This window comes from Pimephales promelas, chromosome 3 (genome assembly GCF_988280905.1).
Source record: "Pimephales promelas chromosome 3, fPimPro1.hap1.1, whole genome shotgun sequence".
NCBI classification, from domain to species: domain Eukaryota; kingdom Metazoa; phylum Chordata; class Actinopteri; order Cypriniformes; family Leuciscidae; genus Pimephales; species Pimephales promelas.
This window is the reverse complement of record NC_142771.1, coordinates 33,895,049-34,039,227: the sequence shown is the minus strand read 5'-3', so window position 1 is coordinate 34,039,227 and position 144,179 is coordinate 33,895,049. Positions and strand designations below refer to the sequence as shown.

The window sequence follows — 144,179 nt, the reverse complement described above, 5'->3', positions numbered from 1 at the left end:
CGAAATGGATGTTGCATGTAATGCATATCTTTACTCATATTCATAACATCAAAAAGTAATCTAATTATGTAATGCGCATTACTTGTTAGATTAAAAGCAATCTGATTTTGTAATCCATGTTGCATGTAATGCATTAATTTACTTGTTAGATCAAAAAGTAATCTGATTACGTAATGCACATTACTTGTTAGATTAAAGGTAATCTGATTTCATAATGCATGTTGCATGTAATGCATATCTTTACTCTTATTCATAACATCAAAAAGTAATCTGATTATGTAATGCACATTACTTGTTAGATTAAAAGCAATCTGATTTCGTAATCCATGTTGCATGTAATGCATTAATTTACTTGTTAGATCAAAAAGTAATCTGATTACATAATGCACTTTACTTGTAATTAATTACTTGTTAGATCAAAAATGAATCTGATTACGCAATGCATGTACTCATAACAAAAAAATCTGATTACGTAATGCACATTACTTGTGACGCATTACTTTGCCCGTAACATCACAAAAGTAATCTGATTGCGTTATGTATGTTACTTGTAATGCGTCACCCTCAACACTGCTCATTTCAGATGAGATTGAAAAAAAATGGGCTGTGCTGGAAATGTGTCCATCTTAAACATAAATAGAATTATAAGCTAATAAGGGTAAATTGACATAGGTCTACTCTGGTACACTGGTGAGAGCATCTGAGTGGTTTCCACAGTGTTTCCACAGTTGTAACTTGACAGGCTAAATTTCGGATGTGTCTTTTAGTGATCTAGTGTCTACACCATAATAGCGAACATTCTCAGAACATTCTGGCAAGGTTCTCTCAAAGTAACGGTGAAAGAATGTTTGTTCAAAGTTATCTGGTCTTTATTAATGTTCTCAAAACGTTAGCACATAAACTTATTATTTATACTGGTTATACTGAAACATTTGGACCTTCTAGTTTTTTCAGAATGTTCAAAGAACATTCTAAATTGTCCCTCAATGTTTGTAAAATGATCAAATGGAATGTTCCCTTAATGTTCTTATTACCAAGATTTTTTTCAGGGAACATTCAGAAATAAACATTTTTGTAACTTTTGTAACATTAGCAAAATGCTCTTCTATTTGTGTTAGATGGGGCCAGTCTGATTATCTTGTGATGGACTGGTTACTCTCAGCATCATATGTATTCTATGTCATGAGTAGTACTGAGTATTCAGAGATGCTGCTCCTTTCTGCATACTAAATATGCTTATTCAGACAGCGAATGTGTCCATCGATCATGCTGTGGCTCACTCATGAATCAGTTACAAATTACCAATGCCTGAGGGGGTCCATAATCACTTATAATATGACTCATAAGAGATATCAAACAGCATACAAAGCTGTGATTTTACTGTCACTGAGCTCGAGGATGTTTTGACAATCGAGGGAAATGGGGTGAAGTGAAGTAAAGAGTTGTGGCTTTTCAATGTTCAAAACATTACATTGCCTTTTCCAATAGATGAATGTGCTCTCTTTTTCAATAACCCCGATTTGAAGTGACGATACAAAGTGATAAAGTTGCAATACGTGCACTTTAGAGAGATGTGTGGGGGAGGGCTCACATTAACTAAAGCAGGCAGCTATGCGAGGGCAGACTGGGCAGTGGTTTCCTGCGATAAATGAGGGGTCCGAGTTAGTGTGTTGTGTTATCGCCTGAACAATTAAACACTGTTAGCTGGTTAGAAACAGTGTCGATACCGCGCAAACACTGCTAAAATGACGGCGTGCAGCGATCGGATACTCTTTACGTGTCTAATTTTTGATCTGCTTTCGAGGTGGTATGCGTTGGATGGTAGGACAACTAATCTTGTATCTGTTCCTGAAGGGGGAAATAAATAATAAACACAGAATATAATATATAAATATATTCAGAACAGTTTTCGGTGTTAAACTTGATGACGCTGTCTTAAATACGTCAAGGGTGATTAAATAGTCGCTTCTGAAAAGACTTCTGTGTAGCACTGTTTAAATAGCGATAAACGTTGTCAAACAAATACAACGTGTTTGTTATCATTTTGTAGCCTAAGTAACCGCAGCCAACCATAAAAGTAGACCGTCCGTAGCAATTGCTTATAAAAGTTAAGTTAGTCTCTCAGTTTTTAACAGGTAGAAAATGTAAAGGGCTCCTGAAGCTATTCACCGGGAAACATTCACTGTTTTTTTTTTTTTTTTTTTAAGGGTGGTTCCTTGGTATACTAAATTTGTTAACTACATTTCAAGGTTATCTTTGACTTGCAAAAGTGAATCACTCAACTTGCTGATGGTAACAGTTGTCTTGCTCCAGCAACAATAATGACTGGAGTTTGGATTACCTGCTAAAAAAATATCTTAAACCTAATCTGGTTTACTGTCCTTAGGTGGTTTTCCATGTCTGGCTAGTTTAGAGGAGTTTGGGTCTGTCCAGCTAGCTTAGCCAGGCTGCCCCGTGTAAACCAGCTAAGAACTGTAAATGCGTGTTTAAGCATTTTTAGCAGTGATATAAGACGTCTCCATGAAGTCGAGATCATCACACTGGAAATACCACACTGCTCACAATATAACATAGGAAGTTAACCATTTCACAGAATGGAAGCAAAGGCCAGTGTGCTGGAAAATACACCTTAAGATGGTGATTGTGCTTTGAAGCATGGCTGATGGTCATTGATGGTCAAAGAGCAATAGTTGCAACATACAAACTACTACATACAGTAGCTACCTTGTGTCTTAAACAGCACTCAGCTGAAGCAGGGACATGTTTAAAATAAAACCAAAAAACCAAAACACATTTCTGTTAAATTTTTTATTGTAATTTTGTGATTCATTTTAGTTACTCTTTTATTATTGCTTTATGTGTCTTCCAGATATTTCCATCAGTGTTAATCACACCGGACCAATGAAAGTGGACGAGGGGTATGAGTTCCAGTGTGACATTCACACTGTGGCTGAGGTTGTTGTGAGAATGTACAAAGGACAGCATCAAGTGAATGAAACAATCTTCACCTTTGATACTTCAGACAGAAATCCATATAAAGTCCAGATCCATCCAAATAAAAATGATGATGGAGCTCAGTACTGGTGTGAAGCAGAGCTGGAACTGGGAGAAGAATCTCAACGTCCTAAAGTCACATCAAAACCTCTGAGCATTACTGTACATTGTAAGAATAATAATTTTTCCACTCATTTAGCAGGTATTATATTGGTCTTAATTATTAACATTTGTAACCTGTTTTTTGCTCCTTCCTGCAGTTAAACCGATCATCAATGAGACCAAACTGCCCTCCATAGTGCCTGTGTTTCGAGGATATCCAGTGGAGATTGTTTGTGAAGCCGAGGGAAACCCAACACCATCAATCAGCTGGAATCTCAGCACAACTGATATAGTTCCTAGTGAAACTCTTACTATAACAGAATCAACACCTGAGGATCTGCACTGCATTGCAAACAACTCAGCTGGCATCACCATCAGACGTGTAAAAGTGGTGTTAAAAGGTAACTATGCATGTTTGTGTATTTTTTGGTGTACATTTCCAACAGGTGCTTGCAGTATTACTTCAAAATATGGGAAATCAGGCCGAACACTTTTTAAAAATAATAATTATAATGTTCAGTTCACACTAGGTGAAATATGCAATGATAAGTAGCAAATCATGAATAAAATAAACCAAATTGAAAAATAAATTTTTTATTATTATTATGTGAATCAGAATGTATTTAAATAATTTGATTCAACAGATGTTATTATACCAAAGCAAAGGCAATGGAAATTCACTGTTTCACAACGCTGGAAACCTTGAGATAGGAGATTAACACAGATATGATATACCAACATGGTTTAAATGTTATACATCATTTTGTGTGCTTTATTTTGCCATATCAGAAGCAAACAAGCACAATGAGAAGGCTGATCATAAGTACAGTACAAGATATTATATCGGGTACTTTACTATGCTCAGCCTTTTCAATTGGCTTGTTTGCTTCTTATATGGCAAATATTGTTTTCTTCTGGTCACTTTGATATTTAGGTTGACTTGGAAAAGCCAACTTACTGATATTGTACTTAAACTACTTCTTCTTCAGGCCCGTACACACCGGGACGAATATCAGCGCGCGTGTTCACACCCAAGTGATTTTCGCTGACGATGAGCCGAGTGAACATGCAAATTCATTTCCTGACATTAGATGGTGCCCATTTGCTCGCCAAAACCACTCCATATCAGTTTTCTTTAATCAAGATGTTTGTAGTCCCTGTCGCGTTTGTCTCATAGTTCTTTATGTTCTTACACCAACGAGAACTCTACATTCATCTTGCCTTTCATCTTCCTCGTCTTATTTCTTCCTGGCTGTGTAGTAGACGGCGACGCTACTTGGCGTAGATCTTCTTCGCCGTTGCATATGTGTGCTCGGCAAGACCTTTTTGTGTTTGAGTGCCCCCAAGTTGTGTTTACGGTAACTTCCGAAGCTCTAAACACGTGAGCAAAAGCACCAATCTCATTGGTCTAATAGTTTTTGACGCAGTGCGTCAAACTAAAAAAAACGAACCCAAGGCGTTTTTTTAAAAAGACGCTTTAACGCGTGGCGTTTTACGAGTCGGTGCGTGCACACTCACATTGGCGCCCTTTGTTTAGTCACGAGGCGTTAACCGTCAGCGAATAACACACGCAAAATTTGTGCCGGTGTGAAGAGGCCTTTCCTCTGAGCCAAATTTTAGACTGTATCTCCTCCTAGACCGTTAAAGCTACGACCAACAAACTCAGGTCGGACCTTCAGACTGTTCTTACTTAAGGCCTGTTCACAAAGGCAAGATGAATGTAGAGCTCTGCTGTTCTAGTTGGTGTAAGAACATAAAGAACTAAATGACAAATACGACAAGAACTACAAACATCTTGATAAAAGAGAACTAACATGGAGTGGTATGCAGAGCAAATTGGCGCCATCTAATGTCAGGGAATGAATTAGCATGTTCACTCGGCTCATCGTCAGTGAAAATCGCTTGGGTGTGAACACAAAAAACGCGTTGAAAAACGCTGGCGAATAACGTGCGCTGATATTCGTCCCGGTGTGTACGGGCCTTAAGTGTGCTGTATCTTTTAAGACTGATTTGAGTTTCAGTTTTCTTAAAAATTAATATTAAATATCATAAAAATCCCATTGACTTTCATTGCAACAGTTCAAATTGAGCCAAGACTACGGTGGCCCAGTAGTGTACAACACAAAAACTCAAATCTAAACTCCCTGAAGCCCTAGACTCAATTAAACTACCATTCAGTATGAATGAACATCTATCCATCTATCCATCTATCTATCTATCTATCTATCTATCTATCTATCTATCTATCTATCTATCTATCTATCTATCTATCTATCTATCTATCTATCTATCTATCTATCTATCTACCTCTTTCTTTCTAACTAATCCATCTTTCTCTTTCTTTCTTTCTTTTTCTTTCTAGCTATTCTATCTTTCTTACTATTCTTTCTTTTAACTTAAGATTTATTTATTTATGTATAACTATTCTTTCTTTTAAACTTTTCTTTTAAACCTTTATTTCTTTTCTTTCTTTTTTCAAACTAATCTTTCTTTATTTAACTACTCTTTATTTATTTATTTCTCAAACTAATCTTTCTTTCTTTCTAACTAATCTTTCATTCTTTCTAACTGATCTTTTTTCAATCTGATCTTTCTTTTTTCTAACTAATCTTGATGATCCACCCAACCATCTATGTTCATGTTAAAACATGTTAAATCATGCTAGCAATGTGGTAAACCATACTAGAAATATGACAAATCATGTAAAACCATGTTAGAAGAACAGTGTAAAACATTTTCAATCTTTCTGGCTAGGCTTTTCCAAGCCAACTTAAAGTTTGTCTACGAACTGTACCATCTAGTTAAAACTTGCAACTGTGTTATTCGTTTTGGATTGTGACTGATCTTCTGGTGTGCTTTATTTCTCTTGACACAGAGGATTACCTGCCTTTAATAGCAGGACTTGTTGCCATCACAGTGGCGTTCATCTCTGTCATCTTCATCTTCATCTACTCCATCTACTACAAAAAGGCCAAGATGGGCCGTTATAACCTGAAGGATGTCAAGCTTAGTCAACAAAATGGAGACATAGCACAGAATGGCAAAGACAATAGTATTCCTATGAAGAAACTCTCTCAGTCCAATATCCTTGCTTAGGTTATGAAATGAATCCCTGGGTTTGTTGCATCTGCCGAGCCCCATTGTCCACATTGGGCAACGTTTTGTTTTTTACACTGTATCTAGCCCTCTGTTCTGGGGCTATTAGTCTCTTCATGATTTTATGAAGAATTGGTGCATTCGCTTCTCTCTTATGTCCAGTGTTATTCAACTGCTAATTGCAAAGTAACGAAATAAACTTTCACGCAATCTGCAATGGAAAATATCTGACAGAACAAATGTTAAGGTGTTGGCAAAGAAATGCTGAACAAATTTCAAGTTGAAATTGAAGTGATCTTTCAGGATCTTAATGATTCTCTACGATATTCTTCAACTACAAAGGGATATTACTTGGTTAATTAATATTTGCTTTGCACACTATAGTTTAAGGGAATCACACACTTTTAAGCTCTTGTTCGATTGTGTAACAAAACTTTTCTTTTGTATATGTCCCAGGCACATTGATCAAATTATGTTTTGTCAAATGCTATACATACAGTATTTTGAGAGAGAAACTATTGTTGAGTCTTTTACTCTGTTCTTCCTTTAAAGTTTCAGTTCTTCTGGAGAAATCCGCACTTTAGAGTTTGACTATGAAGAAGTGAAAGTTCTTCTCTCATGTTGAACCTGTGGGAAGATATCTTGATGCCTTTCTGAAAATTCTCTCAGGCCTCATAGTCTGTGAAAAAACAACAATGCTGGACATAAAATAAGTGTGCCAGTTTTATGGCTCAAGCAGTTTAATGATGTTAAAAGCATTAACTAAAAAATGACAAGTCTGGCTTTTTTTAACCACCCTTTTGTGGTTGTATAGTAAAAACTGTAAAGATCTTTCGAAGTTTCACCTTTGTGCTCCACAAAACTTTGGAATAACATGAGGGCGAAGTAAATGATGACAGAATTTTCATTATTGTTTGAACTGTGTTTCATAATTTATCTTGCCTGTATTCTTGTGTGGTTTAAATTATATTAATGGAATTAACAGTCTGTCCTTTTAAGCACAATGCATGTGATTTGAATTTGTATATACACATGAGAAAATTTTAGAAAACATATCATTTGTTTAAAAAAATCTAAAATAAAAAAAGGCTATTTGTGCTTTTTACACATCTTGCAAAATAATTGAACATCTGATTTTGTATTGAACAACTGTGTGTTTTATTAAGGGGGTAAATGCAGAGGTGTTGTGTATATGTACTAAAATAAATATTTTTTTTTACCTCAGATGTCCATTTCTGATCATTTGCTCCTCCTATTTACAGATTTATATCCTTGTGCACAACTATGACATTTGATGAGACATGAGAAATGTGTAAGATGAAGAAAACAAACCAATCGCTATGTTTATGCAGTTTTAAGTTATAACAATAGGCTATATAAATGTATATAAAATACATTAAAACAATATAAAAACAATACTAACAGTAAAATAGCCTTTGCTACTACGTAGATATGGCAAGCCGTTTTAGCTTTTATTCATTTCCAGGATATAAATTCTTGAATTCAACAATTACATTTTTTGATATCAACAATTTAATTGCTGATATTTGTATTTTCACTAGTGAAATGTCACCATAGGCTGCTATTCAAAATGAATTATTGATATTATTGTTGATATAATTTCTGATATCAATATTGTTTCAGATATCTAAAATGGCTTTCTTACTAGTAACAATCACATTCATGATATCAGAAATTAACATTGTCACTAGTAAACATTGAATTATTGATATCAACAATGAACATTGTGGCAATTCAATTCAAGACATTTCAACTAGCAACAACTGAATTCTTGATATCAAAAATAAAGGTTTTTACTAGTAATAATTTGTATTTCTGATATGTGAAATTGGAATTTCAACTAGTAAGAAATCAATTCTTGATATCAACAATTGGTTTTGAATGGCACATGGTGACATTTCACTTTTGTTAATATAAAGAATTACATTTTTGATATCAAAAATGTGATTGTTGATATAAAAAAAAAGTGATTGTTGATATCAAGAATCCTGGAAATGAATAAAAGCTAAAACGGCCTGCCATAAGTAGCTGCTTGCAGAGTAGATTTTTTTTTTTAAATCTCATACATTGATAAAATGTAGCATGTCCAACGTGTAAACTACTTTATTATTTTTCCTAAACTTCAATGTAGAGCAAACATTGTTCGACCAGACGCGTTGATATTAATCAAATGTTCCAACATTGAAATGTTTTTTTGATATTATGGTTAAATAACGTTTGTAATGTGCCAACGTGAATGCTCACTATAGCCTACTAATAAAACATCGTATTGTGCGGGTAAAACGGTTTGTGTCACTTAATAAGAGAGTATAATGTTTGAGATTATGGCTCTTATGAATTCTTCTGAGCTGAGGAAACTCCCTCTGTGATGGCTTCATTTTTCCATAGGTTTTATCCAGTTGTGATCTGTGTGGGCGGGGTTTTGCTTGAGGAATCACGACAGTCACTCAGCCGAGAACAGTGTCGGGGGACGTAATACGTATATTTATCCACCAGCCTTTTAACCGCGCCTTTTGTCCGGTCGACGGACAAACACTTTTAATATGCAGCAATATTTCTTTGGACATCTGTACCTCTTTGCAGTTTTACTGTTTTTGACTCTCACAGGTTTGTATTGACTTAGTTCCCTTTTTATTCTACCTGTAGCCTACACGAAGCGAGAACTTTCATTGACTGGGATATAGCCTAGTTTAGATTTCATTTCGAATATTGAGTTTGAAAGCTAATTCATTACTGTATGCTAGCTACTGTCGCGCTCACTAGGCTATACTGTACCAGGGGTGTAATGTGATATGACTTGTGCTTGAGTAGCCTACACATATTTTGAATTCTGGCAAGCTCTTCAGCATGTAATCTTTGGATTTGTATAGATATGACCTTTAAAAAGTACCCAATACATACAGTCATTATGACAGTGAAAGCTTTTTTATAATGCTGCTGATATTTCTACAAATATCTACTTTTTGTGTTGGGACCAAGCAGCAAAATACAATATGAAGCGGTACAAATGTAAATACTTGTCCTTTCAGAGTTCAGATACTGTAACTGATAATGATGTCAATATGACTTTTTTAAATTTATGGAATTGTATATCATATTAATAAGGATGAGTTGTGAGGGTAATGGGTTTGACACAAAAGTGATTTACCCAAAAATGAAAATTCAGTCATTAATTAGGCTACTCACCCTTATGTCGTTCCAAACCTGCAAGACTTTTGTTCATTTTTACAACACGAATGAACATCTTTTTGATTAAATCTGAGAGCTTTCTGTCCCTCCATTGACAACCCACACAACTACACTTTCAAGCCCCAGGAAGATAGTAAAGACATCATTAAAGTAGTCCATATATCTCCAGTGCTTTAACCTCAATTTTATGAAGCGACGCAAGTGTTTTGTTTGTGCTTTTTTATCTCTGACACGCAGCTATAAAAAAATATGAATAAAATGTTTATTTCCTGCAACAACTCATGCTTAATTACTAAAACAGAAGTTGGAAAGCTGAGACAGGACAATATACATATTAATGGTGAAAGAATAATCAGATAAAATAAAAACTATGACTATTTCTTTGACTATTTTAAGTAAAATGTCTTATAGCACAGTAAAAATGGGTGCCCGACTAACTGCTTGTCAATGTCATTGTAAATGGCTTACAAATATGTTAATGAAGAACATACTTCTGTGGAATGACCCTCACCCTATGTGTCAGTGTTTATTAGTTTAATGCCAATATGATTAGAATTGATGAGCTTCTTCGTTTTAAACAGCCATAAACTGTTATAGACTGATGGTCTTCTACAAAACCAGATCTTGACCAAGAATCTAGGCCAGTCCTTTCCTTTAACATGTGATATTTGCTGTTATTGTTAGTCTGTCAAGTAAATAATACATGTATTCTTCTATTATTCTGAATTCTTTACTGTGTTTAACAGGTACACATGCTGATGAATGTCCTCTTCAGCTCAACCCAGAGAGAGTTATTGTGGAGTTCGGTGGTTCTGTCTCAGCCAACTGCAGCACTTCTGTCTCGCATAGAGGGATGGGATGGGAAGCCAGTGAGGGAGCAGTGCCCATGAGCAATGACAGTCTGATCATCACATGGACAGTGTCAGATCTGACAGACTGGGACATAGAGCCAATCTGCTACATAAACTATAATAAAGTACAGTGTACTGTACCTCTCCCAGTGACTATTTACAGTGAGTTTCTCTGTTATTGATACTTTTATATTCTCAGAAATATCTACTGTACATTGATGACTGCAGATATCAGAGAGTGTAAATCTTCCTCCACAGAGACTCCAGACAGTGTGTCCATCAGCACTGTGAATCACACCGGACCAATGATGGAGGGAAACCAGTATGAGCTCCAGTGTGACGTTCTCAATGTGGCTCCTGTTCAGAATCTCATTATCAACTGGTACAAAGGACAGACTCAAACCAACTTCACTGACACCATCAAGACTCCAGTCAGTAAAACATCTAAACTCCTGATCCGTCCAGACAGAGCTGATGATGGAGCTCAGTACTGGTGTGAAGCAAAGCTGGAACTGGGAGAAGAGGGACCTCAACCTCCTCCAACATCCCCGTCAAAACATCTCAATGTTGAAGTTTTCTGTAGGTTTACTTATTGCAAATCTTGGAAATTGTATTCAATTTAATTAATTTATATTTCGGAAGGGCATCCTAGTGTGAAGAATTATTCATTATATAAAGTGAATTAACAGTCTATTAATTTACTTAAATGAATTAATTAACAACAATAATATGAATTAAAATGTTCCTCTGTCCTCCTCAGATAAACCAAAACACTCCAGTTCAACAGAGACCATCAATATAAATGATGAGCTAAACTGCACAGTGAAGGCAAACCCGGCTCCTACGTACTCATGGCAGTCAGATCATCTGAAAGAGACGATCACGTCCTCAGTGCTTCAGTCCTCCACGCTCAGTTCAGGAAACTACACGTGCATCGCCACAAACTCTCAGGGAAGTGACAGCAAAGTGTTCATCCTCCAGTCTAAAGGTCAGTTCGGAATAAACAATAATCTACCTCTGATTTCTACTGTTCAATAGTAGAAATGTTCTGATGATGTATTTTTTGTAGGCCATCACGAAAGTTAGCATAACTCTGGTTCCCTCAATGAAAAGCCAATGGAAAAATGCTATTGGGTTTTCATTGAGGGAACCAGAGTTATGCTAACTTTCGTGATGGAAATAACTTTCAGGATATAGAAAGAAAGCTTTTAAGACCTACAAAATATTTTTACCAGCTTTATTCATCATGATAATCTTCACAAATTAACATTTTTATGAATTTTGAAGCCTAAATACAATGGCCAGAAGATAAAAAGCAAAACATAAAACATTTTGAGTTATAATAGTTTGCTACACAGGTAGGCTGTATAAGCAGACTACAGTGAGTAGACGAGTTTAAGTTGTTTGGTGTAATTGTTTAATATCCCGACAATGTCTGGAGTCCAATTTCACCACCTGTTAGCAATCGCTTTTTTCAAGACAAGCATAAGCTTTAAAAAAATCACAAGGGGATTTTACTGATGTGTTTTATATAGAAAAAAAATTTACAGATATTTTGAGCTTGCGATAGACAGACTTTATTTCAAGCATTTTACCAACAACCCATTGACATTGGGACGATGGTACCAGAAGTGTTAAAATGCTAACTCTTTTCTGCCTTTGGCCTAAAAAATACATCATACACGCCTAAAAATTAAGGTTCTTCAAATGTTCTTAAATGTATTCATGAATAACCTTTAACATCCTTGGAACCTTTCCATTCCACAAAACTTTCTTTATAATATAAGATTCTTTAGATTTTTTTTAAACGTTCTTCACACACTGTGTGTTACAATTCTCCTTGTGGAGTTTTCTAAGGATTTTATTTAGGTGCCAATAGAAAACAAAAGTCAACAAAAACAAAACAGCTTTCTATTGGTTATATAGAAAATTATTAGAAATCTTTTCCATTTGAAATTAAAATTGAGACAGGAAAAAAAATGTGTTTGTGATATTTTAGTAAGCTGGTTATATTAAACTCTCTGTTGAAACTGTTGATGGATTCATGTTTCTAAAGTCATTCGTGTCATTTCTCCCACAGACAGAACCACATTCTGGGCTATTATTTTATCCGGCGTGGTTGTGGCAGTGGCGTTAATCGTCTCTTATGTGATATACAAATGCAATGCATCCCCGAATTCTGTCATTTGATGGGCTTGCAAGAGATGACCTCAAAACGGTACCTTCTCCTCAGGGAGATTGTGAAAAACTTGATTATTATGGAGTATTCTTCAAATAACTGACTGGACTGTGCATGGGTGCTGCGGTAGACCAGAAACTGTTACGAAACAGCACTTTTTTCTTTTTAAATCGATAAGTTAAATGTATTTTTATGTGTGTTTACGGATCATTCTTGACAGAATTCTGACTTATTAAATATAACCACTTCAATTTTTAAATTTGTTATACCACAGTGGAAAACCCATTTCTGTACATATTTTCATTATTGTCATAATTTTCTATGTGTCTATGTGACGAGTATGTACTGTAAAATATTTATAACGTAAGTAGTGGATGTCATATTACAAACCACACACATGTAATAATAACAATAATGTTTAATTAGTCTGTATTTTACTTTAGTCCTAATTGTAAGACATCACATTTTTATTAATTTACTGTTTTATTCATAGTGAACTTGTTTTTTATACAGCCAAATTTTTCATCAGGCTCAATAGGCTTGTCACTGTTAAATGACCAGTGCGCCTTTTTCTATGCATTTTTTTTATAAAACAGCACAAGGATTGCTAAAACATTTTTATCTTGTGGTGCATAAGTGATCAAGCTAATGTTATGAATTATTTAAATATGCTATATTTATTTAAACTAACCCTAACTGTAATCATAAAGGCACACTATGCAGAAAATCTGTTTTTGTCAAACAGCGACCCCTACAGTTTCTGTAGAGTACTTGTATTTAATGTTACTGTCGTAAATACCACTCACGCAAAGTGGTATTTACTGGCTATTGACTGGTCTTTGCACTCACACCCTAATACCCATTTGAAGCTGTTATATTAAAGGACAAGTTCGGTAATTTACAATTAAAGCCCTGTTTTAAGATCGTCCCTGGTGAAATAGAATGGTTAAGATTGTTTTTTAGACAAATGCTCCCGTCACGAGAATTTTTGGATTCTGTGTTAGCAGCCCCCCCCCCACCACCTTTATAATGAAAGCATCCCAGATAGCAAACTGACATTGAATCAACGTGGAAATATGACATCGAAACAACGTTGATCTGACATTGTTTTGCTCATCGAATTAACGTTGAACCAACGTCAGACGCGTCATTCTTTCAAAACTAACGGAAAATCAACTTGAAATCAACGCGTTGTTTCAACGTTATGAAAGCAAACCAATTTTCGATTTTCATTTAGCTTTGAAGAATGCCGCGTCTGACGTTGGTTCAACGTTAATTCGATGAGCAAAATCAACGTTGTTTCAATGTCATGAGAGACGTCGTTTCCACGTTGATTCAATGTCAGTTTGCTGTCTGGGATAGGTGCACTCGAACAATCATTCATTAAAACGCATAAAACTTCAGTTTACAAAGACGTGAAACTCACCGAGTGGTCTGGGGTGTTCACTGATACGCTGCAAAATATGCTTTCCAACAGGTTTTATCATAGTTTTTGTCCAAGTCCATTTTCTTCCTGTTTTTGGTCGAAGTCCACAGTAGTCGATTGTCGAGTTTGCATGCGCGATCCTTAGTTATCTAGTTACCAATGATTGCGCACGTGAACTCGACAATTTACTACTGTGGACTTCGACCGAAAACAGGAAGAAAATGAAGTCGGACAAAAACTATGATAAAACCTGTTGGAAAGCATCTTTTGCAGCGATATTTGTGTGAGCATATCAGTGAACACCCCAGACCACTCGGTGAGTTTCACGTCTTTGTAAACTAAAGTTTTATGCGTTTTAATGAATGATTGTTCGAGTGCACCTATGCTTTCATTATAAAGGTGGGGGGGTGCTAACACAGAATCCAAAAATTCTCGTGACGGGAGCATTTGTCTAAAAAACAATCTTAACTATTCTATTTCATCAGGGCCGATCTTTAAACAGGGCTTTAATTGTAAAATACTGAACTTGTCCTTTAAGGTACAAATCTTGCATAGTGCGTAATTTTGGCATTAAATAAGAGATCTAGTGCTAAAATGTGTTTTTGAACTCAAGCTGAGCGCTCGTGTCCGCTGCTATCAGTGTCGTGGATACATAGTGTCTCTCGTGTGCAGTCTTCACTTGAACGCGTATTAATTCCTGTGAAATCACAAAATAAAATGCACAAAAACGTGTCCCTGCTTGATATAGACTGTAACCACTGATGAACATATTCAGTTTTGATGAGAGAGAAAAACCTCTGACACACTTTGCAAAAGATTACCACTAGACTCAATAAAACTTGCGGATCAATGCATTTAGTTTACGGGTTGAGTAGAGAGGCTCATTCTCGTTTCCTAGTCTCTTCCGACCGCGTTTTCTTTGCTTTTTCCACCGTCGAGTATCACGTCTGAATTGTGCGCAAATGTCTTAGTGCTTCATGTTGTGGTTGATGTGTGTGACGTCGTTGCCGTAAAGCATGTCGTGATTCTGGAGAGATTTGTCGGGGGCGCTCCTCTCAAACTTTCATTCAGTGGCGTGAAAACAGGATGATTGTCTAACTATGAGTTTGTTTACCACAGAAATGACTTTGAAGCTGTTATAAGGTACAATTCTTGCATAGTGTGCCTTTAACTAACTGAAAACTGATAGTTAACTATACGAACTTAGTTAACTGCTGCATGGCGAATAATAGAAACATTAACATTAACTATGTTAACATTAATGAACTAAAAAAATCACAAACAGAAAAGAATGTTAACTACTTATTAAGGGTGTTTAACATCCTGACTACTTCATCATGTCTAAATGTGTTCAAAAATGTTGTGGGACACATGTTGTAGTAAACGTCTACGGTATGTTGCTTATGAATGTACAGCGTTACTTTTTCATGTTAATTTTATTTTTATGAATACAGAAATTGATGGAAATGCTTGTTACTTGTTGCCTCAAATGTCTTTTGTGTTTTTAATATGCTTTAAGACAAACCATCTTTTCTCATGGCAAAGGGATTTTTAATTAAATGCAATATATTATATCTTATGTATTAACTCGTTATTTCATCTGACTCCATAAATGAAAAGGTTTTTATTGTTATCATCATTGAATATAAGCGAAAGTTTGACTAATTCCTTTAACTCTAATGAAATAATATCAAAGTCAGTTAGAAGAATCATCAAATGTAACAATTTATTATGTCAGGTAAATTTATCAAAGATAATAAATAGAAAATACTGTATCAAATGTTCTGGAATAAAAAAAAAGACCATTTGCTAACAGTGCGACATTCTTCAACTGAGAGACGATGTTCTGACAATTAATTTTTTATTTTTTTGCTAGATCTAGAGGTCCCCCATTTAGCATGTTATGTTTTGAGGTTGATTTTTAATTAGTTGGTTAATTGTTAAATATTTATATATATCTTTTTATCAGTGAATGCTGAAAAGTGGTAGTTCTGATCAAAAGACGCAGGTACAGCATCTGCCACCAAATCTGACGCTCTACAAAACCTGAAATGTGCACAAGGACATTGGCGGGTAGCTGTGGTCCCACACAAGTGCAGAAACGTTTACAAAAAGGGGATGGAAGCTCCTCCTCAGATTCATGTATTGCAAGATGAATTCCCTGATGTAGACACGGCTCCGGACCATGAGATGCTGGAAAATTCCCTGGCACTGGCCTGCAGTATTGTTATTCCATCCCCCTAAAAACCAAACACACACACAGAAACATGAAAATTCGCTTAGAATATATTCACAACAAGGCCATCTAAGATGTATATATAAAAAATCTTCGTCGAATGAAGAAAGAAATTCATATACATCTTAGCCTGATGGTGATTACCAGCAAAGTTTCATTTTTGGGTAAACTAGAGCTGCACAATAATATGGATAAATTTGTGATTCTGGATGAATCATGATTTTTTTGCTGTAATCCTGCTTGGCAAAGGTTTAATCGACAAAGCTGAATAATTGTCATTTAGGAATAAGATAGTGAAGGTGTTTAAATCAATATTCGTTTTCACGATTAATCACGCAGCTCTTCCTTTAATAGGCCTACGGATGCTTCTTCTTTTCATCTGCCCGAATTGAATTGAATTGAAGAAGAGCTCCAAGTGATCCTAAAGCCTAGTTCACACTACATGATTTTAAGCCCGATTTAAACTTGATTTGCAAATCGTTGATCTCGCTGACAGGTCAGGGTGTTATCGCTTGCAAATCGCGGGGGATTAGCGGGCGCGGCTGAACGCTCGCCAATCTGTTAGTATGAAAGAGCCAACAACTCATCAAAGACGCTCGTAGACGAGTCGCCGAGCCCAGAAAAATATCTAGCATGCAAGATATCCAGAGCTATCGCACGGCTCAACCTCGCGTGATGTCATGAGCTACAGCCAATCAGAGCAAGGCATGGGTTGAGGTTACCGGGTAAATCTATTTTTTCTTTTTTTTCCCAGAGCAAATCATCATGCAAACAGTTTGCAGCACTAGTTTCTGTCTGACATCCATCTTTGCGTGTTGTGTTCTTCGTCTTCTTCGCTGGGTATTGCTGTTTCGCGTCATTTCCGGTTGATTGATTTAGACAAGAGTGATTTAAGTGTTTGATCTAAGTGTGTATGTGAGGGGGTGTGAGTGTGGGTATGTGTATGTGTGTGTAAACAAAGTAACCATTTATTATTTATTACTGCCCGTGTTTGTAGATTTTTATTTCCATCCTTCCTCCTATGTAACAATTGCCATTGTCAATCCTGTATAAAATATAATATGATATAATAAAATAATATAATATAAGATAACCTTCCCCCACATCTCATCAGTCCCTATCTTTTCCTTATTTTACTTTTTTGTGTGTGTGTGTGTGTGTTATGTGCAATGTCTAAAGTGCATTAAAGGTGGCATATGTAATAATTGAGGTAAAAATATCCAAAAAATGAGCTACACGCATCAAAAGAATGAGAAGAAATAAGTGCAATGATGTAATTAAAAAACTGACAAGTTATAGTGCTGCTGAGATATAAACCTAAATTAGCATGCTAAATGACTAGCCCCGGCCCGGCAGGTGTCGTAATACCAGTTCCGGCCATGGGAGGCGGTATGCGGCCGGGCAACATTACCACCAGCCAAACTGCAGTACACGAGTGAGTCGCGCTAGCGCCGGCTTGTGTGTACTTGAACCTGATGTCAGTCGTGTGGAAATACAGCCCACTACTACATTTCAGTTCAGGGAAGAGTTCAAAAAATGATTGGTCGATATTATGCATGAGGAATACATTTTGGTAAGTTGTAGCATACTGTATCTTTCAACAGTGTTCGTGTTCTTTTTACAGCTAGTAGAGACGATCGGTTCACGTGCGCTAGGGATCTGTGGTGTAACATGTACAAGCGCCAAAACGGTATTTATTCTTTGAATTGCATAATAAAATTGACAGAATCTGAGAGCTTAACTAACCTGCTTGCTAAGTGTTAATTGCATGTGTCTCACGGTGAATTCGTGAGAGCTGGCAGCTCTGAATTTCGCTAGGTTGATCAACATCAGCGAATGCTGTCTGTCAAATTAATTCAAACTAACAATAAAAGTGTAATATGAACAAAACGAATACCGTAAACTTAAAATAATAGCCTGCAGGCTTTTATTTTCCCATATCGTCGAAATGCAACAGCTTGTTTTTGAGACAGGCGTCTATGAGTCGGTCTTCATCATTTAGTGTTGAGATGTTGTTCATTTAGTCTCTGATCTCTAAAAATCTCCAAATGCTCCACGTGAAACTGCGGTCTTCCGACCTTTTACTATCGTGTCAAATTATTTGAATAATATGCGGAGAAAGAGAGCAAAACAGCGCTCGTTTGTGTTGTTTGAAGACGTGAGTGCGTGCGGCAGCGGCACAACACATTTTCTGGAGGTATACTGCCCCCATCGGGCCATCCTTAAAAATATTTTGGTTTGCAGTAACAGCAATTTTTTTTTAAAAAAAGGGTCGGTAGGTAGGTCTATATTTTTTTTTTCAAGATTCAGTGTAAAAAAAAAAAGTAAAATTTTGGTCATGGTGATCGTGAATTTAAAAAAAAAAAAGCATATTGTGACGTCACTGACTGTCTTCAAACTGTGCATGCACTGCTAGGTGTTAATGCAACCTACAACCGGTTACATTTTAGGCCAGTCACAAAATGAATAAAATATCTATTTGTTATGCATATACATACAAGTACAAAACACATGGTCAAACAAAGAATACAATTACAAATTAGATACAAATTAGCCTATATACACAGTGCTTTAATTTCAGGAAGGTCTAAAATTAGCTAGGTACTTTTCAGTTGTGTTGCTCTGTCTGAAAAGAAATTTAATTAGTAATCAAATGTAAAATGACACTGCATAGTTTATCATAGTTAGATTAATGCTTATTAAAGTTTAAGTTATTCATTCAAGAGCTGTGAGTGATTTTTATCTGCCTTTTGTTGTTTGATTCGCATTGGCTCAATCGTCACATGTTTATTAGACTACTGCCCCTTTAATACCGAATGCAGAACTCTACTGTAGATGACTGATGCACCATCATTTTCTCCCAACTACGTCCAATTAAGACATAAACTGTGTTTAAATGAATCTCAGAGCAGATCATTTTTATATTTTATGTATATTTGATAGTTTAGATGCGCACATGAAGCCCAAAATGAGGCTATAGCCTAGTTTTCTTGTCTCGTTTTAGTGCATTTCGGAGCTCGCGTCGCTTTGTTAACAGCGTCTCTTGCGCAGACTTTTGTGCTTTTAACAGCTCTTTTAATGATTGAACGCGTCCGCAGTTTAGCAACAGTACAGACTGCATTTTACAACAATCACCGATCGTGCTGATTCTGACGGTACGTTTGGGCTTTAGGAAGAAATGACAGCGCAACGCTGTGAAGGGAAAGTTGCGCTAGACAGAATGCGTCTGTAATGGCTTCGTCTCAAATATCTTCTTTTTATAATCTTTGAAAGCGGAAATCTATACAATTAGAATAATATCCCAGATCTAAAGTGTAGGTAACCACGTTCTGTCCTCATTGTCACACATTAAGCAGGGCTGTCGTGCTGTGCGCGCTGTGGCTCCGGGTGAGAGATCGCTCTCTCTTCTGGACTGCGAATAGCAAAATTGCATCACTGACAAATTGTTTAATATTATTATTATTATATATAGAAATGGTTGATATTCAGCCCCTTTGCCCGTTTAAAACCGGGTTTACCAAGCGGGAACACTGAATGAAACGAGCGAACAAGCCATATGATATAGGCTATGACACGCGTAACGTTAAACCAATGTAAACATAATCGGATGACTGTATGACGCCACGGGTTTTTATTTAAAAGAAAGAACGTAGTTCTTTCACAATACTAACTAAAATATAATTAATTATTTTATTGAATTTGAATTAGTCGTTTGAAGAGTAAAAAAAAAAAAAAAATCGGTCGGTCTGAACGCAAGTTACGACAGGTGTCGTGCCAAGGTACTTACCCCTGAAAGGAAGTGTATCCCCGGTCGCGGGAGCGCGCACGCATTCAGCAGGAGGTGTGTCATTACTTTGTCCAAGATGAATTAAACTATAACACGTGAATTGTTTAAGTCATCGTTTTACTGTTGTTGTTGTTTTGTTTTTTTTTTATCGACGAGGTTTAGCAAAGACAGATATCATGTGGCCCATCAAAAACTAATTATTTTGTGGGCAAACGATCTAGCTTCATGCACGGAATGGATCAATTCTCACGAGAATGTACTGAAAAACTAAGACGACCATATCGTTTCACAAGCAAACAGCCCGTGGATATAAAATTGTTCTTACCCCCCCCCCCCCCCTCCTCCTCCTTCCATGGTGAATTATTACCAAAATCATTCAATAATGCATTGCACTTATACATAGGCAAACAACGATTTTACCGATGATGGCCTATCATCAAGTGTTTTATTTTATGAATACTGTACATCATGTCTAATAACAGCAGTGAATATGAACACATTTCCTATTTCCTGACTAAAGTTATAGTGGGATACAGATTTTTTCAGACCGTATTTTCGACCTGCCAAAATATGTACCCCCCCCCTAAAATCTACAGGTGATGGCCTATCATCTAGTGTTTTATTTTATGAATACTGTACATCATGTCTAATAACAGCAGTGAATATGAACACATTTCTTGTTTTCTGACAAAAGTTATAGTGGGATACAGATTTTTTCAGACCGTATTTTCGACCTGCCAAAATATGTATCCCCCCCCTAAAATCTACAGGTGATGGCTTATCATCTAGTGTTTTATTTTATGAATACTGTACATCATGTCTAATAACAGCAGTGAATATGAACACATTTCCTATTTCCTGACTAAAGTTATAGTGGGATACAGATTTTTTCAGACCGTATTTTCGACCTGCCAAAATATGTATCCCCCCCCCCTAAAATCTACAGGTGATGGCCTATAATCTAGTGTTTTATTTTATGAATACTGTACATCATGTCAAATAACAGCAGTGAATATGAACACATTTCCTATTTCCTGACTAAAGTTATAGTGGGATACAGATTTTTTCAGACCGTATTTTCGACCTGCCAAAATATGTATCCCCCCCCCCAAAATCTACAGGTGATGGCCTATCATCTAGTGTTTTATTTTATGAATACTGTACATCATGTCTAATAACAGCAGTGAATATGAACACATTTCTTGTTTTCTGACTAAAGTTATAGTGGGATACAGATTTTTTCAGACCGTATTTTCGACCTGCCAAAATATGTATCCCCCCCCCCCCTAAAATCTACAGGTGATGGCCTATCATCTAGTGTTTTATTTTATGAATACTGTACATCATGTCAAATAACAGCAGTGAATATGAACACATTTCCTATTTCCTGACTAAAGTTATAGTGGGATACAGATTTTTTCAGACCGTATTTTCGACCTGCCAAAATATGTATCCCCCCCCCTAAAATCTACAGGTGATGGCTTATCATCTAGTGTTTTATTTTATGAATACTGTACATCATGTCTAATAACAGCAGTGAATATGAACACATTTCCTATTTCCTGACTAAAGTTATAGTGGGATACAGATTTTTTCAGACCGTATTTTCGACCTGCCAAAATATGTACCCCCCCCCCCCCCTAAAATCTACAGGTGATGGCCTATCATCTAGTGTTTTATTTTATGAATACTGTACATCATGTCTAATAACAGCAGTGAATATGAACACATTTCCTATTTCCTGACTAAAGTTATAGTGGGATACAGATTTTTTCAGACCGTATTTTCGACCTGCCAAAATATGTACCCCCCCCCCCCCCCCCTAAAATCTACAGGTGATGGCCTATCATCTAGTGTTTTATTTTATGAATACTGTACATCATGTCTAATAACAGCAGTGAATTGAATTATATATATATTATATTTCTTCTATTTTGCCCAGGACTTACAAACATTACATAATTATTTTATCTCCACAATAATTACTGTACAGTATATTACAAATATCAATTACACAGGAATGAAAATTTGCAACCTCTTACTGAATCCAAATAATTTGTTTTCCAGATTCAGTGTGACGTTTGTTTGCGGTGGTTCCACCATATGTGTGTTAAAAGCCCACCAACGGAGGAGGCCTTCCTGTGTACTGCTTGTACTCCTTAATTTTGTGTACATTATTGTTCCGGAGGAATTTATTGATTAAATCTTGTTGTATTATTACACCTTCCAAGTATGTGTCTTATCATCTTAAAATTATTAAAAACCAACAGACTGATGCGGGACATTATCTCAATATGCGACGTGCGGTCCAGCACAAAGTGGGACGGGTGCTGCTCAAGATGGATGGCGGGGGTCTTATCTTGCTTTCTTGGCGCCACAGGAAGTGGAGACGTTGATAGTCCATCATCTGTGGAATATGGAGAGGGGGATACCTTTTATAGCAGGTCGAAAATACGGTCTGAAAAAATCTGTATCCCACTATAACTTTAGTCAGGAAATAGGAAATGTGTTCATATTCACTGCTGTTATTTGACATGATGTACAGTATTCATAAAATAAAACACTAGATTATAGGCCATCACCTGTAGATTTTAGGGGGGGGGATACATATTTTGGCAGGTCGAAAATACGGTCTGAAAAAATCTGTATCCCACTATAACTTTAGTCAGGAAATAGGAAATGTGTTCATATTCACTGCTGTTATTTGACATGATGTACAGTATTCATAAAATAAAACACTAGATTATAGGCCATCACCTGTAGATTTTAGGGGGGGGGATACATATTTTGGCAGGTCGAAAATACGGTCTGAAAAAATCTGTATCCCACTATAACTTTAGTCAGGAAATAGGAAATGTGTTCATATTCACTGCTGTTATTAGACATGATGTACAGTATTCATAAAATAAAACACTAGATGATAGGCCATCACCTGTAGATTTTGGGGGGGGGGGGTACATATTTTGGCAGGTCGAAAATACGGTCTGAAAAAATCTGTATCCCACTATAACTTTAGTCAGGAAATAGGAAATGTGTTCATATTCACTGCTGTTATTAGACATGATGTACAGTATTCATAAAATAAAACACTAGATGATAGGCCATCACCTGTAGATTTTAGGGGGGGGGATACATATTTTGGCAGGTCGAAAATACGGTCTGAAAAAATCTGTATCCCACTATAACTTTTGTCAGAAAACAAGAAATGTGTTCATATTCACTGCTGTTATTAGACATGATGTACAGTATTCATAAAATAAAACACTAGATGATAGGCCATCACCTGTAGATTTTAGGGGGGGGGTACATATTTTGGCAGGTCGAAAATACGGTCTGAAAAAATCTGTATCCCACTATAACTTTAGTCAGGAAATAGGAAATGTGTTCATATTCACTGCTGTTATTAGACATGATGTACAGTATTCATAAAATAAAACACTAGATGATAGGCCATCACCTGTAGATTTTGGGGGGGGGGATACATATTTTGGCAGGTCGAAAATACGGTCTGAAAAAATCTGTATCCCACTATAACTTTAGTCAGGAAATAGGAAATGTGTTCATATTCACTGCTGTTATTTGACATGATGTACAGTATTCATAAAATAAAACACTAGATTATAGGCCATCACCTGTAGATTTTAGGGGGGGGGATACATATTTTGGCAGGTCGAAAATACGGTCTGAAAAAATCTGTATCCCACTATAACTTTAGTCAGGAAATAGGAAATGTGTTCATATTCACTGCTGTTATTAGACATGATGTACAGTATTCATAAAATAAAACACTAGATGATAAGCCATCACCTGTAGATTTTAGGGGGGGGATACATATTTTGGCAGGTCGAAAATACGGTCTGAAAAAATCTGTATCCCACTATAACTTTTGTCAGAAAACAAGAAATGTGTTCATATTCACTGCTGTTATTAGACATGATGTACAGTATTCATAAAATAAAACACTAGATGATAGGCCATCTCCTGTAGATTTTAGGGGGGGGGGGGGGGGGGTACATATTTTGGCAGGTCGAAAATACGGTCTGAAAAAATCTGTATCCCACTATAACTTTTGTCAGAAAACAAGAAATGTGTTCATATTCACTGCTGTTATTAGACATGATGTACAGTATTCATAAAATAAAACACTAGATGATAAGCCATCACCTGTAGATTTTAGGGGGGGGATACATATTTTGGCAGGTCGAAAATACGGTCTGAAAAAATCTGTATCCCACTATAACTTTTGTCAGAAAACAAGAAATGTGTTCATATTCACTGCTGTTATTAGACATGATGTACAGTATTCATAAAATAAAACACTAGATGATAGGCCATCACCTGTAGATTTTAGGGGGGGGGATACATATTTTGGCAGGTCGAAAATACGGTCTGAAAAAATCTGTATCCCACTATAACTTTAGTCAGGAAATAGGAAATGTGTTCATATTCACTGCTGTTATTAGACATGATGTACAGTATTCATAAAATAAAACACTTGATGATAGGCCATCATCGGTAAAATCGTTGTTTGCCTATGTATAAGTGCAATGCATTATTGAATGATTTTGGTAATAATTCACCATGGAAGGAGGAGGAGGGGGGGGGGGGGGGGTAAGAACAATTTTATATCCACGGGCTGTTTGCTTGTGAAACGATATGGTCGTCTTAGTTTTTCAGTACATTCTCGTGAGAATTGATCCATTCCGTGCATGAAGCTAGATCGTTTGCCCACAAAATAATTAGTTTTTGATGGGCCACATGATATCTGTCTTTGCTAAACCTCGTCGATAAAAAAAAACAAAACAACAACAACAGTAAAACGATGACTTAAACAATTCACGTGTTATAGTTTAATTCATCTTGGACAAAGTAATGACACACCTCCTGCTGAATGCGTGCGCGCTCCCGCGACCGGGGATACACTTCCTTTCAGGGGTAAGTACCTTGGCACGACACCGGCAAGTCGGTCGGACTAAAAGGAAAAAAAAATAAAAAATTGGGTCGGCCCTAAATTGACAGGGTCGGTCGGGTTACGGCAAACAAGAATATTTTTAAGGGTGGCCTCGGTTATGGAATATGGAATATTTTTTGATTTTTAGTTCCAGAAGGCACCTTTAAAAGAGGGAGTACAGTGCGAGAGTGTCTCAAATTGGGCCAGCGATGCTGTCCTGTTGAAACCACTTCTCGCCTGCCTTGGTGTTTGGCGTGTTTTTTTTTTTTTTTTCCCCTATTCTATGTTGTGGTGCATTAAAAACCCATGAAGAGATAAGGGGGAAGTTATTGCAATACTGATGACAATGACACTTAATTCTAGTTCTACATTCTAATTCTACAGCATTGACAATGGCAATATTGATGATAATTATTATAATAATAATAGTAATAATAATAATAAATTACGATGATGATGGCAGTGGTGATCACAACGGTGAGAGCAAAAGACAGCAACAACAGCAATTACAACAATAAAAAGAATACAAGTGAAAATAGTAATCATAACAGTAACAGTAAAATAACAATGACAGAAACAAGTTCAAGCAATTAAAATGCACAAATATTCGTGGGTTGGTTAAGAAGGTGGGAGGAGTCGGAGTTAAGAACAGAGAGAGGATTCATAGCTGTAAGAGGTCAGAAAGTGTTGGATGGCAGAGGTCAGTTTCAGATGTGTAATTATGAAGGGGATATCGTCATATCTTATATGAAGTCTGTAATAAGATTTTTCCAAATGTTATGTCATTTATTTCTGTTTTTTCAGTTCATGAGGATAGTTTTCTTGGCGATGGTTAGAGCTATGAGGAGTATTTTAGAGTTTATAGTTTTATCAGTGATTATTGTGAGATCTCCCAGCAAGCAAAGGGAAGGCGACAGTGGGATGTGGCAGCCAACTATAGTGGATAGTGACTGTGTGACCTCTTCCCAAAAGTGTTTGTTTGGTTGTAAATGATCTTGATGTGGCACAACCACACAGTGACATGCCATTGCAGTGACCAATAGATAACTCTAATAATTGAAAATTTGCTAGATTGACTAGTAGAGCAGATTAGTTATAGAGACTGAGGGCAAATGATACAAAGCTATTTGTAAAATCCAAAAACTTAGGGGCTTTTGAGAAAACATTCAGGGACAATTCCTAAGAAGGCACACCAGTGCAATGCCTCTGGTTGGTAATAGTATTTTCCTAGTAGATAAAAGGCGGTGCGTATCGGAAAATTACAGCAGACTCCTTATTATTGTCAGGAATAGTAACCTTAAAGGAAATGATTTACTTCTAGGGCATTATGCCAACTAGAAACATACCAGTGTGGACATACCAATGTGCCTCCGAAAAGAGCTGAAAAAATACTGAACGAATTCCAACGGAAACAAAAAGAGGAAATGAAAAGATCAGAACAAGGGAAAAAGGGCATCATATGAACTCATGACGTCATAAACTTGTGAACTCTTCACGTGAACAGAAGCTTGACGATTTTAAAGGAGTAGTTCACTACTACACAAGGAGTAGTGTCTTGCTCAGGGACACATTGGTGTCTCACAGTGGATTCGAACCCGGGTCTCTCACACCAAAGGCATGTGTCTTATCCACTGCGCCATCACCACACCCTCCAGTTCCATTCATACCATCCCCCATATCCACAAATCCAGACATGTTCTGTATATGAGGATTTTACTGAACATGTTTGTCATCCAACATGAGATTCACACATCCACATTTAGCTGGGTCTTCCTCGTATCGTCTTTTCAACATGTCCAACATCATCATGTTGAAGCCAGGTTTGGAATCTACAGAACTCATACACCTTTGTAAAATTAAAAGTAGTTCATTCATGTATTAGACCATTTTGTACAATCAAATTAAATGAAGAATACCAGGTGGAGATGGAGAGACTTTCTCAAATAGGCTTTTGGGCCATGTTGTCACATTTCTGTTTGGACTTTCCCAATGTTCATTGTGTTTCTAGCACTCCTCCCATTTGGTTCAAATGTATCTTGTTGGTTTCCATGGTTACTGTCATTGAGTTAAATTTGCCCAAGCTGTGTCTTGTTTCCTTGATCTGTTCTCTGTGTATAAGCCCCCTGTTTCTCCTTGCTCCTGGTCTTGTATCTTTTACTTTAAGTTGATGTGTGGTGGTGATGTTGGTTGATTTTTTGAATGAAAGTCTTCTATCAAATCTTCTTCTACATGGGCTTTATCTCAACCACCTCAGCCGTGACACATGTAAGTGAAGAGTGAAAGATGTGTCGTGAAACAGGTTTAGCTCCATCCCTAATCCTGACAGTCTGACCTGTCCTGTCAAGTCCTTCAACTTGCTCACACGCATGGGGTAATCCCTTGCAGAAAACCCTTGCCTTCGTGTAGCTACTTCCCAATGACTCAACTCTTCGTCTTTGGGAAACCTTCAATGTGTGAGAAAAGTGAGCTAGCCAACTATCTAACTAACGTTACAATAAGATTCAAGTCAAGCATATTTACATAGCGCTTTTTCACAATAGAGATTGCATCAAAGCAGCATCACAGTATCAATCAAAACATAATAACAATGTTCGTTTCTATGTGGAAAAATATCCACGTTTGGTAGAGCTGATCAATGGTATTAATGATGGGTTAATTAATTTGGATATCCCCAACTGAGCAAGCCAAAGGCAATATATTCACAACATGTCAGTCACCTACTCGAAACGAGTACTTGTCATAAAAATGGGTTTTAAGAAACTATAGATGAATATTTTGATTTTCAAGAAATTTACTTTATAATCTAGCATGTATGCTAAAACTAATTATAAATCATGTCAACTCATGTCTCAACTTTCACAGCTATGTTAACTAGCGACATCGCTAGCTATTTTAACTCCGGTGGCCAACTAACGTTACAATTGATAATTATGTAATGACCACACAATACAACCAGAAACAAATTTTCAGTCTTACTGGTAAAAGATAATTCCCCAAAACCTGTTTTCAATTGTGTGATGATTACAGTCCCAAGCAGGCATTTTTCTCAATTCCTGTTATGAGAGATATGGGAAAGTTGCCCTCCGCAATATGGCGGCACCGTTGACATTCGGTCCAACAGCCAATAGGGCAATGTCTATGTATATATTATGCCCATGGTCCAGACACCCTCGGCACAAACTAAGCAATGGCCCTGAACGGTGTTTCATGTCAACATTGTGAGAACGTTCACCACACAACGTTATATCAACCTTTTGGCCATGTGGTTAAACGTTGTTAGAAGGTTGTGCCAACGTTCGGCGTTTGCTGGGTTGTAACCAATCATGTCATTGTGTGATTGTCAACGAGTAGATCTCTGAGCTGGTGTGAGTGAGTGGAGGCGGGGCTCATTTACATATTCATATTACCGTGTATACTAAATGAGGCAAGGGTGTAGAGTTACATTCATATGTCATTTTGGTGATCAAAGCTGAGTTTTAAGGGATACAATTATTGACTACAGGGGACTTTAAATGCTTTTTTGTCAGGTTCTGTATTGGCTTCGATGGTTCCAGTATGTTTAAAGGGATACTCCACCGTTTTTTTTAATATTAAACTATGTTATTCCCTTAACTAAGACGAGTTGATGCATACCTCTGTCGTCTCAGTGCGTGCAACACTTTGATCGCACTAGCCCAGTTCATTCAATATGAGCCAAGCAGAGAAGCGACCTCCACGTTTCCCCTATTTAGTTACACAAGTAGAGTAATTCAACCAATAATGGTGACACAAAATAAAACGTTTTTCTAAGCGTGTAAAGTGAATAATTATAATGTATGGCGGGATACCACAGCAAGTGCTTGGGAGCACTTTGAATTTATTTAATTCTCCTGGTTGTTACCCAAAGTTTACATATTGTTCCCTTATACTTACATGTAAGTACTTTATAGGTACACTATAATTACAGAAAGTTATACTGTAAATTCCTCTTAATTACACAGTAATTTCCGGGCTGTAATCTAAAGCGTTACCAAGGATTGTTCACTGAAGGGTATCTGTGGGGAACCAAAACATTTTCTTCTATGCAAAAACCTTAGTTTTTAACAGTGTATCTTTTGTTGTAACTACAAAAACTGGGATTAAATTTCTGAAATTACTACAGTAATATATTGCTACTGGTAGATCACAAGGCAAAAAATTTTCATATAGGAAAAAGATTTAGTCACGTGTTAGTCATTTTTGTACACGCACAATTTGCTCAATTTCCAATGAAATGGCATCATCCGTAGCCTATTGCTCAAATGTTATTCATGGCTCTTGCGCTGCACTTCATGGGAATTCACTGAAACTATGACTCAGTTTATCGAATGAACTCTTTTTGTTTCTCTTTTTTGTAGGCCAGAGACCTTAACGGAGACCTGAAATGCTTCACTGCCAAAAATGTGTGCAGTACAGAGTTTCTATAGCAACTGCTCTACAGGGAAGAGCTCTAAAACCGCTCGCCAGGACTCGCCAACTGAGTTTCCTCAATCAGAGACACACACAGCAACCCTTTCCATGGAAAAGCAAACATGGGATTGAGCAGTTTAAAACATTTATAGGAGTAAGCTTGATGGATTCAGTGCACCATTTTATAGACTTCCAAAATAAACAAAAATACAAAAACCAGAAGATAAATGTGACCCAGCAAAAATCACAATGATTCATTAACCATTCAACATCTGCCACTGCACATTCAAGACTGCACATGTTTATAAGAAGACCTTGCATACTCCCTTATACACAGTATAGCTAATAATGATGCAATGATGAGCTAATATGTAAAAACAAGGCCGTGTGAACGGTTAACACTCAACTTGAAACCATGAGCAACCCACTTTAGTCCTGCCCACTCTTCAGAGCATTTACATTTATTCATTTAGCAGATGCTTTTATACAGTATAAGCGACTTACACATGAGAACAATAGAGAAGCAGTTAAAATGAACATTAGGACAACAATATGCAAGTGCAATGACCTATTTTTTGAGATGGTACCACTACGCTTGAAGAGTGCAAGTTTCTGGATGGCACATAAGTATGAAATAATGATTTTAGGTAAAAGGGAGCAGAGCCAGTGGTTCTGTAGGCAAACGCATTTACACAAAAAAAGACTGATATTTGATTTTCATTTGAAATATTATTTTGATAATGTAACTGAACAATAATGCTACTGTTGTGGCAAGTAAAATGTTTTTAGTGTTTAATTCAGTCTCAGTAAAGAAGAGACAACTGATTAATGCCCTCATTTCTCTAAACGGGTCACGTGACTGAAACCACCCAGGATCACATACATACTGTAGTAGGCTACAACAAAACACCTCATGAAATCCATCCAAAGAAAGTTTTGTGTCTTTTAGTCTGTGTGTGTGAACCTAAATCTCGATGAAGTTCGTTTTTGTCGGACTAGCAAATCACATTGATGGCAGTTGCATTAATCATTTTAATTTCTTTTATATTTTTTTAAAATCTTCCCAGATTTAAGTTTCAGTTAAAAGTAGCATACTTCTTTAATCGTATTAATAGCATAATTTCGAAGAGTAAGTTTGCTAATGGTTGTTGTGGAAGGGAGTTTTGTGTGCCATTCAAGAATGTACGTACAGAGAAAACACAAAACCAACACATAGCGACCTCTACTGGTCACGAATGGAAATTCATAGCTTTCAAGCTAATATGAAAACCACCGAAGGGAATCGTGCACAGAACTGTAAATAAATGTAAGTGGCTGCTGCTGGAATTGTGCCACAAGCTCATCCTCCTGTAACTTTTTTGTCCACTAGCGGGTGTTGACTGACCTTGAAGAACTGTTTGTGTTTTAACTTCTGGGCTGTCAAGATTTGCACATTACAGTCGTAGCCTATTATGTTTCTTCTCCTTTTTAAGTCTTCGTTTCCAACGGATTATCTCGTCTTTCAGTTCCTGTTTCACTTGTGCATCACTCCTACGTCTCCTTCCCTTGTTAGTTGTCTGTAAAGCAAAAATGATAGGGAAAGATTTAGTGAAAAGGGTACGTTGTCAGTAACAAAAACCCATCATTGCATCACAAAAACAACCAACTCAGCAAGAAGCTCAAAGTTAAATCCCCCTCACACAGCACAACAAACCTCATTGAAACACCACTGTAGGCTAATAATAATTTTGCAAGATGTAAACAAAACTGGTCCAGAAGCACTTCCTGTTACAGTTTTTTTAACACTACAAAAAAATGGGATAAAATACAACCAACAGAACATATAAAACTTAATCAAAATAAAGTTAAACAAACATCTTTAAGATGTTTTCTTTACATGTGAAATAAAAAAACAGTTACAAACTGAAACAGGAAGTGTTTCTGGACCAGTGTTGTTTACATCTTGCAAAATTGTCTATATAAAGGTTCCTAAATCTTGCATCTCACTATAATACTAAATTCAAATGAGATCCTAGATCTAATAAATGCCTTAAACAACAGTATACAGTATACAGTATATGTATCCTGACAATACATATTTTGAATAATAATTTTCCTTGAAATATATATTGCTATTTTTGCTTGGCCAACTGTTGATCAACTGTCGCTTCTTGAATCTTTGATTGTGGATGTATCCTACACAGATGAAAACCTTTGGTGTAAAAATTTCCTTAAAACCCAAAAAGTCTATTATGTTACAGAAAACGATGATAAATAGTTTCTCTAAACCCACAAAAAACCACAACCTTCAATGACATTTGGGTTAATAACCGAGACAAAAGCATTCACAGCAACAGTCAGTCCCCTTCAGGATTCTCCGTAGAAGATCTCCTGATTTTTTCATCAAAGGTTCATATAAGACCCTCCAGTGTGGTTTAACTTTGTTTCCAACATCAAACGTCTCTCTGCAGACATTATCCATTTTCTCACACAGTGTTGACTTGTACAATATTTTAACGAAACATTTATACATCGCTTTTCCACATAATTTATCTAATCTGAAGAAAATACCAGACATCTCCTTTAAATCTGTGTCACAGAATGCACACAAAAGGTAAAATCCAAATGCAGTGTTTATTTGGGGTAAACCATAGGCTAATCATCGTCAGCTAGGCAAAGGGTCAAAATCCATACAACACAGTCCAAAAACAAGAAACAAACAAGACAAGCACTCCGAAGTGCAACTGACATAAAACAAGGACTCAGCAACTAACAGACAGGGTATCCACAAGTTTCCTAGGCTCCATGAGGCCTTGCGTCAAAAGTGGGCGCGACTTCCGGTTGGAAGTAAACAAAGCGCGACTTGACATGCTTGACACTCGTTCATTCAACAGTTGACAGTCATTCAAGTTATAGCGATCCAAACTAGCTAACGATGTGTGGGAACACAACCTCAACGAAATTCAAAAGGTGAAATAACAGTACCTTTACCCTCCGCAGTAGTTGATTGGGAGTATTATAATAGCATTAAGGCATGGTGACAGACAGTTGTGTGAGCTGACAAACAATTAAAATAAAAAATACACACTTAGTCATTCTGTGCTGGAGTTTATTCAGAATTATAAATGAATGTGCAACTTGAATACATTAACTGGCACATTTGGTATTCTGTCAACTCAGGCTTTGATCCTGAGTTTAGGTGTAACATCAGTAGCGAACAGCCAATCACATGCTGATAGAGTTTATAGAATATTAAGGATTTAAACAAATGTACACAAATGAGGAAGATTCGTCGTCTTTTGGGAGGTGATTGAAACTAACGTTACAGTCGTTGGCAGGATCAGAGACGGGGTCTGGCAGGATCACTCTGATTTCGTTTTCAGCTTATGTTCAAAACAATCACGTTTAAGCCACTGAATTAGTTTAGTCCGGTTATACATACAACCGCGAACAGCACATGTTGTCCCTGAGCTCCGTAACGACATCTCTCATAAAGAATTGCGTCTTTAAATAGCAAAATAATTCTCCGAAAAACAGCTAGCCTCTTCGCTAACTAACACACAAAATACAATTGGAATGCTACTTCCACCGCCTCACCGGAAGTTTCACCCACTTTATTTTTTACAGGAGCGCCCCTCGGAAACTTGTGGATAAATAGACAGGTGCAAACAATGTGAGTGGGAACAGCTGTGTGCAATGATCAGTGATGAGTTCAGGCAAAGGGTTATGGGAAATGCAGTTCACGATAAGGGTGACGATCAGGGAAAGAGTGAAAACCCGGGGAACACAAACCAGACACTGTGACAATCTGGTGTAATCCAGTGCTTGGGAAAAGGGTTTCTCATGTCAGGAAGCAAAAATCCTTTCTTATATCTTTCAAGAAGTAACAACTCCTCTGCTGTCAGTTTATTTCTCCATAATAACTCAATGATTGCTGAGGTTTGTCGCATAGATTTTTGTCCTAATTACAATGCCACAGCCATAACGTCCTTTAGTTCAGATCCGACCACTTCAATTAGGCTATATGACTCATTTTTACCGTGTCACACAGTCTCTGAGAAAGATTCGGCACATGATCTGTTATGTCCAAATGGGCCCTCTTGTCTATAGGCTTCTCCAACAACCAGAACAGAGAGTTTGCATTTTCTGGTCTTTTAATTATGAAAGATCCCCAACTTTGAACAAGCCAAGGTAAAATAGTCCACTCAAATGTAACTTTTTAGTATCCGTGAGGAACGAAGCAGTATCTAGTCCAAGTCCATCCACTCTGTGAAGAATGTTTACCACATCCACCACATCCACTGAGCCTGTTAGAAACTTCTGGATGAACTGTAATCGTAATGTTGCGTATCTACTTGCTAGAGACACCAACCCTTGTCCTCCCTCCTCGAATGGAGAAAGAAAACAGTCATACAAAAATTATTTAATGATATTCACCAAACAAATGATATAGAGTCCCCTTTACAAAACACAAGCAAACCACACATCATTTGTACATAAATTGTAAACCTTAACAATTCATCCTTCAAGAGCAAGTCTTCCAAATAGCTAGCAACAGTACAGCGATCCTTGTTCACTTTAGAGTACCTACAGCTAAGATCAGGCCTGACCAGCTAAGACAAGCCTGACCAGCCAAAATCAGCCTGACCATCAAGACCAGCTAAGACCAGCCAAAACCAGCCTGACCAGCCAAGACCAGCCTGACCTGCCAAGACCAGCTAAGAACAACCAAGACCAGCCTGACCAGCCAAAACCAGCCAAGACCAGCCTGACCAGCCAAGATCAGCCTGACCAGCCAAGACCAGCCTGACCAGCCAAGACCAGCTAAGACCAGCCTGACCAGCCAAAACCAGCCAAGACCAGCCTGACCAGCCAAGATCAGCCTGACCAGCCAAGACCAGCCTGACCAGCCTGACCAGCCAAGACCAGCTAAGACCAGCCAAGACCAGCCTGACCAGCCAAAACCAGCCAAGACCAGCCTGACCAGCCAAGATCAGCCTGACCAGCCAAGACCAGCCAAGACCAGCCTGACCAGCCAAGACCAGCCAGGCTGACCAGCCAAGATTAGCCTGACCATTTAAAAAAGTATTCAAAACTATGTCATCTGGGGGTGAATGTCTAGCCGACGCCTGTGAGCTGGACATGATCGCAGCATTTATCCAATGAACTTCTACTTTTGAAGCACTGAACAAAAACTGTTCAAAGCAGCCTCATTGAAGTCAATGGACGCTGGGATTCAAGGGAAATGAACTGACGCGACGCTACGACCTGCTAGCTCGAAATCGTCTTCAAGATGAACGTGTTATAATGCATTTTTAGTCAATAAAATGTTAACACAATAGTACATATTTGACTATTATTTTTTTGAAGCCCCACTAACATATTATTTTTATATTTGTTACTTGTTTATAGCAGTATTTACATAGATTTTTTAAATTAATTAAAACCTAGGGAACCTACCTCATTTAATATTTATTTATTTTTCTGGTTAAAACTTTCCCTGTGGATTGATCCCAGTCAGGATATCATTAAGCCCAAACCAGTTCAGAAACTTTGACTGTTTTTTATATACATTTTCATTTCTATTAATTTTTGGGTGGTTTTTATTTGTTTAAAAGCATGTTTTATGCTTCTGCTTCATGGATGACCTTGACCCATATTTGAATCGGTTGCAATATCCTGTTTTCTCTCGCCCTGATTTAATGGAAAGAGAAGAGAGCACTTATAAAAGAGCAAAGCTATAGGCTTGAAATCAGGCTCCATCAAGTCTTAAAGGGATGGTTCACCCAAAAATGAAAATTAAGTCATTAATTACTCACCCCCATGCTGTACCAACCCCGTAAGACCTTCGTTCGTCTTCGGAACACAAATGAAGATATTTTTGATTAAATTTGAGAGGTGGATCACTGCTACATTGGCTCCTAAGGGACTGAAACTTGACAGCCCAGAAAGTCAATGAAGAAAATGTTTAAATATTCCATGTGCCGACAGTGGCTCAAGTTTATCAAGCGACGAGAATACTTTTTGTGCGGAAATAAAATAAAAACAACTACTTTATTTGACTATTCCTTTTCTTCCTTGTGGCCCTGAGACGAGAGTTCAAGAAATTTCTACGACTCATGCGCAAGAACTGCAATCTTCTTCTACTCCTTCTAGTTCAGTTCTCGCGCATGAGTCGTGGAAATCTCTTGAACTCTCGTCTCAGGCCCAGAAGGAAGAAAAGGAATAGTCGAATAAAGTCGTTATTTTTGTTTGTTTGTTTTTTCGCACAAAAAGTATTCTCGTCGCTTGATAAACTTAAAGCTGAGCGAGCCACTTTAGTCACATTTAAATATTTTCTTCAATGACTTTCTGGGCCATCAAGTTTCATCATGATCTATTCTACAAGAGAAACAGTGTGATGAAGCAAGAAAATGTGCTGCTAACTAAATATTTTGAGTTGCCCCAGATGAATAAACAAATATAACGTTATCTATTAATCAAATGTTTTTGAAGCCAAAACAATTAACAGTTTAATAGCTAAATTACATATTAAGACTTCAGACATTTTACACATATCGTCTGCGAGTGCAAATTTCAACATTCATCTTCAGATTTTTATTTTACAGGTTTTCACATTGGAGCTGCGAGTGTAAATGTAAATGTCACGTATTTATTGTACAAGTTCTCAAATTCACATCTGCCTACTCTTTTACTATGCCACTCTTTTACTTCATCACTCCGCCCCCTGCCCTGTCTCTCGTGTACTACTGCAGTGACGTGCTACTGGGTGCTACTGGCTTCAAGTGCTCTAGGCATAAGTGTGCTCATTTCCTAGATTTCTACTCGAGAACAGTGCATTATTCTTTATTCTTTCTTTCGCGATAGCCTCTGTGTTCTGAGCTGTGTTATGAATGGTTTCGTTTCTATAGTTGCTTCTATGGAAAAACATATCCAGTTGTGATCTGCGGTGTTTAGTTTCTGTCGTAGCCTTTTGCTTGAGGAGGAGGAAATCATCTCGGGCGACGATAGCTATTTATCCACCAGCCTTTTAACCGCGCCTTCCTTGTCCGGTCGACGGTTTTCTTGAACACTTCTAATATGCTGCAATATTTCTGCAATATTTCTTTGGACTTGTTTATCTCTTTGCAGTTTTTATTGTTTGTGACTCTCACGGGTTTGTATTGATTCCTTTTTTATTCTACCGATAAAGTGAAAACTTGTATCATTTTGAATTTAGGCTAACGTTACATGTTTCCGAACGTCGCTGTCGACTTATATGTGTTCAAGTTGTTGACCTGTTTGAATTTGAAAGTTAATTCAATACTGTAGGCTACTGTGCTTGAGTGACGTTACACAGCAGCCTATTTTTAGAGCTAGCAAATTTGGATTTGTATACAGGCTCAGGGGTGCAACGGAAGCATATGGGTAGCAATATTCAATTTGAAATGTATTCAAAATGACAATGCAATACTTAAGCTTTTAATGTCAAAATGATAAGAATTGATTTGCTTGTTTGTATTTAAACAGTTATAGATTGATTGTCTTCTACAATAGCTTTGTCTTGCATAGTTGGTCAATAAACACTATAAAATACCAGATCCTGACCAGTCATATTATCAACCAGTTAACATGTGATAGTTGCTTATAAATGTTTAGACTATCAAGTAAATGATACCTGCCATTATGTATGCCATTATTCTGAATTCTTCACTGTGTTTAACAGGTACACATGCTGCTGAATGTCCTCTTCAGCTCAACCCAGAGAGAGTTATTGTGCAGTACGGCCATTCTGTTTCAGCCGACTGCAGCACTTCTGTCCCGCATACAGGATTGGGATGGGAAGCCAGTGAGGGAGCGGTGCCCATGAGCAGAGACAGTCTGATCACATGGAGAGTGTCAAACCTGACAGAATGGGACATAGAGCCAATGTGCTTCATAAACTATAATAAAGGACAGTGTACAGTACCTCTCCCAGTGACTATTTACAGTGAGTTTCTCTGTTATTGATACTTTTATATTCTCAGAAATATCTACTGTACATTGATGACTGCAGATGTCAGAGAGTGTAAATCTTCCTCCACAGAGACTCCAGACAGTGTGTCCATCAGCACTGTGAATCACACCGGACCAATGATGGAGGGAAACCAGTATGAGCTCCAGTGTGACGTTCTCAATGTGGCTCCTGTTCAGAATCTCATTATTAACTGGTACAAAGGACAGACTCTGCTGGATCAAACTAACTTCACTGACACCATCTTCACTGACACCATCAAGACTCCAGTCAGTAAAACATCTAAACTCCTGATCCGTCCAGACAGAGCTGATGATGGAGCTCAGTACTGGTGTGAAGCAAAGCTAGAACTGGGAAAAGAAGGACCTCAACCTCCTCCAACAGCCCCGTCAAAAACACTCAATGTTGAAGTTTTCTGTAGGTTTACTTATTGCAAATCTTGCCAATTTTATTCATTTATATTTCGGAAGGGCATCCTAGTGTGAAGAATTATTCATTATATAAAGTTAATAAACAGTCTATTAATTTACTTAAATGAATTAACAACAATAATATGAATTAAAATGTTCCTATGTCCTCCTCAGATAAACCAAAACACTCCAGTTCAACAGAGACCATCAATATAAATGGTGAGCTCACGCTAAACTGTACAGTGAAGGCAAACCCGGCTCCTACGTACTCATGGCAGTCAGAACATCTGAAAGAGACGATCACGTCCTCAGTGCTTCAGTCCTCCACGCTCAGTTCAGGAAACTACACGTGCATCGCCTCAAACACTCTGGGAAGTGACAGCAAATTGTTCATCCTCACATCTACAGGTCAGTTCTGAATAAACAATAATGAATAGTTAAAACACTAATTTAAAGTTACCATTACTGATTTCCTACCCGGATGTTAGCATCACTCTGGTTCCATCAATAAAAACTTAATATAACAAAATATAAAAATAAAACAAAATATGATCCTTACATTCTTTGTTCATCAAAATCTTCACAAATTAACTATAAGTTATAATAGTTTGCAATAATTTGTGACACAGGTAGGCTGTATAAGCAGACCATAGTGAATAGACGAGTTTAAGTTGTTTGGTGTAATTGTTTAATATCCCGAAAATGTCTGGAGTCCAATTTCACCACCTGTTAGCAACTGCTTTTTTCAAGACAAGCAAAAGCTTAAAAAAATGACAAGAGGGTTTAATTGATTTAGATTTTTTTAAAATGATCTTGAGCTTAATTTTTGAAATTATATGATAAACACAGATATTTTTATACATTTAACCAGCAACAACCAATTTTAAAAACCCATTGGCTTTGGGATGATGAAACTAGAATTGTTTAAATGCTAACTTGTTTCCGCGTTTGGTCTAAATATGCCAGTAGGGGGTCAATCTTCAGCTGGGTCGCAGGAGCCGCCTCTGGCATGTCATGTGACCTGTCAGTGTGTTTGCATGAAGAACCTTTATCATCCTGGGAGCCTTTGCATTCCACAAAGGACAGACTTTGAGTTTCTCAGTCCAGTCTGAGTTTCACAAATCCAGTCTCTGTCAGTAGGTTCTGGGGCTTATTCAGCAGCAGAAATAGAGCTGTTACGTCTATAATTTCTGTTAACAAAGCAGCACGCTTATAAACCAGGAAGATGAAAAGAAAATGCCATCAATTTTTCTCAAGGCAGTCTGTTCCCTTCAGAGACACATTCATAGAATTCATTCATATTGAAGTTTAACTCGTATAACTTCCCTCAGCACTCGGTTGTAAAACCTCACTGCAAAACTAAAACGAAACAAATAACAAAACGAAACCAATGCTGCATGTAGGCATCTAACACAAAATGAGGAATTTTGATGGAAAACTGTTGATGGATTCATCTGTTTCTAAAATCATGTCATTTCTCGTACAGACGGAACCCCAGTCTGGCTTATTATTTTATTGGTCGTGGCTGCGATAGTGGCAGTGGGGTCAATCGTCTCTTATGTGATATACAAACACAGGACTTCCTCGAATGCTGTCATTTGATGGACTTTCAACTTATGGATTGGATAAAGGCTCAATATGTAAGATTTTTTTTCGCCACAAGAGGGCGCAGTTTCCAACAAAGCAAGGGTTGAAGACCCAGTGATGAGCTGAATGATGGGACTTGCTGTCAAGCTGATGGATCTAATAATGTTTATGGATGAGTGCACACATTCACATCTTTGCAGTGTTATGAAGCAGGTTGTGATTGCTAAAGAGACAGATATCACACGCGAGTCCCGCGGATATAAAGGAATAAGGAAATTTGATTCTACCGAACTACAATTGCTGGATTACTCACACAGGCCAGTTTATTAGACAAATTAAACTTGAGGTAACGTAGCGCTGCTTCACTTGCTGTAACAGTTACACTATCACACTAAACGGCATTTAAATGTGTGTTGAAAGTTTAATGTTATACTACGTGTTAGTTTGTTTGCTATACGAAACTAGCATTAAGTCTCCAAAGTTTTTTTTAAGTACACAACTGCAGGAAATATATCACACTGTGCAGTGATTTTTGGATATTTTATTACAAAATTCTCACATATTGTACCTTTAAGCACACATTCCCTCGGTTTCACACTAGTCCCAGACTTAAATGCACGTTTGAACCGGTTTTAACTCAAAGTAACTTTCACTGACATATTTCAGTGCCATTGTTTTGTCTCAAGATGAACAGCATTATGTTGTTTTCTAATCCATGTTTATAAAAGCTACCTAAATATCCTAATTGTACTAAGGCCTATGGCTTAATCTAAGCCCTGTCTGTAAAATCGGACCTTTATTCAATAAACGTAAGTCTCCTGAAGCACCTATAGATTAAGCCAGGATTAGGCCGTATTTTAATTAGGGCATATAATAGCTTTTATAAACCTACCCTATAAAAAACATTACCGGTGTGCATTCTGAGACAAAACAATGGCACTGACATATATTAAGATATTTCAGTGCAAGTGTCTTTCAACAGCTCAAACTTGCACTTTAGTCTCGGACTAGACTCAAGTTAACTTAAGTTATACTACATTTAGTTATACTATTATAAGTTATACAAATAGTGTCATTAAAACACATTTTACGTCTATAAAAATGTATTGAAATAACACTTTGAGTGGGGTAGAGCTGCACTATATATAGGAATAGTATACTGAAGAAATACTTCAATTTACACGTGATGACACGTACTTGTAACTCAGACTTCTACTGTAGGTATCACTGAAATTTGCTGAAGGTGAAATTTGATTTAAATGCACTTTTTTCTCTAGTAGTTCTTGAGAGCATTGGAAATATTAGAGCATAATTGTAAATTTTGGAGCATATTTATGTTGTACTTCTTATCACCTTACAGTGGTCAACACACCAGGATTGATTGCTTAATACTGACAAGACAATTCACTTATCGTGTGAATGTAGGATACACAATTGTGAACACAAACTGCGCCACCAAGATTGTACTTACTTTGTGGTCTTCCCATAATGGGGAACGTGTTTATTTATTTCACTAATTTATTTCACTATTTCAAACTGACTACACCTGATGTGCTTAAATTACTGTAGGCTATGACTCTAAAACTGTATGAATGTGTATGATGTTAATAAAGTTGTGTAACACGACTAAATAGCTTGTCATTTTTCTTAGAAAATGCTTCTTGATTTAAGAATTAGTTGATATTTTGTCTGGAAACAAGAAGACAAAAATACAGATTAAGAAAAGATTTTTTCCCCCAGTGGATGTACATTTATTCATTGCGCAATCATCATGTAGACAACGTCAAGGTGACAATTTTATAGAGATGCATTATATGCATTCACAAGGACTTTTTTCGCTCATATGAATTTCTTTGTTTTTCCAGATCTGTAAATCACACACTGGTTTTCCTTGACTTTGGGATCTCTGTGAATTAATTTGTATATTCATCACGTATTTGATATTACCCATGTCTTGTATATTGACCAACTAAGCATATTGCATGAAATTAAATGCGAGAAAGGTATAAAATGTGAGCTCAAAATCAAATGTGATTATGGTCACTATATGGAAATTGAATCGGATTAATTGTTTGCTGAAATAAAGTTACCGCTGGGTCTGTGTAATAATTTACCATGGTATAAAAGGATACAAAGGTCATACATGAAGTGACCCCAATTACACCATAAGGACAACAGACCAGAAAATCAGACGTACATGTTTTTCAATGTTTTGCAATATATACAATATTTATTTAAAAACACACACACACACACACTCAAAAAAAAAAAAAAAAGGAAATAACCATCACAGTCCACAAATATTGTGGAGGCAGTGTGAACACAGTTACAGGAAGAAATAGGAGGAATATAATCTCGTTTTATATATCAAAATAGAGGTTCATGATAAAACAGACAAATGTGCTTGTAAGTGCCGAGTAGAACCAGAGACTAACATTCTGGGTATGAAACGCTTCCTATTGCATTATTTATTATACAAAATGCCAATTCAATTCACCACAGAGTCATAAGTCAGTCAATAATAATATCACATGATTGGCTGCAGTAAACCGGTCAATTAAAGGGACAGTCCACTCAAAAATAAACATTCTGTCATCACTAACTTTTCATTCTAAAGGCCCGTTTACGTCAAGAATGGATAAGCTATATTAGCGTCCACGCCAGCGGATGATATCGCTCTGTTTATTCTAAGCGTGCGCTGCAGTTTTGCCGTCTGATGCTTTAAATGCTCAAGCTCGAGCAGACTGGATTCTGATTGGCTGTCAATGTTTTAATCATTCATCAACTGGAAATTAGCATTGTGAAAGTGATTCCAACAATGTTTTTTTTGTTTGTATTTTTAAGCGATTCCAACGATATTTTCTTTGTATTTTTTAAACGATATTTTTATCGTTATCATCTGTCGATCATAAAAGAAGATACTTTGGCGAACATTTCAACTCTTTTTGTCCATAAAAAGCAAGTCAATGGTGTCCGATTTAACAAAGTCATACAGGTTTGGAATGACACGACAGCGAGTGACAATCCCTTGAACTGTAGATCCACTGCAGGCTGAGTAAACAGTGCAAACAGAGTATTCACTATTACTTGAGAACTGCTGAAATCAACAATATTTAATAACACATTCATTTGTCTGAGGTGAATATGCTACATAATTGCTCTTTCTGTCCATCTTTTTGGCCAAAAAAAGCTTTTGTAAAAGAGTCCCAGATCTCCAGTGACCTCAGAGAGGACGACACATGCTGTTCCACCACAACCGATCTCCCATACCGCTCACTTCAATTCAGTTTTACATCCACAACTGCCGAAATCCTCCAGAGGAAGGTCCATCCTCCTCTTCCTGTATGGTGTGATGGCTAGTTAAAGCAGTCTCTTATCGCTCTGCCTCCATGACAATAATAGTATGCTCAGCGGAGGCTTGCTGAGTCACAGCTGCGGGCCAGCTTGGAGAGACCGTCTGCGGCACGAGCTGACCCGGAGTCCATCGGCCCGGCAGGCCAGGGGTCGCCGGAGGGCTCATGGCCCAGTTGGTGTGAGGAGCTGGTGATGTTGCCATAGGAGAGATGGGACTGCTGTTGCTGAAGCTCTCCGAGGCTTTGAGATGAGAAAACATGGCTAGGGCATCTGGGAAGTTGGGGGGTGTCGCTGGTGTGTTGGCTGGAGTGCACATCTGGAGACAAAGACAGAACCATGTATAATGACCAACGCAATTCTGATATCATGCGAACTTTAAAACTGGTACGGTCAATGCAGCATTCGACACACAGGGGTCAGTGTCATAAAGTAGGTTTTTACAGCTTTGTCCTCAGAATGGAAATCATTTTCTTAGAATTGAGGAAGTCTCGGAAATAGAAATGTTGTGGTGAGTGACCGAGGTTGTAGACTTTGGAGTTGATTTACTGTAATAATGATTGGCTACCTTGCCTGAATAAACACCAGACCTGACGCACTGACACAAATGCTACTATAGCAACGTTTAGTCTTTTAGAGGCCAGCGTTAAGAAGAAAATCAAGCTGGAAAATGTTTGTCAGACGTAGGAACTTTTGAATGACCATAAACTGGTGTAGGTATGCAGAAACTAAAACCAAAACCACCATAGGAATATGCTGTTCCACCACAACTGATCTCCCATACCGCTCAATTCAATTCAGTTTTACATCCACAACTGGCAAAATCATGTAATATTTGTATATCAATACATATTTGTTTTTGAAAACCCTCAGATCTGCTGAGTGTACTAATAAAATTTTTTTTTAATAAAAATGTTTGCGTTAATGATCAACTGACTGTTTTATTCCACTACATGACTGACTACTTGCCAAATAAATCGTATTAATTTGCATTTAAATTATTGTATTATGTTAGAAGAAAGAAATTGTGGTGTGATGAGAAACTAAATAAAAATATTTATATATATATATATATGAAGTCTCAGGCTTCATCTATTTGATATAAAAATAGTAATATTTTGAAACATCATATAAACATTTAAAATAACCGCTTTCTATTGTAATATATTTTAAAATGTAATGTATTTTTGTGATGTCAAAGCTGAATTTTCAGCATCATTTCTCCAGTCTTCAGTGTCACATGATCCTTCAGAAATCACTCTTAATATGATAATTTGATTCTCAAGAAACATATATTATTGTTATCAATGTTAAAAACAGTTTTGTGGAAGCTGAGAATTTAAAGAATAATTTCGATTTATTTGTTGTGCAAAAGTGAAATTGATAATCTCAACATTATTTATCATCTACTTAAAGGCAAAAACACACATAAAACATTTTTTTCTATACAGCTATATAAATTCAGGCGTTAAGGGGTTAAACTGAAACCTGTATATGTGTAACGGCTATTTATGAATTGCTCACTCAAACAATACTGTCATTCATAATTCATCTGTCTACTTGCAGCCTTGGGGACCCAAACATTTTAAGCAAACAGAAACATGCCCATGTTCACCAAAACTGATATTGCACAACATTCCCTTTCGCCTTAGTTTTCACTATAACCAGAATCTGATTTGATTGTTTTTTTTTCCCTCCTCATTGTCATATCTTTTGGTTTATTTGTTTAAATGTACTTTCACATGTACACACTGTAAAGCACATTGAGAGTTGTATGTGAGGCAAATGCATTATTATTTTGCTGTTAGTAATTATAAACGTCGCCAACTGCATCATGTATGAGACCGGTGACGTCACCATGGCAGCGCCCATAAGGGTGCGACCCGATCTGTATAATAAAACAGACATTTCTGATTAGTCTATAATCTCATGTGGCCGTACATCATAATATTTAATTGTATCTAATGTTAGAGTAAACCATTTTAAATGGCAAATATTTTAAGGGCACTTGAAAGTAAGAGACGAAGGTTTAGGTGCTCACCAAGGGTTAACTAACTTTGATTCTCTTTGCATGTGACCGGTAGTACTAAGTTACAGTCTACTTCTGAGTAATTCCAAACAAATTCATTTAATTTAAAGATAACTTACTTGTTAGAAATTAATAAAATGTGTTTTTTGAAGCCAGTGTTGGTTTGAACACCGCGCGTTCCTAACGCAACGTTCTTTTCATTGTTATAGTAACGGTGTAAACAGCGCAGTGTCAAGCGCGTGCTCTCTCCGTTTCCTGGAATCGCCCTCCCCCACAAAATTGGACACGTTTACAAAATCGCAACTCCCAAAAGTCCAGATTATTTTATGATCTTAAATATGTAACTATTTAATTTTAAACCTAAGGGAGACTATATGCGCTTAAAAAACAAAGTTGTGAGTTTTAAACGACATAAGTGTAGCCCTCGCGAGAAAACATGCCAGCCTGTGTTTATTTTTGTCTGACTCGTGGTTTCAACATGGCGGAAGTCATCATAACAGATATTAAAAACCATCAACACAATAACAAAAAAAAAAATATATATATATATATATATATACACTCACCATTTGATGGCTGTAAGGAATATTAGCCTCTTGGAAAAAAGTACTGAGTGCAGTCTGCAACATCATAAAACAGTTATCAATCATTCACAATCACGTGAGAAAACAAGCAAATGTGTATTATAGCCTATAGGGCTTTGAACATACATTTAAATTTATAGATATTTATTTCGCTGAAGCCAACGATTTATCCCATTTAAAATACTTTATAAAGTATTTGATTGTCACATTTGTTGGCTTGTTTTGCTGTCTGTTGCAATGAGCGTGTCTCGTATTGTTTAAACTAACTAAACGTCAAATAAATGATTGGTTAATTATAGTGATTTGTATAGATATTACAGTGCAACATTCCATAAAGTTTTCTGTTATTTGCCCACCAAACAAACATACCTCAAACTGCCAATGTGAAGCTTGTAGAAGCTGTTTTGCTTGATCTGCCGCACATCCGGCTGTAAGAACAAACTGATTTATCATAACTTGATGCCTTAGTTCGTCCATATTGAGTTAAGAAAGCTGTGTTATTTCGTCCGTTCAAAGTTACAGCTTGCAGTCTTTTAAAAACGCCGCACTCGGACATCAACTTGTCGGCTAGAAACAGAAAATGTTGTGAGTTGAAGCGTCTCACTTAGCGGCCCCTGTCGGACAACTACAGTGAGCGCAAGGTGAGATGAACTCTGGGATTTGTAGGCAAGTATGCAAAGGATAGCTCGATGAACTAACAACAAGCTCTTACAAACGCACATTACATTAAGTTTCCACCCCCATATTTGTCACTTTCATCCTGTGTTGTACCAAAACGTTAGATACATTTAGATTATATTTACCAACAGTTATTTGCAGGAAGTACATATTTCTGCCTTCAAAATGAGCCTTAAATGGAAAATAATTAGCATATGTTGACATTGTAAGTTCAGTTTCCAAAAGCACAAACATAAACTAGCATTTGAAAAAGTTATAATATTAAATACAATTAGAAAACGTTAAAAATGTTTTAATTTTGTAATGCGTTTTTGTAAAGTCATTATTTTGTTATAATATAGCTACTGTTTTGCTGTTTGCAATGGTTACTATTTACTATTTCTCATAGTGTAATTTTTTGGTGAATTGTATTACAGCCAGTTTGGGTCAGGCAAACATCATAATAATTATTTATAATACTACCGAAAAGTTTGGAAAATGGTTTTGAAAGTAGTCTAATAATCACAAGACTGCGTTTATTTGATCAAAAATACAGTACAAATAATACTGTGATATATTATTATAATTAACTAGTTTCTGTTGTAATATATTTTAAAAATTTTATGTATTTTTGTGATGTTACAGCAGAATTTTCAGCATCATTACTCCAGTCTTCAGTGTCACATGATCCTTCAGAAATCATTCTAATACGCTGATTTACTGCTAAAGAGACATTTCTTCTTATTAATAATATTAAACACAGTTGTGCTGCTTACATTTTTTTTTTTGTGGAAACTGATGTGTTTTTTTTTTTTTTGTTCAGGATAGAAAGTTCAAAAGAACATTTATTATAAATGCATTTATTATTATAATACATTAATTATAAATATAACATTTTGTAATATTTATTCATTTCATAAACGTCTTTACTGTCTTTTATCAATTAAAAGTCCCTTAGCTAAACAAAAGTATTGATTTCTTTCTATCTATCTTTCTTTTTTAACTTACCCAAAACTTTTGAATGGCATGATTTTTTTAAACAAACAAACAAACAAACAAACAAACAAACAAACAAACAAACAAAAATGTTTTCAACATTGATCATAGTAAGAAATGATCATAGAATGATTTCCAAAGGATCATGTGACACTAAAGACTGGATTTATGAGGTTGAAAATTCAACTTTAATCATAAATTACATTTTAAAATATATTCAAACAGAAAACTGTTACGCCTATTTTAAATTGTAATAACATTTCACAGTATTACAGTTTTACTGTATTTTTTTTTTTACTAAAATATTTAATAAGATTAAGAGACTTTTTTCAAAAACATTTTAAAAAACCTTGTTTCACAACTTTTGACCGGTAGTGTATAATAATACTATTTAATAATAATACTATTACTTTTTTATTCATTGATAATAACAAGTGAGATTAAATTATATTTTGACCACTGAACAATTCAGATCATATAAATATTTGTAGATTTGTATAGATATATAAATAGATATTGCAGTTATTTTACGGTTACCAAATATATATGATCTTCTATGCCAGTGTGAGATAAACAAAGCGTGTGTTCTCTCGACTAGATGAAAACAGACTTCTCATGGCCAGCGAAGCTTGTGATTGGACGAGTGTTCATTTCTCGTGACGAATTCAGCCAATCACGTGGCGATACGCTACAACGCTCGCGGGATCGCCTCGCAACAACGATCTCGGATTTCCTTGTTTTGTATTTTCACGAAGAAGCTGCTATTATTTCGAGGAAACACCAAACGGTCTTTTTTCTTGCCTCTCAGAATTTACCTTTGTTTGTTGATGTACCCGTTCACATCTTGTTGTATTGGCTATCCGCTCGTGACAGGCGAACTGACTAGCTAGGCGTTATCTTGCTAGTCCGTTAGCCAAGTCAAGTGTCAAGACTGATCCAGCTGACTGCACTGTACGTCACATAATACGACTGTACGAGACACATCTGATCCGACTCAGAAGAAAAGACATGTCGATCAAACTCGTGTCATGTTAATTTAAACACTTCGGTCGGTTCGGAGCGGTTGCTGTTAATACCCGGCTAACGTTAGCTAGCTGACTTTAGCAGCCGTTGTGTACACTTTAACAACTGCCTATTATTTGTTCTGACCGGGCTGTGTTGGAAAAATGGGTTCAATTCTTAGTCGAAGAATCGCTGGTGTTGAGGACATCGACATCCAGGCTAATTCTGCCTACAGATATCCTCCAAAATCAGGTAAGGTTGATACAAGGTGGCTTTTATCTGCTCATGTTTTATAAGCACGTATCTCCGATGGATTGATATCTTGAGCTCAAATAAACGGATAAAAATCTTAAATATCATCTGATTAGTTAGCCAAATCATTACTGTTAACAAACCATTTCAATTATTTGTTCAAAAAATGATATGAGACATCAGTGCTCTCCAAAATGGCAAAGGATGCCTTCATTTATGGTGTTATTCTGGTTAGTTAGAGGTGTCACATTGGCTAACTACTATTTTCCTTTCCTAAGGAAACTATTTTGCCAGCCACTTTTTCATGGGAGGGGAGAAGTTTGACACCCCTCATCCAGAGGGTTACCTTTTCGGGGAGAACATGGATCTCAACTTTCTTGGTAACCGTCCAGTCCAGGTACAGAAAAAGCAATCCATCAGAACCTCTGTTATCTGAATATTGAATGTCTTATTTTGCAGTGCTTTTGTTGTAACTGTAGCATCTTATAAATATATTAATGATTTCTTTCTGTATTGTTTTGGTACCTGCCACAGTTTCCCTATGTTACTCCAGCACCCCACGAGCCAGTCAAGACTTTGAGGAGTCTCGTCAACATCAGAAAAGACTCATTACGATTGGTCAGGTACTGATTCAGGAATGTGAATGACCAAATGAACAAATGATCTCAGTTAGTGCTGCCTGTAGTGACTTATTCTGTCATTGATTTACGTGCTTGATTGTTTGTGTAAATTTGTGTGATTGTAGGTATAAAGATGATACTGATACTCCTACTGATGAAGGAGTAAAGCCAAGAGCCTTATATGGAGTGGAGTTCACCTTTGACTCGGATGCACGAGTGGCCATCACCATCTACTGCCAGGCTTTTGAGGAGTTTTCCAATGGGATGGCAATGTAAGGACTTGTGTTGTACAGTTATGTTTAAAGTCACGATAAAACAGAGGTAGTGACCGATCTTTTATTATGTATTGTGACGTACTGTATATTTCCGATTGGCTGTTGCTTGCAAAAGTGGAGGCAGATGAACGAGAGTTTCTAAATGATTGGAGAAGTCCTGCATACGTCACCAGAGAGAAGTCGGAAACAACAGATTAATGTTTGATTAAACATTACAAGGTCAAAATCTTTTATTAAAAAAGACACAAATGCATGGATGTATTGTTTACAATAAGATCTATAACATGCATTTAGAAAATAGAGAGAGTGAATTCCCATTATCCATGTAAATCAGTGTTCTCGTATTAAGTAAACAGTATATTCGCAACAATTCTTTGATATAGTTTCTTAAAAAAATGCCTTTGCAGTTCAAGTAATTATACAATATTAAAGGGTTAGTTCACCCAAAAATGAAAATTCTGTCAGTATTTACTCACCCTCATGTTGTTCCAACCCCGTAAGACCTTCGTTCATCTTCGGAACACAAATTAAGATATTTAGGATATTAAAATCGCTCCTGCATACAGTCCATAGGCTTCTTGAGGGACTGGCTCTTGCTGTCCTCGAAAAGTCATTAAAGACATCGTTAAAATAGTCCAAGTGACTACAGGGGCTCAATCTTAAGTTTATCAAACGACGAGAACACTTTTGTGCGCAAAAAAACAACAAAAATAACGACTTTATTTCAACTATTAACTTCCTTCTCCATAAGCCTATAGTCCGTTAGCGTAGTGTGATTGCGTAGAGCTACGTCACACGTAGGCTCACTATTGGTCGACGCTGGTCATGTGTGTGTGATGCGTGTGACGTACAATAACAGAAGCTTACGCTATTAAACTAGTAACCTGACTCGCGCAGAGGGAGAAATAAACGAATAGTTGAAATAAAGTCGTTATTTTTGTTGTTTTTTGCGCACAAAAGTGTTCTCGTCGTTTGATAAACTTAAGATTGAGCCCCTGTAGTCACTTGGACTATTTTAACGATGTCTTTTATGACTTTTCGGGGACGGCAAGAGCCAGTCCCTCAAGAAGCCTATGGACTGTATGCAGGAGCGATTTTAATATCTTAAATATCTTAATTCGTTTTCCGAAGATGAACGAAGGTCTTACGGGGTTGGAACAACATGAGGGTGAGTAAATACTGACAGAATTTTCATTTTTGGGTGAACTAACCCTTTAAGTACATATTATTTATAAGTATTAGTGTGTTAATAAATGGACAGTTCATTAATCGCTCACCCTCATGTGATTCCAAACCCATAAGACTTTAGTTCATCTTTGAAACACAAATGAAGATATTTTTAATGAAACTTTAGAGATCTCTGTCCCTCCATTGACAGTCTATTTATCCAAAACTGTGACGGTTCAAAACGTCCATAAAGAGATCATAAAATAAATCGAGCGGTTTAATCCAAGCCCTCTGAAGAGACACATTCATTTTATATGATGAACAGATTTAATTTAGGCTGTTATTAGCATATAAACAGATCAGAGAACACACATAAAGCACTCAAATATGAAGCTTAACTCTACATGCTTGATTTATGATTTTGACCTCTCAGAGTTTTGCGTGAATAGACTTTCAATGGAGTTACAGACATCTCAGATTTCATTAAAAATATCTTCATTTGTAGTCTGAAGATGAATGAAAGTCTTATGGGTTTGGAGGGAGAGTAAATAATGACAAAATTTTCATTTTTGGGTGAACTAACCCTTTAAATAATTGTTGTTGAATGGCTTTAGTGTAATTCCTCTGTACGCTTGTCTTTTTTTAATTTTGATTATTTTTTTTCAATGCTATATTCAATAATTTCAGTCAGCAATCAGTCATTGGAGCCAATTGAGCTACAGAGAAAATGCATTTAAATGTGAAAAACGTTGTTGAGTCATGTAATTATTATAATTTGAACTTTCTGAAATGGCGTTATATGAAAAAAGTATTTTGTTGGTATATTTGTGCACTAACAGCATATATTTGTTCTTAAGATACAGCCCCAAAACCCCTGCGTTGGTCTCTGAAACTGTGTATTACAAAAGAGGGGTTAGCCAGCAGTTTACCCTGCCAGCCTTCAAGATTGATTTATCTGAATGGAAGGAAGAAGATGTAAGTACCATCAGTCTAGTTTAGTGCTGTCAATCAATTTCCTCTGATGGTCAAATCCACACTAGCCTCTAAGATATTGATTTGACTCTTTGCATTAATAGTTTACAAGCAATGAAGTACAAGATCATGCAAATCCAATAAAATGAAAGTGACTGACCTGAATGTAAAGTATTTGACCTGACTTTTTTTTTTTTTAGCTCAACTTTGATTTGGACAGAGGTGTTTTCCCCATGGTGATTCAGGCGGTGGTTGATGAAGGAGATGGTATGTGTCATGACTTCTTTATAGTTGAAGAGTGTAAAAGATTCAAGGATATGCTCTTTGCTCTTATCAAGCTTGGTGTGTCTGTTTAGTGCTGTCATGTATGTGCATTTTTAATGGTAACTGTCTATTTCAGATTGTTTGGGACATGCACATGTACTGCTGGCAGCGTTCGAAAGAGTGAGCTGAATTTGATGTCATATTATTCATAATTTCTGAAGAGGTTGTTTGTAGTAGTTGTGTATTTCTGACATATTTTTTTTTTTCATTTTTCCAGCATGTTGATGGCAGTTTCTCAGTGAAACCTTTGAAGCAGAAACAAATAGTGAGTCCTAAAGATGTACACTTTTGTCCTGTTTTTAAATGTAGATAGTAATGTTTATAATGCGTTTTTACACTACAGGTGGATCGCGTTAGTTACTTGTTACAGGAGATTTATGGAATTGAGAACAAGAACAATCAAGAGACAAAGGTGAAAAGATGATTGTTGCTGTTCATTACAGTTTCTATATATTTATATATGTCAGTATTATTATTGAAAAATGTCGTTATGATTTCCTCCCCAGCCATCTGATGATGAAAACAGTGACAACAGCAATGAGTGTGTGGTGTGTCTTTCGGATTTGCGGGACACTCTGATTCTGCCCTGCAGGCACTTGTGTCTGTGTAACTCCTGCGCCGACACTCTACGCTACCAGGCCAACAATTGCCCGATCTGCCGACTACGTATGTAACTGTTGTTAACAGTCCCACACACTGTAAAAATCCATTTGTTGGTTTAACTTAAAGTAGTTACCTGGTTGCTTTCAAATTTTGAGTTCATTGAAACTAAAAATTTCAGGTAAATTGTAACTTGGCGAAATAACAATATCGGTAAGATGTAAATGCTTTATTTGGCAGCAAATGTCCCCTGGACTTTTGACAGTTTCAAGACTTTCGTGAAAAGCAGACTAGTGGGAGTGGCCTTTGATGGCAACATTCCCAGTGCATTTTGGGTGTTGAATAGAGCCAGACCGATATATCGGCCAGCCGATATTATCGGCAGATATTAGGCATTTTCCATAATATCGGTATCGGCAGTTATTATGGCCGATAAATGAATATTTAAAAAATAAAATAAAAACGGACGAAACGCGCTTCAATCATCTCTCCTTGGCCTGTTATATTGAAAATGTATGTTTTACAATTTGCAGTATGATGTTATCTATTGCTAAATTATGGCTAATCATAGACTAGCTAACCACAAAGCAAGCTAATGCCACTATCATAACCGCTAACATTAACATTAATGAGCTTGGAAACCACAATGAACTTTTTCTGCCTAAATAAAGTAATGATTACTGTATTTATAACTAGCATATCTCTAGTTACCGTCCCTGCATTGTAAAATGTAAGTTATACTTGAGAGGAGTGAACATTTAGACATAGAGAAAAAGTATCAAACATATCTTGTGCAGAAAAGTTAGCTTTTCTTTTACACGTGTGTGAAATCCAACAATATTTAATAAAAAAAAAATATCGGCCGATATATCGGAATATCGGATTTTAAAACCCTAATATATTTGTATCGGTATCGGCCTTCAAAATCCTTTATCGGTCGGGCTCTAGTGTTGAAGTTTCTACTATTTTTCTCTAGTCAGCACCGAATTAAAAAAAACAAAATCTCAATTTTTTTTTAGTGTTTTAGTGGAAGCTCATTTTGTCAGTGGTGAGGTCCGATTTTAATACAAAGAAAGAGGGAGAGAGAAGAACATCTCTTTCTTTGTGTTATTAACTAAAACATTTTTTCATTGAAAACTCAAAAATGTAAGGCAATCAGGTTACTTTAAGTTAAACCATCAAATAATTTTCTACAGTGCGGTTGTGTATAATTTGAGAGTAACAGCCCAGAAAGCCTGCCTAGATGTAAATGTTCATATATTTTGAGACTCTGAAGTAGCTTTTTGTCTTTCTCCAGCGTTTCGTGCTCTTCTTCAGATCCGAGCTGTAAGAAAGAAGCCTGGAGCGCTTTCTCCTGTTTCCTTCAGCCCAGTGCTGGCGCAGAGCATGGACCATGATGAGCACTCCGTATGTCACGTATATATCTGTATTGTCTCTCTACAAGACAACATGGTGTAACTCTCTCATTGTTTTGTCCCGTCTCTCAGAGCTCAGACTCCGTTCCCCCTGGCTATGAGCCCATCTCCCTGCTGGAGGCTCTGAACGGTCTTGGTGGCGGGTCCCCCGGCGTTCCATCTGCACCCCTGTATGACGAGATCAACTTCTCTGGGAGCCTGAGTGGAGAGAGCCGGCAGCTCAGTTCACCTGACCACTCTGGAGATAGTGGAGGACAGAAGAGCAAAGTCAGCAAGTCCCCAGACAGGTAAATCCATCTATGGCTTAAATCAGGCTTTGTTTTTGGGTGCAAACAATTGGATCTAATAACTATAATACTATTTATTTCTCTTTGTGTGGATATATGGACACTACAGTTCAAAAGTCACCAAGGGGCCATTTGTTCAAAAATACAGGAAAAACTGTCATATTGTGAAATGTTATTGCAAATTAAAATAACTGTTTTCTATAATGTTAAAATGTAATTTATTCCTGTGATCAATTATTCCATTACTCTAGTCTTCAGTGTCACATAATCCTTCATAAATCGTTCAGATATGGTTTTCTGTTCATGAACATTTCCTTGTTACAGTTTATCTAAAAATTAATGTAAAAGCCTTGATCAATTTAATGTGCCCTTGTGGAATAAAGGTATTTGTTTAAAAAAAACAAAACACTTTTTTTAAAACTTTTGAATAGTAGTGTATATTTAACAACATATTGTCATGTGAAGTTTCACTACACTTACAAATTCGCGTTTTTTAAATATTTTGGCATAATCAGATGTTCTTTAGAAAGAGAATATCCCTTTGCTGTTGAGTCCGTCTATATGTCCAAACTTCCTGTTTTATTCAGAAACAGGAAACGCATTAACACAGGAAAGAAAACAGGACTTGTCAATCTTTTTTAAAGGGTAACTAAACCCCTGGTCAGAGCCTGACTCCACCCACTGCCAATATTTGAACTTTATACCCAAATATCAAAAAAGTTACTCGAATGATCAATGATCAGCACTATAAAACCCCATTCTTACAGATCATTAACTAAAAAAAGTTGGTTTAGGGATTAGTTACCCTTTAACCCTCAGGTGCTCTTCGGTCATTTCTGACCGAAAAATTTTCTTTTTTGAAATGTTAAAAATCACAGCTTCATCGGAATGTTACGAAACTTGGTGACTTTTATGGCATTGGTACGGAGCCCCTCTAGTCCCACTTTGGTAAAAAAAATTAATTATAACTATCTTGTGGCCTCAAGATAGTAACTCGTGGCCTCAAGATACTAACTCGTGGCCACAAGATACTAACTCGTGGCCACAAGATAACTCGTGGCCTCAAGATAGTAACTCGTGGCCTCAAGATAGTAACTCGTGGCCACAAGATAGTTATAATTATTTTTTTTTACCAAAGTGGGACTAGAGGGGCTCCGTACATTGGGTATGTTAACACACAAAAAAATTGAGGTCATGATCCGAGCAGGCTAAGTGGTCGTAAAAAAATAGTCACACTTTTGCTCTTCTGTCAAAAATGACCGACCCATAGGAAATGAATGGGAAATTGACAAAAAAAAAAAAAAAAAAATGGTGAATTTTTGTATCGACAAATTGGCCACAATTCTAAAAAAAAGTACACTGCAGGAAAGGGGTGACACTCTACAACATCTAGAGTGCAAAACACACACCCACCAACACACACACACACACACATACAAACACACTTTTATATACATACACACCAATAAATTTTGATTACAAAAAGTATGTTTTGAATTTTTAAAAATCACAGCTTCACCGCAATGTTACGAAACTTCGTGACTTTTATGGCATAAAAAAATTGAGTTCATGATCTGAGCATGCTAAGTGGTCGTAAAAAAAATAGTCACACTTGTGGTCTTTGGTCAAAAATGACCCCCATAGGAAATTAATGGGAAATTGTAAAAAAATAAAAAAAAAAAAAAAAATTGTGAATTTTTGTTTTTTGTTAATTTTTTTTTATAAGAAATAGTTTTTGAGATTGTTTCTACTATATATTCAAATCCACCAACAACAACAACAACAAAAAAATGTGTTCATAAACAGCTGGGGAATTCACATGCCTCTCCATAGAGAGCTGTACGTGCCATCTAGTGGTTACACCATGATTCTATGCTTTTTCTCTATACTGTAACCAGATGGTGCTAAATTTTCTTCAAAAAATATTTTTTTTCTGAAGGCCTAGACTCTATATTAAACTAAAATACTGCATTACATTTTTTTTTGTTGAAAAAAATCATATATATATAGAAAAATATATATATATTTTTCCATGGCAAAAATAAACCATAAATGTTGCATAAATATCAATAAATTCAATTAAATTGTCTCAAAATACTAAATTAAAAAGAATAAATATTGTAGAACAAAAATAAATTGCATTGGTTTTACTGGAATGGAGAAAGTTTCATTTTTAGGTGTCCGGTCACTTTTGACCGGGAAGATAACAAGTGTGACTCCGAAACGAAGAGCACATGAGGGTTAATAATACAAATAAAAGAATGCTTTTGGCTCACCTCAAGTGAGACATTTGAAGGTATGCTGCTGCTCTTAAGAAATCACAGCCATTCCTGACAGTGTAATAAGGCTGGCTAGTGGCCAGTCAGGATTGGTACTTCCTGTTTTGGCCTTCCTGTTTCCCAGCGAGAGAGGTCATGATCTTCTCTTTTCCATACATCATAATAATGACTCCATTTGCCATTTTCTATACACCCTGTTGACATAGCTGTAATTGCGGTTTGGAAAATATTCGTAGTATCTCAGGAAGCATGCGTGTGTTGTTGACTCATTCCAGCTTTCATCAGATCATTTTTTAACACAAATGACACTGAGAAGCTTGATTACTTGACGACAGTATTTGTTTGTTTTTTTCCCTTCCTGCCATTCTTTGGTTTGCGATTCACAACATGTGAACATGCAAATATTGATTTCAAATGTTTTAACTTGTACATTTCACTTGTAGCTCTCATTTAAACAGAGAGAGATGATATTGATAAACTGAAAAATCACCATTACCACTAAATATTTACTATTTACAACACTATATTAAAGTTGGCATGGTACATAATTTGTAATTGCCTTTTCTGGATGGTTGTGGTTTGCTATCGGTGGATCTCTCTCTCTCTTTCTCTCTCTCTCTCTCTCTCTCTCTCTCTCTCTCTCTCTCTCTGTATGTATATATATACATGTGGGATGCGTGACACTTGACTAGCCAGAACCAAATACTTAATTCACATATCCACAGCGCCACCCAGTGCATTCAGTAATGTGTTTAGGTGACAAATGGGAAAGATGTTTCATGGTTCCCTATGTTAAGGTACAAATAGCAATTATTATTTGTACTAATAGTAGTTGGCGTGTTACCTGTGCACATCAATAGCTTTGACAGTTTGTGTGTTTGCAGCACTCTACGCTCCCCGTCATCTCCGATCCAGGAGGAGGATGAAGAGAAACTGTCTGAGATGTCTGATGCACAAGCTCACATGCTGTTGTCCAGCAGCAGTCCCGCCCCCACTGAGGTCAGCAGCGCAGCCCGTATAACATCTTCTACACGGCCTGCTTGATGATGGGTGTGAGATTCTGATGTCTTTGTTTTCTCAGGGTACGGCTGGCGAGGACGCCCCCGATTCACTGTCTCCTGAAGATGGTGAGTAACTCTACTCTTATCACTGTCTGATGGGAAATCATGCTAATGCTTTATTGCCTCATGCTTATCATATATTATATAGGGGTTTTTATCACAATAATGTGTTTTTTTTTCTCTCAGTAAATATTGCTGAAAATGTGATTAAATTGAATTAATTTAAGAGATTAATAATAAAACATTTTATAGATTTAAATCTGTTGACAGCACTAGTTGAAAGTATTGAACCTGTTGGGACTTATGATGGGAGCATGTTCAGATGCACCAAGTCATGTTGTTTGTCACTGTGGCAACATATTTTGAAGTAATAAACAAAGATTCAGTCTGCTTTTCCCTCCTCAACATTACAGAAGTTTTAAAGTGAGGTAATTGAAACCGAAATGAGCTGAAATTGAAAGGCAGGGTAGTGTCAGAGGAAGAGCAAGTTATTACATTTTGCTTAGTTAGTTTTAATAGGGTTAGTTTTGAATGAAGGTTATCGTTAAAACAAGTATAATTTGTCAGTGGAACAACACCAAATACACTTGCACTACTGTTCAAAGGTTTGAGTCAGTAAAAAATTGAGTTATGATCACAAAAGGTGCATTTATTTAATTAAAAATACTGTAAAATTGTAAAATATTATTACAATTTGAAATAGCTCTTTTCTATTTTGATATATTTTAAATTGTAATTTATTTCTGTGATGCAAAGCAGAATTTCATTTTCCGTCATTTCTCCAGGCTTCAGTGTCACGTGGTCCTTCGGAAATCATTCTAATATGATGATTTGAAACATTTCTTATTATCATTCAATTTACCAAAACTGTTTTGCTGCACACCATAATACATTTTTCAGGATTATTTGAAGAATAGAAATAGACAGACAGACAGACAGATAGTCTTTATTGTCCCATAGGGATAATCATTTTTACACATCATTTTTTCCTTCTTCCATAGCTCAGAAATATCACATATATCATGTAACACATATATAGATACATACAAACACACAGTCTAATCTAATCAACCGATAGCTTTTAAAATGGATTCTGAATGGAAAAAAAACCATAACATACAAAACTTATGTTCTGCTGAACGTTTAATTAAAAAACAATAATGAACCATGAAAATGTTCTGTACTTTTTAAAACAAATATTCATATATGACTTATACCTTAATCATTCATGTTAAGTCATAGTCCATTAACTAATGTAAAAATAACAAAAATAAAATAACACACATTGTTTTAAACACATGAGGTACTACCAATGTTAGCGTCCTCTCAGCCTTGACTGAAAACATGCTGCAGTTCTTTACTAATGCACATCTAGTCAACAAATGAATTACTTACTGTAATAACATGTACTCTATACTTACCGTTTCTTTGTCGGTTTAAAACTTTTAAATCCATTTCTGAAGTGTCCCTCTCAGTGCAGCGTGTGTTCAAACAAACACCACAAGACGTCAGTGATAGTTTTTATTTCGCCTCTAGAGGCCGCTCTCATACCGCATAATGTCAGCAGACTCTAATGGACGCATCTCGGACAAACTATCGGTGTGGATTTTTGCAGATCAGTCGACCTCTGATTAAAAGTGACAGTAAAGCCAATTTTATTTAATTATTGTGTTTTTCCACACACACACACACACACAAAAAGGAAAAATTTGTACTGACCCCACATTTTTGAAGGGCTGCATATATATTACAAATATTTTGAAAACAAGTGGGTGAACATGTATTCCTTAATATCATAGACAGACATTTTTACTAACAGTCGAAGAAGCTTTTGTCCAATTACAGCTTTTGTTTCTGTTATTTGTGAAGAGGATGGGCTGAATTTGGAGGAAGAGGCCATGAATGACTGTAGCAGCGAGCACAGCAGCTTTACCAAAACTGATAGTGACCCACCTGGAGACCTGTCCCTCCCTGGTGAGTGCATCTGGACACAAGAGCCCACTCTGCATGCTTTCAGAAACGCTATAGCCTCGAGTGTGCGTGCACTCATCGAACAACACTGTTCGTTCTTACTCTTTGGCGAGTCGACAAAGCTCTGTTTCTGGCTCTCAGTCGTTCAGCTTATCTAACCTGTGTGCCATTTATTTCTCGACTGTCTTCCTGTCTGCTCTTGTGGTCTTGCTCTGGGCAGCTCTAGGTCCTGATTCCTGCTCTATTGGTATGGAAGAGTAACTGGTATGTAGGCTTCTGTGTTCTTCTCTCAGCTGTTCCTTCATGTTCTTGTTCTTTGCTGCACAAAATTTTTCTCAGTTTTACTAGTTTAATTGGTCATCAGATTGTTGCTCATTACAATTTACATTTTTTTATTAAACTTTGGCATGTTAAATGTTATTTTATGTTTAGATATTAGTGAAGAACAGTGTTTCCTAACCCTGGTCCCGAAGTACACCAGCACAGCAGTTTTTACACGATGGAAACTTATGTGTTTTGGCCGTTCATTCACACGACAGCATGTTTTGGGGGCCTGAAATAGTGCAAAGTGCAAGTTTTTGAAAACGAAACCGTTATCGCCTCTGTGTAAACTGCAAAAATGCAAATTTGTGAAACCGTTGATGTTAAAGGTGCACTATGTAATAATTTTGCAGTAAAATATCCAAAAACTACTAGGCTAGTGTTATATATTTTGTTAAGTTGAAGGTGCTCTAAGCGATGTCACACGTTTTTTAGGCCCAAACACTTTTTGTCACATACAGCAAACATCTCCTCACTATCCGCTAGCTGCATGTCCCCTAAACACACTGTAAAAAAATGCGGTCTATGCAGACAACCCAGGCTCCACAAATGGCAACAAAAACAAACTGCGGCAACCCGCTCCACGAAACATAACAAACTGTTCCAGCCAATAACTAACAAGAAGGCCCTGGGGGTGGGGTTTGGGGGGTCAGTGCACAGATGAGGAGGTGGGAGGGTCTATCTAGCCTCCGTTTTGTTTGAAAATACTTTAAACGTCAACAAGAAGTCACGTCACCCGACATCGTTTAGAGCACCTTTGATTACTTACAATATCTCAAATGTTTCCAACTATTTGTAAATCGTGCGAAAATTGCGATTTTAACCAAGGAACCGGGGCGTGTGAGCGGGGGTGAGGAGTCGCCAGTCAATGACGTCATATCCGCGCTACCCCCAGTTTCCGCTCGTACTGCTATAGTTACCATGGCGACAGACGTGGACAACTGGGTTACGCCTAGTGGTGCGCTCATGCTGTTTTTGTTTTGTTCAAACATTTTGGACCATGGCAAGCAGACTTTGAGACAAAAACAGGACTAAAACAAAGATCAACATCTTTCGAGATGCCGAGAGCTCCACGTACGCGACTATTTTTTACGTGAGTGGCTTCTCTGTCAAGACTGTTGCACGTACTTTATTAGATAGGTGAGCAAATGTACATAACATGAATCAGTGTTATATAGTTCAACATGATGAATGTTAGAATATGATCTGTATGTTATTCTAATGTTGATCTAGCTTACTGCTAGTCTCAAACTAACACATAGAATAACTTTCAACCCAATCAAATGTAGTTTAGTGTGATAGTGTAACTGTTAGAGCAAGTGTAACAGTGCTGCGTTACCTCAAGTTTAATTCATCTAATAAACTGACCTGTGTGAGTATTAATTAAGCACTTGCGTTTAGTTCGGTAGAATGAATTGTCCTTGTTCCTTTTATATCCTTGTGTGTAATGCTGGTATACGTCTCATTAGCAATCGCGCCCTGCTTCACACCACAGTCATGATAAAAACATCAATTTATTCACTCATCCACAAACATTATTAAATCCATCAGCTTGAAGACAAGATCCATAATTCCGCTTAATGCTTTGCGTCATCAACCTACACATTTGTTATTGTAAGAGGTTAGCGACCCTTTGCGGCGAAAAAAATGACTTATTGTAGCTTTTAGTGCATGCGTGTTACGTGTTCAGTCTATAGGCCCGTAGCGTTTCTTTACAAAGCGACATCGCCAACTTCTGGCCTGGCAGCATAATACAACGTTTTTAGTCGTTTTCGCGGATCCGTATTTAGTTTGACGTGTAAACGTACCTTTACATGTCTATCTAATAAAACGCACCCGATTCAAACCAACCGCTCATTAGCAAAGACTCCCAAGACCTCAAATGAGTGCGTCAGATTAGAGAGACATCCACAATGTGCAGTGTTGGTGTTCAGTACTCCAGGACAGTGGTTCCCAACCTTTTTTCGTCTGTGACCCCCTTTTTCCCAAGAAAATATTTTAGGGCCCCCCTTCACATTTAATGATATTATCGCTCTTGTAAGCTTGCAGCAAGGATAACAAAATATTTTTTTTTCAAACAAACGGTATTTTTATGCACAAATAATAGCCTATAATATTAAAAATACAATGACTAAAACATCAGTAGGCCCTTTGTAATTTAACAACGTAAGCCTAGGAGAAGCCTATTAATTGGCCCTATTTGAAATGCAAAAATAAAAATATTCACACTGGTGTTTAGGTTAAAAAAAAGAATATCTGCTATTAAATGACTGTTATCTGGGGCCTCAATACTTGCATGTTATCTGTGAGGCTTTATCAATATGAGGCTTTATTTTTATGCTTTTGGCGCTATAGCGAGCGATAATAAACTTGCATGTATTAACAGAATAATGCGTCTTTCGGAAAGAACAGTGTAGCCGGAACTACTACGATCGGCAGCGATCCGAACCAGTGTAAAATAGTCCCAATGTAAACACTTATTATAGGTGTACCATAGTGGTTCAGGATAAGACAAAAACACGGATTGGAAAATGGATTCATGATGAACTCACTCATTAAATACACTTTGTAAATTTTGAACAGAAAAAAGTTAAGGACTTTTATTTAATGCTTATTGCTCAAGCCTTCAAAATATGCCACGACCCCCCACAGAGCTCGCTGAGGCTCCCTTGTGAACCAATGCTCCAGGATCAGGGTTGGGAACCACTGGTGTAGAGTACTTCTTGTTTTGTTTTTAACTGCAGTGTCTGTCGTTTGTGTAGGATTGTCTGGCTCAACTGAAAGTCTGAACACTCAGAGTACCTGCTGCTCCAGCCAGCCTCTCCTCGGTCCCTCAAGCCATTTTCACATGGACGATGAAGAACTGGATTTTTAACCATGCAGGTCCATCTTCTCTCTAGTCTATGTACATAGCAATCCCACATTGAAGTTTGATGCAGTCCCCATTCCAGTATCCAACTTTAAATGAGATTCAGCCCTTTTGTTTTGATCACTTTTGTTCTGGTGATCTGTCATTTATCATTGTGCTTGATTTTTAGGGCTCTTAATTCACACCAAAGTGATCGCCCTCACGTTATTGCATGTATTATGCCTTACTTTCTTCCATAAATCCGTAAGGAGAAGTCCAAGCTTCTCTTTTCCATAATTTGAAGGGGGATGGTGATTTGTGCTACTTAAGCTCCAAAAAGTAATGTTAAATAAAATATCATTAGTTATATCAAGTAGTCTGTACGACTGCTATGCTTTATGTAAGTCTTTTGAAGCCATATGATTTGTGTGATAAAGAGGCCAAACTCTAAACCATCTAATAATATTCCCTTCAAGTAAAAAAAAAACCTCCATGGACTACTTATCAAACTTTTGGAGCTTCACCAGCCATCTTTTCATGGCAAAAGACATAATACTGGGTTAGAATGACATGAGGGTGAATAAATTATGTAAATTAAATGTTGAAAATTTTCCTTGCTAATGCTATATATATTTGTTACTTATTTGTGTATACACTCTTAAAAATAATCTAACCTTCAAGGGTGTGTTCACACTTGGCATGTGTGGTCATGTTCTGACTCATTTTATAAGCTCTTAATGAGTTCTCAGCTGGTCAAAATACCATCATATGTAAGCTACACACGCACATTTAGCCTAGTACACATAGGTTTGGATATTCAGTAAGTTCCGTTGCCAAATAAATGCAATAAAAGCCGACCAGTTAAGTTTTGAACGTATGCCTTTGGTTTAGGTTTGGTGTTAAAATGTGAATGTGAATGTGAATGCTAAGCGGGCTAGGACTAAATGGTTTTTATGTTGTTGTTTTTTTTTTGGTCCGGACCAAACGAACCAACTGCAAGTGTGAACACACCCTAACATCCAGAAATCTTTCCATTGCACTAAAGTTTCTTTAGGATTTTAAAATGTTATTCACGTTTAAGAACTGATCGCTGAAAGATAATTTGAGAAAACAAAATGATTCGTTTTTATATCGCATCGTTACAAACCCCCCTTTGGAAGCTTTTTATTTAAGAGTGTAGTTGAGGGAGAAAAACACCATCTCAGTGCTTAATATAGAGCTTTGATCTGGATCGTATCATAACACATATCGACATACGGCAGCTTGTTATGGTTAATAGACAAAGCACATTTCAGTAAAACACTCAAAGGTGTAGTTCACTTTTCAAAAACCTTTGCTGATAATTTACTCACCCTCATGTCATCCAAGATGTCCATGTCTTTCTTTCCTCAGTCGAAAAGAAATGAAGGTTTTTGATGAAAACATTCCAGGATTTTTCTCCATATAATGGACTTCAATGGGAACCAAACGGTTCAAGGTCCAAAAGACCGTTTCAGTGCAAACTGCAAACTCTTCAAAGGGCTTTAAACGATTCCAGACGATGAATAAGGGTCTTATCAAGCGAAACGATCACTCATTTAATAAATAAATAACAAAGTTTAAGTTTTATAAGCTCAAATGCTCGCCTTGCTCTGTTCTGTGACGCACGCTCGTGACTCCTATTCAAACTCGTCAAAATGAACAACCCTTTTTCTGAGTCAATTCGTTTGTTTCGTTCGTGGAATGAACCAAATGACTCGGAAAAAGGTTCGTTCATTTTGATGAACGAGTTCGAACAGGAGAGTCACGAATGCGCATCACAGAACAGAGCAAGGCGAGCATTTGAGGTTATAAAACTTAAACTTTGTTATTTATTTTTTTTAAACGAGCGATCGTTTTGCTTGATAAGACCCTTATTTATCGTCTGGAATCGCTTAAAGCCCTTTGAACATTTTGCAGTTTGCACTGAAACTGTCTTTTGGACCTTGAACCGTTTGGTTCCCATTGAAGTCCATTATATGGAGAAAATCCTGGAATGTTTTCATCAAAAACCTTAATTTCTTTTCGACTGAAGAAAGAAAGACATGGACATCTTGGATGACATGGGGGTGAGTAAATTATCAGCAAAAGTTTTTTTAAAAGTTAACTACTTCTTTAAGGATATCTGTATGACTAAACATCAGAGTGTTTACTCGATAAATGATCGTATTAAACTCACTAGTAAATAATACAGAAATATAACTGTGCGTTGAAATGTTTTAGTAAGTACTTAAATGTCCTGACCTGAAAAGCACCTCAGAATATATATATTCATGATTCCAAATGTAATATTTATAGTGATCAAATAATGTTAAAAATGGTTGACTTCTTGTCAGTTTAATGACAAAAACATTGTGTGGTCTAACAGTGCTTTAAATGTGTTTGCTTGTTTAGCTATTTATGCTCTTTAAAACTTTAAGGACTAAAAAAAGCCATGCTGGACTCTGTTTACCTCTTTATTTGCTTTATAAATATTGTATTATGATCTTTAAATACTTCAACATGTGAAGGCATTTCTTTCATGTGTCAGTTCAAATGATATTTCATCGCTTTGTGAATATTTGACGGGTTGTATTTGCTCACAGCTGGACCTTGTATTTCTAAGAAAGGAAAGAACAGCTAAATGAACAAGTCACAAGAAGCATTAAATCTCATTGTTCTCCTCAAACATGCAGATATGCCGTGTCTTGTAGCATTATGCAGAGGTTTATGTGCCTTTAAAAAACAAAGCAAGTGTTGCTACAGCTTTCCCCCATAGCTGTGCTGTTCATCTTTAAAGCTGTAACCTTAAGCCTTGATTGATTTACATTTATGTATTACACGTGCGACTACTTATTTAATGTCCATTTTGAAGAGCAGATGATTTTAAATTGCTATTAAGTATGTAACATATTGCTGATATTGAACATATTAATAAACTTTGTAATGCTGCGATAGGCCTACATGATTTTTCATTATATCAGGATCAATATTTTATCTGTTAATCCTGATTAAGCTGCCCTGTACAACAAATGTAAAATAAACCAAAAAAACAAACAAAACTGATTAATAATGGTGTTAAGTTAATTTCTTTTAAGCTCTGCTCATTAAAGGGATAGTTCACTTTAATTTTTGGTATGTTTTATCTTACCTCAAGGGTATCCAAGATGTAGGCGTCTTTGTTTCCACAGTATTTTCAATTTTGATATTTTTAGGTCACACCGTTCTTGTCTTGTCTCATATAATGGAGGTCTATGGTCACCACCTCAAAGAGCATGCACAGAGAAGTCCAAATTAAACATGATTTAATGACTCGTAAATGTAAGTACACATTGATGGCCTAAGACACGAAACGAGCAGTTTGTGTGAGAAAATGAGCAGTATTTATATCGTTACGTTATAAAGCCCTGGAAGTGATCTCGCGCGCGTGTACGTTACTCATTCTTTACACAGAGATTTCGGAAGTGTTACCTTTCACTGTGAAGATCTAAACATATTTTGATGTACAGGAAATCGCAATGGAAGACGGTTTTGAAATATCAACAGACAACGTTGCATTTTTTTCGCGACCGCGCGATAACTTGTGCCGTCAGATCACTTGGACGTGGCTGTGGTTCCAAGAGGTAAAAACTATATAAATTCTGTTTGTTTTCTCACACAAACCGCTCGTTTCGTGTCTTAGGCCATCAATGTATACTTACATTTACGAGTCATTAAATCATGTTTAATTTGGACTTTTCTGTGCATGCTCTTTGAGGTGGTGACCATAGACCTCCATTATATGACTGACAGACAAGAACGGTTTGACCTAAAAATATAAAAATTGAAAGTAGTGCACAAACAAAGACACCTACATCTTGGATGCCCTTGCTTGAGGTAAGCTAAAACATACCAAAAATTAATTTCAAAGTGAACTATCCCTTTAAATTGAACTTAAATTGCAGGTCATCTGAGGTCCAGGATTAACCCAGAGCTTCAGTTTGACGTCATTTTAAAACATAATGTTCAATACAAAGGGTTCCGGAAGCGCCTTAGACTGTGTAGATTTGAAAAGGATGACGTTGAGGGATAAAAAATAAACAGCAGTCTGTCAAAAATATGTACATTAACTTTCAGGCACATGATATGCTATGAATTAATTGCTCTATATGGTAAATATAATAGATTCTTTATCGAATGAATAATAATTCAGCCAGGGATTGCTATACAGATGGGACTGTACAAAGCCTTGGGTTAACATATAGTAGCCTATATGGTTTGCCTTGACCATTTATTGTTTGTATTAATAATTTCAGTTATGCATTGAAGCAAGAAATACAGAACAGACATGATGTTGTGGCTCATATCAGGGCTGGCGTAAACACTCCAAAGCTTGGTTTGGCTGTGCAAACAGTTTCTGGGTAAGTGTTAGTAAGAGAGGCTGATGAGCTGTGTTGAGAGTAGGCTATTAGCACACAGACTTTTAGGGAATTGGTGCGGCTTCACCTGCCACGTGCATCCATCACTATCCCTAAACACGGGACACTTTAGATGTGGGGCGGGCTGGGAAAGAGCCCAAAGGAGGGTTAAAGAGGAGGAGAGGAGACAGCAGCGAGCCGAGTTTGAACGATAGGATTCAAACACATCGGACCATAGAAGAGAGCAGCCCGGACAAAGACTGACGGGAAGACAGCAGTGTCCTAAAACTTTAAACTAGTGAAGGAAAATCTCTACTATTTCAAACAGTCTAGTCCTCCAGCAGTCCGAAGTGAGCTCGTGTCAGATGATGGCACCTCAGGTCGTCAGCTCACCCTTCCTGAAGCCGTTCTTCCTGAAGACGCCGCTTAGCGTTGGCAGCTCGCGACGCCAGCGACGACACACATTACCCGCGAGCGAGTTCCGAAATCTCACGCCACAGGACGCCATTAGTGTATTTGAGATCGAGAGAGAAGGTAAGATGCTTCTTTTTCATCCTCCTCTTCTTCTTTGTCGTTGCATTAAATGATGTTAAAGAAGGTTGTGCAGTGTCAGTAAATGTAAAAAAAATGTTGTAAGATTTAGTTTTAATTTAGTTGTTGGCCTAATTTAGTTTTTGAGAATTTTTACATTTAGTTTTTAAAATTTGTAGGCAAGAGATTTGCCTATTAAATTTGCATACATAATTTAGATGTACTATTTTTTTTACTTATTATTTTATTTGAATTTTCTGTAATGTTTTGACAACTGTAGGCCTACAGCACATTTCAAATACATTAAATTTGTAAAAATGTATATTATATAATATATATATTATTTAATAATAAATATATTTGCAAAATATGTACATTACAAAATGCATTTTTTTAATTTTACATTCATCAAAGAATTGCGGTTTTCACAGACACTTTAAAAACAGTAACTGTTTTAAACATTGATAATAATAATAATTGTTTCTTGGGCATCAAATCATCATATTAGAACGATTTCCGAAGAATGACGCTGAAGACTGGGGAAATGATGCTGAAAATTCAGCTTTGATAACAGGAATAAATTAAATTTAAAATTATATTCACACAAAAAAACGTTATTTTAAATAGTATTAATATTTCACTTTTTATCAATATTTTTGATAAAATAAATGCAGTCTTGGTGAGCATAAGTAAAAACCTGAAAATATCATATACTAAACCAATACTTTTGAACAATGGTGTGTCATACTAATAAAATACATTCTTTTTGAATTTGGAAAAAAATGAAAAATAATGGTTTTGGCTAGCCTGGAAAAAAGTAACATTTATTTACAGAACTCATTTTAAAATTGGTGCCTATAAATACACACCAACACACACTTATTTGCTAAGCTTTGTAGACGAGTTAAGTCAAACCAATCCTAAATTCCTTAAGCTCTTCCCAAGTTTTACATACAGAAGACTGCAAAAATAGAAGAAGACTTGCAACAAGCCGGCTTGTTTGCGATAAACCTGCTAATCTGCCGATAAGCTGTTGTTTGCGTTGGGATGAGGGTTGACTCACACCTGTATCTCTCCCATCTCTCCCTCTTCAGCGTTCGTCTCAGTTTCTGGTGAATGTCCACTCACCCTTGATGAGGTGCTTAGTTTCCTGGGTCAGTGTCCTGAGCTCTCTTTGGGATGGTTTGAAGAGGGCCAGCTGGTGGCCTTCATCATTGGATCCGGCTGGGACAAAGAGAAACTAGGACAGGTGAGAAGTGATTCTCTACACTTTTATACAGTGTAGTTGTGGGGAAAAACACCTGTGTGGTTCTTTAAAGAAACCTTGTATCAGTTCAGTTAGAATGTACGGAGCCCCCCTAGCCCCACTTTGACAAAAAAAACTCGTGTAACTCGTGGCCTCAAGATAGTAACTCGTGGCCTCAAGATAGTAATTCGTGGCCTCAAGATACTAACTCGTGGCCACAAGATAGTAACTCGTGGCCTCAAGATAGTAACTCGTGGCCTCAAGATAGTAACTCGTGGCCTCAAGATACTAACTCGTGGCCACAAGATAGTAACTCGTGGCCTCAAGATAGTAACTCGTGGCCTCAAGATAGTAACTCGTGGCCTCAAGATAGTAATTCGTGGCCTCAAGATAGTAACTCGTGGCCTCAAGATAGTAATTCGTGGCCTCAAGATAGTAACTCGTGGCCTCAAGATAGTAATTCGTGGCCTCAAGATAGTAATTCGTGGCCTCAAGATACTAACTCGTGGCCTCAAGATACTAACTCGTGGCCTCAAGATAGTAACTCGTGGCCTCAAGATAGTAATTCGTGGCCTCAAGATACTAACTCGTGGCCTCAAGATAGTAATTCGTGGCCTCAAGATAGTAACTCGTGGCCTCAAGATAGTAATTCGTGGCCTCAAGATAGTAATTCGTGGCCTCAAGATACTAACTCGTGGCCTCAAGATACTAACTCGTGGCCTCAAGATAGTAACTCGTGGCCTCAAGATAGTAATTCGTGGCCTCAAGATACTAACTCGTGGCCTCAAGATACTAACTCGTGGCCTCAAGATACTAACTCGTGGCCTCAAGATACTAACTCGTGGCCTCAAGATAGTAACTCGTGGCCTCAAGATAGTAATTCGTGGCCTCAAGATACTAACTCGTGGCCACAAGATAGTAACTCGTGGCCTCAAGATAGTAACTCGTGGCCTCAAGATAGTAACTCGTGGCCTCAAGATACTAACTCGTGGCCACAAGATAGTAACTCGTGGCCTCAAGATAGTAACTCGTGGCCTCAAGATAGTAACTCGTGGCCTCAAGATAGTAATTCGTGGCCTCAAGATAGTAACTCGTGGCCTCAAGATAGTAATTCGTGGCCTCAAGATAGTAACTCGTGGCCTCAAGATAGTAATTCGTGGCCTCAAGATAGTAATTCGTGGCCTCAAGATACTAACTCGTGGCCTCAAGATACTAACTCGTGGCCTCAAGATAGTAACTCGTGGCCTCAAGATAGTAATTCGTGGCCTCAAGATACTAACTCGTGGCCTCAAGATAGTAATTCGTGGCCTCAAGATAGTAACTCGTGGCCTCAAGATAGTAATTCGTGGCCTCAAGATAGTAATTCGTGGCCTCAAGATACTAACTCGTGGCCTCAAGATACTAACTCGTGGCCTCAAGATAGTAACTCGTGGCCTCAAGATAGTAATTCGTGGCCTCAAGATACTAACTCGTGGCCTCAAGATAGTAACTCGTGGCCTCAAGATAGTAACTCGTGGCCTCAAGATAGTAACTCGTGGCCTCAAGATAGTAATTCGTGGCCTCAAGATAGTAACTCGTGGCCTCAAGATACTAACTCGTGGCCTCAAGATAGTAATTCGTGGCCTCAAGATACTAACTCGTGGCCTCAAGATAGTAATTCGTGGCCTCAAGATACTAACTCGTGGCCTCAAGATAGTAATTCGTGGCCTCAAGATACTAACTCGTGGCCTCAAGATAGTAACTCGTGGCCTCAAGATAGTAACTCGTGGCCTCAAGATAGTAATTCGTGGCCTCAAGATACTAACTCGTGGCCTCAAGATAGTAACTCGTGGCCTCAAGATAGTAACTCGTGGCCTCAAGATAGTAATTCGTGGCCTCAAGATAGTAATTCGTGGCCTCAAGATACTAACTCGTGGCCTCAAGATACTAACTCGTGGCCTCAAGATAGTAACTCGTGGCCTCAAGATAGTAATTCGTGGCCTCAAGATACTAACTCGTGGCCTCAAGATAGTAACTCGTGGCCTCAAGATAGTAACTCGTGGCCTCAAGATAGTAACTCGTGGCCTCAAGATAGTAATTCGTGGCCTCAAGATAGTAACTCGTGGCCTCAAGATACTAACTCGTGGCCTCAAGATAGTAATTCGTGGCCTCAAGATACTAACTCGTGGCCTCAAGATAGTAATTCGTGGCCTCAAGATACTAACTCGTGGCCTCAAGATAGTAATTCGTGGCCTCAAGATAGTAACTCGTGGCCTCAAGATACTAACTCGTGGCCTCAAGATACTAACTCATGGCCTCAAGATAGTAACTCGTGGCCTCAAGATAGTAACTCGTGGCCTCAAGATAGTAACTCGTGGCCTCAAGATAGTAACTCGTGGCCTCAAGATACTAACTCGTGGCCTCAAGATACTAACTCGTGGCCTCAAGATACTAACTCGTGGCCTCAAGATAGTAACTCGTGGCCTCAAGATAGTAACTCGTGGCCTCAAGATAGTAACTCGTGGCCTCAAGATACTAACTCGTGGCCTCAAGATACTAACTCGTGGCCTCAAGATAGTAACTCGTGGCCTCAAGATAGTAACTCGTGGCCTCAAGATAGTAACTCGTGGCCTCAAGATAGTAACTCGTGGCCTCAAGATAGTAATTCATGGCCTCAAGATACTAACTCGTGGCCTCAAGAGACTCTATCTTGAGGCCACAAGATAGTTATAATTAATTTTTTTTTTGCCAAAGTGGGACTAGGGGGGCTCCGTAAGAATGCATTTAGATTCTAACCATCTTTTTTTCATCTTATCCAGGAGGCCATGAACACGCACGTCCCAGACTCTCCCGCGGTACACATCCACGTGTTGTCAGTGCACCGCCAGTGTCGGCAGCAGGGCAAAGGCTCCATCTTGCTTTGGCGCTACCTGCAGTATCTTCGCTGTCTCCCCAGCCTGCGCAGGGCCCTGCTGGTGTGTGAGGAGTTCCTGGTGCCCTTCTACCAGAAAGCTGGCTTCAAGGAGAAGGGTCAATCGGCCATCAGTGTGGGGGCTTTGACCTTCACAGAGATGGAGTATCAGCTCAGAGGCCTGGCTTATGCACGACGAAACAGCGGATGTTAAGTTTCTTAAGCTTACAGCACATCCGATCCTGATAAAGGACATCATGTGTAGATTCTGGACGGTTCTCACCCAGTTCAGGACTCAAAGCCCTAATACCACCTAAGCAAAGAACCAGAGACTTGCCTATGCACTCATTTAAAGAGTTTGCACACAGAAGTTGGTTGTTTACCGCATTTTTTTTTCTTATTGTGAACTGCCCAAGACACACTGCACACTTAACTGATAAAAAAAAACAGTAGTTGTTTTTAGTAATAAATAATATTTACATAAATCATAGTCGACTGGTACAAAACCATTAAAAAAATTAATTCAGAATCGTTCTTCTGGAAAATTTAATTGAAAATTTTACACATAATTTTATTTTTATATAATGTTCCATCCCTTGGATTGCAAGTGGACAGTGAAATGTTGAATACTGTTTTAGAATAAAATCTTACTAATATATTACTGGATATGTGACAATGTGTTTTGAAATGCAATGTATGAACTATGAACTGATGTAAACTTTAATTAGAGCATCCATAAACATTCTCTGTGGCATTAGTCATACAAATATGCCTATCTTAATTAATAAAAAATAAAAAAGCTATATTTTTGTAATGTGTATTTTATGCTCAGTGGTGAGAAAACATTTCTTTAGGTTTATGGATACATTAAGTCAGTGTTTCCCAACCCTGTTCCTGGCGGCACACCAACACTGCGTGCTTTCTTTGTCTCCCTTATCAAACACACCTGATTCAACCCATCAGCTCATAATCAGGTGGGTTAATGAGCTGATGGGTTGAATCGGGTGTGTTTGATTAGGGAGACAAAAAAAAAACAAAAAAAAAACACGCAGTGTTGGTGTGCCGCCAGGAACAGGGTTGGGAAACACTGCATTAAGTTATCCTTGGTACCACCATCATAACTTGGAGTGGTTTGGGATGGACGTCTGTTTCCGCCTCAGGGAGAAAAGTACGCAACGCAATTGTAAGATAAGTCGCCGTTAAGAGAAATACAGGCAAGTCACTCACTATATATAAACCCACATAATGAAAAGTCACAATTGTTAGATATTAAAGTAGTTCACTTTTGAAAAAACTTTTGCTGATAATTTACTCACCCCCATGATGTCATCCAAGATGTCCATGTCTTTCTTTATTTAGTTGAAAAGAAATTAAGGTTTTTGATAAAAACATTCCAGGATTTTTCTCCATATAATGGACGGTTCAAGGTCCAAAAGACACTTTCAGTGCAAACTACAAACTGTTCAAAGGGATTAATAAGGGTTTTATCGAGCGAAACGATCACTCAGTTAATAAATAAATTACAAAGTTTAAGATTTATAAGCTCAAATGGTCGCCTTGCTCTGTTCTGTGATGCGTGTTCGTGACTCTCCCGTTCAAACTCGTTCATGAAAATGAACAAATCTTTTTCCGAGTCGTTTGGTTCATTCAATGAACGAATTGACTTGGGAAAAAGATTCGTTCGTTTTGATCAACGAACAGGAGAGTGACGAACACGCATCACAGAACAGAGAAAGGCGAGCATTTGAGCTTATAAAACTTATTTATTAAATGAGTGATCTTGCTAAGATCTTGCTAAGATCTAAGATCTAACGAGATCTTGCTCGTTTCGCTTGATAAGACCCTTATTCATCGTCTGGAATCGTTTAAAGTCCTTTGAACAGTTTGAAGTTTGTACTGAAAGCGTCTTTTGGACCTTGAACTGTCTGGTTCCCACTGAAGTGCATTATATGGAGAAAAATCAACCAACATTTGGGATGCTGTGCAATGCGATTGGTCCGCTGCTTAGTGATGTTATCCAATCACATCCTCTTTTTAGGCAAAGTCATGCAAGTTGTTATGTTGCGCATTGGTAAATGTGGCTATAAAATGATCAGCCTCAATTGAGCACATACATTGCTTATCTTGACGTTTCCATCCAGCATTTTTTATGGACGATCGCAAAATGTGAATTAAAATAGGTGGATGGAAACAGATTTTGATAAACAGTCGCATTGCAATATGTGATGTCGAGAAACAGTCACATTGAGATCAAGTAAATGTTTATTTTTTCTTCACTCCGAGGTGGAAATGAGCAACCATATTTGAGAGCTCGTTTACGGTTTAGTAGACAAGAAACAGACACACTTCCGAGGTGCAGGTTGTTTTTAGCTGTATTCTGTGACAAGTGTGTAAATTGGGTAGCTAAAACACTACCCTTTCATAATCAACTATAACTCCATTAGAAGTAACACACAAATAAAAGAATATCATTTGAGTGCTAAACGTGTAACGAAAATATGGCAGTAGTAGGTACATTTATCAAGGCACCAAAGGTACAGAGTTGGTTTTTTTTTTTTCGTCCCTGGATTCTGAGGTCGACTAAACAAAGACAAACCTACCCCTGACATGCTAAAACATAAAAAGTACAACAATCAAAATTTGGAGAAGACGTGTTCTCCGTTTGGTGTACCAGTGCTTTTATTATGACACTGCCTTCTGAGACTGTAGTGTAAAGATAGTTTTCGGGCGAGGGTGACCCTGTTTTCGCATGATTATCAGACACCCTTAGACTACATAAAACTTTAGGATACGTTAAAAAGTGTTCTTCATTCTCAGAGTCCTAAAATCATGGTCAAAGTGGATCTCCACTTTGCACTCGAGTAAAAAAAAAAAACAAGCAAAACAAGCATACTGTCCATGTTCACAGAAAGGGCTTCATTTGGAAGAGACGAAGTGCAAATTGGGGCCGGCGGATGCAGATCAACGACCAATCAAATCCCTCCGTCACCGAAGCCCCGCCTCTCCCTCAATGGAGGTGCGCGTTGAGGTCGTACTTCTCACAGAACTTGTCGGTGAAAGGAATGCAGGTGAGCAGCTCGCACCACTCACACTTGATGGGATACACGTAGAAGAGCACCACGAGTCCGGCGAACAGGCCCACGAACACCACCATGAAGATGATGATCTGGCAGCGCTTGCGGTACATGTCCAGGCGGCCGAAGCTGATGTAGGGCAGGAAGGCGAAGGAGAGGAAGAAGCCCGAGATGAATCCGCAGATGTGGGCGAAGTTGTCGATCCAGGGCAGCAGGCCGAAGGCGAACAGAAAGAGCACCACGCACAGCAGCTTAGTGAAGGCCCGCCACGGCTGAGCCAGAATCTGCCAGCTCTGAATCAGCTCCACAAACAGACAGGCCAGGATGCCAAACTGAGAGCCGGCGGGACCCACCTAGAGGAGCAGCAAAAGAGGGGGTCGGGATGAGCTCAGGGCCATAGATAGATTCGATTCACATTTATTTGTATAGTGCGTTTCACACTACACATCGCTTCAAATTTTTTTTACCGAAAATGCATGTGTCTACAGTTCAATTTATCAGTTATCAGAGATGACTGTGTCCAAGTACATATACAAATCATGCAGTTAGCTAACAATATATTAATTTAAGGCAGAAACAACAAGCTCATTTAAGTCATTGTTACAAGATGAGTAAAATACCCCTTTTCCCCCAAGATTGTGCCGATTCTCTTCCTAAACTCGCGAATTTAGTGGTGGTTAGTGAGAGAACTGCAGGGGGTTTGTAAGTTCAATGAAAAGCTAATAATTCTGTCAGAAAATGTAGTTAAGACAATGTTTTTTTAAATAAAAATACAGAGCCCCACACGAGAAGTGGTGAATAAATATATATATATATATATATATATATATATATATAAAGAAGCCATTTTTGCAGCGTTGCCTGGGGGTTAAAGGAGTAGTTCACTTTTTAAAAAACTTTTGCTGATAATTTACTCACCCCCATGTCATCCAAGATGTCCATGTCTTTCTTTCTTCAGTCGAAAAGAAATTAAGGTTTTTGATGAAAACATTCCAGGATTTTTCTCCATATATTGGACTTCAATGGGAACCAAACGGTTCAAGGTCCAAATGAGAGTTTCAGTGCAAACTGCTCAAAGGGCTTTAAACGATTCCAGACGATGAATAAGGGTCTTATCAAGCGAAACGATCGCTCATTTAAAAAAAAAAAAAAAGTTTACGTTTTATAAGCACAAATGCACGCCTTGCTCTGTTCTGTGATGAGTGTTCGTGACTCTCCTGTTCAAACTCGTTCATCAAAATGAACAAATCTTTTTTTGAGTCATTTCGTTCATTTCGTACGTTGGATGAACCAAATGACTCGAAAAAAGATTCACGTTTGGTGCCCAATGAAGTCCATTATATGGAGAAAAATCCTGGAATGTTTTCATCAAAAACCTTAATTTCTTTTCGACTGAAGAAAGAAAGACATGGACATCTTGGATGACATGGGGTTGAGTAAATTATCAGCAAAAGATTTTTTTAAAAGTGAACTACTCCTTTAAGGTGCCTTGCTCAAGAGAGCGCTGTTCATTCATTGAGACTCGAACCTGTGACCTTTGATTTACAAGTCTGAGACTCTAACCATTAGGCCACAACTGCTATACTCTCTACAATATACAGTATATCAAACAGATAAACTGTATATATATATCATTTTTTTTTTATTATTATTATTCATTTTTGGTCTTTATACATCTTAATTGAGAAATTTTAAAACATGCCTATCAAATAAAAAGTGTATTTCAGTCATTATTTTAAAGTGTTTTAATTACTAGAGCCGGGCAAAAAATTAGTGTCACTTCTCTGATCAAAATAATGTTTGAAAACAGGATATTTATATAAATAAAATTATTTTAAACGGATGAAAACTAAGGCAGCTAGAGCCACAACACACATCGGATGTCCGTCAACTGGAGCGTTTTCAGTTCCCAGCGCACCCTGTCGGTGTAAAAGAGGAAGAGGGGCTCACCTCAGCCCTGTAGGGGAGGAAGATGGCACTAGCCAGGTTTCCTGTGATGCCGCTCAGGATATAGATGATAGATATTCGTACCCATCCGGCCAACTTCTCTAGATCTCGAAGGATTGTCATCTGAAAACATACCGACACCAGGCAATGCAGAATCCTGTTTTTAACAGATGGGGACAAAGAGAACGTTTCAAGCATGTTGTTTAAAAAGCTCTTTATGGATTTAAATGCACATTTATATAAATCCACATTCATTTATATGAATCCACCGCCTTTGTCATAATTACACTTTTGTCAGCTGTCTCATAAAGTGTGGCAAAGGCATGTCACAGCAACACGTGTTGCCATAATAAAAGATGCTTCTTTGCAATCAATGGCCACATACATGAACAAATATGCAACAGCCAATCCAACTTCAGCAGGTTCAAGGACGTCTGAGAGTGTGATGTTCAAGGTGTTTGACAGAGGCACGTGCAGAAGCGTTAATCTGAGCCTTCTTAAGAAAGGGAAAGAGCCAAAGTGCAGCTCAGTGAAGCACTCTCCTTGATTACTACAACAGATCACGCCACGCTCCTCCAAGCATCAGCTGTTTCTTAAAACACATAATCTGGTCGTGTGTCAGCTTTTGAAGCTTTTGAAATATACATGGGGCATCATGAGGCGTATGGGTAAACAGTCCCGCCACGTGTGCATAGTTAAAACCCGGAGGCATTTTATTATGGCTTATGGGTTGAAGACTTAGGAAGAGGTCTCGGCAGTGTTTCGTTTAAGTATGAACTCAATTGGAAAATAAACTGACACACGTGAGACACAGTTAGAGTAGAGCAAAGAAAATACTCGAGTAATTTAGTCTGGGGGGATTTTGATGAGATATTGAGGCAATATTGAAATATCTGAATTGCCAATGCAGACACTGGTAGTGACTGTCAGTCATTTTCTGACATTAATATCTCTTCTAATGATTTAACCTGTGATATTTTGCTTTTTAATTTCGCTCTTGGAGTGAAAACACATTTTGATGACAGATTTTTTTTGTCTGTTGTAGGCCATGTTTCACATTTCGTGTTGTTCTTGGCCTGAACAGACACATTGTTTCACTTTTTTGTTTTGCTGTAGTGTGACCAGTCCGTGAACACACTCTCTGTGATAATGCTAATTCGTTATTTCATATCAATTTTGATTTAGTCTGCGATGTTGCAGTTTTTTGTTGTTTTGCTCTATGGGCAAAAAGACTTCGTCCACAATGTCTAGTATGTTTTTTTTTTGTTGTTGTTGTTCTTCATCCTAGGTGTGAATAAATTACGTAAATTTGTACAACAGTTTCACTGTTGATGTTTAATAGACATTTAAATTCTTTGCTTGTTTGTTTTGTCTATTTTTATTGTTGCAATTTTTGCCTTTTAGTTCAACTTTAAGTGCAAATAGGCCTGTCCTATGCTTCTTGCATCGTTCTGGGTCTGAACGGACCTTTCAATAGCATAGCTTCACTTTTTTGTTTAGCTGTTGGTGTGACCAGTCTGTTACCACATTGTCAGTGACATTTTGCTTTTCTGTTTCCATTTCGTCTGCAATATTTCACTTTGTTGTTTTGTTCTATGGGATAAAATAGTTTTTCGTCTGCAATGTCTAGTTTTTTTTTCTCAAGGTGTGAATTATGGAAGCTTGTTTCCACCACTGAATAAAAAAAAAGAAAAAAATGACCTTTTATCTCACAATTGTGTGTTATAAAGTCAGAATTGCGTGATATAAAGTCAACTCGCAATTGTGAGAAAAAAAGTCACACTTCTCTCTTTTTCTCAGAATTGCGATTTTATAACACATAATTGCGAGTTTATATGTCGAAATTCTGACATCTTTTCTCAGAATTGTGAGATATAAACTCGCAATTGCGACTTATCAGGCCAATTCTAAGGGGAAAAAAAGACTAACTTTATTCCCCTCAGAATAGTTTATATCTCACAATTCTGACTTTATACGTTATATTTCTGACTTTATAACACGCATTTGCAACTTTATATCTAGCAATTCTGACTTTATATCTCTCAATTCTGACTTTATCTCGCAATTGCGACTTTATATCTCGCAATTCTGACTTTATATTTCGCAATTGCGACTTTATATCTCGCAATTCTGACTTTATATCTCGCAATTCTGACTTTATATCTCGCAATTCTGACTTTATATCTCGCAATTCTGACTTTATATCTCGCAATTCTGACTTTATATCACGCAATTCTGACTTTATATTTTGCAATTCTGACTTTATATCTTGCAATTCTTTCTGACTTTATATCTCACAATTCTGACTTTATATCTCGCAATTCTTACTTTATATCTCGCAATTCTGACTTTATATCACGCAATTCTGACTTTATATTTTGCAATTCTGACTTTATATCTTGCAATTCTGACTTTATATCTCACAATTCTTTCTGACTTTATATCTCGCAATTCTGACTATATATCACGCAATTCTGACTTTATATCTCGCAATTCTGACTTTATATCACGCAATTCTGACTTTATATTTTGCAATTCTGACTTTATATCTTGCAATTCTTTCTGACTTTATATCTCACAATTCTGACTTTATATCTCGCAATTCTTACTTTATATCTCGCAATTCTGACTTTATATCACGCAATTCTGACTTTATATTTTGCAATTCTGACTTTATATCTTGCAATTCTGACTTTATATCTCACAATTCTTTCTGACTTTATATCTCACAATTCTGACTATATATCTCGCGATTCTGACTTTATATCTCGCAATTCTGACTTTATATCTCGCAATTCTGACTTTATATCTCGCAATGCTGACTTTATATCTCGCAATTCCGCCTTTATGTCTTGCAATTCCGACTTTATATCTCACAATTCTGACTTTATATCTCGCAATTCTTACTTTATATCTCGCAATTCTGACTATATATCTCGCAATTCTGACTTTATATCTCGCAATTCTGACTTTATATCTCGCAATGCTGACTTTATGTCTTGCAATTCTGACTTTATATCTCGCAATTCTGACTTTATATCTCGCAATTCTGACTTTATATCTCGCAATTCTGACTTTATATCTCGCAATTCTGACTTTATATCACGCAATTCTGACTTTATATTTTGCAATTCTGACTTTATATCTTGCAATTCTGACTTTATATCTCACAATTCTTTCTGACTTTATATCTCGCAATTCTGACTATATATCTCGCGATTCTGACTTTATATCTCGCAATTCTGACTTTATATCTCGCAATGCTGACTTTATATCTCGCAATTCCGCCTTTATGTCTTGCAATTCCGACTTTATATCTCACAATTCTGACTTTATATCTCGCAATTCTTACTTTATATCTCGCAATTCTGACTATATATCTCGCAATTCTGACTTTATATCTCGCAATTCTGACTTTATATCTCGCAATTCCGCCTTTATGTCTTGCAATTCTGACTTTATATCTCGCAATTCTGACTTTATATCTCGCAATTCTGACTTTATATCTCGCAATTCTGACTTTATATCTCGCAATTCCGCCTTTATGTCTTGCAATTTCCGACTTTATATCTCACAATTCTGACTTTATATCTCGCAATTCTGACTTTATATCTCGCAATTCCGCCTTTATGTCTTGCAATTTCCGACTTTATATCTCACAATTCTGACTATATATCTCGCAATTCTGACTTTATATCTCGCAATTCTGACTTTATATCTCGCAATGCTGACTTTATATCTCGCAATTCTGACTTTATATCTCGCAATTCTGACTTTATATCTCGCAATTCTGACTTTATATCTCGCAATTCTGACTTTATATCTCGCAATTTCCGACTTTATATCTCACAATTCTGACTTTATATCTCGCAATTCTGACTTTATATCTCGCAATTCCGCCTTTATGTCTTGCAATTTCCGACTTTATATCTCACAATTCTGACTATATATCTCGCAATTCTGACTTTATATCTCGCAATTCTGACTTTATATCTCGCAATGCTGACTTTATATCTCGCAATGCTGACTATATATCTCGCAATTCCGCCTTTATGTCTTGCAATTCCGACTTTATATCTCGCAATTCTGACTTTATATCTCGCAATTCTGACTTTATATCACGCAATTCTGACTTTATATTTTGCAATTCTGACTTTATATCTTGCAATTCTGACTTTATATCTCACAATTCTTTCTGACTTTATATCTCGCAATTCCGACTTTATATCTCACAATTCTGACTTTATATCTCGCAATTCTTACTTTATATCTCGCAATTCTGACTATATATCTCGCAATTCTGACTTTATATCTCGCAATTCTGACTTTATATCTCGCAATTCCGCCTTTATGTCTCGCAATTCCGACTTTATATCTCACAATTCTGACTTTATATCTCGCAATTCTTACTTTATATCTCGCAATTCTGACTATATATCTCGCAATTCTGACTTTATATCTCGCAATTCTGACTATATATCTCGCAATGCTGACTTTATATCTCGCAATTCCGCCTTTATGTCTTGCAATTCCGACTTTATATCTCACAATTCTGACTTTATATCTCGCAATTCTGACTTTATATCTCGCAATTCTGACTTTATACCTTGCAATTCTGACTTTATATCTCGTAATTCTGACTTTATATTTCGTAATTGCAACTTTATATCTCACAATTCTGACTTTACATCTCGCAGTTCTGGGAAATAAAGTCAGAATTGCGAGATGTAAACTAGCAATTTTGAGAAAAAAAGTCAGAATTGTGAGATAAAAAGTCTCAATTACATTTTTTATTTTTCATTCTGTGGCAGAAACAAGCTTCCATAGTGAATAAATTACGTAAATTTGTACATTTTTGTTTCAATGTTGAAGTTTAATATACATTTAAAACTGAAATTCTTTGCTTGTTTGTTTCATCTATTTTTATTGTTGCAATTTTTAACTTTCAGTTTAAATTTGGCTGCAAATAGGCCTGTCATATGCTTTTTGCATCGCTCTGGGTCTGAACGGACCTTTCATTTGCATAGCTTAACTTTTTTTGTTATGCTGTTGGTGTGACCAGTCTGTTACCACATTGTCTGTGACATTTTCTGTTTCAATTTCGTCCGCAATCTTTTACTCATTTTGTGAACAGACCATTTGTCTGCAATTAGTTGCTACAAACTTCCCAAGTTTTTGTTGGGTGTGAACATTAGCTTAAGGACTTTATACTTTATAGTCACTCACCCAGCATGCAGAAACAGTGAGAGCCAGAGACGGTAGAACTGATCTGGGACTTCTGGGTTCAAGAAAGGAAGAAGGCCACACACGTCATCCATACAGTGAACCTGGCAGGGACAGATGAGTATGTTTCTTTAGATTATAAAACATCTAAAAGAGAAACACTACCAGTAATTAATTCAATTGCATTTTCAAGCTTAAGGATTAGACATTAGACCTTATTTAACACACTTTTAGCACAAAGTCTTAAGTTAAAACCCTGGATGTTGGCACAAGCTTCAGACCCGGGCAATCACTCTGTGCCCTCTCAGACGACAACAGATTTTGCCAATGCAGAGGAGATTAGCATGGCAACCTTCATGATGATTACAGAGCACTTAGCAGAGGGTAGATTTGTCTTCCAATATTATTCACGCCACCTCATTAGTCTAGTGGGTGAGTAATGACAAGAGGTGAAAGCTTTACACTCATTTGCGACCTGAACCATAGGGTTGCTTGCACTACCATTGTAAAGTTTGGGATCAGTAAGGTTTAAATACTCCAAAAGGGACTGTTAAGGCATTTGTAATGTTACAAAAGGTGCGTTATTCAAATAAATGCTGTTCTTTTAAAAGTTGATTTGCCACTTATAGCACATCTTTGACTTATTTCTGTGCTTCTCTGGTTTTAGTCTGCTTACTTGTGAGCAGAGGGTTGCCTCCTCATGGAAGTATCCTTTCATGAAGTCACAGTACTCCCTTGATGTGATTTCACACCTGCAAATCAACACACAAGATAGTTAAAAACAACATTATTCATGTCTCAGTATTGGATCATTTGTAACTAGCGAGTAATAGCAGATTTCCTCACCTCCCTTTAGTGCCGATGCAACAGGGCCGGCCGGTGATGGTACAGTCGATATGAGGCAGATTGGTGTGGTTCCCAGAATTATATTTGGTGCAGATCTGTAATACATATCTATATTAGGGGAAAGTATCTAATCGACCTTTACAACAAAGTACTGTAACGCTACCACATAGTTCTTTCATATAATTACCATTCTTGATGCAATACTTACTGGCCATTTGGTGATGTCATCAGGCCACTCATGAGGAGATACAGAGGCCGGCTCTATACACGTCCTGCCAAAAACACAGTGTTTGAAATGTCTCTGTGGAAATTGAAAATAGAAGTATTGAGTGAAGTCCTATTCCCTCACCTGGGGTCCTGATGACACACAGAGCCATACTGCCGCTTTTCCCCCTCCAGCAGAGGGGTGCTGGGATGCTGAGGCCATTTTACCCATACAGCCAAAGTGCTCTGAAACATAAAGAAAGATGTCAATGAGCCGACAGTTTCTCATTCATAGCTTTGATAGTGCACAGCTCGTGTACTTACAGAGCATTCCTCCTCTAAGGTCTGCAGACAGCCTGAGCGGTCGTTGCGCACACAGCAAGCTGAATGTCGCTCCATTTCCCTCTTTTTTTTAATCAGTTCATGTACCTGGTGGTCCCGTCGCATACAAGGTGAGAATTTGGCTCCCAGGTGGATCAAGGCCTCCTGTTGAGAAGCAGACAATGATACTATTTTATTCAGTTGTTCAGTAGGAAAACGTTCAATCCCTGATCGCTGCTTATGAAATACATTTCATATATAATTTCACAGAATAGAAGCCGCATCTGAAGTGCCATACACTACCGATCAAAAGTTTGGGGTTGGTAAGAGTCGATAAGTCTCTTATGCTCATCAAGGCTGTATAGATTTGATCAAAAATACAATAATATTGTGAAATATTATTACAATTTAAAATGGTATTGTAATACATTTTTAAATGTATAATTTATTCAAAGCATCATTACTCCAGTCTTCAGTGTCACATGATCCTTCAGAAATCATTCTAATGATCTGATTTACTGCTCAAGATACATTTCTTGCTATTATCAATGTTGAAAACAGTTGTGCTGCTATTATTGACTATATTGACATTAAAAATTGTGCGCAGTTGGAAGAAAACAAAACTAGAGGTATTTCACATTTCGTGGAAGGATAGTGTTACTGCATACAGAAATTCCTTACAAATTGCTAGATAAGAAATATGAGAAAACAAACACAACCCAAGAAATCAAAACCTAACAACCCTAGGTTTTGATTTGATACAGTGGCTAAATTAGTGATAAATAAAGCTTCAACTTCAGATGTTTCCAAACAGAACAGCATTTATGAATTTCTTACTGGCAAGATCCACTTCTTAAAGCTACACTGTGTAACTCTTTTAGTTTATTCTTAGCTAAAAACACTTAGTTCTTTCAAAAATATATGTGCTCATTAGTGTATATTTACTTCGTTCAAGTAATAAAGTATTCTCGTGAGTGTATAATATGCCATTGAAAATACATACGGGTAAGGGGTTCTAATCTCGGTCGCCACGTTGACCCTCCATCTTGAAAGTACATTAGCCAAAGAGGGACACACCCGTTAATTCAAGCTTCGCCTTTCGCGTTTACGTTTGAGTTAACACTCATGGACGAGGTCGAACTGGAGGCCATGTTAATCTTGGACTACATTGGCCACCGTATGAGTTAAAACGAAATCGGAATTGAGAGGAATTAGAAACTAATATTCACTGGATGGTCATATACCTTTTCACCACTGGATGGGGGTAAAAATCACAGAGTGTAGCTTTAATATTATTAATTAATCATTGTCTAGGATATGTACCAAACACCTTTAAGCTGGCTGTTATTAAACCTCTTATTAAAAAACGCAACTTGATCCTAGAGAACTAGTTAATTATAGGCCGATCTCGAATCTCCCTTTCCTGTCAAAAATACTAGAAAAGGCAGTTTCCTCACAACTATGTTACTCTCCACAGAAATGGTATCTGCGAAGATTTAAAGACCATATATCAACCAAAATATCAAGAAAACTGCTCTCATTACTATTAGAGTCACAAATGACTTGCTCTTTTCATCCGATCGTGGTTGTAGCTCTCTATTAGTGTTGCAGGGATAGTGCAGCTTTTGATACCATTGACCACAACATTCTTTTGGATAGCCTCGAAAATTACGTTGATATTATTGGAATTGCATTGCCATGGTTCAAATCATACTAATCTGACAGGTATCAACTAACAGCAGTAAATGAAGAGGTGTCATGTCAATCACACATTCATTCAGTATGGAGTACAGCAAGGCTAAGTACTAAGACCGTTGCTTTTCACCATGTACATGCTACCCTTGGGCAAGGCAAGGCACTTTTATTGCTAAAGCATGTTTAAAACAGCCACTGCTGACCAAAGAACAAAGTGCTGTACAATCAAACAAAATTAGACAATAAAATACATTTATAAACTGACATAAGAATAAAATACAATAAAGCACATAAACTGACAAGAGAACACAAATTATTGGGACTACATTGATCCAAATGCCAGAGAAAAAAGATACGTCTTCAGAGAGGTCTTAAAACTAAACATTCATTTCGTTCGTTGAATGAACCAAATGACATGAAAAAAGATTCGTTCATTTTGATAAACGAGTTCGAACTGGAGAGTCACGAACGCTCATCACAGAACAGAGCAAGGCGAGCGTTTGAGCTTATAAAATTTAAACTTTTTTTTTTTTTTAAATGAGTGATCGTTTCTCTAGATAAGACCCTTATTCATCGTCTGGAATCGTTTAAAGCCCTTTGAACAGTTTGCAGTTTGCACTGAAACTGTCTTTTGGACCTTGAACCGTTTGGTTCCCATTGAAGTCCATTATATGGAGAAAAATCCTGGAATGTTTTCATCAAAAACCTTAATTTCTTTTCAACTGAAGAAATAATGACATGGACATCTTGGATGACATGGGGGTGAGTAAATTATCAGCAAAAGTTTTTTTAAAAGGAAACTACTCCTTTAACTTCATATGAGACATAGGCATGGTCAACATAAACCTGTTCAAAGACCTTAAGGGCCTAGAACAATTCCAGAGGAGAAGAACATCTATAATGTATTGTGGAGCCCGGCCATTTAACCCCTTATACACACACACAATACAACTTTAAATGTAACACGGTATTCGAACGGCAACCAGTGAATTGAAGCCAGAACAGGCTAAATATATTCAAAACTTCATTGGCTCCCTATTTAACATCACATACATTTTTAAAAATCTTGCTGATTAATAAGAAAGCTCTAAATGGTTTAGTTCCTCAGTACTTAAGCAAGCTTTTAACACATTATAGTCCTTCATGTCTATTGTGATCTCAAAATTTCGGCCAGTTGATAATACCTAGAATATCAAAATCAACTGCAGGCGGTAGATCCTTTACCCATTATAGCACCCAAACTCTGGCCTTCTTAGCCTTGCTCTGGACTCTCTTTAACCTGGTATGCACATAGAAAACCTTTCTAAGACTCAAATCTCTTAAACGATTGTTAGGCTGCATAAATTCGGTTAACCGAAACCAGGAACACTTCCCATAACACCCCATGTATGAGAATGGCATCTAATATTAGTCTCTCTGTTTATCCTGAGGTTACCGTAGTGAGCCGTATCCAGACCAGATGGTGGACCTGCACCTAGACACGACCACAACGCAGTCTTGAATGTCAGTAGAGATCCTGTAACCTGTATCCTGACACGACAGCCATGCATCGGCACAGATCCTCAGCAAAGACCATAAGAAACCGACAAGTCCTCAGCACAGAAACTATGCCCAGCTTTATCTCCACACTGCCGTGATGAATCCGATCTTCAATCCAATCTTCAAGCAAAAGGAATTGGATGAAATATTTATACGCCACCAGATAAGAACTGAGCCTGGTTTCTCCCAAGGTTTTTTCTCTCCATTCTGTCACCTGATAGAGTTTGGGTTCCTTGCCACTGTCTCTGGCTTGCAATTAATATTAAACAATATTATTGATTTGACTGCACTGACACTTTTGGATGAAAACTGAACTGAGCTGGACGATGACATCACTGTTTTCTGCAGAACTGCTAACTAATTTAATAACTGATTATCTTTACAGTGGAGCTGAATCAACACTGAACTGACTTCAGTTGACACTATTTTCCTTTGGAGCTGCTGTACAGCCAAAATTAACTATGTTTGCATAATTAATCTGTACTGGATGAAGCGCTACAGTATATAAATAAAGGTGACCAAGTCATAAATGTATTGACACACTAATCGCAATCATGTGAAATAGTATGACAACCTCGAAAGTCTGAAGATTGCTGTGCCATGAGACATGCAGTGTTTTTAGACAGTACTTCAGATCATAATTTAATCATAACTAACTAACTAACCAAGTGTCATGAAACCCTTCCCTGTTTTAGTCTGGTCGTTCACACCTCAGAGTTGAAAAATTCTCAAGAAATGGGCATGTAAAGCTGTGGAAAAGTGGGAGAGTAGAAGGTAGGAAAAGAGGAGACAACAACGAATAAAACACAGACTTGCAAGTTGCAGCACACATGAATATAGACACATGAATGTTAAAATATGACCACGGAGAGAGAAACCCCCCCCCAGCATTTTAAAAATATAACCCAAACTCCCAAGACCGAGAGCCTGTAATGCGATCTCATGCATACTATGGCACAGTGATTTGATTGAACAAGCCCCTTTTCATGAATAAATGCAGCAAATCTCTCACAACCAGATGGCGTAGACTCCACCTCAGATTCAGTCACACTGCTTCGACATTGCTTTTCAGCCCGGAAGAACGAAACTGCTCTTAAAGGAGTGGTTCACTTTTCAAAAACTTTTGCTGATAATTTACTCACACCCATGTCATCCAAGATGTCCATGTCTTTCTTTCTTCAGTCGAAAAGAAATTAAGGTTTTTGATGAAAACATTCCAGGATTTTTCTCCATATAATGGACTTCAATGGGAACCAAACGGTTCAAGGTCCAAAAGACAGTTTCAGTGCAAATCTTTTTCTGAGTCAAATCGTTCGTTTCGTTTGTTGAATGAACCAAATGACTCGGTAAAAGATTCGTTCATTTTGATGAACGAGTTCGAACAGGAGAGTCACGAACGCGCATCACAGAACAGAGCAAGGCGAGCATTTGAGCTTATAAAACGTAAACTTTGTTAATTATTTATTAAATGAGCGATAGTTTCTCTTGATAAGACCCTTATTCATCGTCTGGAATCGTTTAAAGCCCTTTGAACAGTTTGCAGTTTGCACTGAAACTGTTTTGGACCTTGAACCGTTTGGTTCCCATTGAAGTCCATAATATGGAGAAAAATGCTGGAATGTTTTCATCAAAAACCTTAATTTCTTTTCGACTGAAGAAAGAAAGACATGGACATCTTGGATGACATGGGGGTGAGTAAATTATCAGCGAAAGTTTTTTCAAAAGTGAACTACTTCTTTAAAAACTCAAAAATAACCAATGTGTGTGTATATGTATTTTATAACTGAGTTTCATAAGTAGTGTTTTCAGTGATGCACAGCCTGTATATATCTGTTCACATTTCAAAAAATGTGTTTTGGGGTTTCATGACCCTTTAATAAATAAATAAATAAATAAATAAATAAATAAATAAATAAATAAATAAAAAACTCACCGAACTCGGTCCAATCCAAAAGTTCTCTTGCTGCACAAATTTGACATTTTCATAAACGCCTTTATTTCTTAGGACCTTTATGGGGGAAAAACAAAACAAAAGTGATGACAAACACCAGATGGTCAGAAACAGGAATAGATCATCCGAAATGTAGGATATTTTGAAAGTGTAGCAGCACTCACTGAATCTACAGTTTCATGCTGGGAGAAGCCCACTGGTGCAATGCCATAAATACACACTGCCAAAATGGTGATGAGTATGTGAACGAACGTTATCCAATATGTAAAGAAAGGCCTGAGAAACAGAATAAAAAACACAGCCTCACATTATAAGCATCTCCGGAAATCTTAAAGATGTTTTAGGGATTTAAATAAGTTTGCAAACCTGTGGTCATCCATGTCCTCTATTTGTTGTTTCACGTAGCTGTCGATACGCTTGCGATATGTTCGATTGGTCAGCTTTCCCACCATGCCCAATCCGTACGGTCTTTTTTCTCTTGCAAAGAGCTTTTTGACTGGGACGGCTATGCGTTGGCCTCTCCGCTGACCGTCCACACTCACTACCTCCTGCTTCAGTCTGACTTTAGGGGGGACTGGAGTTCCCTCCTTAACTTTTCGCCAGCCGCGCTCTAAAGGCCTGTTTGAAGAACGAGGATAGAAGGATAAAGCATATAGTCATAAAACAAGGTCTACGCTAGACAAATATATTTGTTTTCTGGCATTTTATGTCAATAAATAATTTTTCTTTTTCAAATATTTTTGGATATGATTTATTTATATTTTTTCAGCAAAATATATAAATCATATCTAATGTTTCTTAAACAATATTTTTAATTATATTTTCAAAAGTATTTTGAATCATTGAAATATTGAATATATGGGTAACACTTTACTTGAATAAGACTGACATGACACCTTCATAATCATGACAAGACATGTTAAGTTTTATGCATGTTTGTGACAACTGTCATTAGTGTCATTCGCTCAATTATGACATTTGTAATGCAAACATGACATTGTTTGAGATGTCTTTGTTATGACACCTTGACATAAACCAACACATCATAACCTGTCAGAGTCTTTGTCATGACAACTTGACATTACTAAGACAACACAACCTGTCATAAACACATGTCATAAACACTCTGATGCTTTTTTGGTAACAGCCACTAGGTGGCGCGTCGGTATCGCGACCGGCCGCCATTTTGGGGTGAAAATTCCGACTGGAGTTACTGGACAACAGCACAGATAACAGTTTATTGAGGTATTTTTTTTTTTTTTTGGCAGTAGTGAGTATTATCATTGTATGCAACTTTACACATTTACTACTATTATTATTTATAATCCTCACTAGGACTGAAAAATATTTTGTATGTTTTAATCCCCTGGATCATGCTACAAACATGATGATCATTGATGAGCTTTGTCCGTTATCCTATAACTTTAATTGTCACTTTGGACAGTGGCTGTGTTTTTTGTTTACATAGTCTTGCTTTAACGGTCATTAATATAAGATAGTGCTGCAAAAAAACAAAAGAATTTAATTTACTGTAAAGCTACTCAGGCATGTGATTGGCTAAGGACAAAAAAGCAGGAAAATATACCAAGTGAGAGCAAATGTTCAATCAAAGTCTAATATAGTCTTCACTGTATAAATTATACATTGATTCTTATTAAAGCTACTATTAAAGTTCTCAGTCAAGAGCAGTGAGTGATTTCCTCTGTGTTTTGTTGTTTAATTAACATTAAATAGATAGTTCTCCCAAAAATTGTAATTGTCATAATTTACTCTCTCAAGTTGTTTTAAACCTGAATAAGTTTCTTTCTTATGTTTAAGTTATTTAAGTTATTTGGAAGAATGTGGGTAACCAAACAGTTGATGTACCCCAGTGATTTCCATAGTAAATTTTTCCCTATAGAAGTCAATGGGGACCAGCAACTATCTGGTTACCCACATTCTTCAAAATATCTTCTTTTTTGTTCAGCACAAAAAACAAATTAATACAGGTTTGGAACAACATTACAGTGATTAAATAATGACATAATTTTTATTTTGGGGTCAACTATCCCTTTAAGAACAGGCGGCTGCATTTTTATTATTAGGGCTACTGTCACTTTAAGACCTGTACGCGACACGTCTAATATACACGGAGAATTTGACAAGCAGATTTCTTTCAATTTTCTCGGTTTGCTTTGAGTTTAGACATAACCAAATGTTCTTATGTAAACCTTGTGTGTATTTGAGAGTATTAGCGAAATAATACTCGAAAGATAACTTTAGTCCAGCAACCAGGCGCTGTTAGACACGCTTTAGTTCATGTGCACGTCGAGTGTTCGCGCTCAGAACAGCGCATCAGCAGTGAATGACATGTTTAACCGGCAAGGCTTTAAGCACATGCATGCACATTAACTTTTGTGAGTATTTTTTTTGAGTATATGTCGCGTTGTACACTAATGCTGTTGAGACGGAGGTTTCAGGACTGCAACTGACAGAATGCACGACATAGACGCTACATATTTCTACAGAAGCAGTCAGCAGCTTGCTTGGAGCAAGGATCATAGCGCAAATTTGAAATATATCGATATATCGCCCAGCCCTGGTGACCTAACTGTGATGTTCTTGTCAACTGACAACGATACCAGCGCGAGAGCGACTGAGATAAGAAATTGAGCAGGTGAACAAGCTGAACCAATTAGACATTTTCTGGCTGAACGCAAATACGTCCTTGTTGATACTTTTAAAGGAACTTTCTGTACGCACGTCTACTCTATTGTTGTTATATTTATTGTCCAACATTTACATTTTAGTACAACATTTATTTGCTGAATTCATTTATTTCATTGCTATCTTATTTTTGTATGTAACGTTATGTGTACCCCCTGGGAAACGGTCTAATGTTATTATAACTTTATGAACTGATATCACTTTATTCTTACCTGTCACACTTAATGTGGAGAGTAATATAATGAATTAAATCCTTGAACTTCCCTGTCTCAAGTTATGTGGAGGGAAAAGCCTGGTTAAGAAGTAACTTCGTTTTAACTGCTATAACGTTAACTGTTGTGAGTTAAAATAATCACCTACTTATTTCAACCTAAAAATGACCTCTGCACTGGACTAAATATATATAATATATGACTGCCGAGTCGCTTTCACCCCAAAATGCCTGCTGGGCGCTGGTGTTGCAATGGAACGTTCTGTTGGCTTTCACTTCTTGTCAATATACTTTCTTTGTTAACATTGCTTTAAAATGTCAGGTGGTTGGTTTTGACATTGGCTGTCATGAGGCATTATATCTTTTTAATGACAAATTCAATTAGTACCACTGTAGTTGAGGTCAAAATATTCATGACACAGTTATGATGGCCTCATGACAGCCAATGTCAAAGCCAACCACATGACAGTTTAACTTAATTTTATGTCAAGATGTCATGACAAAGACACTGACAGGTTATGATGTTTTGGTTTATGTCAAGATATCATAACAAAGACATCTCAAACTATGTCATATTTGCCTTCAAAATGTCATTATTGAGCGAAAGACACTTAATGACAGTTGTCATAAACATGCATAAACCTTACTTCATATTCAAGACATATGTCATGTCATGGTTATGAATGTGTCCTGTCAGTCTTATGCACACCCCTTCAAGTAAAGTGTTACCGCCATGCAGTAATGAAAAGGACTGTGCCATCTAGAGTTTCATGACTGAACCAGAAATTCTCTGCAGCTAACATTTTCTATTATCAAATATTTTATAGCATCAAAGCAAAATTACTGTGACAGGTAATGATGTGTTGTGAAGCTCACAGCATTAAGTGACTCCTCTCTAACTCGCTTTTTTCCAGCGCGCTGCCCGTTAGCTCCGACTCATCCAGCTGTTTGCTGTCCACGTCCTTCATGGTGGAGTCTGATGGAGACTCAAACACCTCGTCGTGAAAAGTGGACATCTCCTCCTGCATCATGGCATCCTGAAGCCCGACAGACAGTAAGCATACATATTGGAATAGTCTCCCAAAAGCAAATGCATGTGTGATGTGTTTCGGTGGGATTATCCTACCCTAGCGAAGAACGATGTGTCCAGTTCATCTGGGAAGTCCACAACATCTTCCTCAATAAAGCTAGCAGGTGTGAAGCTGCGCCTGTGAGCTCGTTTTAGCGTGCCTTCGCGCAGTGAGCGACCCTTAAAATACAAAAACAGATACACAACACTTTATCAATCAGCATTGCATACTAAGCAGTATAAAAAGTATTTACTAGGGCTGTCAAACGATTAATCGCATCCAAAATAAAAGTTTGTGTTTACATAATATATGTGGGTGCACTGTGTATAATTATTTTATATGTATATAAATACACACACATGCTTGTATATATTTAAGAAAATGTATTGATTTATACAGTATGTACATGAAAATATTTCTTAAATATACAAGCATGTGTGTGTATTTATATACATATAAAATAATTATACACAGTGCACCCACATATATTATGTAAACACAAACTTTTATTTTGGATGCGATTAATCGCGATTAATAGTTTGACAGCCCTAGTATTTACTATAAATACCAGACTATTAACTAAGAATAAAGTAAATATATGACAAAATATACATTGACCTGTATACCAGCTCTGTCTCATATATATAATATTTTTTGCTTCATGTTATTGTCATTTTTAAAGATTGAATGTGCCCATTTGACCCTTCGCAAAGCTGCACCTTACAAATGCTACTGACCAATCCTACTTTAGCAGCTGTTCCCATTTGAGATGATCAAACAAGCTTCTGCTGTGTTCTAGTGTAGGTCTGTGGAGTATATCTAGAGTATCAGTTATCACAAAATACAGTAAAAGTTAGTTACCGGGTCACTTACTATAGTGAACCACGAAGCTCAGACAGGCTCAGAAAACAGTGTCATTGTTAAGTCAGTTCAGTGTTGACTCAGGTCAACATTGGGTGCAGGACACTATAGTTCATTTATGTAAGTTAGGATAGCAAGGTGTCTGAATACATTTTGGTTTGACTGTAAATACATTTGAATTGACTTGACACCACAAGATCAAAACGTGGTGCATAATTTCCAGAAAAGTTCCAAAAACTGTAAATTGTTTTAATTTTATGTATTTATTTTTGTTTTGTTTCATTTTTTCTTGGATTTGGTATATATATATATATATAGGTACACATAGGCTAGCTACTACTATGCACTACGCTTTTGAGTCCATAACAAATTTCCCCAAGGGGACAATAAATTCTATTCTATTCTATTCTATTCTATTCTATTCTATTCTATTCTATTCTATTCTATTCTATTCTATTCTATTCTAAAATCATTCCCAATGTGCAAATTCAACTGAAACAGAGGGTAATGGTATAAAGGTCATGTCTGCAGCTGTGGGTCACGTGCTCACCTTGACCAGAGCGGCCGCCGCCCTGAAGCTCATCTTGGCCACGGACTCGCGCTTGCGTCTGCGTGGGATGCGGTTCAGGCCTGAGCGTGAGCTGGTGAAGGAGCACAGGGACGCAGCGCCGGGGGTGATGGGAGTTTGAGGCACACTGTAGCCATCTACTTCCTCGACCATGCGAAACGCACGTCCTCGTGCCAGTGGGTCCACAATCTGAACAAAAAGCGCATCATTAAAAAAAAAAAAAGAGGGAACAGGTGCACATATTACTCTAGTGATGACTCCTGTCACCGTACCTTCTGCATGCCATGCTGGGATGAGGGTACGTAGAGAGGTGGAGGGGTTTCCGTGCTGGTCAGGGAGATGTTGTCCTGGCTGGGAAGCTCCATCTCACGGATCACCTGCGGTTTCAGCTTGCCGTAGCGCATGCTGCAGTGTCGCAGGCTCTTCCTCTGCCATTTCTGCGTGGCGTCGCCGTCCTTACTGACCCCGAACCAGTCCGCCGTACCCCTGAGAGCGATCGACACAACCCGTTCAGCTTGAGCTCACTCATCCAGAGATCACATGTCATCCCTGACTCTCTTGAATCTCCCTGTGTGCTAACATGTTTTTTCACAATAACTGGAAACTGCAATGATAGTTTCCACAAATGTGTGTCATACTGCTCCTGGCTGTGTATAAATGAGATCAAGGAAAGTTCGGTGAGGTAACTGTAGCAAACTTCTAAGGAAATAGTGATGGGACATGCCCAGGCATGCTTCACAGTAAAGCTATTGGCATTGGCTAAAATCCTGTCACAAAAACGAAACCAAATGCACATACACAGAATCATGTGGTGTCCATCCCTCTGCACAGCTGCTTGGCTTGGGAAACATCTGCCTCATAATGTCACGAGGCTGACATGTTTTTCAAGTTCACATATAACTCACGTTTCGGTCAAAAAGATAAATTCATGTAAAGCAGTGTAAAATAAATACACACAGCCTCACCCACGAAAATAATCACATTTTATGAAATAACCCCAAACGGTAAAAACTAGTGGCCCATTACAAAAAGGCTGTCAAAATGTAATAGTTAATACAGTTATTTTAATAAGATTGGGAATTGCATGTGATTGTAAAAGATTTCCCCTTATGCAGATTTTAGACACACGGGACTTCTGTGTGAGTAATGCCTCATACATTTCTCAAATTTCGTTAATGTGCCTACATCTTAAGTCTAAGGAATTTGGAGTGTGACTAAAAACTGAAAAACTGTTTTTCCTTTGTGCTTTTCAGAGACAGGCGTCGTCAAAACGATCCCCGTTCTCATGAATCCATGAAAACGACTAAAAACACTGTATTTATGCCAGGCCTGTAGTTTATGTATGGTGATGTCACTAAAGAAACACTACGTGCTGAACATGCACTACGCATACTCGTAATGTCACGTTTTTTTTGTTTTTTGTTTTTTTTAGTTGCCAGTTTTATGGAAATTGTCCAGTTGCTTATAAAAATTTAACTTTTCTTTCTCTTAAAGGGTTCGTTCACCCAAAAATGAAAATTCTGTCAGTATTTACTCACCCTCATGTTGTTCCAAACCTCTATGTGTTTATTTGTTCTGCTGAACACAAAGGAAGATATTTGGAAGAATGTTTTAATCAAGCAGATCTCATTCCCCATTGACTACCATAGTAGAAAAAATACATACTATGGTAGTCAATGGGGAATGAGATCTGTTTGATTAAAACATTCTTCCAGATATCTTCCTTTGTGTTCAACAGAACAAATAAACACATAGAGGTTTGGAACAACATGAGGGTGAGTAAATACTGACAGAATTTTCATTTTTGGGTGAACTAACCCTTTAACAATATGCATGATTATACCACAAAAGCTGGACAAGTTACACCACTCTCAACTCACACCACAACACTTTCCTGTCGACTTTATATACTATAATACTGTAAATAAAGCCAATTAGTAATAAGGTTAGGCCTTCAAAAGAAAGATTATGAACTATTACTAATAATAAATAATAAATGAACATGGGACCTCCTTCAAACAGTGACAGGATCTCCTTTTCATTACAATTTGGTTCATGTTTCATGACAGTGGTGGCTGAAATCAGTTTTTATAGAAGTAACCATGTAAGTTTTTGAAACTGTGGTTATCAGCCAACATTTTTGTAAGTGGTGTGTTTGAGATTTGAGTGCAGACCAACAATAATCTGCTAATGATTGGAGTATGTATGTGGAGGATGTGTGATGAAAATCATACTGTACATATAAGAATTTCCCCACAATGTGAATGTCTGATAATATTTGTATAAACGTTGTTTTATTGTTACAGTAAAATAAAATATAAATATTAAATGAAAAACAAACTTAGAAATGATGTATTTGCAAGTAACTGAAATAAGTTGAAGTTGAAGTACTAAAATTAAAATAAAAAATATTAATGATATATTTCTATTTCTATAAATTCTATAGAAAAGCACACAAAAATGACTAAAACTTAAACCTAAATTAAAATAATTAAAGTGAAAATTGAAAATATAAAAATTAAAAGCTAATTAAAAATATGAATAAATACTATAAAGATTCTAGCTGAGATTCCCATTGCTGTTCAGCGCACGCAACATGTGTGGCTATAAATCTCTAGAAAACCTGGATCGGCACCTCACAGAGAGATCTAATCTCGTCTTTCAGACTCACCGAGGCAATAAAAATGACTCAAAATGTGGTTTATGTTTCATCGGTAAGACAACAAATAAAGCCTGCCAGTCTGGGCACAGTGTCAAACTGAAGATGAATGTGCCGTTGGAGCTCATACATTGGAATGTTTTCAGTTCAGTTTAGAAGAACGGCAACAATGCGCCGTGTTGGAAATCATAACGGTTAGAGACAGTGAGAGCATGTCATGATACGAATCCATATTAGCCCTTATCAAAAGACTGAAGTTATGCATGGCATGATATGTGCTGAGAATCCAAACCATGTGAAACAGAAAACCACACAATCCTCACTACTTAAACATCCGAGGAGGGAGAACGCAAAGTGAACATATTTGACAGGGTCAAACCTCACAATGGATATTAGCTTTTATTTAGAAACTTAACTGTCATGCAAATGAATGCAATATTCTTTGATATCAAATTAATTTCCATCACTTTTCCATGACTTTTGTGATTACTGAATTGAATTGAGCTCACAAACAGCATATTCATGACTAGAAAAATGTAGATTGACTATAGAAATTTCCATTACGTTTCTAATGCAACATACAGCCTTTGTTTAAGTTTTGTGTACATGGACTTTTAAGGGCCGTTAATCATTTTCACTGATCCATGTGAATAGAGATAGTTTTGACAACATTGTTGTCTGTACTGTACGTGAAAAACACAAAGCAAAAACGTTTCAGTTTTTAGCACTTCGATGCTGTGTAAACGTACCCTCACTAAGGCTATGTTTACACGGAAACGATTCTGAAGAGAAAACGCAAAAGTGGCGTTGCGTTCTCACTTTTTATTCTGCGTTTAGATGAGCGTTTTGGGTGGGAAATCTTAAGAAGTGTGTAATGTAGTATGCACTCCAGGGGGCTAGGTGGCGATGTGGAGCACTGCCACACAACAACACCAAGTCTGCGCGCCTGCGTACAGCCTTCACTGTCAAGCAGACTTTTGCGTTTTTACCCTTTAAACGGGAACGCGGCGGTGGAGCGTTTTTAAGATTTCCACTCTGGAGGGTGGTTTCACTTTTTTGCGTTTTTAAGGACGTCGCCGTGTAAACGAAAGGCACGTCCGATAAAATATTTTTATGTTTTCACCCACAAGTGTTCTCGCGTAAACATGGCCTAAGTGTGTTTCTGTTTTTCCTTTGTTCCAGTCACTAATTTTCTTCCATAGATACTAATTACCATCCACACGTGTCTTGATTAGTTGCTAATTGACCTATAGCTAAGCCACGCCCTCGAACACGATGAGCCAATCACAGTGCGCAGCTACCCCAATACACTCGGACATTCTCTGCTTTCACATCCATTGAAATGAATTGGATTTAGTCAGTTTTCATTCGTTTTTTTCCTTGTTATTTTAAGTTTAAAATGGTCAAACGGTGTGCATGGGGTACATGTAACTCCGACACTAGGTTCCCGAAAGGCTGGGCGACGGTGTGTATTTTTTTACCCTTTCCCAAGCCACATCTCAACCGAGATAAGTGATCTGTTCTAAGTTAAGTCAACAACGTATTTGAACGTTATCTTTAAAATCTCTAACGCAGTGGAGATTTCTGTAAGACTGCAAGGGAAGCTCAGCTTCCCCTATAATGTCAAACAAATAATGATCAAATGTGTACTATTGTGTTAACATTTTAATGAATAAAAATGCGTTAGAACACGGTAATCTCGAAGACGAGTTCGTTCAGAATAAGCAACAAATAGCAGGTCGGCTGACTTGATCTCCTTCTCATGCAGCGCCTCCTGTAGCGCGTCACAGTGCATGCGTTTTCCTATGGCATTTCCCCGTTGAAGCTCGGCGTCCATTGACTTCAATGGGGCTGCTTTGAACAGTTTTTTTCAGTGCTGTTAAACTAGACGGTCATTGGATAAATGCTGCGATTATGTCCCGCCCACGGACGCCGGGCGTCTCTGGGGTTAATAGGGAAGTGGGCTGGCCTGGCGTCCGGGCGTCCGCGTGATGATTGGAGGATTGCATCTCCTTTTGATTGACAGTGATTTCACCCAATAAAAAAATCGCTGACGCGGAAGCTAGTTTAAAGACTTCGTGCTCAGTCTCGTCGCGAATTTTGTGTGTATTTTACTCGAAAGACGAACTACTGTAACATATTTCTTAGTATTTGCAATTTTCATCAGATATTTCACATATTTCTTCCGTCGATGTCAGGTGTCTTGTTACATGTGCGGGCGTGGTGTTTGAATCACGGCACATCTGTTTGGTTTCACTTTTGTGTTGGGATTCGGACATGCATTCTCCGCGTGTTTGTTTTCGGTTGTGAGTGCACAGGATGACCTTATGGTCGTACTCATGCGTAACGTTAGCGTTCTGTCTTGTCGTGTTCGCTCTGTTCAGTGTGTTGTGTATTGTGTGGCACATGGTTTGTGTTTACATCGGCCGCGTGCTTTCATGTCATGTTTTGTCTTGTGCTGTGTAGCACACAGCTTGTGTTTTAAACTAGCTGTGTGCTTTCATGTTGTCATGTTCTGTGTGAACACGTGTCTTATGAGTGTTCTCATCATTCTTCAGGTCTCATTTTGTGTGAGCACAATTGCTTTTTAATTTGTTTTATTGGTCATGTGTTTTTGTCATGTTTGGTATGAGCACATGGTTTGTGCTTGTCATGTGTTTGTTGTGCCATATGTGCTTTCCTGTCATTGTGACTCCCATCTTGTTTCCTGATTATTAGTTATTTTGCCCCACCTGTCCTCCCTCGTTACCTGCCTTTTTTGCTCCCAATTTATTCCCCTTGTTTGTTTTTTGTTTGTTTTTATCAATAAAATAAAGCCCATCAACTCTGCATCGAGTCCTCGCTCTTTTCACCATCCCCACACCTGACAGTCGAGTTTAAAAAAAAAGAAGAAGAAAAAAGAGCTTCCCCTCTTTGAAAGACCAGCAGCCGCCACTGCTCTAACGTAACGTTAGGCTAACGTTAGCTTAACAATAGAAAACGTTAACGTTAGCTTCTAGCTGCGTTGTACATCATGTCACTTAGCGTTATTAACGTATATCTGTAAATAACCAAGATAACAATATATATAACAAAACGATATGCGGTTTATCACGTTTACACTGTGACCTGTACAGCTTTGCCTGGAGCTGAAGCTTTTCATCGACCTTCTCAACAATAAAATTATTAATATAACACTTCAATGCATAGTTAAGGCCCTTTAGGTGACTTCGAGATGATATAAAATCTTTCTGTCTCCAAAAATCACCAATTGCCTCCTGTGAAATGTCTCTTACTGTGACACCCGCCATACCCCGAATGTTGACTGTTTGTCCGAGTGAGTGGAGGGGGCGTGGCTTATCCATAGGTCAATTATCTTATCACCCCTATATTTAAGCCCTCTTGAGTAAGTCTTCAGTTGTCAGTTCATATGCCAGTGTACTTTCTATATAATTTTCGTTGATTGGGATGGTACCCTATCAATAGGTACACCTTTGTACTTTATGTATACCCTATTTCCCTACATAGCACAATGGCACCTAAACAGAACTATTATTGCAACGCTAACACCAAAGTTGACTGTGCCACGTGACCATGTTTCCTTTGCAGTGTGTGTGTTGTGTGTGTGTGTGAGCTCCCTCGCCAGGCCTCCGTTGGCCCGCTGTACCTGAGCAGGGTTCTGGAGAGGGACTGATGCCTTCTGAAACCGTGCCGCCCTGCACGGTGACCCTTAATGGGCACAGTGTTAATCCTCTCAAAGTGCACCCGCCTGCTGCTGTGGACGTCCCGAGAGAGAGCGGGAGGAGAGGAAGAGCAGGGCGAAGAAAGGAAGCAGAAGAGAAAAAGATAAAAAAAGAGGGAAGGAGTGTGAGAAGAACTGGAAAACTGATTAACAAGAGCCAGAGAGCAAGGTTAGCAAAAAGCAGAGTATTCCAGTGGGAGGGAGGGTTATATATATTGGAGCAGATTTAATGAGTAGCATATGAGTGAGAGACATGTGCCGGTCATACATACACACGCAGATGCACAGAAATACACAAAACAAGGCTGAAAAGTAGCATCGTCCACACAGAAACCATGTAAACAGGCGCAAAGACACTGGTTCTTTTCAGGTTTGATTTATCAGTCATGAAATGAGGAATTTCAAACCCTCGGGCAGATGAAATCACATGCACATTCCTATAACATCTCAGCGCAAAACAATCGCAGCAAACACATCATAAGACAGGCTGGCAACATTGGCTTGAGACCAATAAAGTGCAACAGTGTTGAGTGCAGAATCACACACAACTATGGGGATTATACAGTATTATGAGGCAGGTTAAATACACAATAATTGCATAGATATTACCATAAATAAATAACATATTATTCAATAAAAATAAACATGAAGAAGAATTTTCATATTTATTTTTATCGATAGCAAAAAATTAACTAGATTAGTCAGACTTTTTTTTCTGTGATTAATCACGATGAATCGCCATTATAAAATATATTTAAAACATTTCATTTTTTAATGTAATCATTTCACAGTTAATCTCCAAATTAATGTAGAAACCACATAAAGACATATTTAAATTTTTTGTCAAAAAGGTAGGAAATTTGCACAGTGCAAATGTTTTATTATATATGGATTAATCCTTATTAAAGTTACAAAAGTTATTTAGTCAAGAGCAGTGAATGATTTTCTTTGTTACCTTTGTTTTTTGATTAACTTAAATGATGACTGACAGCATTATTGGCTACTGTCCCTTTAAAACCTGCCGCTGCCCACAGCAGTGTTGCCAGACGTATGATAATTAACGTATTTGTACGATAATTTTGACCTCCTGTAGTACGATGAATAATGAAAAAAATCCCATAATGTACAATAATTTCTGAATTTTTGTGACACTTAAATCGGAAGTCATAGTGCTTCTATACGCTGATTTCACGCAGCCGCAATTTTTAAATCGCTCCTTTTGAATTTTCTTTCGTGGGAAGAAAACCGGAAGTGTCGCCTAGGAGAGTCGCAAACGCGATGGCATATTGTTGTGTGTTTAGTGTAGAAATTAGTTATTCTAAAAATGTACATACATTTCGTTCATACTTTAGACTATATACAGTGAAATTCATTTATAAATAAAATTATTTTATATGTACTCATAATGGAAAAAAAGAAGCAGGAACGAACTATATACATATCCTATATTGGATATTAACATCCAATTGTGTAAATCGCGGCAGCAGCTTCAGGTTGGTCCAAGGCACTTCCAGGATTCTTCCCACCGGAGCCTCACTTTCGATTTCAAAATGGCGGCTGCGTGAAATCAGCGTATACTCATCGATCTAGCTGTGGATCTACGTCATGATTGTGAGGAGAAAGTGAAGGTGAGAGGGGACGGCAGAGAGCGAGAGACCTTGCGTGTGTGCCCAATCGCCCGTCAACAATCCAGTCAAGTGTCCCCCACCCCCCACGATAATTTTCTTCCATACACGATCATTTTAAGCTTCTGGTACGGTACTTGGATATTTCCAATCTGGCAACACTGGCCGACAGAGACGCTGATCTCACCAAAGCCTCGTTCTCTCACAACTCTTTACGTTAATTTAAGACTTTATTTAACACATTTAAGACTGCTCATATGAGGATACTCGACAAAACAGACATTTTGGCATAATTGTGCCTTGTTATAGTTTGGTCAACTTCAAGCTGAAAGAGAACTTGATTCTGACGCTCAATTTGTCTTTGGCTTGAATGTTTTAAAGCATTTGCAAGAATAAGATCATATAATGTAACGCCATTCAAAGGATGACAGAAAAAACGGATGCTTCGTTAAATATCCTCTTCCCATTTCTACTAGTAACTCAACTTCCCGCGTCTACTATCTGCGCATGTCAAGTTGTAGTAGGTTGCCAGGTTGAGCTCACAAATGAGTTGAAATTTGTATGATGTGTTGATTGCACAAGTAGGATGGAACCTTGGAATAATATATTGATGTCGTTCTATTATTGTTGGGCCATCCAATTACGGGAGTTTCACGGGAGAAATAACAAAACGTGAGGGGGGCGGAGATATGTGTGAAATACGGGGAAAATGGGAGTGTTGACAGGTATGCATAATACACACATTCATACTATATAATAGAATGTGCTTTTTTTTAGCAGTTGTAGAGTAATTACTTATTTCAAGAGGTGTGTGCGATTTGGACGCAGCCAAAATCTTCAAGAGGACTTGATAATGACAGACAGGTGTGTGGCATCAGGGTTGGATCTGAACTCTGCGGCTAGGTAGATCTCCAGGAACAGGATTGGGCACTACAGATTTAGACTATGCCTTAAAATGTCTATGTAGATACTGTAGCTTACTAGGTTTTGAAACAGAGTTTGACCTTTGGTAAAGACATGAACCTCAGGCCACATGTAATGCCTCCCCTACCTCTTGATGGTCTGGGTGATTGAAGACTGACGCTGGAAAGCAGGCCGACGGGGGTCAAAGAGGTCCCGTGGAGGGGAGGGGAGATGAGACGTTTCCACTGGCATACTGACACTGCGTTTGAAACCGTGCCTCTTCACTGGCTGCAAAAAGAGAGACATGGGCCAGATTGGAAACCAGGGCTGAACTCACTTGCACTTAGAAGGACAGGTAGAGACAACAATGCTGTACCTGGACAAAAGCGGGAGGTTCGTCCAGGGACACCTGAGCGATGGGAATGTCCAGTTTTAGCCATGGAGGCTTCTTGCGCTGCAGGCTGCTGGTGCTGTCGCGTCGGGGTTCAGCCATGCTGCCTGCCTCTCCTTAGACCTGCCAGCTACACACAGAGAGAGAGAGAGAGAGATGAATCCTCAAAAGAATTGCACAGAGTGGAATTAAATCCTAAATGCAAGAAGTTAATCCTCAAAGTTGAGGCTCTGTTGTACTGATAAGGTTCAATACTATGACTAATGTAGGGAATGGGACACTAAATGTGCTAGACAGTATGCAGTATACAGCCTCCGGGTTCAACAATAAGAATTAAGTAACTCCAATGGCAGCTATACATTTATAAACCCACTTTTGCTCCTAAACACACCTTTGCTGGTTAGTAATTTTGCATTCTCTGTACAGTATATACTGCAGCAGCATACTAGCATGCCATTCATCCCCAATGTCTAATTAAAAGTACTTGTTGTGCCACAAGATGGCAGTCTAAAATCACCACAAGACACAAAGGGCCCATATATCCAGTAAACCTCCCTGCTGCTGAGGAGGAAACCATAAAATGTAAATAAATAGCCGTTTTCTCATATGTTTACATTCACTCAACACTCTCATATCCACTTAACTGACTAATAAACATTTCTACTGTGGGGTGGAAACGTTTATTGTCAGTAGATTAAGCCTAAACCACTGATTTTATACTACCCTCTCATTAAAAGTGCTACTTTGCGGCGGAGCAGGAATTTGGTGAGAGGCCATCATTAGTTTGTCTTCCCGCTGCATATTCCCACACAGCTTGAGCAGAGAGTTTACCAGATCAGAGTCAGCAGATGAAGAGAGCGCTAAACCAACACTGTTTCCCGCCTTTCTCCATTCAATAATGTTGTCAAGATGTCAAATCAGGGCAGCCTGTGTCTGTCCACAGAAGTCTCAGACCGAATTCAAGTCAGGTCTTCATGCGATCAGTTCTTTCACATTCAGGTTTGTTATGGAAGAAAACGTTTGTGGTTTTGGCTTTATCTTAAAGGGACACTCCACCCATTAGCATTAAGCTTTCCATTGTTAGAAACCCAGTTAAACTATTGAATGGTCGTGCAACACTCTCTCATTTTCCCCTGAGACGAGAGAAATCTGCTATTTACCTTTTTCACTTACTCCTACATTGACGCTAAAATCGTCATTTTACGTCATTGTAGGAGGAAGTTTAAGAGCGGGGATTTCTGTAAAGACTACAAGCACTAGATCCCACCCTTTCAAACCCGCCCGTAGGGGGTTGGACCTAATGTGCTAACAGACCAATCACAGATCAGTCCCAGTGCGTTTGATTTCACCGGAAGAAGCTTTTAAAAAATATGGACGAAGATACTGAATACGAGGACGGATGCATTATGGAGGATTGGGATTACACATGATGTCAGCCATCTTGTTTTGGAAGCTAAGCTAGCAGGCTCTTGTTCTGTGGAGAAAGCCGACTAGTAACTTTAGGGGTTACCGTCCACTTTTTCCCGGACATGTCCGGCCGTCGATGTCCGGGATTCAGCTTTTGCTTTCTGTGGTCGCCATTCATTGTTTACATGCACCGCTTTTGTTTCAATCTAACTGAATTTGAAGAATCTGAATGTAGTGTTTACATGAACGCTAAAAAGTGATTGGCTGATGTGCGTTTTAACATTGCTAAGAAAATTCCCGCTCCTCCGTGAGAGATACGAGACCGGTGCGTCTCAGGTGTCGTTAATCGGTAATTTAAATCAAGCCACCGGTTGCGTCGTTCTCCACACGGCCCTCAGTCACTCCACACTACACCCTACAGCCAACTGTAGAACGCAAAAGCCAAATCCCGGACATTTTCGGGCAGACTCATCACGGAGACTCACTAGTAGCCTAGACTTGTTTAACTACTGCGCGGTTACTGGTAGGCGGGGCCTCCTAGGGGAGTGAATCAAGTGCATCGTGGGAGTTGTTGTCTTTCATCCACATGAGCCAAAAATACATTTTCTGTCTTTTCTCAGTCTAAAAAGCTCCAAAACCAAAAATAATTACATATTTCTTCTACATAAATGACCCATTTTAAATACACGTTCATCTTTCCAGAGGTGGAGTGACCCTTTAAAGGCATAGTTCACCCAAAAATCTCAACAATTTTATCCCAGATGTGTGTAGAGTTAAAGATCTTTACAATGTCATACTTGTTTAAAATTACAATTAAGCACACATACTAAACGCTTACGTCAAGTCAAATCACCTTTACACAACAATACAGATAATTTCAAAGCAGCTTTACGGTGTTAACAGGAGCATTCTTTCAGATGCAAACAGAGTTAATTTCGGCCATTGTTATCAGTTTAGTGCGGTTTCCGTTCACGTTGTAAAGATCATCTATTATTAAATTAATTCAATTCATCTATAAAGCAGCTCTGCAGAAGACAGTGATGTCATCACCATAAAAACATTTGCAGAATCCCTCATAATTGTTCCTAACCACATACTAAGCAAAACAAATGCTGATTTTTTGTTTTATTAATAAATAGCTGTCAGTCTTCAACTACATATTGTCTTTCACAGTAAACATCCAGCCAGAAATGAGTCAGATATTCATTCAATAACCACTTTGATGGACTTAACAAGTAATTAATGAGCAAGTAAATCATAATAACTTGAGTTTGTCTAACTTTTTTGTCTGAGTAATAACTTACAAGAATCTATTGTACATGACTACAATGGTCCAATGGTCTTTTTGCTTTTGCACGCAGCACAATAGAAAAAACAAGTTTATTGTATTTGTGTTATTTCACAATACAACTCATAAATCAGAGGAAAATGTAATTTCTTCTGCTTTGGTGCATTGATTCAGCAGAGGCACAGTTACAAGTGCTCAAAGACTTTTCTGCAACCCATTTTTATCCAAAAAGCCTTTTGCTTTGACAAGGGAGTGATGTGGAGGCAAAGGCAGTCTTTCTGTGATAAATATTCACCCCTCGGGAAGGCCTCCAAATCTGCTTTTGGTTATACTTAACAAAACAGATTTTACAGCAAGCCACTCATGATGGAGTGATGATGGAAGAAGCCACTGCGAAAAATATAAATCACAGAAGTTCATACATCTTGAGTGAAAGTTTAAACTTTGAACTCCTCAAAATAGCCATCTCTCAGCAAGGCACCAGGCAAGAAAGAGCTCATGCTGGAAAGACTCTCATTGTCCATGAGAAAGTCCCTGCCCGCTGAAGAGGAATGTGGACTGATATCATCACTGGCCGTTCAGTATGTGTGCACTGTGAGATTACAGAGCAGACAGGAGCAAAGCCCCAGCTTTGAGGACACCCCTGTCGATTCATGTCAATGGTTTCCCACCACAGATAACGGCTGGGTGATGAAGGTCAAAATAAAAGTATAAAAGTCTCAATATTTTGTGCTCATATACTGTATATTGCGATGCTTATGTATTTGTTCTCAAATGGATTGACTGTAATGTCAGTAGAGCAGAGGTACTGGACCATGGCTCCATCCGCCCGCGGGACATAATTGCGCCATTTCACCATTACAGTTTAAAGTGAGCGCATCAAAACAACGGAGCGGTTCACACTACAAGAGCACTAAGTAATGATCTTTCAGCACTAAACCCTCTAGTATTTTTAGAGGATTCATTCAAGCCCTTTCCGCTCCGTGTGCATTGCTTCCCTGAGAAGAATGAATGAACGACAATGCAGAAAAAATACAATTATTTTTTTAAGTCATACAGATGACTCTGACCGTTTGACTAAACCAGGGTTAATGCGTGGCACCTTTAGACTTTTTTTTTCCCCTCATACATGTAGTATTATTGAATCAGCATTTTAAGAGAATTTCACAATAGGGACCTTCGCCCGTGACGTCATGACGTGGTTACATGCGATCTGGTTGGCAGAAAAGTAATGGCCGCTTGCCGTGCAGCATTATAAAGACACAAGTTAGACACAAGTACTGTGTATACCCTTATAGATTAAGGGCAAATTATTGTATTTTCTTTGATACATTTTTTACGTATATGTTAACCAATGTTATATATCAGAGGTAAGATAATTTTGATTCAAAATATAGCCCATAGACAAATTACACCTCTATTTTACTCTAGTTGTAACACATTTACCAGTTATCCTTATTTAACACAAGTAACAATCGTAATTATGACTTACAGGCATCTAAAGATTTGTACTCCTTCATTGACTCTCTGGTAAACATAGATGGCGTGTCGATGAGATACAGGTAGATGTCGTCGAATGTCAAATCTGGCTATGTGTTCGGGCTTTTGCTCCAATTCTCACTCAGGTGATGTGGATCAGGCAGAGAACATGAACCCTGGATATCTAAAAGCTTAAACGTATCTCCTTTTAGCTTCTTCGTACAAAGAATTAGCATATCCCGACAAAACACAGGTAGACTAATGCGACATGTTTTGGTTCTTTCTGCCAATCAGTTCGCGCCCACGCCCATATCGTGACGTCACATTTGACTCCGGCGAACATCGCTATAAATAATTTGGACGGCAAGGAAAGACAAAATACTTTTTTAAATTACTAGTTAACTTAGTTTTAAATTTGCACATTGTTTGTTTTTGTTGCTGTTTGAGCAAAAACAATTTATGCGAAGTTACAAGGCTCAAAGTTCAAAGCAAAGGGAGATATTTTCTTTTAAAGAAATTGCTTTATAAGGACTACAACACACGGCTAGTATAGACTACACAACATTAGTGACATCACCAACCCTAGAATTTACATAAACCCTGCCCCCGGTAACACATTTCTAGATTATCAAGATAGAATAAGCTAATCAATGATTAAAAGATAACTACACATCTCATAAATTAATCTACTAACCATTCAGAAACATCCTGTTGCTTCTACATGGTGTCACTTCTTCAGTCTCTCCCTTTTTGTCTGACTCTTTGTTTGAACATAAAAGGCTAAAAGTTTGTGAAAAGTTCAGTGCATGTGTGTGTGAGGACACGTTGAAGCTCCGCCCCCTGTGTGGGAGCAGCAGCAGCTCATTTGCATTTAAAGGGACAGACACAAAAACACAGTGCGTTTTTCCTCAACACTCAAAAAGTGATAATTTTAACATGATATATACAAATATATGTGGGGTATTTCAAGCTAAAACTTCACATACACACTCTGGGGACATCAAATACTTATTTTACATCTTGTGAAAAGGGCATTATGCCACCCCTTTAAGAGGTAAACCCCAGTGTTTTACGTCCCGAGGCCTTCTATGTGTCATAAACGTAGGTGATTTTCATAATGACCAACACAATCAACCAAGAGCAGTGCAAATTAGCGTCTAGTTTAAGAAAACATGCTTTTAATGGCGCAAGTACCAGTACATTGACAAATGAAAAACTTTAGTAAATCATCTTGTGTGATCCCACCTCTCCACCCAAAAATTTCACATTTGAAAGGGAATCTCCAACAAATGAATATGTAATAAGGTCAGCCGCAAAAATAACTGAGCTAATTTTTCACTGTGCGTCTTTACTAAATCCTGACTAGTTTTTTAAAGCCAAAAGAGGGTTTGTGGAGCAAGCTGTTAGTAAATCTGGCCCTTAATGTAAAAAAAATAAAAAAATAAATAATAATCTTACCTTTTTATATTCATATCCAGTGAGAAATTCTTTGTTTGGTAAATATTGGTAAAATTTCTAAGACTTCACTGCTTTGGCTCTCAGGGCCTAAGATTCTTATCTATGAGAATATTTAATGAGAACATTGTAACAGTTATACAATGGTAATGTATAACCGTTCCAAAAATGTATTGTCTGAACCTCTGCTGGGACAGAAATATAGAGACTGGAGCTTTCACCGAATACCTCTGCGCTATAGGATGAGGTCCAAACAGATACTTCAAACAAGCAAAGATTTACATAGTGTAGCTTTAAACAAGCCAACAGATGTATCTCAAATATTTCGCAAAAGTAGTATTTGATATTGTCCAGCCCCACCACAGAAAGAAACCACCTGCCAGGCTCAATATCCAAACAGACCCCATTACAGAAATCTAATCCTGACTGTTAGGCATGTCAGAACCCAAATTGGCTGATTTTGAAAGGCAACGATTAGTCCGAAATGAGAAGACGCAGTTGTGCTGTGTGATAGACCGCTGGAGAGGCCTGAGGGAGACACATGAAAGCTTCCCGTCAGTCTTTGAGCTGGAACAGACCACCGTGACGGTTTAATGTCTGTATCAGTATCCACGATCATCTCATTAATCTGGCCACTAAATCACACGACAGGCTGATTACCGACTGCATGAGAGCCATCAGCCCTGGGTCTGCACATTGCATTGTGGGATTACGGTAATTATCTTCTACACCCCTGTCATTTGACTCCAACCCCTACTGCTTTCCTTCCTGTGAAGCTAATATGTAGCATGTGCCTGGGTTTATGTTGCAGATGCCTCTGGCTAGTTTGAAAGAGAGCTGATGTTACATCACAGGCAATTAATTCCCTTCAGTTTTACTGTAACATCTTAAACATTATAGCACCTGTCAATCACAGAAGCATGTTTTTGGGATGGTTTCTGTGGCATCCATCTCAAGGCTGCACATGTCGGATATCCCCAGGAGAACCATGGGAAGAACCGCACAAGGCCAGCTGTGTGTTTTGTAACACACTATCAGCAATCGTTTAAGACGCTGGACGGCTGTAGCCCAATGCATTATGTATATGTGATGAGATGAGATGTATACAGTTATGAATTCTATTGAGGCTTGAAGCCAAAGCAACTCGCAGAACACCTTTTACAAGGACAATGTAATTGATTTGACTGGACTGACACTATTGGATGAGATAATGGTATCACTGTTTTCTCCAGAGCTGAACGCCTTTCATAATGGATACACTTTACACAGTTATTGAACCAAAGTGAATCAACACTGAACTGATTTCAACTGAATAGTGACCGTTTGCTATCAAATAATCCTGTAAAAACGGTAAACTACTGGCAGCTGTGGTTGCCAGCATCATACCGTAACTATACAGTGTGTTACTGTTTTTGAGTTGGAGCATATAGCTGTTAAATTAAAGTTTTATACTGTAGCTGACAATACGGTATTTAGCTGTTAATTTAAAAAACAGTAACACACCGTATTTTTACGGTATGATGCTGGCAACCACAGCTGCCAGTAGTTTACCATTTTTTTTTTACAGGATTAGTTTTTACAGTGGCAGAATTGAATTCTCTTCATTTTTTTCTCATAATATTACTGTAAAGTTGCTTTGAAACAATCGGAGGGCTTCAATTTGTTAACATTAGTTAAAATGCAATAAACTAACAACAAATATTTTTGGCTGCATTTATTACATTTAATTAATTACGCTAATGCGTTAATTAATTCACACAACTTAAAAAAAAAAAATACACACCATGATTTGAAAGTTTTGGGGTCAGCAAGATAAAAAAATAACAATAATGCTTTTTTTATTAGAAAGGACAAATTAAATGACAGTTAAGACTAAAGATTTCTAAATGTGGTTCTTTTTAACTTTCTTTTCATTAAAGGATACTGAAAAAATGATAACAGTTTCCACAAAAATATTAAGCAGCACAGCTGTTTTTACATTACTACTACTACTACTACTACTAATAATAATAATAATAATAATTGTTTCTTGTACAGCAAATCAGATCATATTATAATGATTTCTGAAGGGTCATGTGACACTGAAGACTGGAATTATGATGCTGAAAATTCTTCTTTGATAACAGGAATAAATTACATGTTAAATTAAAGCTGCAAGCAGCGATGAAAAGGGCCCTCGCACCCGTGCCACCACCACCCGCCGGTTTTAGGAAAACAGAGCGCGGTGGGCAGTATGTAATGATAATAAATATAGGAGGACTAAAGGATTTGTATTTGCACACTTCCTGTTACCAGCAGGTGGTGCTATTGCTATATCCAAATATGAGCATGGCCATGTGTTCAGGACCGGAGTCTTATCAAACATGTGAAGTTTGGGGCAGATCGGACATTGTATGCCTGAGTTACTGCAGGCTGTCTGTGGTTGCCTAGCAACATCGGAACTGCAAGCAATATTGAACTATATGACATTCATGCACAAATCACCAAAAGGCTAAAATTGTCATGTCAGGCCGCCAAGGGCACACCCTTTGACGAAAACTCAACGTCTTTGCAATTTAACGTCGCAGAGGCTTTAAGATTACACTCACCAAATTTGAAGAGGATCAGATCAAAACTGTAGGAGAAGTACAACATCAGGAAATTACGAAAAATGCACAAAATCTAAGAGGAAGTTCAAAATAGCTGACTTCCTGTTATGTTTAGCGCTATGCTCCAAGAGACTTTTTTGTAGGTATTGGGTCATTACATGTATGTACCAAATTTCATATCTTTACGTGAAACGTAGAGCCGGGGGCCGGGGCAAAATGTGGGGGCAATAATTTAAAGAATTTGCCCTACCCAATTTTGAAAAGCATATCACACGTAAATTGTCACCTCTTCTGAAGCATGTGCAAAGTTTCATGAGTTTTCGAGCATGTTTAGGCCCTCTAAAAAGCGATTCTTTTAAGAGAAGAAGAATAATAATAAAGAGAGCAAAAACAATAGGGTCCTCTCACCATCGGTGCTCGGGCCCTAAATATATTAAAGTAGAAAACGCTTATATTACGAAACCCAATATTACTTCCAAAGAAATGCAGCCATGGTGAGCATAAGAAGCTTCTACAAAATCATTAAATAATCTTACTGACCCCAAGGTATCGTGTGTAGTATAAATTATCCTTAATCAAGATTAATAAATACTGTAATTAATAACAAGACAGTTCATGTAAGATTAAGCCATAAGCCCATATACTGACCCATCCACATCACTCAGAGTTATTAATTAGGACATCTTATGAATGATTTTTTTTAATATCCTCTACAGTCAGAAGAGACAGTTTAACAGGTCATGGGAAGGATATCCTTGAATGAGAGCGATATCCTTGAGGAGGGAGACCTCGGATTGATTTCCACACCTGGCTGTCATCCAAAGGATATGAGTCTTCTATAAAGGTTTTCATTCAGATTTATGCTTCCACACAGAAAAGGAAATTGACCCACTCAAGAGCTTGAAAAAGATCACTTGTAACAAAGTTAGTGAAAAGTAAGTGAATAGCACCATGTCGAGATGAACTTTCCATCAGGGTTTTAGCATTGTCTCTTCCTGACTGCATCCCATGTGGCGTCACTAAATGTTTCGCTTTTCATGTAGCCATGTAGTGATTAGTTTTGACTGCCCGATTAGATCAAGAGAAAGAAAATCTCGGCTTTCATCTTGACCGTTACATTGTTCGCGATTAGCTTCCTGCCCTTGTGTTATCCAGGCAAAAGCCTGCCACGAGCTAAAACTTCCTGTCTCGAGACAATCATACTATAAAGGACTAAAGTGTTGTGCAGGGGATTCAAGGTATAGGTTAACATGCAAATACAGATTGGCTGTTGAGTTTATTATACAGCCTTTATTATACATGCTTTATTCTGCTTTTATGATGATTTGTATGACCTGTTCACACCACAACTGAATACAACTTCAAGTATGAATGAGTCCTAGTCATGCACGACAGGTTATGTAGTAATGGATTGGGACACATTTTAGAGCGGGTGAGACTTTAGATGCTAACTAGAGTCTGTGTGTGGGTGGTTCAGATATAACACTATGGGGACAAAATGTCATTTTCAGTCCCGATGAAGAAAAAAGCTTATAAAATCATAAATTATTTTTTATTGCAAAAGTCGAAATTTAGAGAGTTTTTGCGTTAGGAGATAGAATATAGAGTTTGTACAGAATAAAAATCATTATGTCTATGGAAAGTCCCCATAAAACATGGAAACCCATCATGTGTGTGTGTTGGGGTGTGCCCTTTTGTTTCCACATCTCAAGTCACTCAAGAAAGACCCTCACCACCAGCAGACCAAATGGAAACTTCCTGTCTGAGATTTTCCGCCATTTGAGCCTAATATAGATCACCCGGGCGAGCCAGATACGAGTTTTTGGAGAAATCTCTCTGATTGGACGACCTGCCACTGCCATTTGTTTGTCAGAAGAGTTAAAGGTCTATGATTTAGATGGTGAAATCTTTCCCATGCATATTCCAGGTTAATATGCACAGTCTACGAAACCTTGCTCTGCTCAGACTTACATAGACTCTAAAAAATGATGTGTTGGATTTACTTAAAATATATATGCACAATTTTTGCATCATACTTTTTAAGTAATCCCAATTTGGAATAATTTTACTTCAAATTAACAAGAAAACCTTTGTTATGTACTTAAATATTTGAGTTCACGCAACATTCTTTACTTAAAATGTATTTTTAAGTAAAGAATGTTATGTGAACTCAAATATTTAAGTACATATAACAAAGGTTTTCTTGTTTATTTTATGTAAAATTATTCCAAGTTTACTTAAAATATATATGCACCATTTTTGCATCATACTTTTTAAGTAAATATAACAGTACAGGCCATGTGAGATCAAAACAAATCTTAGTTCTGTTAACTTAACATTTAAGCTCATTTATATATAAAATAAGACAATTAAATGAGTTGAATCAACCATTTTAACTTATTTTAGATCTTCAGCTATTGGTCTGCTTACTGCACTGCTCCAGATGAGCTCAACGAATGACATCATTCTTGGGCAGAACTAACTTTTTAGCAAGTAAAATGGATTTTAGTATAATTGTAAAATCTTCACCTTCATGTTGTGGTGCACGTGTCTTTTTTTTTATAAAGTAAACGTAAGAATAACTGGGCTGAAGCATCTTGAGTACTTGATTATCCAGGCATCTTTTTTAGTCAAAATGTGAATATCAAATATCTGGCTTTTGAAGAATGTTTATTGGTACAACGCTCAATCATCATTGTATGTATTAGAAAAGATAATTTTACTAAGACATATTATTGAGAGATAAAATGACCACTTTAATGGTGCTTTTTCCTTTCTCTCTCTCTCTCTCTCTCTCTCTCTCTTAAATTTTTTTTTTAAAGATTAACAGTCCCAGTCTCTATATAGATTGTATAAAAAAAGAGCAGATTGGACATCCAGCAAAATGTCTTATTTTGTGTTTCACAGAGGTTGGGAACAACATGAGGGCGAGTCATGTGAATTTTCCATGAGAACATTCCCTCTAGAAAGCAATCTAGCACTTCATGAGAAGAGGAGATCACAGAGTTCAAGCCAACCCAGTCTCATGAAAAAACAAACAAACATCTATTTTATAAGGTAAGCATTGACTGTAAAAAAAATATGGACAAAGCTTTTGTTACGTCACCCACAGACTTTCTGAAGAACAGTTTTGAGGCTGTTTATGGGGGGTATGAGCGGCGCCATATTGGAAAATCTTGGGAAATACAAAATACAAATGTTCAGAAAGGATACAGAGGTGGTATGATGTGTTGTGTCAGATCATGTCCGAGACGTCAAATCCCACTCGGCGCAGCCCGTTATCGGCTGTCAATCAAAGTTAACCGCCCTTATTTGCCATACATTTTATATCTAAATACGATCTAAACTAACGAGTTAGAAAAAAAATTCACCCCCCTCACAGTTGTCAGGCACGCGGAACCTATCGAAAAATACAATAAAAGTCCATTGGACCAACCTGTAAAAACAAGAATTTTTGCTGTGAAAACGGACATTTATGCTGTGAAAACGGATATTTGCTCCCTATTGGGACCTCTCTCTAGCGGATTTTAGATGCTTCCGGGTAGGCTTCATTTTTCAGATTTGAATGTTGCCGTTTGGTGGTAAGGCAGTGATTTTGTATGAATTTTTATGATGCGAAGCATGAAGGTCCAGGTCCACCTCTAAACCTGACCATCAGCAGGTCAAATGAGGTAATACAAATTATCCACCAAAACATAAATAGTTACAAATTGCCATTATATTGTTTGTTCCGCAGAGACTCATGTTTCGCATGTGTTTGAGTTTATTTGGAGCAACAGAGTTTGATGAAAGAGCCCCAGGGCAAAAGGAAGAGGTTTAATGATTGGGGCAAAATAACACATGATGGATGACCTAATTTATTTGTGTGTTTGAAACACTGGTCACTTCCTTCCTAAAGGCTGAACATCCTGGCCTTGAGTAAGGCTTCTCTCTCTCTCTCTCTCTTTTCTTTCTGTCTCACTCCACACAATTTCTTGGACCTATAGTTCTTGCACACACAAGTGGCCGCTTTGCTCGCAGCATTTATAATGTGATGTCTTTATTTCCCAGTCACTGAGAGTTTAAACTCCCCCCGTTGCACAATACCCACAAGGCAACCAACACAGTTATTTCCGCTCATGCCAAGCTGACTCCTCCTTTCCTCTCGTACACTACCAGCAGTGTGCCTAGAGGATCTGCCCAGTCTCAACAAATCAGCCTGAAAGGAATTCCCCTTTTACTCAACAAACATGGAAAAACTGACAGTTGGACTTTGCCTTGTGTAACTATTCTAGCCAGACACAGTGCAAGTCAATGGTCGTGATAAAGGATTGAGGTTGACACACAGGGTTGTGTCAGACTAGTTGGGATGAGGTCTGTGTATTAAGGATTGAATTGTTTAAAAAGAAATCAGCAAAAGTACAAACATTAGGAGTTTTCGCACCAGAGGAACCTTTTCATAGTTCCTGTAACTATTGGCGGAAGTACCAGCTTTTTTAGTGTGTTCTCACCACAGGAAGTGGGAACGATTTTAGTTCTAGGAACGCCTAAATTAGCTCCTACATTAACTACCAGTGACAATCCATGTTTGTGGATGTGAAACACCTGCACCCGCCATTAAAAAAAAGCCATGTACACACTGTTTATAACCTATATATTTACTCCTTGAACGTGGAAAAAGAGTGATGGACTGATTGCAAAGTATTCAGGCACGTCTCAACCTTTACGCTGAGGAAATCCAACGTGACTTTGAAGCGAAAAATGATAGTATTTCTGCTCAGCAAGTGACAGTGGGGATTACCGCATGGCAAACGATATTTTTCATATTGCGTTTACTTTCTTTATGTAAGGCTGTGTGTCCACCAAAGCGTTTTTAGCCAGCTAAAAACGCCGTATTTTCCGCAGCATATTTTCCGTTGAGACGTTTCGTTGCTATGATACAGAATATGCGCAGCACAGTTTACTTGTAGATTTCGCAGATAATTTGTTTGATACTAAAAATTTATTTTTCATCCATTTTGTTCGGTTTGCTCTGCTGGTTGATGTCATTGTACAGAAAGAATGTTGTGACAGTTGGTCAGTGTGGTTTAGTCCCGCCCCTCCTCCACTGTGATTGGACGGCTGGGTAAAAAGTGACAGTGATGAGCGCTGCGTTTTATCCAAAATTGAACATTTTTCAACTCCCGACGACCAGTAAGAACGCTGGGCGCACGGTGCTTCAGCGTGTAAAAAACGCTCAGCGCCTCGTTACGCTCCAAAAACGCAGCGCTCCCATTGAAAACAATTGAAAACATACGCCAGGCGCGTGGAAAAACGCTTTGGTGGACACACGGCCAAACAGTTCTATCTAATAACGTGTAAGAGGACTGTTAAACAGATCGTAAACTAATAAAGACAGAGGATGTGAGCGTTGTGTGCTCAGGCTAAGTCGTTCTCAGCACCGCCAAAATAAAAGTCTGCCGTGCCGTCAAAATTAAAATCTACAACAACCAGAACGGCTGGACGCAAGTGATGGCTTACGTCACTTTAAAGTTCCAACTGTGAATGCAAACAGAAAAATTGTCCTTTTCAGGGGACTGTCCTGGTGGTTAGTTCCTATTAGTTCCTGTAACTATCTGGTGCGAAAGCCCCTAATATTATTTAGTAATTTATCAAATAAACAGCTGAGAACGCCATTACATCTCCAGCAAGAGCAACTGAGCAACATGATATTTCTCTGGGTGTGTGTTCTGTTGTGTAACTGCAGCTCATCTTCAGTCTGTCTATTTTGTGCAGATTCTGGCTTTTTAAAAATCTTTTTATAGCTCACCAATTTTGAAGCTGACAACAGCAGAGGAGCTGCTCAAGCTTGGTGGAGGATTCTGGACAACTTTTGAAAGAGATTAGGAGTCTAAAAATAAAGCCCATCATCTTTGAGGAGAGAAAGCCGAGCAGAGACAGGTGACTGTGCTGCTACTGCACACACTGCTGCCAGAATGACATAACCAAGGGTACAGTGCCATGCTGAGCTCACGTTTACTCATGCTCCAGTATGACCACTAACCGCACTTCAGCAGAAAGGATGTATGTCACTGGGTGGTTGGTATGTGGGATTGCTATGCAGTTACTAGAGTGTTCTTAGTAGGGTTTAACATGACACTAGTTGGTTGCTTAGGCGTTGCTAACCAGTTACTAGATTGTTCTGAATGAGCTTTAGTATGACACTAGGTGGTTGCTATGTGGGGTTGCTATGCAGTTACTAGAGTGTTCTGAGTGGGGTTTAGTATGATACTATTTGGTTGCTTAGGCGTTGCTACCCAGTTACTAGATTGTTCTGAATGGGGTTTTGTATGACACTAGGTGGTTGCTATGCAATTACTAGAGTGTTCTGAGTAGGGTTTAGTATGACACTAGTTGGTTGCTTAGGCGTTGCTACCCAGTTACAAGATTGTTCTGAGTGGGGTTTAGTATGACACTAGTTGGTTGCTTAGGCGTTGCTACCCAGTTACTAGATTGTTCTGAGTGGGGTTTAGTATGACACTAGTTGGTTGCTTAGGCGTTGCTAACCAGTTACTAGATTATTGTCTATGGGGTTTAGTATGACACTAGGTGGTTGCTATGTGGGGTTGCTATGCAATTACTAGAGTGTTCTGAGTAGGGTTTAGTATGACACTAGTTGGTTGCTTAGGCGTTGCTACCCAGTTACTAGATTGTTCTGAGTGGGGTTTAGTATGACACTAGTTGGTTGCTTAGGCGTTGCTAACCAGTTACTAGATTATTGTCTATGGGGTTTAGTATGACACTAGGTGGTTGCTATGTGGGGTTGCTATGCAATTACTAGAGTGTTCTGAGTAGGGTTTAGTATGACACTAGTTGGTTGCTTAGGCGTTGCTAACCAGTTACTAGATTGTTCTGAGTGGGGTTTAGTATGACACTAGTTGGTTGCTTAGGCGTTGCTAACCAGTTACTAGATTATTGTCTATGGGGTTTAGTATGACACTAGGTGGTTGCTATGTGGGGTTGCTATGCAATTACTAGAGTGTTCTGAGTAGGGTTTAGTATGACACTAGTTGGTTGCTTAGGCGTTGCTAACCAGTTACTAGAGTGTTCTGAGTGGGGTTTAGTATGACACTAGGTGGTTGCTATGTGGGGTTGTTATGCAGTTTCTAGAGTGTTCTGAGTTGCACAAGTGAGACACATGAGTCGTTCAAAACCCTAAACGCAAATATGAAGAATAGTAATAGTAATTATAGTAATAAAAAGCACTAATGACCATCCAATAGCAAATCCAACAATGCTGCTGGATAAAAGTCCCACCTTACATTATTTCCAGCTGCACAGTGTGTCTCACTCACATTGCCGAAGTTAATGCATGTTGTCTTTAGAGGAGATGGGGGAGGGACTGCAGCATTCCTTCTCATCAGACAGGAAATACTCTGCATAGTCACCCATCACGCTGCACACCCCTGAACTGCTCGAGCCCATTACATTTCTGATAGCTGTGACATGTGACAGTCTTTCACCACGAACCATTTCATCTGCCATTAAAAAACAAACACACAGGAATACCCTTTGCAGCTGACTCTCTGATCATGTATCAGGGCAGCGGTGGTCAGGACTGACTGTGTCTCAGTAGTGGGCGGAGCTTCTGCCGTTGCCCATGTTTGCTCAGCATGTTTAAACAGCACATCGGGTCTTTCCAGGGGAAACTAAACACTTCAAAGTGATCAATTGCATTAATGAAGTAAGCAATAGCCAATGCTTAAAGTGACAGGTCACCTAAAAATTAAAACTCCAGTTGTTCCAAACATGTACTGTACGTCTTTGATTATTACACTGAACCAAAAATAAAATATTTTGGCTGCTTTTCCCCCCCAAAAGTCACTCTTTTCCATGCAATTAGTCCCTATGGAGATAAGGCTTTCAAGCTGCAAAAAGTGCAAAAGTACCATAAAAATATCATCAAAATTGTCCATATGAATGCAGTAATAGCTTTGCGATATCTTTAGGAACAGACTAAATTTAATAATTATACAAGGAGTTATTCACTAATAATCTTCCCCTGCAGTGGGCTGATTAACTGCGGTGTCCAAATCATTGAACTGGATTAAATAAATCATATTGAACCGAATCAGTTCTGTCCTGCAGAACTTGGAACATCTTGAACATCTTTACACCTGGTATTAAGATGTGTTTTGGTCAATGGGATCACAAGTGTACGGCGCTAAATACAGGTTTAAATGAGGTCTAAAACGTTTTGAGCTTGTCCACTTTCGACCACTTCCAGAGGTAGTCATTTGATCTGATTTCTTTCGTAGTGGACGAATGTGTTCAAACAGCCACAATAGACCATCTACTTTCCTCCCACTGACCTAACCCGTCAACATCATGCGAAGTGCGCAAGCTAGACGTGGTTTGGTTTGAAGATGAAAAAAATGTATCAAGCACAATGTTCTCTCACCATTCCTGATTTCTAACACACACTCACAGCATTCAGTAGGACCTTGCATCGGTCAGAGCAGAAACGAAAGCTGCTACTCTGCGTATGTTTTTCCGCCATCTCCGTGCGCATTCATATGTAAATTGGGCAAGCTTATTTTGTCCATTAAATTGAAAGATCTGAAAAAAAAAAACCCATACATTAGACCCTCACCTCAAAGAAATCAGGACAGAATTGGTTGAAAGTGGACAAAAGAGACATTAAAATACCATGTGTATATGTCTCCCTCATCTACTGGTCATCTGATCGACCAAAACCAGGTGTAAACAGGGCCTCAGTTTCAATAATAAATCATGTTTAATGAACTGGACCATCTGATTCCTTAAGAAGAATTAATGATTTAAATAACACAAAATTATCAAATGACTAACAGACTCGTATGGACCACAGCTTGAAAGCTTCAGACCCCATTTATTGTAATTCTATGGGTAAAAAAAGTTTTCCAACATGATGGCGAGTAAATAACGTCCCATTAACCTCACACTAAGGATCAAAGCATGGAAAGGGAGCATCATATAAATTCAAACCACTGAATCCTCTGCATTCAAGCTCCCACAGCCATTCTCCCTATATCTCACGGTCCACTGCAGCGCTGCCTCTACGGCTGCATTAAGCCGGGTGGAGGACTGATTTAATTATCACAAGCATATTACTCAGATACTAAGTATCCTCAGCTGTTTCTCACCATGATCCAGAAGCCGAAGAATTCAGGACTGAGTCACTGCTGAGCTGAAACAACCTCCCCTGATTTTGTAAGAAGTGAGCCCTCACCGTAGAACCATATTGTTGTTCAGCGACCTTTAGTTGCTCACATTATTGTGCAGACTTACAGTTCTCAACACTCCCATCCAGAAATAGCCTCATATATATTTAACAATCACTCGGGGGCCTTAAACTGCAGTAACAGGCATGACTCCCTACATAAGTGCCACTCAACACTTCATGCTGTTCAAAACCACATATAAATGTCACAACACTTCAGTATTTTACAAGACTCCAGAGTACAATGGGAATTCGCATTAATTTACAAAGTAATTTTCTGATTTAAACATGTGTAGGAGAGAACGGCACTCATGTATCGAACCTGAAATGTCTCTGTTTTTTTGTTCATTTAATTGAAGTCAAATGTTTCTGGTTCCCAACGGTTTTAATTTGTATGTGTGTGTGTGTGTGTGTGTGTGTGTGTTTCACATAAGAAAGAAAGTCGTCCAAGGTTGGACCGACACAAGGTTGAGTAAATGATAACAGAATTATTTTTTTCCCCGGATCTATCCCTTAAAAGCTTTTTATGTAGTTGGTCTGCAAGTACTGCAGTGGCGGATAATCAAATTTATCAATTATTTAGCAATGGAACATCCTTGAATAATTCACCCCTTTTTCTGTTTTTCATCTATAAACAAATCTCTCTGGTGACTAAACCTGAGCAGAGAGTGGTCAGAGAGTCTGTTTCCTCTTGAAACCCGCAGGACAACTTTTTACTCCGCTAGATAAATAAGCACTTGTTTGGATCACTGCAAGTGCAAGAACCAACAACCAAAGGAAAGTGCAGGTTTACATTCATTCATCTGGCAGGAACTGAGGAACACAACACATTTATTTAGTTATTTGTGTATCTATCTATTTATGTACACAAGCAAAAGCCAAAGTAAAATGAAGAAATAAAGAGAAAGCCTTGTGGATTAGTTAGAAGAAGTGCGTCTTCAGCTGTTTCTTGAAAGTTTCGATTGTCTGGGCAGATCATTTGCCTGAAAACCACAAGTGTTTCGCTTTTGCATTTTCTTTAAGACATTATATTACATTACAAATTATATTGTCAGTATCACAATTTGAGTGAAAGCATCAATGAGTCAACGACATTACATGACATGATCAACGTCACAAATTTAATTTTGTAACCTAAAAGTAGTGCAGAATATTTGTTCATTTCCAGGATGAATTTTGAATGGTTTTTTAATATTGACTCCACTATATATTCCTTTCTTGTCAAATGACAAACTCAATATAAATATATTAGCAATAGCACTGACGCCAAATATTCAGTACAAACTTACAGCTATGTTAAGCCATCACATAATTTTGTAGGTGGATATTGTTCTTTTACTGTATGGGTGGTGTGTTTGAAGTTTGTATGAATATGAGCTCCACGCTGAGTTCATGTGATGCCTACAGCTGTCTGCTCAATGTGTCAGAAGAGAATAAAATAGAGCAGGAGGCCTCAATGTAGTGAGACAAAAATCACATGACACCCAGTTACAATACACCGTCACATGCATACACCATAGTACTGTGGTGGACAAAGTGGTTAAAAGGAGAATTATGTCATAATTTAGAGGTCATTCGGGTCAATTGGGCCACTTTTAAGCATTAACATCACTGTCAAAAATTGGCACAACATGCAAGGAGAGTAAATGATGACGTTTTGGGGGTGAATTGACTGATTACGAATGCATGATATGGTGAGGTCTTTGAGTTTAGAGTTTACCCCTCTATAAATAAAACAAAATATGTATTTTTTAACAAGCATGTACAGGGATCACTACAGTGATTGTGTTTTAGACAGTGCATTCAATATGTGTTACTCTTTATAATTTCCATATAGCCAATACTAAGTAGAGTGCATATGCAAAAAAGAAAAAAAACGTTTTATTTAAATAACCATAACTGAAAAACTTGTGTTTTGCATTCACAAGCTGGTGAGAGCAAACACAGTAATGCACGTTTACTTTCATACAGGATTAAAATTTCCTTGATCTGTTACAATAAAACAGCTTGATGTGCGATGCAATCCTATAACTATCAGAACTCAAAACTTCCATTTATTGAAACTAAGGGTATTACATGGCAACAATCTATTATTAAACTATATCAACTATAATCTTACATTTGTCGCGTACAGACGACGACATAGTCAAAATGATCCCCATTCACACAGATCCTGAATTATTTATGCCAGGCCAGTAGTACTTAGCGAAAGAAACACCACGTGCCTATAGACTGAACACGCAATACGTCACCATTTTTTTGTAGTTTACGTGGAGACAATAATGGTGTTGTTTTTCAAAAGTTTTTTCAGGCCCCCAAAATGCTGCGGGCATGAAGGGAAAAAAGTTCAAACTTTGTCGTGTAAAGCCCCTAATACAGGGTTCAGACTACACAATATTTGTGTCTTTCGATAGTCACTGTGTCACTGTCAGATTATATGATTTTGACTCAAAACGGAAAAGAAACATGTCAGACTACACGTTGCTTACCGACCAATCGTCGCTTGCCTTCTTGAACGGCGTGCGTGATGTCATCAAGAAGGCCGAACTAGAAGAAGAAGGCTGACTTCACAAAAGCTGTGACACACTATACGAGATTAAACGATCAAATCTTGCGTCCCGACACCCTTTGTCATTTACAAATCACCACGACACCCCATATCAAAGACGGAGCAGTTCCAACTTTACGAACAGAAGCTGTTGTTTACGGGCCACGACCTGTAAGTATGATTTATTTTTCGTCGATGTGTTTTCCTGTAATAGTTTGTATTGTTAATTGTACGATTGTACGACAGTTTGTTAAATGCTCATTCATACTTGACGTTATCCGACTAACACCTACCATTACAAATTTTTTTTTTTTTAAATCTCAACAGCGAACTTAGAATTAGTGTAAATTATTCTGTGATTAACGTAAGAGCTTTTATGTATATGTGTATCTACAGGCATATTAAACATGGTTCTGTGTTGGATTTGGCTACTGTAGTAAAGCCAATGTTTAGTGTTCATTTTGAAAATTAATAGTTATTAGTTCTGGCGACAGATATTTGACAGTCGTTCGAAAAACGGTGCCATTCAGTCAGTCATAACAACTTTTTCAAAAAAGTATGACAACAACAACAAAAAAACTATTCCGAAACGTTGTTTAACAGCCGTTCTTGAACAGGTTCTTCTCGATCATCTTCACTAACATTCTCTGGGTTCGATTCTGGCTCAAATTATGGTTTTATTGACGCCATTGTTTATAATACACAAACTATACCGGTAAAAGTAAGGGGCGTGACGTTTTTGAAAAACGTGTAACAGGCGGTTAGCGAATCCAGAGCCATGTAGAGAGATCCGAGCGAATCACAACACAATGGGCCAGCGAACCAATCTGAGCCCATTGCGGATTTTTGAGGGACTGGCTTCATAGAAACCATTGTTTTTTACAAGGAGGGACAAAGCAGTGTGGAATAAAGGTAAAATATATGAACAATAATTACATTTTTTTGAAAACGAAGTATGGACACGTTACAGTGCACCCCACAAACACAATCAAGCCTTCGAAAAAATGTGTTTCACCACACCTTTAAAGTCCCCGTGAAATCAAAATTGAACCTATTTACTTTGTTAGCGCATATTACTAGTCTTGTGGTGAACAATTAATCCGTGCAAGTGAATATATATTAAAAAAATGTTTTACCTTAGTAATCTTTAATCAAAATCTGAAAAGTTTCTTCCGGTCTGGAACGGTTTCTTTTTCTGATGACGTAGGTTTCACAGTTTGGGTGGGGAAACGCTTAACCACTCCCCTCAAACTGCTAGTTTGCTATGAGCGAGAGATAGAGAGGAGGAGCGCTAGAGTAAAACCCTGCCCTCTATTCAATATTCCGTTTCACTTGGAAATACGTCAGCACTGGAGAAAAATCGTTTGCAACTTCCGGTTCACGGGGACTTTAAGCTGGGACAGAAGAAAGTTACACACTTCACCTTTAAATGCACACAAATACGTCAGTGAATCAAGGCAGAATGTCCCTGCAACCCTATGTATGTGAAGGCAACTCCCACTACAGACGTCAAAAGGATCAATGTTGTCAACTTTTCAGTTTGTGGCAGGATTTTGACAAGACATTTGACCTCTTTTCATTCCATCTCTCTGGCTGTGCTGAGTTTCCTCTCAGGAGAGCAGCATTACAAACAGCGAAACAGCCCGTATTTCAAGCAGCTCCCTGACAGAGAGGCTTCAAGCCGCATCCTCGACCTGCTAAACAAGTGACTGATTGTCTGCTGGAGGTCAAACATTTTCCTGTTAAGTGAGCTAAGAGCGGACTCTCAGTCACGGCGTGCCCAAAAACATGTGATCCCCATCTAAATAGTTTCCAGCATGATATCAGCTTGAATCAGGGCCACAGAAGCTCTTATTGTGCTCTCAGTAAATGAGCCTGATGAGACTCAAGCAGAACAGAAGGTCAGCAGATGGGAAAAAAAAAAAACATCTAGGGAACCAAGTTCATACTAAAAACTGCATTTGTCGTCATCTACACATGTGCACAATTTCTGCACTCTAAGAAAAGTTGTACAAATACAGTACGGCCCAATGTACCCAGATAGCAAACTGACATTGAATCAACGTGGAAATATGACATCGAAACAACGTTGATCTGACATAGTTTTGCTCATCGAATTAACGTTGAACCAACGTCAGACGCGTCATTCTTTCAAAACTAACGGAAAATCAACTTGAAATCAACGCGTTGTTTCAACGTTATGAAAGCAAACCAATTTTCGATTTTCATTTAGCTTTGAAGAATGCCGCGTCTGACGTTGGTTCAACGTTAATTCGATGAGCAAATCAACGTTGTTTCAATGTCATGAGAGACGTCGTTTCCACGTTGATTCAATGTCAGTTTGCTATGGGTACTGTTTAATATGAAGGAATTTTTTGTATTGTTCTGTATTTCTGTAGGTGTTTTACCTGTATTTTGAATTATGCATTGAATTGTGTTTTAGAGTGGAAGGAAATGTCTGTAAAAGTACAGATGTACAAGTAATTTTCCACCAACTATTCTTTACAGTTTGAGATATTTATATCAATGATGCGCGGGTTGATCCGAAATGAGCGGGTGCCTGCGGTCACCCGCGGTTACCCGCAGTTACGGGTCATCCAAAAATGTTTTTAATGATATTCGGGTCGCGGTCGGTCGGGTCGTTTGAAAAAAGATGCCAATTAAACATTTGTATTAGTACTAGACACAATTTTTGATGAAATATACAGCCCTACACATTATTGGCTGAATAACTGGCACGAAGATAACACACGAGCTCAGTCTAAACAGTTCTCGGTTCTATACTAGTGATTCGAGAACCGCTTGTACAATATTTTTTTAACTTTTTTTTTGCGGTCCGAGTTGCGGGCGGGTAGCTGAAGACGTCGGTCGGTTGCGGTTTGTTTATACATTGACCCGTGCATCACTGATTTATATCGCTATAAAATATATATTTTTTTACCAGAATACAACTAATAAAAACTAAAACTTACATTATATATCCCTTCTCGAATCCATCTATCCTCTGTAGGCTTGTGAGATATTTTATTTTATTTCTATAACCAAACGTTTTCAAATTTTTTCAGCTTGTGTCATTATGCTAAAAATACGAAAGAAGACTCTGGACTATATTAGCCTCTGAACTTTCAGTCACTTGAGTTTATCTTATCTGCCCGCAAAAGCAACAAACCCAACAATAGTCCTCAAAGGACAGCACAGATTCCATCACATCACATCCGCCTCAAGTGAGGCGAGGGTCAGAGGTCAGAGGTCTGCTTATTTGAGGAGCCAGGGAAGGAAGTGAGCAGAGCAGAAGAGCTGATGAGACCCAAATGCAAGAAGGAAACACACTCATGTCTGGGACTCTTCTCTGCTTCCGTCAGCCACATTTACGGTAAAAACACAAGTCGGTACACAATACATAGTACACAAAATAAATCTTGTTTATCATTCATGCAGTGCGTCATGTTTGGCAACATTGAAATGGAGGGAAAACATCTTCACATCACTTCCTGCCATCATCACAACATTTTCTAGGCTCATCATTAAAAATAGTCCCCAGCTCTTATCACGAAACCATTGTTCCTCCTTACTGAAAGAACTTTTTCCATGTTTCTATCATAAACATTTATTGTAATTAAAATGAAGCCGAAATAAAATAAAACGTACATATTAGATCTGCAGCGAGTTACTAACTTCTAAAATAAATACCGAAGTAAAGCTAAAACTCGAAATAAAAGTAAACCTAACAATTAAGCTAAAATTAGAATGAATAACTGAAAAATATCAATGGTGTATAAATGATACTAAAATAGTACCGTTATAAATAAGACGTCCTCTGAAATGTCAGGTTGAACCGGATGCCGCCGGGTTTAAAGGCACTGTGATCACTGTATCTTGAATGATCTTCAAAAGAGGGTGTTAGCCAAGTGCCATGTCGAAGCAACAAAACCACGAAAGGGAAGTGCAAGGGCTGGGTATGACTTTATCCTCACGCCCTCGCATGACTTCTGTGCTGCAGCGCTCAACAGAGCATCAATACATCTGCCCAGTACTTCAAAAACTACTGTCAGGAATCATTTATTACTGGAGACATGAAGCTCCTGGAATTTTTTTTAACGCTTGATAATATTAATTGACACGTTGTTTGAACATCTGGTCTTCTTGGACTCCCTTCCCCCACTGATGGCAGAGATCATGAGAAAGGAAATGATCTTATCACACAAAGCCCATCCCTTTCATGTGCAAGTTGCAAATGCAAACACTGATAAGTGTATATGACTCCTGTGCAGCGCAGGTGAAGCTCATTATCATGAAAATGAAACGCTGGGAAGTAGACAGCAGGGCTTGAAGGTGCAGATCTGGTTCTTGTGGTTTAGGCGAGCGGTCTAACCCGGGGCACAAGCATGTGGGCTGATGACACAGTTTCACTCTCTGCTTAAATTCTGCCACAACGTCAGTTGAAAGGAATCTTTCTCACACCACATGTCGCTACAAACCTGAATGACTTACTTTCTTCAGAATACAAAAGGACAATTTTTGAATATTACCAAGGGCACTCTTATTACTGTGAAAGAGAATTGGGTGTATATATATTAGATCCCGACCGATAAAGGATTTTGAAGGCCGATACCGATACAAATATTTTGGGGTTTTAAAATCCGATATATCGGCCGATATTTTATTTATTTTTTTAAACTGGACATGATAGTCACAAATTTTGTCATGCTTATTTGAGTTAAGAGAACTGATGGGGATGTTTGCAAGCAATGTATGTATCATGACCATCTCAACGAGTGTTGCCAACAGGAACGGTGTAGAGTGCCCTCTGGTGGACAAACTATACAACTCCAACACTCGTGACATGGTTAAGCGTGTTTCGTCCGTTTTTATTTTATTTTTGAAATATTCATTTATCGGCCATTATAACCGCCGATACCGATCGTTTGGAAAATGCCTAATATCGGCCGATAATATTGGTCTGGCTCTAATATATTAGAGCACTAAACTAACTTTTTGCCACAACTACCAATGTCCGGTGACTTTATTTAAAATTTACTGGCCGTGAAACATCCTTATTAAAGTTACAAAAGTTATTCAGTAAAGAGCAATGAGTGATTGTTCTTTGTCTTTTGTTATTCGATTTTGTAAGATTAAAAACACAGTCAGCAGTAGGGATGGGAATCTCTAGGCACCTCACGATTCGATCCGATTACGATTCAGAGGGCTGCGATTCGATGCTAAATCGATTATCTGAATCTTTTGTGATAATAATCTTAAATATATACATGCATGTGTTAGTATTTATATATACAAAATAATTATACACACCACACACATATATCATGTAAATACAAACTTTTATTTTGGATGCGATTAATCGCGATTAATCGTTGCCCATCCCTACACGTCAGGTTTTAACGAGGGTGTTTGGATCACGCGCCATCGCGTCTCTGATGGTCTGGCCACTGCACTTCCGCACTTCAGAGTTCCATCTTTTGCGTTTCATCAATATTACGTTATTATATCTAAAAATATATATATATATTTTTTGAAAATTGATTTTTGACATTTTGTGAATTGATTCAGAATCGTCCACGTCCGCATCGCGATGCATCTAAGAATCAATTTTTCCTCCACCCCTAGTCAGCAAAGGGAATATTAGGCTGCTGTCACTTTAAGAGCTCCACGGATGCAATATAGGCCTACGTTTACACACCCGTTTTATTTCTCAACTGTTAACGTTCAGTTAAGACGTAACTGACAGTTTCCAAGGATACTTGCCAAAACTTAATGTATTTTGACAATTTTGTTTGAGCATGTCTGTTCAAGGTCAAGAGAGCTCAGTTGACTGTTCGCGTGATGTCCGATACGCTGCTTTTTGGACGCGTGCTTTATGTTTAAACTTCCCACACAAAAGCGAGTTCCCTTCGTGTCGTCTTGAGCTTGAATATTTCAATTGGCAAAGCTTAAACTTTCGTGATGATGAAGCGCTGGCCCATTAACTGTCCAGAGCGTCGGTTTGTTTACGTTACCAAGCAACCATTTGCATACACAAAGGCGTACACAAAGGAATTTTTGTTTTTACGTTTAAAAAAAAAGCAAGCGGTACCAAACAGAATGCAGTTTCAAGAACCATTTTAAAAATGAGATGCTCATGACATGAGATGCTGAAAGAAAGTATCCACCAGCACCGCTACGCCAAATAATTTTCCTCTCAAATACGACTGAAAGGCTTACACTACTTAAGCGAGTGCAACAGACCAAATATGACAGGAGCCACACAGCTCCCATTAACCCACTCAATCTCTGTTATAGTCGTAGAGTTTTGAAAGCTTGGCAAAGTTGTACATTTTCAGTCACCCGCATTAAAGAGGTCTAAGCAAATGGTCATTCCCACGTCAAAATCATTTCTGCTGCTTTTAGGAGCGCTCAAGGTGGAGATCTGGGAGTGACCTTGAGCTGTGTTGACAACACGAAACTAAGGTGGAGGGGAAAAGACACAGTTGGGTTGGGAAAGAGAAAGAGAGAACGAAGAAGAAAACAGCAGCAGGCCCCTGCAGCTCATACAAACAGGGAAAAACAGCAATTCCAAGCAGGCAGGCTTGGTTTCCTTCCTTCAGACCCCGCACACACCAGAGCAGGAACATGTGTGACACATACTAGCTTACCATGGCTGTGGACAGACAAGACAAGAACAGAAGGAAAGTGCTCTCGCCAGCGCTCCACATGGGAGTGAGTGTGCCGTGATGAGTCTGCAGTTGTGCATGCCACGCTTGTGCAAGAGTGCGAGCGAAAATCTGGGCTGCATCCCAGAGCAGCAATCTAACAGCTTCTATTACTGCTTTGTTTTTATCGTGATGCTTGCCGTCAACATGGCAAGCGCTCGATTGTTCTCTTTTTCCTGTTTTTGTTTCCCAAAAGAAGAGGCCTCTTGTGGCTAATGCTTCTTTTCTGCCTTTGCAAAGTGCTTGATCCACCTCTTGCATATTTGAAAGAGTTTACATCATTCGGCGGGCACATAGCAGTGCCAAGATATGACTAATGGAAGGGAGACTTGGCTGGATGGCATCCACATAGTTTCAAGCAAGGTATGCTGAACGCCCCAAACAACACATCTGGTGACATAATGTTCAACAGAGCACAGTTTTCCAGGCAAAACCACTGGGATTTTTACCAAGCCCTTCTCTGAGAAGAAACCGTGGACGGTTGTGCAATGCGTTCACACTGACCTTACAGGAATCTTCTTGTCAGTTTTTATTAGTCATCATGCATCCACCTACTCCCAAAAGGCCATTGAAGGCCAAGTCACACAGCGGCACAAAACACGCCCTCAGTTTTTGGTTTGTAGTCTAGACTAGTTTGATTCTGTCCAGACTGCACATGACTTCAAGTAGACAAACAGGGTCGGCAGCCTCAGACTCATGCCACACTGTATGCTAAAGATAGAGACAGGCGAGCTGGCCGACCTATTTAAAAGTGGCCCTTCATCCTCATTGCAATAATATTAGCACACAGGCATAACTACAGACGGGACAAAACAACAGCCCAAGACCCAATATAAACTACTGCCTACTGGATTATGCAGTCAATAGTAAATATTCACTGTATTTTAATGTCTAAAATAGACATTCTTACATTCCACAGGATGAAGAACTACATCCCCCAAATTTGTATGCACACAGATAGTAATAGAAACTGGATGGATTGGTTGGTGGTGGGGAGGGAATAGGGAGTTTCTCAGAAAATGTTCCCTGCTTAGGGCACAATGCAATTTCAAAGAGAGGCGACGGCAGAACTTAAGAAGTGTCCTTGTGGGAAGTTTACATATTCAGAAATCGTAAATACAGCACGTGCATTAGGGTTAGCGATTTTCGACTTACTTGCTGGACAATTTCTTATACTGTAAACTTTTTAATACTAATACAACATTATGAGGAAAAATGGATGGACATTGGCTGTGTGAATTATACAGTGTTAAAAGTGTTTGGTCATATGTTTGTCTCATGGTTAACCAGCTAAATGAGCATTGTAAGCCTTATTGCTATTTTTCCATCATCATCATTTACAATGACAAATTATTTAGCATGTTAATTTGCTTCAGCCAAGGTTCTTTAACTAACACATCCCTAACTTGGGCGTAAAGTCTATCTATTATTTTGTAAATCGATCTTCTTGAGAAATGCTTTACTTTCGGTAACACTTACGTTTAGAGTCCAATTCTCACTATTAGTTGCTTATTAGCATGCATTTTGCTAATCTGGCTGTTTATTAGTACTTATAAAGCACATTTTAAATGTCTTTTCTGCATGACAATATTCTACATCCCCAAATCTTACCTAATACCTAAACTTAAAGGGGTCATGAACTGGCTTTTTAAAGTTTTTATATTGTTGTCTGAGGTCATATTATGACATTCGCTTGGTTTTTGCATTCAAAAACATCAAAATGAATAAGTAATAGGGTATTTTGTACCCAAGTTTTTAGCCTACCTGAAAAACGCTCAGTTTTTATGGGCGTCTCGCACTGAAGATTTGGAAGTAAACGCCCACTGCTGTGAGTGGATAACAGTTTTGCATATTATAATGAGTTTCAACTCACCCGTCGATGCACTTGGGGGAAATTGTTTAAAAATGTCCAATGTTGTAAAATGGCAACCGGAATGATTCGCCCATACATGTTCGACCCAGAGTCCGTGTGTTGCACCATTCCTGTCAGATCCAATATAGACGGCACAGCACCGTTCTTTACTCTTAATCGGTCTGCAAATCCAGTCTTGTTTACAAAACAATCTTTAGTGAAATGAAGCGAACAGACGGACGATGTTTTACCTCATCAGCTGGAACGTCATTAAAAATAAAGTTTATCCATGCAGTCCTGTTGAAATCCAGAGGAAGCTTATGCAGCGACTGTCTTCTTCCACAACCAGGCACTGCACAATATTCTGTATTGCTCGGTAGCTCGATCCGGTTTGTCATCACGAGGTAGGCATCTATGTTATTTAGCTATGCGTGTAATGCGCGAATCGGTGGGCGGGGCTAAACCGGCCATGTTGAAGTAGGCGTTGATCTTCTTCTGCGGGGGTGGTGTTTTATCCTCTTTGACGTCATAGTTCCCCACTTTGAAAAACGAGTCGTTTGCTGAGCCTGGTGTCACTAAAAGCTTTTATTGGACTAACAAGGACGTTTTCAGTTCTGAAACTTACAGGATATTCTTATAATATGATGACCTCAAAAGCTCAAGGAAAATTTTCTCATTTCATAACCCCTTTAACAACAACTACCTTACTAACTAATAAGAAGCAGCAATTATGAGTATATTGAGGCAAAAGTCAAAGTTAGTAAATACCAAGAAATGGACATAACTTGCTCTTGCGGTGAAAACGAAAGACTTCTCTCTGGTGACGAATGCTGGATTTCTTCAAACTGTTGTCCCGCTTACACCTTGGCCTACCACAATAAACTTCAAGCACACATTAGTTTTTGAGTGCAATGTCCAAATCCAATCAACAACCGATGGATAGAACCAAGTCCCTAAACCTATTTTATTTTCATTAATCCGTTACACTCGGATGTACATCACATTACGGAAGAAATTATCTGTCGCTACTTTTGTTTCATTGCGACTTATAACTATAATTGTGTTCAAGTGTGCTCAACTCGAATGTTAATTTCAACATTAATTCAATGCACCATTACACTTGGTAAAATTCCTTCGATCTGCAGTGAATGAATGTGAAGTGTAGTGGCGCTGTGTGTGGGGAGGACTCACTGAAAACATTGTATATGACTGAAACCACCACTGTGGCTTAAAAGGGCTGACTTAATGATACTATAAGTTTTTGTCTGTTTAAAATGCGGTTTTGACTTTGTATCTAAATTTGACTATGACAGCAAGACCACAAATCAACCGACCCACCAGGAAGCTCCCTGCGGCCACTCCATCCATCTGCCTGATGTTCTCCACCACGGGCCTCTAAAGTGAAGAGATTATGAGAGCAAGCCTTCATATAAAAAACCTAAAAATCTAACCTGAAATATAACACAGAAACACTCTGTGTGTGTGGAAAATGTATGAGAGGTACCCTAAACCAGCCTGAAATCCATGTTTTTCCAGGCTGGTCTAACTGGTGGACCAGCCTAATCATGCTTGTTCTCAAGCAAAACTAATTTGGTGTAACTGGTCCACCAGCAACATGACAAAATATACATTATGGTGGTGATCAGGCAGGTTTCAGCAAGGTAGAAAAGCCAATATTCTTGAATAACAGATTGAAGCAAGCAACTGTAATTATTTGTAAATGATCTCCCAACCTATATCAGCTTTTAATATAATTATTCGGGGTAAACATAACCCAATGCAAAGACACTCTATTGATCAAAGCCCTTCCTGTGGAAACACCCATAACATTACCAAAACCCTCCAAAATTACACAATACACTTACACATCATTTCACACCAGCAGCACTGTTTCTGAACTTAACCGTCTCATTTAGAAACCATTTTGCTCATTACAGTCACGTGGAGAAATGTTCAAGAGCATGCCACAATCAAATCAAACAACACCTGAAACAGGCAAGACACACAGTAATTACATGCTCCAAGAATATTTCAAAGACCACAATCTTTTCTTCACCCAAACACATCTAGAGCATTCTTGCTTTTTTAAAGTGCAAAAACGAATTAAATGTGCTGAAATATACAATATATGTGTGAAAAACAGCCTCTCTTACCTTACTATTTATGCACGTTACAATTCTCCATGCGATTTATGATTGTTTACTCACATAATGACTATAATTATGCATCAACCTTTAGTGCTACCACATGTTTAATATATAGATAATGTTAATATTAGTAGTGAGTGCATGATTAAATCAGAAAACGCTCCCAAAGAAAATGCCGAGTTCATTGAGGTCAAGTTAATCAAGTCAGTGAAATCAGCAACTAAAATGAAACCACATGAGATCATGTTCCTGTTAATACATCCTCTGGCACAGCTGCAATTTTGATTAAAAAAAGATACATTCATTTATTCCAGAACCCAAGCAGGGACTGCATGTTTCTAAAAATGCATATGAATGTCTAAGAAGTTCATTTACGTGCGAATTCTAAACATTTTTTAAATATGTGCGAATGAACAAAGTGGTGTGTTAAAGTCGGCGTGAAACGGAAGTTGAGATTGTCATTTTTTCCTTGTTGTGACGTATATCCGAGTGAAACGGCTTCTGAAATGAGAAAAAATATGTATAGGGCGGGGCTTGATTAAAAAACCTATTTTTACTCTCTTGCATTCGAATAAGGTCATAAGGTCATGTATTTATTTTTAAATTAGTCGGTGTTCTACAGGTTGTATATGTTGATACACCAAATGTTTTGCTACTTGCTTTTATCTCTTTTTACTATATTTATTTTATTTGATTGAACTATTTTATTGTACTGGAAAGCACTTTGGATCAACTACGGTTGTTAAACTTGTGCTCTATAAATAAAGTTTGACTTGATTTCATCCTTCGTGAATTGATTGGATCGTTGGAGGTTGGGCGTTGCAAACAAAATGGAGGCAGATTTGAATGCGTTTCTCTGAGAGGCGGTGCACCGATAGCCGCACCCTCATCGGATCTGGCCGCACCCTTTCGCCATTCCACGTGACCAAAATAGAAGAGAGGTTGTTTCGATGGGGGAGGGAAGGGTAATGTATTTGATTAAAGATTACAAGGGTACATGATTTTTTTTTTAAATAATGAGGTGCACAGATAAATCATTTATAATAAACACTACAATATTACATATAAAAAGAAGATTTGAAAATTTGATTTCATGCCGACTTTAATGAAGTCCACTTTCGAAGAGGGGGGTGTGCTGCTGGGACGTCCCCAACAGCTCTGACACAATTCGAATGCTGCTTCGTTGAAAATATGAAACTTGAAGCATTATAGCTGTGGGGTTTTAGCAACTTTAAGTGACAATAGTCTCTTCTTTCAAAAGTTGTCAAACAAGTCAGTGAACATGTCTTTCAGAAAGTGATGCTGTTACTTAGAATTTTCTTTTCAACAAAATGTTTCTATTTTACACACCGCAGGAAGAACTTGGTTATACTTACAAGTAGTGCTGAATCTGATATCGTCACATTCTATTATTACCTTCAATCCTCGCTTATTGCTGTTTTGCAACCCCTGTTACCGTAAACCACATACCTGTGGTGACAAAGGATGTAATTTCACAACACATTGGTGCTATTCAGACCGCAGTTGAGCTCTTTCTGAGGTACAAAGAACTGGTTAAAAAAAAAAAAGTACGCTACTGCGAGAAGAATTTCATATTGACTTGTACATAGCTAAAAAGAACACACGGTCATCTCACAAAAAATAAAATAAAAATAAAGAGTCACACCTTTGACTTTTTATGTTTTAGACAAAACATTGGTTAATGGAAGTTTTTTTATCGACATTTAGAAAATATCTCAAAAGTTTTGCGCAAATTTGTAACAGAAACATGGCTACAATAGCTCTGGTGACATTATCACTCTAGCTTTCACTGTTTTCTTTTTTTTTTGTAGTTTTCTTTTTTTTTTGTAGTTCAGAATACATGTAATGTGGATTGCAAGGTTTAGGGTTCATTCATTCCATCAAAACTTTCAGTATCTGAAATTGGATTGGATTCATTTGGATTGACGAAAATGAGCGCATGTAAACATACCTATTGGAAATCAACGACTTAAAGGTACAATATGTAGGATTTTGGCAGTTAAAATATCCAAAAACTACTAGGCCAATGTTACATATTTTGCTTAGTTGATTACTTACAAAATCCCAAATGTTTCCAACTATTCGTAAATCGTGAGAAAATTTAACCAAGCAGGGGTGAGGGAGTCGCCATCCACGTTACCCTCGGTTTCAAATAGTTACCATGGCGGCAGACGTGGACAACTGGGTTACGCCTAACGGTACGCTCACGCTGCTGTTGTTTTGTTCAAACATTATGGACCATGGCAAGCAGACTTTGAGACAAAAACAGGACTAAAACAAAGATCAACATCTTTCGAGATGCCGCTCCACGTACGCGACTATTTTTTACGCAAGTGGCATCTCTGTCAAGAGTATTTCATGTACTTTATTAGACAGGTGAGCAAATGTACATAAAACTAATCAATGTTATTTAGTTCAACATGATGAAATGTTATGTTATTCTAATGTTGATCTATCTTACCGCTAGTCTCATACAGCCAACACACAACCTAACTAACAGCATTCAACACACATTTAAATGCCGTTTAGTGTGATAGTGTAAATGCTAGAGCAAGAGAAACAGCGCTGCGTTAACTAAAATTTAATTTGTCTAATAAACTGACCTGTGAGTATTAATTGAGCACTTGCGTATAATGTTAGTAATGGACTCGCGGTGTGTGTGAGATGCTAGTATACGTCTCTTATTGCAATTGCGCCATGCTTCACACCACAGTCATGTTAAAAACAAAGTATTCACATATACATAAAAGATCCATCAGCTCGGACAACAAGATCCATATTTCCGCCTAATGCTTTGCGTCATCGATGTACGCCTATGTTATTGTAAGAGGTTAGCGATCCCTGGTGGTGAAAAATCCTACATATTGTACCTTTAAGATGTCTTTAATCACTGCAAACTGTTGGCGTGAAAAACCCTCTGCTTACTACCATTGTTTGATAAATCGCTGGTCGAACCGATGTTATTATATCTGGCCCAGTCAGGCAATTAATACAAACAGAGTGCAATTTAGCACAGCAGAACTTTAATAAACACACATGCCACTTTAATAAACAGTTTCATTGCCAGAAATGTCTTTTAAATTGGGAAGCTTGAAAGAAAACAAACCCACATGTAATGAAAGCGATCCACACTTGGCTAGACAGACCGACAGTGAGACGGACACACACTGCCGCGTGACTCATCCACATATGATCACTCTTCTCCATTACTTATAGCCACCTGCGGCACCTACTCCTCAACCTACATGTCCAACAACCTACTCCAACACTATCCTCCCCTTGTCCTTTCCTCTACTGTGTCGACCTAGAGCCCAGTTGGACCGCACCTGCGACACATAATGACGACAGTCGATCGAAGCCATGCTTAATCGGGCTTGTTACATCACCACGAATGATGATCCCCTGAATGAGATAATGTTTCGAAAGCATTGCGGCCACAAGCTGGAGTGGGATGTGGCGACAGGCCAGGGACACCTCGCGCAGTGCAAACTTCAGAATAGACGCTCTAGCTCTCCCAATAAAATAACTGCTTGTATTCTTGACTATCTCTTGTGTATATGCATGCAAAACATCAGCGATAATGTTTCACAGGGATACTGAATTAGATGCAGGCCAGTAAATGCCTTTTTAAAACACATAAGCATGACCTGAAGCGGCACACACCCCCTAAAAGGCTAACATGCAGGTTGTGTTTCGAAACCCGAAAAAAGTGCTGTAGACACAGGAAGTATGGCATATGGATGCATCTCAATTTGTATCATAATCATTAAATATTTAGTTAGTTATGCTCCCCTGGAACTGGTTTTTAGATCATTGGATATGACATTATGGTGCCTTGGAAGCCTGTTTGTAATGAACACAATGAGAATAGATTGCTTTGTAATACCTACATTTTCCCCAGATAAATAAGATAAATTAGTTTACTGATGTGCATTCTTTATGTTGTCTCGTTCTTTTAATTATGGAAGGCTTTGTTTAAAAAATTATGGCATTCTGTTTGTGCCAAAAAGTGTCCTCTGCTTTGCACTGTACATTTGTCTGTTTAGTGCCATTGCTGTTTCTATTTGTGTCCTTCCTTCTCCCTGTTGTGCGTTTACCTCGATTTTATGCAGTGTTGGGGAAAGTTAATTTTAAAAGTAGTGTTAATATATTGTGTTACTCCCTAAAAAGTAGCTAACTGCATTACCTAGTTACATTTTATGCAAAGTAATGTGTAAAGTTCTATTTTTGGCAAATGAAATAGCCTTTTCACACCGTAAGTGAAGTGAATAAGCCTCAGGCTGAAGGAAATGCAAATTCACTTTATTATTGGATAATAAAGTGAGATTAAATGTACAAAGTGTATTTGTGTTTCATTATTAAATTAAATACTATACTTAACATTAGTATAGAACTACAATAACCATCATGTTCACACACAGCATCTCTCTGCTTATGGTGCGTTCAAATTACGCTGAAAGATGGTAAACGAGTGGGATGTTTACGAGTTGGGGATGTGTCATGTGTCAACGAGAAACATGGCGGAATACCACCATTTTTAGGTATTATAAATATTATTACCAATATTTAAATTTTACAGTGGCTTCATAAATTAATTAAAAACATTAAAAAGCAAAGCACATCTGATGCACATTCTTTGTTCTTCATTATCTAGAAGAGTTGAAAACCTTGCATTTTTGTGCAGTTAAATAAGAAATGGTGCACCACCTTCTTGCTCCGCAGAAAGTGACTTGAACGCACCTGACATAGTAAACACGACTTCCCACCTTGTAAATACGAAAACTTATTCTCGATTTCTCTCAACATGGGGACGGGAGAGGTGTCAAGAGGTGTAAACAGCGTTACTTATTTAAAAAAGTAACTCAGATATCTTGTTGGAAATTTCAAAATAATGCGTTACTTGACTAGTTACTTAAAAAAGTAATCTGATTATGTAACTCGCTTTGCTTGTAATGCATAATTTCCAACACTGGTTTAATGCCAGTGTTACTCTCAGCGGAGTAAAGTTACTCTCAGTGGAAAGTAAACAAATAGAACACTGAGATTTTTTTGTCTGAATATAATGACAAAGAACAAAGATGAACCATATGAGTCTACAGATCTATTCAAGTTTCTAGAGATAAATGTATACGTTTTTTTGAAAACTCATTATTGGGAAAAAAAGAAGAAAAAAATCTAAATATTTTTATTTGTTTTGTGTCATTCTCCCAGTTATAACTTATAACTGCATGTACCTTAATCCATTAAATAGCCTAATTAATTAGCATTTGTGAATTTTCAATGATTTATAAAAACATTTTGCTTGCTCAAGTCATGTGTGACTGCGGCTTTACCAGAACCCTACATGAAAAAGGGCAACACACAATCACCAGCCAGCAGTGGCCTTTGGTTTTGAACAGGCTGAATGCATGAAATACAGGTAATCAACAATCAGCTGATACATTTAAAAATCACTATTGAGGCGGGGCATCCATAACATTCGAACTGACGTCACTGTGGCCAGTGCAGGAAATAAGTGAAATGATAGTGGACTATGGAAAACACACTGGCTTATTCGTATCAGAAAGATTGTCCCTCTGACAACCAACGCAGGGTTTAACTGATATAGGCACTAAGACCTGCAAATCACCATGCGGTTTGTAATATCACTGGAAACGGGGATGAAGCATATCTATCAAGTAAACTGGACTATATAGAATGAAGTCGTAAACACGGAACAGCACACGCGCCTCCACGACATGCAATCGTCTCATGATTTAAAAACACTCAGCTAACATCAAGTTCAAGTTCGGGTATTTAAGCATTACACACCCTGAAAATCGTTTAGAATTGAAATACACCAAACATCTTAATCCGATATGGTAAGAAACCGCATATTCTTTAAAACTGTACGATGCAGTATGCCACATAAATGCATCGATTTGATCTCAAGACGCACCGGTACGTTCATTGGCGTATATATTAACCTACACAGCAAAGACTGAAAATAAATCGTTACGAAAGAAACGATCACCTACCCTTATTCGATTCACAAGCACTTAGAAACGGAGTAAAATATTAACAGCTGAAATCTCCAGGTCCCTGTGAAATATCGAGGGTGTATAGGCTATGTTTATTTCATTTTTGTCCAACGTTAAAAAGCAGGGCAAAAGATAAACAGCTGCAGATGTCAAAGTCTCTCAATCTTGAGGCTCTCGGTGATAAAATCCAATGTTAAGACATTATAGAGCCGTTCATGTGATTGTTCCCACGCAGCAGCGAGTACATTCCCACGCACGCACGACACACACACAGCGAGAAGCGGTAAGTTTAGTTTTGGTCTGCCGGTAATTCAGTTTCATAAACCGGGAGCCCCGCCCGTGTCGACCAAGAGTCGGTCAAGTGCGTGCCCAATTGGTGCGCGTACACACACACTGGGAGGCGCAGAGACTCTTACTGTGTGTGTGTGTGTGTACAGCCATGACTAAGCAGAGAAGTCTGTTAAATACAGGACAAGAGTTTATGAATTCCTCTCAACTGTTATTACAGTCGTGTGATTGTTGGGGAGTAGTTGTTTAAGTTGCTATATGTTTAAACATGATCTGACTGCGGTTTGTGACAGAAATGTAGATAAAGGGGTGTGGATTAGGACATGATCAGACCTCATGACACACTTGAGAAAGTACACGGACTTCTTTCTTTCTTCTAATAGATTATTAGGCTATATTTATTTAAATGCAATATTAATCAATCATACAATTTCAGTTAGCCTATTATCAGTAGATATACACACAGTATATAGTCAAATGGCCACAGTATGACCATTTTGTACATTTTTTTTCATGTGGTAATGGACTGTTTTTAGTGTTTTGTGTTGTTTTTTTTGTTGTTGTTATGTGCAGTTCTCAAATTTGCTCGACCAGCAGTGTTAATATGCAGCCCAACAGCACTGTCTTTTCACTTTCTGTATCACTCCACCTCTCTGTGTTTGTGTGAGTTAATAGCTGAATTTTTGTGTTTGAATTTTTCGCCAAGTTTGTTACAAAAAAGTGATAAGTGTTTGAAACCTTTGAGATTATCCTGTTAACATTCAATTCCATAATGCACCACAATAAGGAGTGTATAAAACCCATGTACATTCAGCAAGCAACTATTTTATCTCAGATTGGCTTCAACTTTAACAGAGATAAGATCAAGATTCTCAAGATAAAATCCACAAGCAGGGATCCATTCATAATGAAGTCCAGTCCTTCACCTACCTGCACAAAATCATTAACCAACAGGGCGGCACAGATGCAAATGTCAAGGCAAGGATTGGCAAAGCAAGTGTGGCCTATACAGCCCAAGAGCATCTGGAGCTCCAGAGATATGACCTTGGCAGCAAAGATCCGCCTATTCAACTCTACATGAAGTCAGTGTTGCTGTATGGAGCTGAAACCCCGAGATGACCATTAGGAAGGTCCCAATCTTCTGTCTCGGAAGTATTCTCCAGATCCGCTGGCCTGACACCACCAGCAATACCAATCTTTGGGAAAGAATACACCAATTCCCAGCTGAAGAAGAAATCATTTAGAGAAGATAGGGACACAAGACGTCATATAACTGACGTCTTGGGACGTCTTTTGACCATACGTCAACATCCGCCTTTTTAGGGTACCCTTTAACGTCGGTAAGATGACGTTATCAGATCCTAACCCTACCCCAGACAAGAGCCCATCTAACGGAGAGCCTTGGCACTTCCTATTAGCCCCGTTGTGTATCATCTTGGTTGCAGTTCCATTAGAATTCCACTGGAGTGCAGAATGAATGGGAGTCTATGGGGCTAAACGGCTAAAAGTGTCTCTTTCACCTGCTTGTCGTTAAATCAACATAGATTTTATTGTTGATTCCGCAAGTTCAATATAGATTATAGACCAAAAGTCGAATGAACGAGTACTTATGTCCTTTTGATTTCTTACAGGTTAGGCTGTTGTTGGCCCGAACACGCTACCATTCTGCTATTGTGTGACGTCATCACAGTTTTGAATGGATTTTTAGAACAGAAGTGAACTTAAAAATTCAATTTTCAGTGTATTATCTTAGCCCTCCCCTTTGAATGCAACTTTAAAATTACTTGACAAAAAATTACATCCTGAGAAAAGTGGATTTCTGGGGGTGAAACCCCATTGACTCCCATTCATTCTGCACTCGACCGCGAGCGCCCCCGCATGGACAGAGACGTGTTACTGCAGACAGTCCAGAACCCGGAAGTAACCAGCCAGTGTCAATTCTCTTCAATTAGACTTTCTCTGCCCAGACCTAAACCTACCCAGTCACCTAACCAACGTTAAAGGTGAAGCGTCAGTTGTATGATGGCGCGGGATCGTCATCTAACCGACGTTTAAGGGTACCCTTAAAAGGCGGATGTTGACGTATGGTCAGCTGTATGACGTCTTGGGATGAGACTGTGTTAGCACAACCTTCGTAATCCACCAAGGTGCCAACCAACAGCAATAGGCATTGAAGTGGAACCCCCCAAGGAAAGCACATAAGAGGCCATCCAAGAAACACCTGGTGACGTGACCTTGAGGCTGACAATCAACAAGATCGGATACTTGGAACCAGTTGGAAAGAATGGTCAAGGACAGAGGACTCTGGAGATCACTCCCGGGGTGGGCATAAGCAGCACTCAGCAACTAGTAATAATGCACTTTTAGTGACTCATTGATTGAAATTGTGATATAATTATTCTTTCAACAGCACTACCACCACTTCAAATTCACACACTGAGTTTCATTCACCATTACACTGTGGCCCCCTATAAGGCTCTTTGTCTAGCCATTTGGCCAAGTGTAGCTGAAATGTTTATAGTTGCAAATATTCCAAACATAGCCTTTCTTTTTGTCTCAGCCAGTCCAATGGTGTATATTTCAGGTGCCCATCCAGACTCATTTACAAATCTATGTTACATACACGCTTATTTTCACTTAGAGTTTTCCTCAAAGTGTGAAAGCAAATGTACCAACATGCATTGGCAGCCGTTACACTGTTGTTAAATTATGACATGTTACTAGCCACCAGGGGATTTTAAAATGGGACAAGGATTGATTTAGAAAAGTAGAAAAAGAACAATGAAACTGCATTCGCAAAACCACACACTATCTTCACTGAATGTTTTAGTAAATGATTAATCAGGGAAGCATTACTAAAACTCACCCTAGTTCCCTTAAATTCCTCAAGAATGCAACGAGTAATGACTACACGTGAAATAATTTTTTTAAATTTTTTTTTTATTTAACAATCAGACATACATAGAAAACAGGCCAACATAGTGCAGTTGTGAGCAATCTTGTAAAATCCATAATTCCGTGAAATAATTTTACGAGAAGGCAAGGCAACACAATGAAATAACATTTGTGGTTGTCTTAATTTGTCAGTTTGGGAAATATCCATTCTGATGTCAGTTCCCTTTCGGCCCTTAAACAGCAGAATCAGGCAGAGAGATGTTTTAATTCTGGACCACAGGTTCCTCCTCAGCTCCAGAGTTCAAACTCAAGACAAAGAGACTGCATTGACATGCATAGCATTCCATTTTCTCATACGACATTGTTGAGATTCTTCCCGTATTTGCCTTCGGGGACTTTCCAGATTGCCTCTAAGGCTTGCGTGTTCATTATCCACATGGCCTTATTACCTGATTGTCTGTCCACAATAAATCATGGATGAATGGAGAAGAAGAATATGATTGTCCTGATCAGTGCCTGCATCAACTTTGGAGACACTGTAACTTGTATGTTTTTCGCAGCGTGGGGTGCAGGTCATTGTTAATTTTTTAAGAGTGATTTTCACAGAAAATAAAACCAGTCACATTACTTATTTTTGAAATACACATTTTAAACCAACACACAATCACCTCAAAATGCTGTTTTCCAGCACAAAAAGCTTCTTCTTTAAAGGGATACTCCATTTTTTGGGGGAAAGAGGCTTATTTTACAACTCCCTCAGGGTTAAACGTTTGAGTTTTACCGTTTTCTAATCCATTCAGCTGATTTTCTGGTATTTAGAAGAATATCAGTAACCACCGCAGTTATGGTCTCATTGACTTCCATAGTATATATTTTTCCTACTATGGAAGTCAATGAGACCAGAAACTGTCTGGTTACTGATATTCTTCTAAATACCAGAAAATCGGCTGAATTGATTAGAAAACGGTAAAACTCAAACGTTTAACCCTGAGGGAGTTGTAAAATAAGCCTACTTCCCAAAAAAGTGAAGTATCCCTTTAAGGTGAAGATTTTTTTCTGTGCAATTCCATATCCATTGGGAGCCTTTGAGCAGAAAGGTTTAGTTGCTGAAAGGGTTTTGGATTCAAACGATGATACATGGGTTTCTATCCCGCTCCTAGCCAAAGAAGATCCTCTCTTAATGGTTTCGTTTTTTTTCTGCCAGACCTGGGCCTTTATCCTATAGACCATGGGGAATTTGGCAGGTATCAGCAAGTTCATCAACAAACACTAAACCTTAGAACAGGTTTGGGTTTTAAAGTCAAATGTTGGGTTTGGGCCAGCCAGTTAATCCAACAAGCGAGTTGCAACAAGCGGTGTGACTTTGGCACCACAAGTGCACGTCCAACTTTTCTTGCACTGCCAGTGGATGGCAGATCATGTACTACAACATTACATACGTTTACAGT

The 144,179-nt window shown here is 38.0% G+C and overlaps 7 protein-coding genes across 12 annotated transcripts in view; 5 read left to right on the top strand and 2 right to left on the bottom strand.

Annotated features, from left to right (window-relative positions):
- The window catches only part of LOC120489269 (intercellular adhesion molecule 1), a 20,173-nt gene extending 12,762 nt beyond the window's left edge, over positions 1-7,411 (top strand). The window contains exons 5-7 of the mRNA XM_089128769.1: positions 2,870-3,163; positions 3,255-3,497; positions 5,972-7,411. Coding sequence (XP_088984895.1) covers positions 2,870-3,163; positions 3,255-3,497; positions 5,972-6,192 — 758 coding nt within the window. The 3' untranslated portion in view covers positions 6,193-7,411. The remainder of the gene's footprint in view (positions 1-2,869; positions 3,164-3,254; positions 3,498-5,971) is intronic.
- Positions 7,412-8,635: 1,224 nt separating this feature from the next.
- Positions 8,636-13,394, top strand: LOC148982056 (vascular cell adhesion protein 1-like). Its single transcript, XM_089128771.1, has 5 exons — positions 8,636-8,820; positions 10,149-10,415; positions 10,512-10,832; positions 11,014-11,241; positions 12,334-13,394. The coding sequence occupies exons 1-5, from the start codon at positions 8,757-8,759 to the stop codon at positions 12,441-12,443; spliced, it is 990 nt and encodes a 329-aa protein (XP_088984897.1). The 5' UTR covers positions 8,636-8,756; the 3' UTR covers positions 12,444-13,394.
- Positions 13,395-35,992: 22,598 nt separating this feature from the next.
- Positions 35,993-40,860, top strand: LOC120489074 (vascular cell adhesion protein 1). Its single transcript, XM_089128770.1, has 5 exons — positions 35,993-36,395; positions 36,945-37,208; positions 37,305-37,649; positions 37,817-38,050; positions 39,129-40,860. Exons 1-5 carry the CDS (start codon positions 36,320-36,322, stop codon positions 39,242-39,244), a joined length of 1,035 nt encoding a protein of 344 aa, XP_088984896.1. The 5' UTR covers positions 35,993-36,319; the 3' UTR covers positions 39,245-40,860.
- Positions 40,861-42,415: 1,555 nt separating this feature from the next.
- On the bottom strand, positions 42,416-45,797 carry ubald1b (UBA-like domain containing 1b). The gene is made up of 3 exons (XM_039686018.2): positions 45,563-45,797; positions 45,176-45,229; positions 42,416-42,899 (listed from the first exon to the last, which is right to left on the bottom strand). Exons 1-3 carry the CDS (start codon positions 45,668-45,670, stop codon positions 42,603-42,605), a joined length of 459 nt encoding a protein of 152 aa, XP_039541952.1. The 5' UTR covers positions 45,671-45,797; the 3' UTR covers positions 42,416-42,602.
- A 1,714-nt stretch (positions 45,798-47,511) lies between these two features.
- Positions 47,512-65,190, top strand: mgrn1b (mahogunin, ring finger 1b). 2 transcript variants are annotated; one of them, XM_039685989.2, is made up of 17 exons: positions 47,512-48,100; positions 48,379-48,497; positions 48,635-48,723; positions 48,846-48,992; positions 51,020-51,137; positions 51,335-51,401; positions 51,535-51,578; positions 51,676-51,723; positions 51,802-51,870; positions 51,965-52,124; positions 53,356-53,465; positions 53,546-53,760; positions 56,924-57,038; positions 57,121-57,166; positions 58,970-59,074; positions 59,292-59,335; positions 62,155-65,190. In XM_039685989.2, the coding sequence occupies exons 1-16, from the start codon at positions 48,013-48,015 to the stop codon at positions 59,330-59,332; spliced, it is 1,581 nt and encodes a 526-aa protein (XP_039541923.1). In that variant the 5' UTR covers positions 47,512-48,012; the 3' UTR covers positions 59,333-59,335; positions 62,155-65,190. The 2 variants fall into 2 exon arrangements, with proteins under 2 accessions (XP_039541923.1, XP_039541922.1); XM_039685988.2 differs by lacking the exon at positions 59,292-59,335.
- An 871-nt stretch (positions 65,191-66,061) lies between these two features.
- On the top strand, positions 66,062-72,095 carry aanat2 (aralkylamine N-acetyltransferase 2). Its single transcript, XM_039686040.2, has 3 exons — positions 66,062-67,168; positions 68,260-68,414; positions 71,210-72,095. Exons 1-3 carry the CDS (start codon positions 67,000-67,002, stop codon positions 71,513-71,515), a joined length of 630 nt encoding a protein of 209 aa, XP_039541974.1. The 5' UTR covers positions 66,062-66,999; the 3' UTR covers positions 71,516-72,095.
- A 1,560-nt stretch (positions 72,096-73,655) lies between these two features.
- On the bottom strand, positions 73,656-139,904 carry rhbdf1a (rhomboid 5 homolog 1a (Drosophila)). 5 transcript variants are annotated; one of them, XM_039685968.2, is made up of 19 exons: positions 139,546-139,904; positions 102,802-102,946; positions 102,574-102,713; positions 99,823-99,930; positions 93,790-94,003; positions 93,500-93,706; positions 92,145-92,267; positions 91,895-92,055; positions 88,468-88,719; positions 88,266-88,377; positions 88,084-88,158; positions 82,920-83,081; positions 82,741-82,841; positions 82,600-82,663; positions 82,392-82,486; positions 82,222-82,297; positions 81,549-81,649; positions 76,326-76,479; positions 73,656-74,728 (listed from the first exon to the last, which is right to left on the bottom strand). In XM_039685968.2, exons 2-19 carry the CDS (start codon positions 102,916-102,918, stop codon positions 74,309-74,311), a joined length of 2,682 nt encoding a protein of 893 aa, XP_039541902.2. In that variant the 5' UTR covers positions 102,919-102,946; positions 139,546-139,904; the 3' UTR covers positions 73,656-74,308. The 5 variants fall into 5 exon arrangements, with proteins under 5 accessions (XP_039541902.2, XP_039541904.2, XP_088984894.1 ...); XM_039685970.2 differs by having other exon boundaries at positions 99,823-99,927; XM_089128768.1 differs by lacking the exon at positions 139,546-139,904 and adding an exon at positions 131,382-131,584.
- Between the last annotated feature and the right edge of the window lie 4,275 nt (positions 139,905-144,179).

What these genes read in the sequence shown, in the direction of transcription:
- LOC148982056 (XM_089128771.1), top strand. Translation starts at nt 8,757, where the DNA reads ATGCAGCAATATTTCTTTGGACATCTGTACCTCTTTGCAGTTTTACTG. An exon ending in TCTCCCAGTGACTATTTACA is followed by an intron (nt 10,416 to 10,511) that starts GTGAGTTTCTCT and finishes CTTCCTCCACAG; the next exon opens with AGACTCCAGACAGTGTGTCC. An exon ending in TCTCAATGTTGAAGTTTTCT is followed by an intron (nt 10,833 to 11,013) that starts GTAGGTTTACTT and finishes TGTCCTCCTCAG; the next exon opens with ATAAACCAAAACACTCCAGT.
- mgrn1b (XM_039685988.2), top strand. Translation starts at nt 48,013, where the DNA reads ATGGGTTCAATTCTTAGTCGAAGAATCGCTGGTGTTGAGGACATCGAC. An exon ending in TTGGTAACCGTCCAGTCCAG is followed by an intron (nt 48,498 to 48,634) that starts GTACAGAAAAAG and finishes TACCTGCCACAG; the next exon opens with TTTCCCTATGTTACTCCAGC. An exon ending in TTGCCCGATCTGCCGACTAC is followed by an intron (nt 52,125 to 53,355) that starts GTATGTAACTGT and finishes GTCTTTCTCCAG; the next exon opens with CGTTTCGTGCTCTTCTTCAG.
- aanat2 (XM_039686040.2), top strand. Translation starts at nt 67,000, where the DNA reads ATGATGGCACCTCAGGTCGTCAGCTCACCCTTCCTGAAGCCGTTCTTC. An exon ending in ATTTGAGATCGAGAGAGAAG is followed by an intron (nt 67,169 to 68,259) that starts GTAAGATGCTTC and finishes CTCCCTCTTCAG; the next exon opens with CGTTCGTCTCAGTTTCTGGT. An exon ending in ACAAAGAGAAACTAGGACAG is followed by an intron (nt 68,415 to 71,209) that starts GTGAGAAGTGAT and finishes CATCTTATCCAG; the next exon opens with GAGGCCATGAACACGCACGT.
- rhbdf1a (XM_039685968.2), bottom strand. Translation starts at nt 102,918, where the DNA reads ATGGCTGAACCCCGACGCGACAGCACCAGCAGCCTGCAGCGCAAGAAG. An exon ending in CTCTCCAGAACCCTGCTCAG is followed by an intron (nt 94,004 to 99,822) that starts GTACAGCGGGCC and finishes GATCGCTCTCAG; the next exon opens with GGGTACGGCGGACTGGTTCG. An exon ending in TCCTCCCCTACAGGGCTGAG is followed by an intron (nt 74,729 to 76,325) that starts GTGAGCCCCTCT and finishes CTGCTCCTCTAG; the next exon opens with GTGGGTCCCGCCGGCTCTCA.
- ubald1b (XM_039686018.2), bottom strand. Translation starts at nt 45,670, where the DNA reads ATGGACGAACTAAGGCATCAAGTTATGATAAATCAGTTTGTTCTTACA. An exon ending in CTTCACATTGGCAGTTTGAG is followed by an intron (nt 45,230 to 45,562) that starts GTATGTTTGTTT and finishes ATGATGTTGCAG; the next exon opens with ACTGCACTCAGTACTTTTTT. An exon ending in TTCCTTACAGCCATCAAATG is followed by an intron (nt 42,900 to 45,175) that starts GTGAGTGTATAT and finishes CTTTGTCTCCAG; the next exon opens with ATGTGCACTCCAGCCAACAC.
- LOC120489074 (XM_089128770.1), top strand. Translation starts at nt 36,320, where the DNA reads ATGCTGCAATATTTCTGCAATATTTCTTTGGACTTGTTTATCTCTTTG. An exon ending in ACTCAATGTTGAAGTTTTCT is followed by an intron (nt 37,650 to 37,816) that starts GTAGGTTTACTT and finishes TGTCCTCCTCAG; the next exon opens with ATAAACCAAAACACTCCAGT. An exon ending in GTTCATCCTCACATCTACAG is followed by an intron (nt 38,051 to 39,128) that starts GTCAGTTCTGAA and finishes TTTCTCGTACAG; the next exon opens with ACGGAACCCCAGTCTGGCTT.